This window comes from Lampetra planeri, chromosome 64 (genome assembly GCF_965212315.1).
Source record: "Lampetra planeri chromosome 64, kcLamPlan1.2.h2, whole genome shotgun sequence".
In the NCBI taxonomy this organism is placed as follows: Eukaryota; Metazoa; Chordata; class Hyperoartia; order Petromyzontiformes; family Petromyzontidae; genus Lampetra; species Lampetra planeri.
Genome location: NC_136170.1, coordinates 3,648,714 through 3,792,892, shown reverse-complemented (window position 1 = coordinate 3,792,892; position 144,179 = coordinate 3,648,714). Strand labels below are relative to the sequence as shown.

At 48.9% G+C, this 144,179-nt stretch overlaps 3 protein-coding genes across 4 annotated transcripts; 2 read left to right on the top strand and 1 right to left on the bottom strand.

The window, feature by feature from the left end:
• Positions 1-28,155: 28,155 nt before the first annotated feature.
• On the bottom strand, positions 28,156-81,733 carry LOC144737109 (uncharacterized). 2 transcript variants are annotated; one of them, XM_078619788.1, is made up of 8 exons: positions 81,561-81,733; positions 35,056-35,142; positions 34,707-34,743; positions 34,072-34,093; positions 33,032-33,101; positions 32,220-32,302; positions 31,136-31,433; positions 28,156-30,526 (listed from the first exon to the last, which is right to left on the bottom strand). In XM_078619788.1, exons 1-8 carry the CDS (start codon positions 81,604-81,606, stop codon positions 30,228-30,230), a joined length of 942 nt encoding a protein of 313 aa, XP_078475914.1. In that variant the 5' UTR covers positions 81,607-81,733; the 3' UTR covers positions 28,156-30,227. The 2 variants fall into 2 exon arrangements, with proteins under 2 accessions (XP_078475914.1, XP_078475915.1); XM_078619789.1 differs by lacking the exon at positions 81,561-81,733 and adding an exon at positions 36,812-37,052.
• Positions 81,113-100,738, top strand: LOC144737110 (putative methyltransferase-like protein 25). Its single transcript, XM_078619790.1, is given in 14 exon segments — positions 81,113-81,201; positions 81,204-81,230; positions 81,530-81,812; positions 84,736-84,852; positions 86,644-86,759; positions 88,129-88,428; positions 89,798-89,951; positions 90,429-90,526; positions 92,619-92,648; positions 94,962-95,035; positions 96,817-96,910; positions 97,371-97,445; positions 97,865-97,936; positions 100,325-100,738. Coding segments are annotated over 14 exon segments (1,626 nt in total). The 5' UTR covers positions 81,113-81,132; the 3' UTR covers positions 100,442-100,738.
• A 31,943-nt stretch (positions 100,739-132,681) lies between these two features.
• On the top strand, positions 132,682-142,817 carry LOC144737101 (uncharacterized). Its single transcript, XM_078619776.1, has 5 exons — positions 132,682-133,043; positions 137,080-137,223; positions 139,855-140,065; positions 141,043-141,122; positions 142,596-142,817. The coding sequence occupies exons 1-5, from the start codon at positions 132,962-132,964 to the stop codon at positions 142,724-142,726; spliced, it is 648 nt and encodes a 215-aa protein (XP_078475902.1). The 5' UTR covers positions 132,682-132,961; the 3' UTR covers positions 142,727-142,817.
• Positions 142,818-144,179: the final 1,362 nt, after the last annotated feature.

Genomic DNA, 144,179 nt, shown 5'->3' with positions numbered 1-144,179 from the left:
AGCATTGAACCAATTTCTTAACCACATTAACTCCATGCACCCATCCATCAAATTTACCATGGAAGTGGAAAAGGATGGTAAGCTACCATTCATGGATGTTCTGTTTGAGAAGAAACCTGATGGCTCTTTGGGACATTCTGTCTACAGCAAAGCCACCCACACAGATTCCTATCTGAAACCTGATTCTCACCACCATCCAGCACAGAAGAATTCCCTCATCAAAACACTACAGCATAGGGCCCACTGCATTTCTGACCAACACTACCTAGCCAGTGAATTGGAACACGTACACCAGGCCCTGAAGATGAATGGATATTCGGACCGTATTATCCGCAAAGCTGTTTCTCCAACCATGGAGAAACAACCCTCTGAGACTCCGATCAAAACCATCACGTTACCATACATAGCAGGCATTACCAAAAAGATTTCCAAAATCTTAAACAAACACAAGATCCAGGTCCGATTCAGTACAGTACACAAAATCCGTGATCTAATCCCATCCGTAAAGGATGTCATTCCTGACATACAATAACCTGGAGTCTACAAACTGAGTTGCACTTGTGGTGATTGTTACATTGGGGAAACGAAACGACATATATCGGACCATGTTCGCGAGCACAAGGCAGATCTGAAACACGGCAGAACTAACTCTTCCGCCGTGGCTGATCATTGCTACAACGCTATGGGCTCTCATGATATTGTTTTATCCGAGACCAAGGTGCTCTGCAAACCGTCAGGCTACTATCAAAGGTTTGTTCATGAAGCCATCCAGATATATAAACACAGACATAACTTCAACCGAGAAGATGGATTCAAATTGAGCCATCATTGGAAGGATGTTATTAACCAGGTAAAATCTTAATGGCTCCATATTTTACTTTCATATCCGCATCTCCATTTTCTTCAGCCTTCTACCCCCCAGGCCCGCTCATTGCCCAGCTCCGGCATTGTGTCGCTCTAGCAGCGTCAATTGCTCAGTCGGCAGATCGCCACTCCCCCCCACCCTCTCCATCTGTCCTCCCTGGCTCCTCCCCCTCTCTTACCTTATATAATCTCTTGTCACAACAGCTCTTTTGCCCACTACAGCAATTTGTTTCTTGCTGTGGCTTTCCCATCTGATGATGGACGCTTGTGTTGCTTCTGAAACGTCGTGATTAAAATGTGTATTTATTTAATTTTATACCTACGTGACTTTACCGAAAGAACCAAAGAGTATGGATCATTGCAGTCACGAAAACTTCAGATTTAGATTGAGCCAAATAACTCTAAACCGCACATTGATTTTGAATGTGGAGGGAGTAACCGGAGGGCCTGGAGACGACTCCACGCGACAACGGAGAGACAGATGCAAACTCCAAATACACAACAGGCGTCAGGGTTCGGGATCGAACCCAGGAACCTCCTGTACACCAGGCGAGGTAGGTAACATCTCCTAGCCAGGACTTGAACCCAGAGTCTCAGCAGTTGCTGTCCCGGTGTTTCTAACCTCTGGGATAGTGGGACACGCTGACGCTCTGGGATCGAACCCAGGTCCTGCGACTCTGTCACATCTGTAGTGGGTTCAATTGAGGCGCAAACTCAACTTGGAGGCAACACTATTTATATATATAAAAGGGAAATTTCTGAATATGTGTGTCTGTTCAAAATGTTTAGCGTACTTTCCGACATGCAACATTATAAAAATATACTTTTGTGGGTCGCAATAATGCATTTATTTTTCACGGCAAGTGAGCTGTGACGTCACATCTGTCATGTCACCCGCGCATGCGGCAGCGTCACGCAGTGTGCCTGCTGACGTCACGCATCCCCCCCACCAACCCTCCACGTCGGCCATGCATTAATCCAAGACAAGAATCCCAGTCCCGGGCGAAGCCGGGTAGTCCAGCTAGTTAACACATAACAACCAACGTGGACACTATACACAAGGTGGTGACTACCGTTCCTAACCTCACTAACACTCGGGGAATACTGCACAGCGTGGTCAAGGCAGGTGACGGGCTGCCTGGTCACGAACGACGATCGGAGACTCGTGGTCCGGGGGGGGGGGGGGTGTTGAAGAGCCCAGCTCTCCGTTCACACCCCGCTTATAACTCCCATGGCGTGGCCGGCTCCGCCCCAGGCCACGCCCCCCCTTCTCGATCCTTTAGAAAGGTCCGGGCCCCCAACCACGTGACCCCCAAGCTCCCCCCTGGGGCCCCTGGCCCCCCTTTGTCCGGTCACGTGTCCTGTTGGGTTCAGGCAGAGTGACGCGACTTCCGTGACACCCGCCTACAGCCCCCATACCGAGCCAACACAGCAGTGACGTCATAGGTCACTACACATCCATTGATCCCGCCCGCCCAATCCCTCCGATTCCACAAACGGACAGAGTCAGGAGTCGAAACCAGGTTCCCTCCGAGCAGCCGAGCTCGATAACCCGGGGCGCCGAACTGGTAGGACAGCTTCCTCTTGATCTTGCTGCCACGGTGGCTAGGAGATGTTAACTACCTCGCCTGGTGTACAGGAGGGCCGTGGGCTCGATCCCGACCCTGACGCCTGCTGCTGCTGTATATTTTGCATCTCAGTCTCTCTCTTTCTGTCCCCGTGGTCGCGTGGATTTTCCCCGGGTTCTCTGGCTTTTCCCCTCCACATTTAGAATCAACATCCCACCACGCGTTCAAGAGTATTTTTCAGTGATATATGTCCGCGTCATGATGATGATCACGAGAAGCACACTTCGCTTAGCGGCTATCAGCTGTGATGGTCAGGGGTCGCTTCTGAAAAAGAGCTACACAGCTCAGCGGAGGCCTGACCTGGTCAAATGAAGAAGTGTTTATCGTTTGTGAGCGAGCGGTGCCGATAAAGGGTGGGTTGTCGTTTTGAGGCTGAGTCGACCTAGAGGAGGCCCTCAGTTCAGATGATCGTCACCGGTGTTGGTCGGCCCGGGAGCGGAAATCGTATTCGGGTAGCCCCGGGTTTGTAGTTGCAGTCACCGCTGCTGCTGCTGCTATAAATCCCCACGTGATGATGATGATAATGGTTGAGCTGTTATCATTTGTGATGGACATGGTGGCTCACCTCCGATTAGCACAGTTGGCTACGTACGGTGCGAATGAAGTTCAACATACATACACTACTATACACTACTACACACTACACTACTATACACTACACTATAGACTGCACTACTATACACTACACTATACACTACACTACTATACACTACACTATACACTACACTACTATACACTACACTACTATACACGACACTGGTATATACTACACTGCTATACACTACACTACTATACACTACACCATTATACACTACACTACTATACACTACTATACACTACATTACTATGCACTACGCTAATATACACTATTATATATTACACTACTATATATTACACTACTATACACTACGCTAATATACACTACTATATACCACACTGCTACACACTACGCTAATATACACTATACACTAGACTATACACTACACTATACACTACACTACTATACACTACACACTACACTACTATACCCTATACTATACACTGCACGATGCACTACAGATTGAGCACGGTTGGCTACATACGGTGCGAAAGAAGTTCCATCTTCATTGCCGACCGGACCACTGGGAGCGACGTTCGTGGAGGCTGCGGCGCCACCTTCTGTGACGTCGCGGGCTCTGCGAGCGCCTCGCCTGGTGACACTCCCGCACCACGGCGGGGCTGGGAGGCTGGGAGGGGTGGCTCAGCCATAGGGTTCACATCCCGGTTCAGGGGGTGGTGCCGATGGGCTGGGGTGTGAGAGTTGTCAATCCAAGGGAACCTTTTCACACACACACAGAGAACCATAGACTTCACACAGAGAGTCATAGGACTCGCATCGAGATTCATAGACTTCACACAGAGAGCCTTCGGTTTGGTGGCTGGGTGGTTGGTTGGGTGATTGGGTGGGTGGGTGATTGGGTGGGTGGTTGGTTGGGTGATTGGGTGGGTGGGTGGTTGGGTGGGTGGGTGGTTGGGTGGGTGGGTGGGTGATTGGGTGGTTGGGTGGGTGGGTGGTTGAGTGGGTGGTTGGGTGGGTGGGTGGTTGGGTGGGTGGTTGGTTGTGTGGGTGGTTGGTTGGTTGGGTGATTGGGTGGGTGGGTGATTGGGTGATTGGGTGGGTGGGTGGGTGATTGGGTGGGTGGGTGGTTGGGTGGGTGGGTGGGTGATTGGGTGGGTGGGTGGGTGGTTGGTTGGTTGGTTGGGTGGGTGGGTGGTTGGGTAGGTGGGTGGGTGGTTGGGTGGGTGGGTGATTGGGTGGGTGGGTGGTTGGGTGGTTGGTTGGGTGGGTGGGTGATTGGGTGGGTGGTTGGGTGGGTGGGTGGTTGGTTGGGTTGGTGGGTGGGTGGGTGGTTGGGTGGTTGGGTGGGTGGGTGGTTGGGTTGGTGGGTGGTTGGGTGGTTGGGTGGTTGGGTGGGTGGTTGGGTGGGTGGGTGGTTGGGTGGGTGGTTGGGTGGGTGGGTGGTTGGGTGGGTGGGTGGGTGGTTGGGTGGGTGGGTGGGTGGTTGGGTGGGTTGGTGGTTGGGTTGGTGGGTGGGTGGTTGGGTGGTTGGGTGGGTTGGTGGTTGGGTGGTTGGGTGGGTGGTTGGGTGGGTGGGTGGTTGGGTGGGTGGTTGGGTGGGTGGGTTGGTGGTTGGGTGGGTGGGTGAGCCCACAACGTTTGCCACGCGAATTGTCCCAGAGGGTGGTGACGACGATCGCATTCTCAGTTGGGCACCTCTGCACCAGCAGGCGGCGATGGAACACCGTGAGGAACATCGCCACTAGAGGCGGCGTCGAACGCATCCCATTGATGTCCACACAGGGAGCCGGGGGTCGGAGGGGTGATATTTAAACTAACAACAACTAGTGACTACTATTTATATTTTACCAGGTTTAAGGCCCCACTGATCTGTGTGGCTATGTCACACATGATGGCTCCTCGACGAAGAAGCTTAGGGGCCGTCCATAAATGACGTCACGCGATGTTGGACGATTTTTGACCCCCCCCCCCCCTCGTCACACGGTGTCACAAAAAGTCAGACCCCCCCCCCCTCAAATATGACGTCATAAAGCTCTGCCCCCTCCCCAAAAAAACATGCTTCAAATCACTTTAAACTATTGTCATTGTAGTGCGTATTTAATGTGGCGCTGCACTCTGATGTTGTAGGAGAAAATATGTATTAAGAAGTATATTTAATTCAAGTAGAACGTGTTGTCTATATTTATTTAAAGTTGCGCATTTTTACGTGACGTCACATTTCTCAACCCCCCCCCCCCTCGTCACACATCGTCACAAATGTCTGACCCCCCCCCCCCCCGCGGTGCGTGACGTCATTTATGGACGTGTCGCAATGTGTAGCATCCAAATGCTCAACTCAACGTTGTATTTTACCAGCTGTGTGGGGCTCACCATCACCACCATCACCACCATCACCACCACCATCACCACCACCACCACCATCACCACCACCATCACCACCATCACCACCATCACGATCACCACCATCACCACCATCACCACCATCATCACCACCATCACCATCACCACCATCACCACCATCACCATCACCACCATCACTATCACCACCATCATCACCATCACCACCATCACCATCACCACCATCACCACCATCATCATCACCACCATCACCTCCATCACCACCATCACCATCACCACCATCACCACCATCATCACCACCACCATCACCACCATCACGATCACCACCATCACCATCACCACCATCACCACCATCATCATCACCACCATCACCACCATCATCACCATCACCACCATCACCACCATCACCATCACCACCATCACCATCACCACCATCACCACCATCATCACCATCACCACCACCATCACCATGGCGTCGACATTTATAGCAGGAGCCAACATACACGAAGCCAGTGGCTCGTCTTCACCTGGGGTGTAGTGTATAGTGTAGTGTATAGTGTAGTGTATAGTGTAGTGTATAGTAGTGTATAGTGTAGTGTATAGTGTAGTGTAGTGTATAGTGTAGTGTATAGTAGTGTATACTATACACTACTATACACTACACTATACACTACACTATACACTGTATAGTGTAGTGTATAGTGTAGTGTATAGTAGTGTATAGTGTAGTGTATAGTGTAGTGTATAGTGTAGTGCATCATCATCACGCAAGGCATTGTGGGATGCTGCTGGATGATGCTTCGAGAGCAGTGGTTCTTAACCTGGGGTGCACGCTGCACCCCAGGTTAAGAACCACTGCTCTACACTATACACTACACTCTACACTACACTATACACTACACTATACACTACACTATACACTACACTATACACTACGCACTACACTACGCACTACACTATGCACTACACTATACACTACACTATACACTACACAATACATTACACTATACACTACACTAATATACACTACACTATACACTACACTATACACTACACTACACTATACACTACACTATACACTGCACTATACACTACACTATATACTACGACTACGAAATGCCATTTCTGAGGGGTAGCGAGACATGGCCAGATTTATCTTTTTGTTTTTTATGGAAGGTAAATAATAAATAAAAAACACAAATTAAGCCACGGGTCACGTTATATTCTACCTTACTTCGTTTTCGTTTCAAAGTATAAGAATATCTAGAATATGTTTAACCCTTCATGGCAATAAAACAATTGTTAACATTGATTTGAAGCTTTCGTGACTGCAGGAATCCATACTCTTTGGTTCTTTCGGTAAAGTCGCGTAGTTAGACAAATAATAGATCACGACGTTTCGATCGCAACACAAGCAGCCGTCATCAGGTTCGACAACCACAGCAGTTTTTTTTTTGCTGTGGATGTCCCACCTGATGACGATTGCTTGTGTTGCGATCGAAACGTCGTGATCTATTATTTTTCTCCCTACGTCACTTTACCGAAAGAACCAAAGAGTACAGTTGTTAAGATGTTCAAACATCAAATAGAGAGTTTTTGCAACTAATCAAGTTCGCACCAACCTCACGGTACTCTGTGGTGAACATGCAAACAATCATGCTCTGGTAATAAACCCATTGTCTTTGAAACGTAGGCAAAAGCGTGATCTGGTAACGTACGCAGTGTTTTTGAGACGTAGACACAAACATGATCTGGAGTGTCCACAGAGAGGCCCCCAGGTGGGGGGGGGGGCTAGGGGGTGATCACGTGTACGGGGAGAGCTCTCGAGAGGAATCGGGAGGGAGCTGGAAGGCTCCAGAAGGCGGGCGGGGCTGAGGGCGGAGCACCCCCGACCAGGAGGATAAATGGCGGGTGCCTGAGAGGCACGGGGTCGCTGCATTCTACAAGTTGAAGCTCCACGTCCACCAGCTGAAGCTCCACGTCTACAAGTTGAAGCTCCACGTCCACCAGCTGCAGCTCCACGTCTACAAGCTGGAAGCTCTACGTCTACAAGCTGAAGCTCCACGTCTACAAGCTGAAGCTCTACGTCTACAAGCTGAAGCTCCACGTCCACCAGTTGAAGCTCCACGTCCACCAGCTGAAGCTCCACGTCTACAAGCTGGAAGCTCTACGTCTACAAGCTGAAGCTCCACGTCTACAAGCTGAAGCTCCACGTCCACCAGTTGAAGCTCCACGTCTACAAGCTGGAAGCTCTACGTCTACAAGCTGAAGCTCCACGTCTACAAGCTGGAAGCTCCACGTCTACAAGCTGCAGCTCCACGTCTACAAGCTGAAGCTCCACGTCTACAAGCTGAAGCTCCACGTCCACCAGTTGAAGCTCCACGTCTACAAGCTGGAAGCTCCACGTCTACAAGCTGCAGCTCCACGTCTACAAGCTGGAAGCTCCACGTCCACCAGCTGAAGCTCCACGTCTACAAGCTGGAAGCTCCACGTCTACAAGCTGCAGCTCCACGTCTACAAGCTGCAGCTCCACGTCTACAAGCTGCAGCTCCACGTCTACAAGCTGGAAGCTCCACGTCTACAAGCTGGAAGCTCCACGTCTACAAGCTGGGAGCTCCACGTCTACAAGCTGGAAGCTCCACGTCTACAAGCTGGAAGCTCCACGTCTACAAGCTGGGAGCTCCACGTCTACAAGCTGCAGCTCCACGTCTACAAGCTGGAAGCCTCACGTCTACAAGCTGGAAGCTCCACGTCTACCAGCTGAAGCTCCACGTCTACAAGCTGGAAGCTCCACGTCTACAAGCTGGAAGCCTCACGTCTACAAGCTGGAAGCTCCACGTCTACAAGCTGGGAGCTCCACGTCTACAAGCTGGAAGCTCCACGTCTACAAGCTGGGAGCTCCACGTCTACAAGCTGCAGCTCCACGTCTACAAGCTGGAAGCCTCACGTCTACAAGCTGCAGCTCCACGTCTACAAGCTGCAGCTCCACGTCTACAAGCTGCAGCTCCACGTCTACAAGCTGCAGCTCCACGTCTACAAGCTGCAGCTCCACGTCTACAAGCTGGGAGCTCCACGTCTACAAGCTGGAAGCTCCACGTCTACAAGCTGGAAGCTCCACGTCTACAAGCTGGGAGCTCCACGTCTACAAGCTGCAGCTCCACGTCTACAAGCTGGAAGCCTCACGTCTACAAGCTGGAAGCTCCACGTCTACCAGCTGAAGCTCCACGTCTACAAGCTGGAAGCTCCACGTCTACAAGCTGGAAGCCTCACGTCTACAAGCTGGAAGCTCCACGTCTACAAGCTGGGAGCTCCACGTCTACAAGCTGGAAGCTCCACGTCTACCAGCTGGAAGCTCCACGTCTACAAGCTGGAAGCTCCACGTCTACAAGCTGGAAGCCTCACGTCTACAAGCTGGAAGCTCCACGTCTACAAGCTGGAAGCTCCACGTCTACAAGCTGGGAGCTCCACGTCTACAAGCTGCAGCTCCACGTCTACAAGCTGGAAGCCTCACGTCTACAAGCTGCAGCTCCACGTCTACAAGCTGCAGCTCCACGTCTACAAGCTGCAGCTCCACGTCTACAAGCTGAAGCTCCACGTCTACAAGCTGGGAGCTCCACGTCTACAAGCTGGGAGCTCCACGTCTACAAGCTGCAGCTCCACGTCTACAAGCTGGAAGCTCCACGTCTACAAGCTGGGAGCTCCACGTCTACAAGCTGGGAGCTCCACGTCTACAAGCTGCAGCTCCACGTCTACAATCTGGAAGCTCCACGTCTACAAGCTGGAAGCTCCACGTCTACAAGCTGGGAGCTCCACGTCTACAAGCTGCAGCTCCACGTCTACAAGCTGGAAGCCTCACGTCTACAAGCTGCAGCTCCACGTCTACAAGCTGCAGCTCCACGTCTACAAGCTGCAAGCTCCACGTCTACAAGCTGCAGCTCCACGTCTACAAGCTGCAAGCTCCACGTCTACAAGCTGCAGCTCCACGTCTACAAGCTGCAGCTCCACGTCTACAAGCTGCAGCTCCACGTCTACAAGCTGAAGCTCCACGTCTACAAGCTGGGAGCTCCACGTCTACAAGCTGGGAGCTCCACGTCTACAAGCTGGGAGCTCCACGTCTACAAGCTGGGAGCTCCACGTCTACAAGCTGCAGCTCCACGTCTACAATCTGGAAGCTCCACGTCTACAAGCTGGAAGCTCCACGTCTACAAGCTGGGAGCTCCATGTCTACAAGCTGCAGCTCCACGTCTACAAGCTGGAAGCCTCACGTCTACAAGCTGCAGCTCCACGTCTACAAGCTGCAAGCTCCACGTCTACAAGCTGCAGCTCCACGTCTACAAGCTGCAAGCTCCACGTCTACAAGCTGCAGCTCCACGTCTACAAGCTGGAAGCTCCACGTCTACAAGCTGCAGCTCCACGTCTACAAGCTGCAGCTCCACGTCTACAAGCTGCAGCTCCACGTCTACAAGCTGGAAGCTCCACGTCTACAAGCTGCAGCTCCACGTCTACAAGCTGCAGCTCCACGTCTACAAGCTGCAAGCTCCACGTCTACAAGCTGCAGCTCCACGTCTACAAGCTGGAAGCTCCACGTCTACAAGCTGCAGCTCCACGTCTACAAGCTGAAGCTCCACGTCTACAAGCTGCAGCTCCACGTCTACAAGCTGCAAGCTCCACGTCTACAAGCTGAAGCTCCACGTCTACAAGCTGGAAGCTCTACGTCTACAATCTGGAAGCTCTACGTCTACAAGCTGGAAGCTCCACGTCTACAATCTGGAAGCTCCACGTCTACAAGCTGGAAGCTCTACGTCCTGCAAGACATCAACACGTAGTCGAGGACCTGAATGAGAGGGTCAGACCCTTCGTAGCTGTTACTCCTCAGTATAGGGTAGTTAGCTGGGTGGTCACCACCCTGGGTTGTATCTGGTGAAGGGGCAGTTTCCCCTTTGTGTGAACGGGTTGATGTTACAATAAAAGTGTTGCCTGCAAAGAACAAAGTCTGCGACTCAGTTGGACTCACTACAAATGTGTGCATCGTCTTCGAGACAAAGATAACACTGGTCAACAAAAACAAACATTTTTTTCTGGCCTGGACTTTTGCAGCTGTTTTAGACTAATTTCAGGGTGCTGATTCCAAATCTGATCTCAGATTTGCTCCATCACATCTCATTTTTATGCTATCGGCATACCCCATTTTCATTGATTTTACCCGAAATTAACTCTGTCACTTATGATTGCAAGTTGTTGCGAGTCAGTGACTGCTTTAGTGTTAAAATATGGTGCTGTATTTTTAAGATAGTGTGTTTATAATATCATTTTATGTAGATATCCACATTTATTTAATATTTTTCTTCTGCAGGGCGTGATCTAACAATGGCTCCAACATCCAAAAGAAGGAAATGCAGTAATGACCCAGATATCTTCTGCTACATCTGTGGCAGCTTCACTTTGCAGGATCAAAGGCGCAACATCAAACTGATGCTAGATTTGGAATCAGCACCCCAAAATTACCTTAAAACCGTTGGAATACCTTATGCCAGAAAAGTGTGTTGACCAGTGTAATGCGTCTGTTACTTGATTCACCATTGGAACCTCCTTTGTCAGTAGCAAAATATGATAATTGGTTTTTTACCCTTTAATCTGGCAACAAAACTGACACCTTTTTTACAAGGAGTCATGTTTGCATTGACCACAATACCTGCGATCGGAATGCAAACAAAACACACACAACTCTGATAATGTATGCGCTGTCCTTGAAATTGATTGCATTCCGACCTCAGGTATTGTGGTCAATGCAAACATGACTCCTTGTAAAAAAAGGTGTCAGTCTTGTTGCCAGATAAAAGGGTAAAAAAACAATTATTATGTTACTTGATTACTTGCAAAAGGTTTCTGTCTGGTGTTTGAACATCTTCACGCAACTGTTTTAATGGCAGAAAGGGTACAACCTGCTTTTATCCTTTGATACTGGCAAAGAAAGGTCCTGATACTTCGAATCAAACCCCTGTGCGTTTATTAACATCGTAACAACATATTCTTGGTTCATTCGGTAAAGTCACGTAGAAGGGAAATAATAAAATAATGAAAATAAAACTATACAATTCTCACGACGTTTCGATCGCAATCATCATCAGGTGTGAAAACGACAGCAAGAAAATGTTCTTGCTGTTGCAATCGAAACGTCGTGAGAATTTAATTGTTAAATTTTTATTATTTTATTATTTCCCTTCTACGTGACTTTACCGAAAGAACCAAGAATATGAATCCCTGCAGTCACGAAAGCTTTAAATGGAAATGGTAACAGCAATTAGTTTGTTTTGTAACTATTGCAACAAGACTACGCTAACGGTGAAGATGACCACCGCTCTAGAGCCGCGAGATTACCCCGTGGCAAATTGCAACCGGGTTTGTTCTGAAACGGGCAAACTGCAGGACCTGCCACGACTCGTCTCAAGCATCAACCTTCAGACGCAAGCGGCGTTTGCGTGGCATCATCAGTGGCCCGGGTCGGGTCACCACGCAGCCTCTACGATTTTGAAAACAACATAAAAGTGCTTTGTTGTAGAGGCGTTGCGATTGTGTGTGTGTGTACGTTGAAATTATACTGGTTGGAACCTCCTGGTTACACCAGCCCACAGGGGATTATTGTGTCCGTCGTGCAGGGAGGGGCTGGGTGGGGAGGGAGGGGCTGGGTGGGGAGGAGAGGGTGGGGAGGGGCTGGGTGGGGAGGGTGGTGAGGGGCTGGGTGGAGAGGGTGGGGAGGGGCTGGGTGGGGAGGGTGGGGCTGGGTGGGGGGTAGGAGGGGTGGGGCTGGGTGGGGAGGGGCTGGTCACCCCGTGGTGCCCTTATAAAACCAAACGTTTAACCTACTCACGCCGGCTTGTGCCCGCCCTCACAGTCGGGCATATTTGCGGAATACACCACGCCGCCGTTGACCCTGGCCATTGACCGAGCAACCCAACGTTCCTACCAGCTCCCTCCGCAGGACAATGTGTTTTCGCACCGTACGTAGCCAAACGTGATAACCTGTGGTTCTCTGTGGGTCTCTATGGGTCTGGGTGTCTGTGGGTCTCTGCATGTGTGTGTACGTTGAACTTCTTTCGCACCGTACGTAGCGAACCGTGCTAATTTGTGGTGTCTCCATGCTCTGTCTATAATGATTTATTCATGAGTAAACTTGCTCAACTCCGCACTGTTGTACCCTTTGTTGCAATTATCGATGCTGTTTATGTTGTTGATGCTGTTGTTGATGTTGTAGATTATGTTGATGTTGTTGGTGCTGTTGATGCTGTTGATGTTGCTGTTTTTTGATGCTGTTGATGTTGTTTATGCTGTTGATGTTGGTGCTGATGTTGATGTTCAAGTTATTGGTGCTGTTGATGCTGTTGATGTTGTTGGTGCTGTTGATGCTGCTGATGTTGCTGATGCTGTTGTTGTGGATGTTGATTTTGTTGATGTTGTGATGGTGTTGATGTTGTTGACTGTTGATGATGCTGTTGTTGTTTATGTTGTTGATTTTGTTGATGTTGTTGATGCTGTTAATGTTGTTGACTGTTGATGTTGATGCTGCGGATGCTGTTGTTGATGTTGTTGGTGCTGATGTTGATGTTGATCCTGTTGATGTTGTTGACACTGTTGATGTTGACACTGTTGATGTTGTTGACGCTGTTGATGTTGTTGATTCTGTCGTTGTTGATGTTGTTATTGCTGTTGTTGTTGTTGATGATGTTGTTGATGTTGTTGTTTCTCACCCCACCCATGTCTCCCACCTCGCTGGACGCCCATGAAAAAGAGCTCCATAGCTCTTCAGATTCCTCTTCCAGTTGATGAAAATGAAGATGCGTTGCGGCGGGCGTCGTGTTGCCAGCAGCCACAGCCGCGCTGCTTTTGTATCCCTCGTCGCCGATGTTCTCGCACGCACACAAAGACAAAGATCCCCCGTGTAGCCTTAACAGACTGTTGGGGCAAGTGCTGTTAGCGAGCAGCACCTATGAAGACCCGAAGAGAACACGAGGGGTGGGTGGCCAACACTATGCCCGACTGCCTTTGTCTTCTCAGTTGCGATGTTTACTGCACACCGCACCAGGTACTCGTTTCAGGCTGAGTCAACCTAGGGGAGGAGGCCCAGGACCGGTTCCGATAATCACCACCGGTGTTGGTGGCCGTGATCGGGAATTGAACTCTGGTCGCCGGGGTTCGTAGGCTAAAATGCCAGGCATGGGGGTTGTTTGACCATACTTCACCACATTTGGTGTTGTTGGTGGTGGGATGGGGGAGGAGGGGTTCTGCATAATCAGAAGGTCATGGACCCCGAAAGTACGAAGATTAACGGCCAGTCATGGCTCTCTGTGTGAAGACTAACCTCAAGTCTGTGGCTCTCTGTGTGAAGTCTATGGGTTTCTGTCTGAAGACTAACCTCCAGTCTATAACTCTGTGTGAAGTCTATGGGTTTCTCTGTAAAATGTATAGGTCTTTATGTGAATCTATGGGTCTCTGTGAGTCTATGGGTCTCTGTGTGAGTCTATGGGTCTCTGTGTGAAGACTAACCTCCAGTCTATGGTTCTCTGTGTGAGTCTATAGGTTTCTGTGTGAGTCTATAGGTTTCTGTGTGAGTCTATGGGTGTCTATGCGAGTCTATGGGTCTCTGTGTGAGTCTATGGGTGTTTATGTGAGTCTATGGGTCTCTATGTGAAGATGAACCTCCAGTCAATGGCTCTGTGTGAAGTCTATGGGTCTCTGTGTGAAGACTAAACTCCAGTCTGTGGCGCTCTGGTTGGAGTCTATGGGTCTCTGTGTGAAATCTATAGGTCTTTATGTGAGTCTATAGGTCTCTGTGTGAGTCCATGGGTCTCTGTGTGAAGATTAACCTCCAGTCTATGGTTCTCTGTGTGAATCTATAGGTTTATTTGTGAGTCTATGGGTGTCTATGTGAGTCTATGGGTCTCTATGTGAGTATATGGGTCTCTGTATGAAGACTAACCTCCAGTCACGGGGTTGTGATTGTCTCAAAGGCTTTGACCGTGTCAATAAAGCAAAAAGTGGAGGAGCTGTCGGTCCGGTTAAAATTCCAAACACACGCTCACACGTACACGCGCAGACGCGCACACATTTGCACTCACACACGCACACACAGGCGCACACACGCGCCCGCACAGATAGGACACAGATCAGACCGATGCACGTACATACGCCTTGTTTTCACTCGCCACACCGCGGGTTGGAATAACACGCTCACCCACTCGTTCACTCACTCACCCACCCACTAAATCACCCACTCACTCACCTTCCCACACACTGATCCACTCTCCCACTCACTCACCTATCCACTCAATCACCCACTCAATCACTCACTCATTCACCCACTCACTCACCTTCCCACACACTGATCCACTCTCCCACTCACTCACCTATACACTCAATCACCCACTTAATCACCCACTCATTCACCCACTCACTCACTTTCCCACTCACTCATCTATCCAATCATTCACCCACTCACTCACTTTCCCACTCACTCATCTATCCACTCAATCACCCACTCATTCACCCACTCACTCACCCACTCACCCACCCACTCAATCACCCACTCACCCATTCACCCACTCACCCACCTACTAATCCACTCTCTCACTCACTAATCCACCCATTCAATCACCCACTCATTCACTCACCCACTGATCCATTATCCACTCAATCACCCACACACTGACCACGCTGGAAGTTACAACAACACACACCCACTCACTCATCCACCCATGCAATCGCCCACTCATTCACCCACCCACCCACTGATCCACTCTCCCACTCACTCATCCACCCACTCCTTCACCCACCCACCCACTGATCCATTATCCCACTCAATCACCCACACCCTGACCACACTGGAGGTCACAACAACACACTCACCCACGCACTCCACGCAGGTCCCACGCTCATGTGCACACGAACACACAAAGCCACAAACCAGAAGCAATCGCGTAAACCACACATGCACACAACTACACTCGCAAACACCAAGACAAAGATCCCCCGCATAGCCCGTAACAGACTGTAACAGCATCTATGAGGCCGGCACGGCACACGAAGGGGTGGGTGGCCAAACACCACGCCCGACCGCCTTTGTCTCCGTCGTGGCGGTGTTTACCACACATCGCACCCAGGTGCTCATTTGAGGCTGAGTTGACCTAGGGGACGAGGCCCAGGACCGGTTCAGATAATCCTCACTGGTGTTGGTGGCCCGTGGGTGGGAATCGAACTCGGGTGGCCGGGTTCGCAGTGCAGCTACACACAAGGACACACAGGTGGAGAAAAAGAGCTTCATAGCTCATCGGATTCCTCCAGCATAAACACGTCTTGTGATTCTGAGTCTACTACCTAATCTGGTGACCTCCCTATGTGCTTTTGGAAAAGGCCATTTGCCTGAAACGTCGCCTGTTGTTCCTTGCAAGGCCACACGCACAGTGTAAAAACACACGCACGTGCTTTCAATCAAGAAAATAAAGTTATTTAGAATATAATGAAACAATAATGAAAGTCAAAGCTGAAATGAGCATTGAGGAATTGATGCTCATCTTCTGTTCACAGCTCTGCAGAGCCAGTCACTGGAAATTCCACATTAATATGGCGGGCGGGTGGGGGGGGGGGGACGAGTCTGCCCATAGGACAACCACTGTCCACAAAGCGGTACTTATTTTTATCCACCCCAGACGGATGATGATGGGCTGATTCAACTCGCCTAACTCTGAACCTACCAAGTTGGGTGGTCCGGGATGAGAATATTTCAGACTTTTTATTTTAATACTTGAGGAGGAATCCGATCAGCTAGAAAGATCTTTACTCAAAGATGTTCAACAACAAACGGTGGCTAGGAGATGTTAACTACCTCGCCTGGTCTACAGGAGGTCGTGGGTTCGATCCCGACCCTGACGCCTGCTGTATGTTTAGAGTTTGCGTCTCTATCATCACCATCACGGTGTATAGGAGATGTTAACTACCTCGCCTGGTCTACAGGAGGTCGTGGGTTCGATCCCGACCCTGACGATGCCTGCTGCTGCTGTATGTTTGGATGTTGCATGTTTTTCACCTCCACATGTAGAATCAACATCACGCGTTTAGAGTGTGTGGTTGCTACTAGAGATTTACACGTGATAAGGCCACTCTTTTGAGCTATCATTTGTGTCCAGGTCGCTTCTGAAAATAACAAAACAGTTTAATTTCTATGCTGATGCTGCTGCTGATGATGATACTGATGCTAATAATGATACTGCTTCTGCTGCTGATGATACTGATGCTCCTGATGATGATACTGTTGAAGATGATACTGTTGCTGCTGTTGCAACCGAAGGCACCGATGATGATGCATCTACTGCTGCTGCTGATGATCTTGATGAGTTTAACGCTGCTGCTGATGATGATGATCTTGATGAGTTTAACGCTGCTGCTGCTGCTGATGATCTTGATGAGTTTAACGCTGCTGCTGCTGCTGCTGGGGCTGATTAACGATACGGACCGAACCTGACCTGGGCTCCAACCACGACCCATCTTCATCTCGACGTCCCCCCCTCCCTACCGTGACCTTGACACAACTTGCACCCCGCGCGTCGAATCTCACCTTCCCACGACTTCGCGCACCCATCCGGGCCAAACATTATTCACCAATGCCCATATTTAGCCATTCCCCTCTGCTGCCCAAAGCAAACGCCTATCCCTCGATCTCCCCCCCCCACCTCCCCTACCCCCCCACCTCCCCTACCCCCCCACCTCTATATCCCCCCACCTCTCTATCCCCCCCACTACCCCCTACCTCCCTACCCCCCACCACGACCCCCTCCCCCCCACCTCCCTACCCCCACCACGACCCCCCCCCACCTCCCTACCCACCACCACGACCCCCTCCCACACCACCCGCCCCCTAGTGGGAGGAGGCTTCTGGGAAATTGCACGGAGCGACGCCGGTGATTGGACAGCCTCCTTGTGATGTCATTTCTGAGTAGCAGGCGCGAGCGGCGGAGGGTGTGGGGGGGGGGTGACGAGTGGGGGGTGGGGGGTGACGAGTGGGGGGTGACGAGGTGGGGGGTGACGAGGGGGGAGGGGTGAGTGGGTGGCGGGGGCGCAGTGGGGGGGTCTTAGGGGAATCCCCGACAAGGGAAATTGTTTTGCTCCACATTCTGTCACCTTGGCGACTCGCCCCTAGGTCGACTCAGCCTTTCTCAAATGGGGATCTTGTGGTGGGGAGCGCAGTGAACATCGCCCGCTGTCGCACGGGGAGACAAAGGCGGCCGGGCGTGGTGCTGGCCACCATTCGTGTGCCACAGTGCCGGCCTTCATAGGTGCTGCTGCTACTCGCTAACAGCGCTTGCCCCAATAGTCTGCTGAGGCTGTTACTGGTGGTCTGTCTTTGTGTGTGTATTTGTCTTTTGTGTGACTTGGCGTGTTGGTTTTTTGCATGTGTGTCTGTGTGAGTGTGGTGTGTGTGCTTGTCTTTGTGTGAGTGTGTCTTTGTGTAAGTGTGTATTTGTGTGTGTCTTTGTGTGTGTGTCTGCGTGTGTGTGTCTACGTGTGTGTGTGACTTTGTCTTGTGTGTCTTTGTGTGTGTGTCTCTGTGTGAGTGTGTCTTTGTGTGAGTGTGGTGTATGTGCTTGTGTCTTTGTGTGAGTGTGTCTTTGTGTGTGTGTCTTTGTGTGTGTGTGTGTGTCTTTGTGTGTCTGTGTCTTTGTGTGTGGTGTGTGTGGCACAGGAGAGGGCACATGTGGTGCATCGGCCTGTCATATCAATCAACCCATGGCACCAGCTGGGTCTGTCCCGTGGCCTCCTGCCAGCGGGCGTTCGACACTTCACGTGGCCTTAACGTGCACCTAGCCTGGCACAGGCGTCGTGGTGACGTCACCACTACTTAATGGCAAATGGCGGTTGTTGTTGTTGTTGTGTGTAGTGTGTGTGGTGTGTCTAGTGTAGTATGTGTGGTGTGTGTAGTGTATAGTGTAGCGTGTAATGTTTGTGTAGTATAGTGTGTAGTGTATAGTGTAGTATATAGTGTAGTGTGTAGTATATAGTGTAGTGTAGTAGTGTATAGTGTAGTAGTGTAGTGTATACTGTAGTGTATAGTATAGTGTAGTGTGTAGTGTAGTGTATAGTGTAGTATATAGTGTAGTGTATAGTAGTGTAGTGTATAGTGTAGTGTATAGTATAGTGTAGTGTGTAGTGTATAGTGTAGTGTGTAATGTAGTGTGTAGTATAGTGTGTAGTGTTGTGTGTAGTGTAGCGTGTAGTGTATAGTGTAATGTGTGTGTAGTGTATAGTGTAGTGTATTGTGTAGTGTATAGTGCAGTGTGTATTATAGTGTAGTGTATAGTGTAGTGTGTAGTGTAGTGTGTAGTGTAGTGTATAGTGTAGTGTATAGTGTAGTGTGTAGTGTAGTGTATAGTGTAGTGTATAGTAGTGTAGTATTGTGTGTATTGTAGTGTATAGTGTAGTGTGTAGTGTATAGTGTAGTGTGTATTGTAGTGTATAGTGTAGTGTAGTAGTGTATAGTGTAGTGTATAGTGTAGTGTATATTGTAGTGTATAGTGACCCTGCACCGCGCCTGGGGTGTGAACCTCACGTGACCTTGCCCGCACACCTCACGTGACCTCAAAAGCCCCGTGGTCACGTGACCACAACCATCACGTGGCAGCGATTGTTGTTGTGGGTTGTCAATGGTTTGTGCATCACAAAGGCAAAGATCCCCCAGCTTCACGTGCTGTTGAGGGGCAAGTGCTGTCGGCGAGTTATCAGCAGCAGCAGCAGTCACAAGATGTTCATTATTTTTTTAAACTATCTGAACCGGTTCTGGCCGTCGCCTAGGTCGACTCAGCCCGAAATGGCTAGACCTGGTGCTGCGCGTGCGTGTGCGCGTGTCGGCGTCAACTTCATTGTAGGTGCCTACCTCGTGTGAGGAGAGAGTCTAATCAATAAAACCCGCCTGGTTGAACAAACACCGAACCATATTACCGGTTGGATTAGTCCCACATCAATTATATAAATATATTTTGTTGTTCAATTTCAACGTTCTCACGGCCGCAGACTCGGAGCGCTGCTTGGAAGCCCAACAAGCACACACCTACAACAACAACAACCGCCATTCGCCACTAAGTGGCGGTGACGTCACCACGACGCTTGTGCCAAGCTAGGTGCACGTTGAGGCTGTCACGTGAAGTGTCGAACGCCGCTGGCAGGAGGTCACGGGGCAGACCCAGCAGGTGCCACGGGTCGACTGACTGAGATGAGTGGCCGATGCACCACCTGTGCCAGGCTAGGTGCACCAGGAGGTCACGGGGCAGACCTAGGTGGTGCCACGGGTCGACTGACCGAGATGACCGAGATGACTGGCTGATGCCCCACCTGTGCCCCCCTACTGTGCCAATTTGCTGTGCTTTAGCCACCCGGCACTCCGCTCGTTGTTGTGAGCGTCGCACACTCATTCACTCACACACCGCCCAGTTTCAAGTCGCCGTAGATATTCCTGACGAGTTCGGATGAGTGGAGTAGCAGCACCAGCAGCAGCAGGAAGACACATTCGCAAAAAAATGTGATTTGTCACTTCGACGCTTAACCCCGTCGCAGCTGTAGGTATGGATCGTTCCAATGCTCACGTGTCATTGTATCGAGAGAGGGAGGCTGCTGTTCGCTTGCTGGTCGGGTTCGGGACTATTTTCTTGTTTTACTGCCTCGAGCGCCAACCTTGATGTATCAGACTCATTTTTTGATATTAAAAAATCTGATTTATTTATATCAGTAACTTGCTTAGCATTGCCTCTATTGCTGTTGTTACATTATTCGAATGCCACCCTCCGGTCTAAATAAAGATTCGCGTTAACGACTGACCCAACCAGTTCTAAGTGCCGTGCTGCATCTTCTCACATTGACATCAGCCACAACAATTATTATGATGAGAAGATAACAGGAGATGTTCACCCTTGTCTGGGCAAATCAAACAGGCGTTGCGCTAAGATGTCAAACACACCAAATCGATTCTCTGATTTCGCAAGGCTTCATCAAGTCTGCACTAACCACACCCAGGACTCGTGGCTAGGCCTCGGCAGGGTAAAAGGTAAAAACAACGAGCCTACCTTTACCCTACCTTTTACCCTGACCCCATACAATTGACCCGATCACAGGGTAGTTACTGGGGTACTACTACACATGAACAGGGTTTGTAACAGGTAAATACGAGGTAGAGTGCTTTATTCATCTCGAATACTCTGGATGATTCCAATTTTAAAAGGAGGCCACGGACTGCGCCACGGAGCTTTTAGCGAGCGGTAAACAAGGTAGTAGGTAAACAAGGCAGTATGTAAACAGGGCAGTAGGTAAACAAGGTAGTGGGTAAACAAGGTAGTGGGTAAACAAGGCAGTATGTAAACAGGGCAGTAGGTAAACAAGGTAGTAGGTAAACAAGGCAGTAGGTAAACAGGGTAGTAGGTAAACAAGGCAGTAGGTAAACAAGATAGTAGGTAATCAAGGTAATTAGGTAAACAAGGTAGTGGGTAAACAAGGTAGTAGGTAAACAGGGTAGTAGGTAAACAAGGCAGTAGGTAAACAAGATAGGAGGTAAACAAGGTAATTAGGTAAACAAGGTAGTGGGTAAACAAGGTAGTAGGTAAACAAGGTAGTAGGTAATCAAGGTAATGGGTAACCAAGGTAGTAGGTAAACAAGGTAGTAGGTAATCAAGGTAGTGGGTAAACAAGGTAGTAGGTAAACAAGGTAGTGACACCTTAAACAAATAAATGACCTTACCTTGCCGAGGTCTACTCGTGGTAAAAGATTAACACAAACGCGCTCTGACAGTCACAGTGCTCCGCATTGCATTTGAAACGCATTTGGCCTCCACCAGCGGCATGCTTTTTTCGTGGCCTCGTCTCACCAACCGGTGTCAAATTAGAAAACAAAAACCGCAAACTTGTGAGCAGTACAAGGGCAATGGTACGCATGTTATGATGTTGAACTTGGGACACTTTCTTTTGCCAGCATCAAAATTATGATGAATAAAAACACGAGTTGGCGTTTGCCCTCGTCCGGCAAATAAAACAGGAGTTGTGTTAAGATGTTTAAAAACACACACATAGCTTGAACCTTTACTGTTTAGTTCTTTCAGTAAAGTCACGTAGGTATAAAATAAAAGAAATAAAAAAATAAAATTAATAAAAAATAAAAATAAGTCAAATCACGATGTTTATATTGGGTTAGTTGCTGCAGCTCCATACTATTAACATTCCTTCCCTTTATTAATGCTAACCCTACTCCCTCCCTTTGATGCTGCTAATCCTGCATAATGCACGGGCATAATATGACTTTGAAACCCCCCGCCCACCTCCTACGCATTCCACAAGTAGTGACTAATCCCATATCTGCATTTCCCATAAATATGCTAAATTCCTCTTGATATGCAAATTCCTTTGTCAAGGCGCTCTTCTCCCTCCAACCCAGCTTAAATATACGCTGCCAAGCCTGTCTTTCCGACAGACCTGTTCTTCACCTGAGGACGGCTGAGAATTATTTTATTATGTTTTATTTTTATTATTTTACTATTTCCCTTCTACGTGACTTTACCGAAAAAACCAAGAAGACACGACGTTTATTTTTATTTGTTTTTTTATGTTTAATTTATTTTATTTAAAATTTATTTTATTTTTCATCTATTTCATTTTATACCTACGTGACTTTACCGAAAGAACTAAAGAGTATGGATCATTGCAGTCACGTAAACTTAAGATCGAGATAGCTGGTACCTTTTGAAAATAATCAGGCCTGTATTAAGCACACACACGCATCTTTGTGGAAGAACGTGCAAACAAGCATGTTCTGTCTTGATTTGAAGCTTTGGTGACTGCAGCAATCCATACTCTTCGGCTCTTTCGGTAAAGTCCCCACGTAGGTAGAAAAATAAAAGAAATCACGACGTTTCGGGCACAACACAAGCGGTCGTCCTCAGGCGGAAACAATCGAATGCAGCAGTTGGAACTGCTGAATCAGCTCTGATAGTAACAATGCCACGTGTTGAGATAATTGTTTTTTTAACCCTTTTATCTGGCAATAAAACTGACACCTTTGTTACAAGGAGTCATGTTTGCATTGATCACAATACCTGCGGTCGGAACGCAAACAAAAAACACGCAACTCTGATAATGTGCACTGTCCTTGAAGTTGATTGGTCCACACCCGAGACAGCTTTCCTTAGAGCCTAGTCTCACATGGGTTGGACCAGATGACGCCAAAAGGCGCACAACTCAAAGACAATGCACCATCAGAGTATGAGAGCTCGGGGTTAAGCATTTACACCATTGGAACCACCTTTTTGTTGCCAGATAAAAGGGTAAAAAAACAATTATCATATTTTGTTACTGGCAAAGGAGGTTCCAATAATGTCACGCATTGTTTCTGAAACGGATTCGCCTACAGCAGAGGCAGCGGCCTTCTTGAGGGCCCAGTCTCACCACCAGTGCCAGAGCAGAGAACAGCGCCAAAGGGACGAACGGCACAGAGGCAATGCCCCACGGATCAGAGGCAATGCCCCACGGATCAGATCACTGAGAGCTCGGCTCGAGCAGTTATATCTATGGGATACCAAAAGTGTGAAAAATAAGAAGAGCTTTTTACCCTTTGGGGCCGTCCATAAATGACGTCACGCGATTTGGACGATTATTTACCCCCCCCCCATCGTCACACGGCGTCATAAAAAGTCAGACCCCCCCCCCCCTCAAATATGACGTCACAAAGCTCTGCCCCCCCTCAAAAATAAAACATGCTTCAAATCGCTTTGAACCATCGTAATTGTAGTGCGTATTTAATGTGGCGCTGCACTCTGCTGTTGTAGAAGAAAACATTTATTAAAACGTCTATTTAATTAAGTAGAACGTGTTGTCTATATTTATTTAAAGTTGCACATTTTGATGTGACGTCACATTTCTCACCCACCCCCCCCCCCCTCTCGTCACACATCGCCCCTTTCTGGGAATAAAACGGAAGTTGTGTTCGGATGTGGAGGCCAATCAGTTTAAAAGACAATGCGAGCCTGATTAATTATCAGAGTTTCAGTTTCATGTATTTGGTATAGCCCTGTGAGCCATTCGGCTCTTGAATCTGGTGCAACCGCAACAAACAAACAAAACAAAAACATGAACAAGAAAACATCTTAAAGTGCAAACAGAAAATCCAGGAAAAAACAGCAAAATATTCCAGAAAAAGCACCGTACACCAACACTGTGCAAAAATCCCAGTGGGATGCAAGTCAAACAACAACAACCACAAGACAACTTAGATTAAGGCCATAATTCTAACTCCGTACTACAACAAACAAACATGGCCAAACCAAAAAACTTTTCGAGCATGTTTGTGTACAAGTTTTTCACGAGTAGTGAGTATGGTTAATGCAGACTTGGTGATGCCTTGCAAGAGGGGATTGATTTGTGCGTTTGATACATCTTAACACAACTCCGGCTCTCCCCTAGGTCGACTCAGCCTCAAATGGGTAACCTGGTGCGGTGTGTAGTAAACATCGCTACTCGGGAGACAAAGGCGGCCGGGCGTGGTGCTGGCCACCAAACCCCCTCGTGTGCCACAGTGACGGCCATCGTAGGTGCTGCTACTCACTAACAGCACTTGCCCCGACAGTCTGTTGCAGGCTACACGGGGGGTCTTTGTCTTTGTGTGTGCGCAGCAAATGGGCGCATTCATGCGGTTGCTTATTACGACTGCCGGAGATCTTTAAACTTGAGCGCTAAGTGCGTCTGTGTGGGACGCGTGTCAAGGTCGCGATGCGTAAAGTCAAGACTCAGCACTGCCCATAGACTCAACACTGCCCATAGACTCAACACTGCACCATAGACTCAACACTGTACCATAGACCCAACACTGCCCATAGACTCAACACTGCACCATAGACCCAACACTGCACCATAGACCCAACACTGCACCATATACTCAACACTGCACCATAGACTCAGCACTGCCCATAGACTCAACACTGCACCATAGACTCAACACTGCACCATAGACCCAACACTGCACCATATACTCAACACTGCACCATAGACCCAACACTACCCATAGACTCAACACTGCACCATAGACTCAACACTGCCCATAGACTCAGCACTGCCCATAGACTCAACACTGCCCATAGACTCAACACTGCACCATATACTCAACACTGCACCATAGACTCAGCACTGCCCATAGACTCAACAGTGCACCATAGACCCAACACTACCCATAGACTCAACACTGCACCATAGACTCAACACTGCCCATAGACTCAGCACTGCCCATAGACTCAACACTGCCCATAGACTCAACACTGCACCATAGTCTCAAAACTGCCCATAGACTCAGCACTGCCCATAGACTCAACACTGCACCATAGACCCAACACTGCACCATAGACTCAGCACTGCCCATAGACTCAACACTGCCCATAGACTCAGCACTGCCCATAGACTCAACACTGCCAATAGACTCAGCACTGCCCATAGACCCAGCATTGCCAATAGACTCAGCACTGCCCATAGACTCAACACTGCCCATAGACTCAGCACTGCCCATAGACTCAGCACTGCCCATAGACTCAACACTGCCCATAGACTCAGCACTGCCCATAGACTCAACACTGTCCATAGACTCAACACTGCCAATAGACTCAGCACTGCCCATAGACCCAGCATTGCCAATAGACTCAGCACTGCCCATAGACTCAACACTGCCCATAGACTCAGCACTGCCCATAGACTCAGCACTGCCCATAGACCCAACACTGCCCATAGTCTCAACACTGCCCATAGACTCAACACTGCCCATAGACTCAGCACTGCCCATAGACTCGACATTGCCCATAGACTCAGCACTGCCCCTATACATGAAGCAGTCCCACATCCTTAACCTCCCTCCGTTCCTCTCTCTAAGCCTCACCACCTCTCCACTCCCTTCCTCTCCCCCTTCCCTTCGCCCCTCCACCCCTCCCCGTGACCCCTCTAAGCACCGCGTCGATCGCTGCTGCTGCTGCCGCTCGCAACCTCGTAGCAACGCTCCCTTGCCCATCGACATCATCACATTCTGTGTCACCGTTCCGAACGACATGTCATCGTGCGATTTGAGTGAAAGTGCTCTGTAAATAAACGAGATCAGATACAGAGTTACGTCACACCTTTCTTGAATTGAAGCCAGGCTATTCTTATATGAGCTGGGGGAGGTGGGCGAGTCGGTAAGTGGGTGGGTGAGTTAGTGGGTGGGTGAGCGATTGAGTGCGTGCGTGGGTGAGTAAGTGGGCGGGTGGCTGAGTGAGTGGGTACGTGGGTGGGTGGGTGAGTGGGTGAGTGAGTGGGTACGTGGGTAGGTGGGTGAGTGGGTGAGTCAGTGGGTGGGTGAGTGGGTATGTGGATGGGTGAGTGGGTGGATTAGTGGTTGGGTTGGTGGGTGCGTGGGTAGGTGGGTGCGTGGGTAGGTGGGTAAGTGGGTGAGTCAGTGGGTGGGTGAGTGGGTATGTGGATGGGTGAGTGAGTGGGTGAGTGGGTGGATGAGTGGTTGGGTTGGTGGGTGCGTGGGTGAGTGGGTGAGTGAGTGGGTGAGTTAGTAGATGCGTGGGTGACTGTGTTGTTGTGACCTGACGTGTGATGGTGGTGGTTGAAAAGGCCGCGGTTTCTTTTGTCTTGCAAATAATTATGGAAAAAACGATGACTTGCATAGCTTCTGTACCACTCGCCGCACTGCTGGTATGCAGGAGGTCGTCGGTTCAATCCCGACGCTGACACCTGGTTTTTATTTGGAGGTTACGTCTCCCCCCCCCCCGTGGTCGCGTGGATTTTTCTCCGGATCCTCAGGTTTTTACACGATTTCTCTTAACTCACTCTGTCTGTTGTTGTTGTCGTATCCTCAAATCTTGTAACTCAATTTTAAGCCACTTCTCAATGTGGTATCGACTTCAAACTTGGTATACTCATGTCATACTGATGACAACACTATATTCTATCGGGAAAATTTTTTAAAAATATTTTTAAACAATCTTTCCTATATATTATGTTTCGGCTTGGGTCTAATTGTCCACGGTAAACTGACGTTGGCTGTAAATCAGCACGACCCCTTACGTTGTGGCAAGCTTCGGGGCCACTTTCTGGAGTCGTGCAGTCTTCCATTACTCATACGGTACATTTAATAAAAGCGTGTTTTTAAAAAAGTTTTGCTAATATTACTTATTTTGCCTCCACATTTCGAATGAGCGTCACCACGCGTTTAGAGAGGACTCGGCTGCTGCTGCTGCTGCTGTAAATATCCATGTGACCATGATGATGGTAAGACGACTTCGTTGACCTGCTAAAATTTGTGAGCTCCGTAGCTCTATTTCGGAAGCCACCGCAGGCTATCACGAATGGTAGCAGCTCAACGAAAATTGTCTCGAGTGGAATTGTCCAGCAGTAGACAAACACTCCGAACGCGCGTTTCTAAAGGTGGAGGGGGAAAAAACTGGGGGACCCCGAGAAAAAAATCCACGCGACCACGGGGAGAGAGACAGAGAGAGAGACGCAAACTCCAAACACACAGCAGGTGTCAGGGTCGGGATTGAACCCACGACATCCTGAATACGAGGCGAGGGAGTTAACATCTCCTAGTCACCGTGATGATGATAGAGACGCAAACTGCAAATACACAGCAGCAGGCGTCAGGGTCGGGATCGAACCCACGACCTCCTGTACACCAAGCGAGGTAGTTAACATCTCCTAGCCACCGTGATGATGATGAGAGACGCAAACTCCAAATATACAGCAGGTGTCAGGGTCGGGATGGAACCCACGACATCCTGTATACCAGGCGAGGTAGTTAACATCTCCTAGCAACCGTGCCAATCGGAGGTGCGAATCTCCCTCCCCGTGGTAGCCGAGGAGCCATATCCCTGGCTCTGATAGAAGGCAAAGTGTGTCGACTAATCCCCATCTGTTCCATCTGTATGGGGGATAGAGCGTTGTCCCCTCGCACAAGGCGTGGGGGTTTCTCCGGGTGTATCTGGTTTTCTCCTCCCCACGTCAATAATAAACACAACTCATCATTGTTTACGTGTTGAACTTCTTTCGCACCGTACGTAGCCAACCGTGTTAATTGCAGGGTGGGTGAGTGTGTGGGTGAGTGGCTGAGTGACTATGTGAGTCTATATATGTGTGTATGTTGAACTTCTTTCGCACCATATATAGCCAAGCGTGCTAATTGGGGTTGACAACTCAAAACGTGGCTCTCCTTGATCAAATAATTACGTTACTATTATTCTTCTTCTAAATAAATACATGAGTATTATTATTCTTGTAAATAAATACGTTGTTTGGAAGAGGCTAAAATCCTCATCACCCCCCCACCCCCAGTTCTCCCGGAAGGATTAAATCCCGAGATATCACACAATTGCACGCGCTAAATGGCTTAAAATGAAACTTATTTTGGGGGATTGCTTTCTCTACTTTAAATCGAACACTCACACGTGTACGTCTGCTGAACGAGACTCGCTTTGTTTTTGTTTCGTTAAGAGACATCGCCTGCACGCTTGGCGTCTTTAAAAGTGAAAGTTGCGGCGGCGCCAATGGCGTTTCGACATCGATGGACGTCGCGATTATGCCTTCACAGCGACGTCACAATGGCGTCGGTGACGTCACAACGGCGTCGGTGACCTTGGCAAAAAACAGGATTTTGTTTCAACTTCGACGGCAACAGAGATGGACAAAACGGGTCCGGAGCAGGCGCAATTATAGAAATAAACGGTGCTTTTATTGCAAAGCCTTCGACAATCGCGACTATCCACGACAACGCAACCATTAAAAAATATATCTTGCGTGCATCCCGACGCACTCCCTCCAAGGAGATTGGGCACAGCACTCAATATCGCGATCTCCAACGCTGTAAACAGTTAAATTATTTCACATTCCCCATCCCCACACCTCTTTGCCTATAGTCCTATAGTCCGATACAAACATCTACACACTCCGGAACACGCACCGACGGTCCCGTACGCGATCACGGTCGGTTACGGGCACCCACACTCACACACAGACACACAACCACCACCCCCACCCCCCCTTGTATTTCTATGTACAGACTTCTAAACGCTGGCAAGATCGACAACCGCTGGAGTATTTACAAGACACGTGGGAGGCGCTGTGTATTTACAGGACACGCGGTCGCACAGCAGTCCCCCCCCCCACTTCTTCCTTATATACAACCGCCCCCCCACCCCCCCCCCCCCCGTCATCGGGAGCACCAATGTAAATTGGCCGTCTCACGTGTTGCACACCGCACTGCAACCTGCAACGTCACACGGTTATATTCGTACTCGGGGCTCGTTTTTGCGTGCACCCCTGCGATGCAAAGTTATGTTGCAAAACATGAATACGCATTAAACATTTGTGTGCGTGTATGTGTAGCGGCGGTTTGCTTGAATGCTCCGCGAGGCTTCTAACACCGTAACGTAATCCTTCTCAACCCCCACCTTTCCCAGCTGCAGGTTGGCTCTTTTAAGGGTTTAAAATAAGACGCGATCGGTGGAGATTCCCCAATTCATTTAAACCGAATCCGAGAAAATATTGATCTGCTCAATGTATTTTTGTTGTTTTTTTGTTAACAGACATTGCCTGTACGACGTTTTTTTTAAAGACATCTTTAAAAGTTCAAGTTACGGGGGACGCTACCGATGTCACAATGACACTGGCAATGTCATAACGACATTGACGATGTGACAATGATGACGGCGTCGTCACGGCGACGACGTTCGCGACGTGAAGCCTGCGCCAACAACGCATCTCTTCCCAACGAGCAGCAGCGGGAGAAGCAGCAAGTAAAAGAAAAACCCCAAATCCAACCACTGCCTCAAACGTTCTCCTCTCTCTGCCTCTTATAAGAGAGTAAAATTACATTCATTACTACATCTCCTCACGGTGGCTAGGAGATGTTAACTGCCTCGCCTGGTATGCAGGAGGTCGTGGGTTCGATCCCCACTCCTGACGCCTCAAACTACGCGTGCAACATTGTCGCTGACTAACAGGCGTAAGTCTCGACGGGGGATTCGACCAATCAGAACGATGCCACTATTTGAGCAGCAGCAGCAGCAGTCGGCAGCGCCAGCCGACGTCGCGTTACCACGACCATCGACGCGATCGTCACCACGACGTGAACTGGACCACAATGACATTTGCCAAACTACGCCGAGTCGGTGCATTGCCCGGGGCGTGTGTTATGGTCGGGGCGAGGCGCGACGTCCGTCGTTCCGCTCCGTGTGCCTTCTCGGGAGCTGCTCGCTCCTTTGCGGGAGAGACCTCGCGTGGCGGCTCCGACTACCCCCCTCCTCTTCCCCACTCACTCCCACCCCACCACCACCACCCCTGGGGGGTGGGTGGGGTTGGTGGCTCTGCTCGGCAAAGCAAGACAGATTTTAGTCGTCTTGGTTACGAGAGGGACCCCCCCCCCCAGCCCCCCCCACCCCCCCCTCGGGGCACGCTGCTCGGCGCGGTAATCTGGCAGCCAGCGGGCTTGAGGAGGAACAAAAATTAATTAATGATAATTATTATAATTATAAAAAATTATAAGAAATTATTAAAGTAAAATAATAATTGTTATCATCATTATCAGAGGGGCACGGCCCACACAGGCGGCCTCCGGAAGCGCGGCGGCACGACGCTTTCCGTCAAAAAACCACACACACACACGCGGAGAGAGAGAGAGAGCAACGGACGGAGCGAGAGAGCAGCCCTCTCCTCCTCCCCCTCCCTCCCTCCAGCGCGCCGGCAGTGGACAAGTGGCAATGGCGGCGGAGTCGGCCTCCTCATCATCGCCTAAAGGCGCCCATCATCTTGGCGCCGAACTGGTACGTCAGCTTCTTCTTGATCTTGCGGATCTCGCCCGTCGCCTCGTAGTTGCGCAGCGCCCGCGCCAGCTTCTGGTAGGTCATCGCCTTGCGGTTGCCCTTCCGCTGGCCCCACTTCTTCGCCAGCTCCTCCTTGTGCTGCGACGAGAACTGGAAGATGCCCTGCCGCTCGTCCACCCACCAGATGCAGTGGCACATCCTCTGGTCCTGGAGGATCTCCATGAGGAACTGGTACAGCCTCGTCTTGCCTCGCTTCCCCACTGCAGGGAAGAAGAAATGGGTCACACGACGCACAAGAGACAAAGGTCCCCCCCCCCCCCCCCCGTGTGTAGTGCCGTTAGCGGGTAGCAGCAGCAATGAAGGCACTGTGGCTCGCGAGGGGGTGGGTGGCCAGCACCACGCCCGGCCGTCTTTGTCTCCCCAGTGGCGATGTTCACACACAGCACTGGGTACTCATTTGAGGCCGAGTTGACTGAGGAGAGGCTCAGATAATCGTCACACACCGCACACACAAAGACAAATATCCACCCCCCCCCCCCGTGTGTAGCCTCAACAGACTGCTGGGGCAAGTGCTGTTAGCGAGTAGCAGCATCTATTGAGGGCCGGCACTGTGGCTCGCGAGGGGGTGGGTGGCCACCACCACGCCCGGCCGCCTTTGTCTCCCCAGTGGCGATGATGACACTGCTTGTTGTTGTTGTCCAACCTCCGATTAGCACGATTGGGCAACGTAACATACCGAATCAGAATATTGTGTTCATACTACAGGAGGAATCCGATGAGTTATAAAGCTCTTTTTAACAGACGTCCAGTAGGGGGGGGATGGGGGGGGGAACGTCACAACGACGACACTCCGCTTGCTGCTTTCTCACCTCCTTTCTCCCTCTTCACGGTCACGCCATGCGGTAGCTGCTGCTGCTGCTGCTGATGCTGCTGCTGGTGGCGCTGGCGGCCCTGCTGCTGCTGCTGCTGCTGGCCGTTGCCGCCAGCGACGCTGCCGAAGGGCGGCAGATCAATCTGTCGGCACCTCCTCCTGCACCCGTCGTCCTCCTCGTCCTCCTCGTCCTCGCTCTCCGTGTCGGAGATCTGCAGCGTCGGGACGTCGCTGTCGTAGTCGGCGTCGTCCGCCGAGCTCAGCGTCGGGGACGGTACGGAGGGAGCCGTGTGGGGCTGCACACGCACGCGGAGACAAAGCTTCCCCTTGTAGGCTGTGCAGACTGACATGCTGCCCCGTTCCCCACGCACCGCACCGGCGCAAAGATCCCAGCGTAGCCCGCGTAGGCTGTAGGGGCGGGGAGGGTGGCCAGCACCACGCCCGGCCGCCTTTGTCTCCCTTGTGACAATGTTTACTACACACCGCACCAGGTACTCATTTGAGTAGGCCGAGTCGACCTAGGGGAGGCCCCCAGGACCGGTTCAGATAATCGTCACCGGTGTTGGCCGTGAGCGGGAATTGAACTCGGGTCGCCAGGTACGTAGCGCGCTAACCGCTACGCGCGCACACACACACGCGTGTAGTCACCTATAGCTTAATAAGACAGCGTGCCGTATCGGGACCCTGTCTTATTACACGCAAGCCCCGCGACAAAGCACCGACGGTTTCCATGGGGAGCGGTGGGAGAGAAAAACCGCGAGGGTTGGGGAGGACTTTCGGCGCGTCGGGTCACGTGACGTTGTTTTAGCGAATGTCACCGCACGGTTTTACTCGGTGCCCACCGCACGCACGGACAGACTGGAGGACAGGGGGGCGGACAGACTGGAGGACAGGGGGGCGGACGGACTGATGGACGGACAGGGGGGCGGACGGACAGACGGACTGATGGACGGACAGGGGGGCCAGACGGACAGACGGATGGACAGGGGGCGGTACGTACGGACACGTGAACAGGCGTTGCGGGGGGAAACTAATCAGCGTCGCACATCAGAGGCTGGCCGAGAGACGGACTCAAAATTCACCTCATCGAGCAGGGACTGGTAGGAGGATTCGGAGCCTTCGTACCCAGACAGCGTCACGTCGCTCCCACTGATGAAGTTTTTATCTGCAGGGAGAAAGAGAGCGCGGTTAGTTCGTGAGAGCGAGTGAGAGAGAGTGAGAGAGAGTGTGAGAGAGAGTGAGTGAGCGAGAGTGAGTGAGAGAGAGTGAGAGAGAGTGAGTTAGTGAGAGAGTGAATTAGTGAGAGAGTGAGTGAGAGAGCGAGAGAGAGAGGCATTCGGTTCAGGGTGTTGTACTTGTAGATGGGTTTTGAATCTGCTTTGGATCCCATGGTTCTGTATGGGATGAGACGAGGGTTCTGTATGGGATGAGACGAGGGTTCTGTATGGGATGAGATGCAGGTTCTGTATGGGATGAGACGCGGGTTCTGTATGGGATGAGATGCAGGTTCTGTATGGGATGAGACGCGGGTTCTGTATGGGATGAGACGAGGGTTCTGTATGGGATGAGATGCAGGTTCTGTATGGGATGAGATGCAGGTTCTGTATGGGATGAGAAGAGAATTCTGTATGGGATGAGATGCAGGTTCTGTATGGGATGAAATGCAGGTTCTGTATGGGATGAGATGCAGGTTCTGCATGGGATGAGACGCGGGTTCTGTATGGGATGAGACGAGGGTTCTGTATGGGATGAGATGCGGGTTCTGTATGGGATGAGATGCAGGTTCTGTATGGGATGAGATGTATAAGGGGCACGGGGTGACCACTAAGGTCTGAGTTGGTCTGCTGTAATAAGGTAGGGCACTGATCGGGGGTTGACAGCTACGAGACTGTACCTGGGTTCCCGCACTTCTGCAGCTCGTGTATGATGTACTGATCAATGATGTCCAAAGGGTCGTCGTACTTCTACACAGACGGAGAGAGACGGAGAGACATGCACACGTGACCGAGTGTTCACACGTCGCGCGGTGCACAACGTTGGTGCACGTTCGCTCATGTCCGCGGGGGAGTCAAACGATGTTTTATTTTGTTAATTTATGACAAACTGACATCGGCGGAGGAGGTTTCAGAATCGAGAGTCTTGAACGACACTCGGAGCCAAGAGACCGGGGGGTTACAGGAGTCTTGAGACTCGGGGAGGCCGGGTTTCTGGATCAGAGTCTGGATTGAGACTTGGATACAGCTGACCGAAGTTTTCCGGATCGTGAGTCTTGAGACTCGGGGAGTTTGCAAGATGTGCCACGGCTTCAAAAATGCCTTTTGGACTCGTGACTTTAATTTAACCTCCGCTGCCTTTTTACAAAGGCCAAGGACATTCTCAGTTTCGGGCAGAGCAGGGCAGTCCGACAGGGTTAAGATATCTTTCTCCGCTAAGCACCCCCGCGTGTCTTAGACTCTCAATCAAAGTAGGGCATCGCCAGGGGTGCCGACGCGTGGGCTTGTTTACCAAGGAGATTTGTGACTGCGGGAAGGAAAGCTACCTTCTTCGGCAATTGTTTGCATGGCCAGGGCGGCTCAACATGGCCATGTCCCGAGACAACCCTGAGCACAGCTGAAAAAACCTCTAATCCAGGGCGGGTGTCGGCCACTCGTGAATGCCTCAAGTCTCGTCGTCACCACCAACCCATGCATCAGTCTTCCCCTGGGCCCCACTCCACTGCCTATCTCGGTGACCTGGCCTCCTCCTCCACCGTGCCCACCACATGTCCCACCCATCACTACCCCCTCCTCCACCCTGCTCACCACACGTCCCACCCATCACTACCTCCTCCTCCTCGTCATAGCCACAACACCTTCCTGCCCCCTTCTATTCCCAGCCTACAAGTTTATTAACCCGGTCCTGTCGTGAATATGAAGAAATTAAACGTCTCCTTACCAGGCTGTTGTCCGTATCCGAGCTGAATAAATGGAGGAAACACAGAGAAACGCAGAGGGAGGGGTTAATTCGTCCACGCTCAAAACACACACACAGTGCACGCGTGCGCGCACTGTGCAACTGGTAATAAAATGCGCAGACATCGCTTGCGAAAAGCAAAGATGTCAATCTTGATTTGTCAATCTTGCGTGTGTGTGCGTGTGTGCGCGCGTGTGCGCGCGTGTGTGTGTTCGCTAACAGCACTTGCCCCTACAGTCTGTTAAGGCTATACGGGGGATCTTTGTCTTTGTTGGGGAGCGGTGGTGTAGCGGTTTGCTAGCTGCGCTACGAACCCGGCTATGACCGGGGTTCGATGCCCGCTCATGGTAAACACCAGTGACGATTATCTGAACCGGTCCTGGGCCTCCCCCCCTAGGTCGACTCAGCCTCAAATAAGTACCTGGTGCAGTGCGTAAACATCGCCGCTAGGCAGACAAAGGTGGTGCTGGCCACCCACCCCCTCGTGTGCCGTGCCGACCTTCATAGGTCATCACTAACAGCACTTGCCTCAAAAGTCTCTTAAGACTAAAAGGGCATCTTTGTCTTTGTATAGACGCATTATATATGTGTGCGCGTGTGTGTGAGAGAGTAGTCACCTGTATGCTAATGATGCTTCATCATCATAGCTTGACGCTGCAAGACAGAACAAAAGCAGGTTTCTTTGATTAGATCACACAAGCAATCAAAACGAGATTCAAAACGCACTGCTTAAGGCCAGCGTACATCAACATTGCGGTGTCTCTGTCCAACGCACAACGTACGGAAGATTCTCCATATCAAATGAAATAAACCAAAAAATAACTTTGGCAAAGGAATCAAGTCCGCATTGACCACACGTACTTGTGGTGAGCATTCAAACAAACATGCTCTCGTAAAATATGCATTGTCTTTGAAACTGATCTTTTGTCTATGTTTGTATGGATGTGTGCATGGCTCGGTGCTTACCTAATGCGTCCCGCAGCTCGGCATACATGGGCTGCGTGGTGTGCATTGCCAGCATCTTCCGGATGAGAAAGGCTCTCAGACCAAGCTCTGCAAGATGCACAAGCCGACCGCACAGGAGGGGGAGGAGGAGGAGACACAGGCACGAGCGTGCGTTATACCACTGAGCGTGCATCGTTACGCTCACTTAAACCATATTTCATCTTGATTTGAAGCTTTCTTGACTGCAGGAATCCGAACTCTTTCTACCTACGTAAAGTCACCACGTAAGTAGAAAATAAAATGAATCACGACGTTTCCATCGCAACACAAGCGGTCGTCCTCAGGCGGGAAACAATAGAACCCAGCAGTGGAAATGCTGTACGAGCGAGAGAGCAGCTACAACAAGAGGCTATAGATGTGGCGATGGGTAACCAGGTTAAGGCACCACTGAGCCGACATGCAGGTCTTGTTCAGAAGCGGCCCTGGCTATGATCACACATGAGAGCCCCAATGCAGTGGGCTTATCGTCATCGCCATGTGGAAATGTTATAGCAGCAGCAAAAATAACTCTAAAACGCGTGGTGATGTTGACTTCAAACATGTGGAGGGGGAAACACCGAAGGACCCGGATATAAATCCACGCGGCCACCACGGGGGGAGAGCGACACTCAAACTCTAAATATACAGCAGCAGGCGTCGTCAGGGTTGGGATCGAACCCACGACGACCTCCTTGCATACCAGGCGAGGGAGTTGACATTCCACACAAAAAAAAACGACAAAACGCGTGTGATTCTGTGACCACGATGATAACGTGTAATTTACCACGCAGAGCCCACTGAGCTACCACCAGGCTCTTGTTCGGATGCGACCTGGCCACAGGTGATGATAGCTTCACCATCGCTAGAATAGCTTGCTTGATATCACCATCACCATCACACACACACTCACACTGACGCAGACTAACTCACACGCACTCACTCACAGGGGCAACAACAACAACCGCCGTTCGCCACCAAGTGGCGGTGGTGTCACCACGGCGCTTGTGCCAGGCTATGTGCACGCTGAGGCCACGTGAAGTGTCACACTCCCACAGACTCTCACTCACCACACACGTATGCTAACTCACTCACACACAGACTAACTAACTCACTCACATGTGATCTCGGGTAGCGCAAACACGTGCGTGCATGCACACAGCAATTTATTGGAATGCAAAGACAAAGATCCCCCGTATAGCCTTAAGAGACTGTTTGGGAAAGTGTTGTTAGCAAGGAGCACCTATGAAGGCCGGAACGGTACACGAGGGGGGTGGGTGGCCAACAGCACGCCCGACCGCCTTTGTCTCCCCAGTGGCGACGTTTACACACCGCACAAGGTATTCATTTGAGGCTGAGTCAACCTGCGGGGGGCCCAGGACCGGTTCAAATTATCGTTACTGGTTCTAGCCGTGAACGGGAATCGAACTCGGGTCGCCGCCAGGTTCGTAGCGCAGCAGCGGCGCTAAAGCAAAGATCCACCCCCTCGTACAGAGACAAAGCTCCCCCGGGTAGCATTTAACAGGCATGTTAGGGCAGCACCAGATCAAAGTCAACATGAGCAATTGCCATGTGTGTCTCTATACAAAGACAAAGATCCCCCGCATAGCCTGCAACAGAATGTTGGAGCAAGGCCGGCACACAATGCATGCATATACACTAAGTAGCGGTGACGTCACCACGGCGCTCGTGCCAGGCTATGTGCACGTCAAGACGGACACACGTGCACATGCACACTCACCCAATAGCAGTCAAGCGGGCAGTCGGACCAACTCTCCTCCTGACTCTCTTGTCGGGTGGCAAGCGACGTCGTGATGATGGCAGTAATGATGGCAGCTTGGGTGGCAAGCGACGTCGTGATGATGGGTGGCAAGCGATGGCGAGCGAGCGAGCGAGAGAGAGGAGGTTGAGTGAGGGGCCGAGGTTTGCGTGGAGGAGGAAGTGGTGCAGTGTGATGTCTGTGTGTGGGGAAGGGCAGGGCGGTGTATTTATACGAGCATAACGCAGGAAGAGAGAGGGGGGTGGGTGGGTGGGGGGTGTGGAAAGATTTCACCACGGCCCATCTCTAGTAAATGACGTCGCGGGAGGGGGCGGGGACGTCGTGACGTCACTGCCGAGCCGCTGCCGCTCAGAGAGCGAGAGCCGCGTGGCTTCCCAGAACCCCCCGTGACGTCACAGGGGGGGGGCAGCACCCCCGCCCCCCCATCCCCTACGCCCAGAGGTGGATTACAACCGGATTGTCAGTGGGGTTACACATGCATGCATGTGTAGTGTGTGAGGGTTACACATGCATGCATGTGTGGTGTGTGTGGGGTTACACATGCATGTGTAGTGTGTGTGTAGTGTGTGTGGGGTTACACAGGCATGTGTGTGTGGTGTGTGTGGGGTTACACATGCATGTGTAGTGTGTGTGGGGTTACACATGCATGTGTAGTGTGTGTGGCGTGTGTGTGTGGGGTTACACATGCATGTGTGTGTGGTGTGTGTGGGGTTACACATGCATGTGTAGTGTGTGTGGGGTTACACATGCATGTGTGTGTAGTGTATGTGGGGTTACACATGCATGTGTGTGTGGTGTGTGTGGTTACACATGCATGTGTGTGTAGTGTGTGTGTGGTTACACATGCATGTGTGTGTAGTGTGTGTGTGGTTACACATGCATGTGTGTGTGGTGTGTGTGGTTACACATGCATGTGTGTGTGGTGTGTGTGGTTACACATGCATGTGTGTGTAGTGTGTGTGGGGTTACACATGCATGTGTGTAGTGTGTGTGGGGGTTACACATGCATGTGTGTAGTGTGTGTGTAGTGTGTGTGGGGTTACACATGCATGTGTGTGTAGTGTGTGTGGGGTTACACATGCATGTGTGTAGTGTGTGTGGTTACACATGCATGTGTGTGTAGTGTGTGTGTAGTGTGTGTGGGGTTACACATGCATGTGTGTGTAGTGTGTGTGGGGTTACACATGCATGTGTGTATAGCGTGTGTGGGATTATGCATGCATGTGTGTGTAGTGTGTGTGGGATTATACATGCATGTATACATGGTGTGTGGACTGTGTTACATTGAATGGCCAATGTGGAATTAAACATGCGTGCATGTGTAGTGTGTGTGGGATTATATATGCATTCATGTATACACGTCGTGTACTGTGTATGTGTATTGCACACATGCACATGGCATGTACTTTGTATGTGCATTGAGGCTGAGTCGACCTAAGAGAGGCCCAGGACCGGTTCAGATAATCATCACCGCTGTTGGTGGCCGTGAGCCGGGTTCGTACCGCCGCGAGCTAACCACAACTCCCCCACACACACACTGTGACACACACACACTGACACACACTGTGACACACACTGTGACACACACACACACTGACACACACACACTGACACACACTGACACACACACTGACACACACACAGTGACACACACACACTGACACACACACTAACCACAGCTCCCCCACACACACACACTAACCACAGCTCCCCCCCCACACACACACACTCTCCACGAATCGCACTCAAAGATCTCGCCCGTATAGCCTCAACAAACTTTTAGGGGCAAGTGCTGTTAGTAGAGAGCACCTATGAAGGTTGGCACTGTGGCACACGAGGGGGTGGTAGGCCAGAAACCACGCCCGGCCGCCTTTGTCTCCTTAGTGGAAATGTTTTACTGGTAGGAACCTCCTGGTTACACCAGCCCACAGGGGATTATCGTGTCCGTCCGTCGTGCATCCAAAAATGGGAGGGTGGGGAGGGGCTGGGTAGAGAGGGGAGGGTGGGGAGGGGCTGGGTGGGGAGGGGAGGGGCTGGGTGGGGAGGGTGGGGCTGGGTGGGGGGTGGGAGGGGTGGGGCTGGGTGGGGAGGGGCTGGTCACCCCGTGGTGCCCTTATAAAAACTCAACGTTTAACCTACTCACGCCGGCTTGTGCCCGCCCGCACAGTCGGCCATATTTGCGGAATACACCACGCCGCCGTTGACCCTGCAGGCCATTGACCGAGCAACCCAACGTTCCTACCAGCTCCCTCCGCGGGAATGTGTTTCTACTCACACACCATATATAAAGACATAAAGATGCCCGTATAGCCTGAACAGACTGTAGGGGCAAGTGCTGTTAGTGAGCACCTATGAAGGCCAGAGCGGTACACGAGGGGGCGGGTGGCCAGCACCACGCCTGGCCGCCTTTGTCTCCCTGAGTGGCAGGGTTTACTCACCGCACCCAGGTTACTCATTTGAAGCAGAGTCGACCTAGGAGAGGAGGCCCAGGACCGGTTCAAATAAATCGTCACTGCTGTTGACCGTGAGCAGGAATTGAACCCGGGCCCGCCGGAGTTCACGGCGCATCAACGTGCACACAAAATACAAAGTTCACGACGAAATCTTCACAAGCGTGGGATTACGCGGAGAGAGAGAGCGAAAGAGAGCGGGGGAAGAAGACTCGGATATGACGACGGCGACACCACAAAGTGTAGAGTGGACTACACTAGGGGACTGACAGCAAATGAGGTGGATTCCGGTGCTGGGGCAGCGTGGCGGCAGGAAGCCGCCTGGCGCGCCGGAAGAGCCCGATGATGACGGTGATGGTGGTGGTGACGGTGGTGGTGGTGGTGGTGATGGTAGGGATGGTGGTGGTGACGGTGGTGGTGACGGTGACGGTGATGGTGGCGGTGACGGTGGTGGTGTTGGTGACGGTGGCGGTGGTGGTGGTGACGGTGGTGGTGGTGGTGGCACGGCAAGCCCAAGTAGAGTGGATTATCTTGAACGGGTCAGGGACTTCCCCTAGGTCGACTCAGCCTAAAATGAGCACTGCACCCGGTGCGGTGGGCGCCACTGGGGAGACAAAGGCGGCCGGGCGTGGTGCTGGCCACCCACCCACCACCTCGTGTTCTACCGTGCCGGCCTTCATAGCTGCTGCTACTCGCTTAACATCACTTGCCCCAACAGTCTGTTACAGGCTACACGGAGGACCTTTATCTTTTGCATTTGTGTTCTTGTGCTGCGTTGAGTGGTGGCGCTGTGGTTAGCGTGCAATGCTACGGAGCCACACATTTCCCACTTGATCTTCCCGTCCTGATAAAGCGGTTTCACCTGGTGACCTGCGTTCAACTCCCCCGCACACCCAACAACAGTGGCAGCAAGTGACACACAAATACAGGTAGTCCCCGACTTACGATGGGCCCGAGTTAAGATATTTCGAGCTTACGATGGCGATACGACAAAATTGTCAAATATTTTAAATTTCGCGCGGCAGGCAAACGCAGCAGCGTATGAGGTACGATGCTGTACACGTTGGGACGCTGCCGGGATGTACGCATCTCCTGCCTCGTGTGATGCAGACAGGATTGTTTCCTGGACAAACTTTAAATTAAATTGCAGTTCATATAGGTAGGCTAAGAATTTGCCTTGTTTTTTTTACTTTACATTGTACCGTGCAATACAGTATTGTAATTAATAAATACAGTATATAGCTTATACAGTACGGTACTGTAAATTGCTCTGTTTTGCTAAATTATCACCATTCTTCAAGACTCCTGGGTAGGCGAGGCCATCTTCGACTTACGATATTTTCGACTTACGATGGGGTCGTCGTAACGCATCTCCATCGTAAGTAGAGGACTACCTGTATAGATAAACCAAGTCGTGGTCCTCCTTTGGGTTGACTCGGCCTCAACTGAGTACCAGGTGCGGCCTTCACAGGTAGGCTGGTGAATAGCACCTGCCCCCCAAACATTCGGGCTCGGGGCTTTGCCTGATAGGATTGGGAATAGTTTAAGTTGTATTAGTATGAGTTTGGGGTGATGTGTGTACCTGCCTTGTACTTTACACTCCGATCGTGTTTGCTGTTGTAACGTTCTTAGCCCGTAGCCCCCTTCCTGGACATCTGTGAGCTTCATAGCTCATCGTATTCCTCCTGCAGTCTTGAATACATACTGTGAATCTAGGTCAGTGGTTGTTTAACCTACACTACACTATACACTACACTATAGACGACACTATTACACACTACACTATACTACTACACACTACACTATACTACTACACACTACTATACACTAGACTATACACAACACTATACACTACACTATACACTACACTATACTATACACTACACTGTACACTACACTGTACACTACACTGTACACTATACACTACACTACACTATACACTACACTTCACTATACACTACATTACACTATACACTACTATAAACTACACTATACACTACTATAAACTACACTATACACTACACTATACACTACTATACACTACACTATACACTACTATACACTACACTATACACTACTATACACTACGCTATACACTACTATACACTACACTATACACTACACACTACACTACTATACACTGCACTATATACTACACTACACTACTATACACTACAATACACTACACTATACACTACACTACACACTACACTGCACACTACACTATACACTACTATACACTACAATACACTACACTATACACTACTATACACTACACTATACACTACACCAGTGGTTCTTCTTCACCTGGGGTGCACGCTGCGCCCCCTTAGGTTGGAGATTCCCTTTCTGGACGTGGCCACATTTATATTTTTGTGTAGAAGGTAAATCGAGACGCAAATTAAGCCCCGGGGCGCGTGAAGTTTAAAATCACGTCATTTCATCACACCCCTGTCGTGTGTTTCTTAACATGAGAACAACAATTTTGTAAGGGGGGGGAGGGGGAACAAGACTTGCAGTAAAGGTGAAGATCATTACTGATCGAGACGATAATTTTTTTTGTATAGAAGGTAAATCATTGGGACACAAACTAAGCCCCTGGGCACGTGAAGTTTCAACTTGGCTTCATCACACCGCTGTTGTGTGTTTATCAACAATGCAGACAGTCCCCGAGTTACGATGGTCCGACTTACGATATTTCGATCTTACGATGGCGATACGACAAAATTGTAAAATATTTCAAATTTCACGCGGCAGGAAAACTCAGCGGCAGGCTAAGAATGTACGTTGTTTTTTTACTTTGCATTTTACTGTGCAATACAGTATTGTCATTAATAAATACAGTATATGGTTTATACAGTACGGTACTGAAATTGCTCTGTTTTGCTAAATTATCACCATTCTTCAAGACTCCTGGGTAGGCGAGGCCATCTTCGACTTACGATATTTTTGACTTACGATGGGGTCATCGTAACGCATCTCCATCGTAAGTAGAGGACTACCTTTCGATTTAAAGCTTTCGTGACTGCAGGGATTCATCTTCTTGGTTCATTCGGTAAAGTTACGTAGAAGGGAAATAATAATGAAATGAAAATAAAACATAATAAAATAAAAATTCTCACGACGTTTCGGCCACAACACAAGCAGCCGTCCTCAGGTGAAGAAACAGAGCTGTCGGAAAGACAGCGCCTTTGTTTTTTCACCTGAGGACGGCTGCTTGTGTTGTGGTCGAAACGTCGTGAGAATTTGTTTGTTATTATGTTTTATTTTTATTATTTTATTATTTCCCTTCTACGTGACTTTACCGAGAGAACCAAGAAGATAGAGGACTACCTGTATAACTTTTTTCTTGCAACGATCGAGCGGAAACACGGCTGCAGTGAAGGTGTCAGAGAAGCACCACCGGTCTAGACGACGATTTACAAAGTAGAGCAGCTCCCAGCCGGACCCCCGGACCCCATCGTCCATAGCGGTGTGCTGTGGGAAGGGTGATGGAGTGAGATGGAGTGGGATGGAGTGAGATGGAGTGGAATGGGGTGAGATTCCCCATTGGCTGAAATGGGGCCCCCTACTTTGTTGTATTGTGTGTGTGTGTGGTGTGTGTGGTGTTTGTGTGATGTGTGTGTGAGTGTGTGTGGTGTGTGTGATGTGTGTGTTGGGTGTGTGTATGGTGTGTGGTGTGTGTGTGTGTGGTGTATGTGGCGTGTGTGTGGCGTGTGTGGTGTGTGTGTATGGTGTGTGTGTGTGTGTGGTGTGTGTGGTGTGTGTGGGATGTGTGTGTGAGTGTGTGTGTGGTGTGTGTGTGGTGTGTGTGTGGCGTGTGTGTGTGGTGTGTGTGTGTGTGTGGTGTGTGAGTGTGTGTGGTGTGTGTGGTGTGTGTGTGAGTGTGTGTGGTGTGTGTGGTGTCTGTGTGTGTGGTGTGTGTGTGGGGTGTGTGGTGTGTGTGAGTGTGGTGTCTGTGTGTGTGGTGTGTGTGTGTGGTGTGTGTGTGCGGTGTGTGTGTGGTGTGTGGTGTGTGTGTGGTGTGTGTGGTGTGTGTGGGATGTGTGAGTGTGTGTGTGGTGTGTGTGTGGTGTGTGTGTGGCGTGTGTGTGTGGTGTGTGTGTGTGGTGTGTGAGTGTGTGTGGTGTGTGTGGTGTGAGTGTGTGTGGGTGTGTGTGAATGTGTGGTGCATGTGTGTGGTGTGTGTGTGGTGTGTGTGGGGTGTGTGGTGTGTGTGGTGTGTGTGTGAGTGTGTGTGGTGTGTGTGGTGTCTGTGTGTGTGGTGTGTGTGGTGTGTGTGTGGGGTGTGTGGTGTGTGTGAGTGTGGTGTCTGTGTGTGTGGTGTGTGTGTGTGGTGTGTGTGCGGTGTGTGTGTGGTGTGTGTGGTGTGTGTGGTGTGTGTGGTGTCTGTGTGTGTGTGGTGTGTGTGTGGTGTGTGTGTGCGGTGTGTGTGTGCGGTGTGTGCGGTGTGTGCGTGTGGTGTGTGTGTGTGGTGTGTGTGTGGTGTGTGTGTGGTGTGTGTGGTGTGTGTGTAGTGTGTGTGGTGTGTGGAGTGTGGTGTGTGGTGTCTGTGTGTGTGGTGTGTGTGTAGTGTGTGTGGTGTCTGGGTGTGTGGTGTGTGTGTAGTGTGTGTGGTGTTGGCCATTCACTGTGTCGCAAGAGGCAGTGCAGCATGGGGGAAGTCCCCTCAATCCATCAGAGAGCCAGCCAGCTGCTTGCCGACCACCACCACCAACAGCAGCAGCTGTCGAGTCTTGCCGTGTCTCTCTCTCTCCCTCCGGCTTTTCCCAGGAAAGTCCCTTCCGACCAAAGCAGATCGGCGTGCTGGGTTTTTTTTAATTGGATATCCCGCCTCCCACCTCCCCCCGGTGGTTTCCAACTCTAATAAAGATGAATAAAGATGAACGTCCATCACAATGGGGCCTGTTTCTGGGGCTGTTGTCGTGAAACCCACCGCCACCCGACACGCGAAACAACACGTGACCAATTCGTTCACGAGTTCGGCACTCACCGGCTGTGTGAGTTGGGAGAGTAAAACCCACTGCAGCATTTACAATTGTAGTGTAGTTTATAGTGTAGTGTATAGTGTAGTATATAGTGTAGTGTGTAGTGTATAGTGTAGTGTATAGTGTAGTGTATAGTAGTGTATAGCAGTGTATAGTGTAGTGTATAGTAGTGTATAGTGTAGTGTATAGTTGTGTATAGTGTAGTGTATAGTGTAGTATACTAGTTCAGCACTAACCGGTTGTGTACCGTAACATTTCGCCGGAAATTCCATCAACAACCAGCTTCGTTTGTTGCCAGAGATCCCGACGAGGTGTGGAAGAAGAGAGTGCTCGCTCATCGCCACCGACTGTGCTACGTCTGGCTGCCTCGCGTCTCTGACCGTCTGTCGGTCTCTCCGTCTGCCGACTTGTCTCTCGTGTGTCCGCTGGTCTGTGTGTCGTCCATCTGTCTGTCTCGTGTGTCCGTCTGACTGTCTATCTGTCGCGTGTGTGTGTGTCCGCTGGTCTGTGTGTCGTCAATCCGTCTGTCTCGTGTGTCCGTCTGACTGTCTATCTGTCTCGTGTCCGTCTGACGGTGTACCCATCTGTCCGCCTGTCGGACAGACGCAGGGAGCGGTGGTGCAGCGGTGAGCGCGTGCTGCGTTACGAACCCTCCCTTAGGTTGACTCAGTCTCAAATGAGTACCTGGTGCGGTGTGCAGTAAACATCGCCACTAGGGAGACAAAGGCGGCCGGGCGTGGAGTTGGCCACCCACCCCCTCGTGTGCCGTGTCGGCCTTCAAAGGTGCTCGCCAACAGCACTTGCCCCAACAGTCTGTTAAGGCTATACAGGTGATCATTGTCTTTAATATATATAGTGTACACACATCGGCTTAATAGGCGCTCGCAGACTGCACTTACGCAACACCACGTCGGAGGGCTTTCCAACTTAAAGATGCGAGGGTGGGGAGCATGCACGGTTTGATAGGCGCTCGCAAACTCCACGTACCGTAACGGCATTGCAACGGGCTGTGGGTGATTATTGGGCATATTTACAGGCAGCGGCATCATTTTGTCTTCATGGATGCTCCCAAACCCACACACGCACGCGTCCCGGACGGCTGCTGTTGTAAATGAAAGGGACTTGCGAACACGCGCAAACGTTTACGAGTGGACCCTGAAGTAAGTTGCGCTTGACGAAGAGCACGTGGGTCAAAATCGATGGGCTATTGTGATTATGATAGCAAACCACGCCGACTCAACAACACAACACACTCGATGGATAATACTGGTAGTAACCTCCTGGTTACACCAGCCCATAGGGGATTATTGTGTCCGTCCGTCGTGCATCCAAAAATGGGAGGGGTGGGGCTGGGTGGAGAGGGGAGGGTGGGGAGGGGCTGGGTGGGGACGGTGGGGATGGGTGGGGGTTGGGAGGGGGGGTGCTGGGTTGGGAGGGGCTGCTCACTCCGTGGTGCCCTGATAAAACTCAACGTTTAACCTACTCACGCCGGCTTGTGCCCACCCTCACAGTCGGCCATATTTGCGGGATACACCAGGCCGCCGTTGACCCTGGCCATTGACCGTGCAACCCAACGTTCCTACCAGCTCCCTCCGCAGCAGGAATGTGTTTATTTATATTTTTTACCGGGTAAGGCCCCGCTGAGCAATGTAGCTCTATTTCAGACGCGACCCTGGCAATCGTCATATACGACAGCTCACACGAATTGGCTGGGATTATCGTCGTCGTGTGGAAATTCGTAGCAGCAGCCAAATAACTCTTAAACGCGTGATGTTGTGGAGGGGAAATCCGGAGAACCCAAAGAAAAAACAATCAACGCGATTACGGCGGGAGAGAGAGAGAGACACGCAAACTCCAAATATACAGCAGCAGGCGTCAGGGTCGGGATCGAACTCACGACCTCCTGCACACCAGGCGAGGTAGTTAACATCTCCTAGCCACCGTGGCGTGATGTGATCTGCCTCGTCTGTACGTCACATTGACTATGTTATATATAGTCATGACTGTGCATGTATCACGTAGACACACACACACCACTCTTGTGACAGGCACTGACTATGCATGTATCACGTAGACACACACACACACCACCCTTGTAACACGCCCTGACTCTGCATGTATCACGTAGACACACACACCACCCTTGTAACATGCCCTGACTATGCATGTATCACGTAGACACACACATACCACCCTTGTGACAGGCACTGACTCTGCATGTATCATGTAGACACACACACACCACCCTTGTAACATGCCCTGACTCTGCATGTATCATGTAGTCACACCACCACCCTTGTAACGTGCCCTGACTCTGCATGTATCACGTAGACACACACACCACCCTTGTAACGTGCCCTGACTCTGCATGTATCACGTAGACACACACATACACCACCCTTGTAACAGGCACTGACTCTGCATGTATCATGTAGACACACACATACACCACCCTTGTAACAGGCACTGACTCTGCATGTATCACGTAGACACACACACACCACCCTTCTGACAGGCACTGACTCTGCATGTATCACGTAGACACACACACCACCCTTGTGACAGGCACTGACTCTGCATGTATCATGTAGACACACACACACATCACCCTTGTAACATGCCCTGACTATGCATGTATCACGTACACACACACACCACCCTTCTGACAGGCACTGACTCTGCATGTATCATGTAGACACACACCACCCTTGTGACAGGCACTGACTCTGCATGTATCACGTAGACACACACACATACCACCCTTGTGACAGGCACTGGCTGTGCATGTATCACGTAGACACACACACCACCACCCTTGTGACATGCACCGACTCTGCATGTATCATGTAGACACACACAAACACACCACCCTTGTGACAGGCACTGACTCTGCATGTATCATGTAGACATACACACAACACTCTTGTAACATGCACCGACTCTGCATGTATCACGTAGACACACACACCACCCTTGTGACATGCACCGACTCTGCATGTATCACGTAGACACACACACACCACCCTTGTGACATGCACCGACTCTGCATGTATCATGTAGACACACACAGACACACACAGACACACACACAGAAAGATACACACACACAGACATACACACACAGACAGACACACACACACGCGCGCGTGGGAGGATTGCGTGGCCTGCGTTGTTTGTTGTAAACGCGTCACTTATGAGCAGCAGCAGCGGCTGATGATGAACAAAGGATCCTTGGGGGGGAGGAGGTTGTGGGGGGTCAGGGAGGGAGGGAGGGGGAGGGCGGTATCATGGCGGGGGGTGGCTGGTCAGCGGGGGAAGCTTTCCCCGATGTGACGATTGTCGTCGACCTCCCGGGTCCGAAGTCGAACCTGTGACTTGAAGGTGGATGGGTAGGGGGAGGAGGAAGGAGGCGGGGGGGGGTGTACACACACGACGCAGTTTCCCGAAAGAGGGGGAGTTGTTGTTACTGCTGCTGCTGCAACTGCTTGGGGGGTGTGTGTGTGAGCAACACTCAAATCGGGAATCTTCATTCATTCCGTGATTCGTTCAACACCCGCATTGCGATTCACTCATTCAGGAATTCACTCACCGTTCGTTCGGGCATTCGGTCATCCGTGCATATGCCCACGTGTTTCATTCTTCGCGTGTTAACGCGAGCTCATCGATCGCACTGCTTCGGCTGCATTCAATCTCGCCGATTCGTTCACTCACGTGACGACCAACTCGTGCGTTTGGTCACTCGCGAATTCATTCTTTCGTACGTGAGCACGCCGAACGATTGATGCGTTTTTTTTGGGGGGGGGGGGGGTTACACCGCGTCTCATCGATTCGTCCTATTGGGCTCGTTTTCCCGCGCGGCATTTCATTCCCAACCGCGTGCATTCATTGGGGGTCATTCTGGCGTTCAAAATCGACGCATTTTCATTCACGCATCTTTTCATTCATGCATCGAGACACCTTTTCATTCACACGTCGAAACACGCTCGTCGCAGTCGCCTCTGCCGGGCCGCATTCATTCCAATTGATTCATTCGCCGAGTTGTTCACTCGCGTGGCGGTGAGCTCAGCGGCGAGCGCGACTTTCATTCATTTGTGAACGAAAGTGGTTATTAATCGCCGCGGTGGTGAATGCACGGTCACGTGCACGTCTTGCTACGGTGGATGAAGGATTTAAACTACTCCGTGTCACTTTCATTCTTCATAGTCATCATCATCCACAACCAATCCACTGCTGGAGGACTTAAATCACTCCGTGTCTCCTTCATGGATAACCCACGACAACGTTTACAATTATAGTGTAGTTTATAGTGTAGTGTATAGCGTAGTTTATAGTGTAGTGTATAGTGTAGTGTATAGTGTAGTGTATAGCGTAGTGTATAGTAGTGTATAGCGTAGTGTATAGCGTAGTGTATAGTGTAGTGTATAGTGTAGTGTACTAATACAGCACTAACCAGTTAAATGTTTGAGAGTAAACCCACGACAACGTTTACAATTATAGTGTAGTGTATAGTGTAGTTTATAGTGTGGTGTATAGTAGTGTATAGCGTAGTGTATAGTAGTGTATAGTGTAGTGTAGAGTGTAGTTTATAGTGTAGTGTATAGTAGTGTATAGTGTAGTGTACGAGTACAGCACTAACCGGTTATATGTTTGAGAGTAAACCCACGACAACGTTTACAATTATAGTGTAGTGTATAGTGTAGTGTATAGCGTAGTGTATAGTGTAGTGTATAGTGTAGTGTATAGCGTAGTGTATAGTGTAGTGTGTAGTAGTGTAGTGTACTAGTACAACACTAACCGGTTATATGTTTGAGAGTAAACCCACGACAACGTTTACAATTGGAGTAGCCGTGACGTTTCGCCGGTAATTACAACAACTGCAACAACCAGCAGCAGCATCGTCAGGCGACCGCCACAGAGTTCTGGATAAATCCTCACTCCTCCTCCCCCCGTTTCGGTCTTAAACGTGACAGACCCTTGACGGGTGGTGGTGGTGGCGACAGCGCGTCTAACGACACATTCATATTTACGCGATCAAACTTTAAAAAACAACAACTCTATTATAACTTTGTATTAATCTTCGTAAAATAAGAAACTATTTTGTTTAACATTTTTTTTTTTACCAGGTGCAAGGCCCCACACGACTGAGCTACGTAGTGGCTCTTCCGTCAGAAGCGACCCGGACATCACGAATGATCGCCTCAACCAAGTGGGCTCATCATCATCACCATCGCCATCGCGTCCAAATTTATTGCGGCCAAAATACCGCCCAAAACCAACATCCGTGGTGGATACTAATATTGGGCACATTCCTCGCCGTTTAGCAAGATAGACGACTACGTAGCCCAACACGTGGGTTGAGATGTAGAACAGGTCTGGCAATTAAATAATAACAAATATTTATTTTAAAAAGTAAAAAAAACCAACGTGTCCATTTATGGGCGGAGCGGTGGCGCCGCGGTCGGCTCACTCGCGGCTCCACGCAAACCACCTGGCGGGGTCCCGAGCGCGACTCCCAGCCACGGATGGCATCGGTGGCGGAGTGCGGACCGGTTTTCTGCCTCCTCATCCATTTCGCTCGCCAAACTCGGCGCCTGATACATCATTGTTGTTATTTTTAAAACGTAGAATTATTTTTGTTTCATTCCCTTCCTTTTGCACCCTTCTGCAGTTACGCAAGCTCGTCCCCTGCGACGGAAACATTCACAGCGGCTTGTCAACGTCCATCGGGGTATTTTATTCCGGAAAGCTGTTTGTCAATAACACAGTCTCTGTGTGTGTGTGGACTCAAAGGGCAACGTTTTAGGCACACAAAGGGCCAATCAGCCCTTTGTGGATTTACAAAGGGGCGCTGTACATCATTGTTGTTATTTTTAAAACGTTTAATTATTTTATTTCCAATCCCTTCCTTTTGCACTCTTCACTTCAGCAAGTTCGTCCCTTGAATGTAAACATTGCCAACGGCTTGTCAACATTTATTCGTGTATCTTAAACAACAAAACTGAACACGTTTGTCAATGACGCAATGTCTCTCTGTGCCTGTGTGGTCTCAAAGGGCAACGTTTCAGGCAATGAGCCTTCTCCATAGCACGTGAAGTGCGGCGCTATGCAGAAGGATCATTTCCGCCCCCCCTCCCACCTTTCTCGTGATGTGAGACAAAGGCGGCCAGGACACATGAAGAAGGGTCATTGCTCGAAACGTCAACAAATGAATTATTCATTCCCCCCCCCCCCCCCATCTTTAAAGGCCAAAGACAAAGATCCCCCATATAGCCTTAACAGACTGTTGGGGCAAGGGCTGTTAGCGAGTAGCACTAATGAAGGCCGGCACGGCACACGAGGGGGTGGGTGGCCAGCACCACGCCCGGCCGCCTTTGTCTCCCTAGTGGCGATGTTTTTATACACCGCACCAGGTACTTATTTGAGGCTGAGTCTACCTAGGGGAGGCCCAGGACGGGTGCAGAAAATCGTCACCGGTGTTGGCCGTGAGCGATAATTGAACTCGGCTCGCCAGGTTCATAGCGCAGCGCGCTAACCGCTACACACACCAACACACTTGCTAACTAACTCCTACTATATTTATTTGACCAGGTAAGAAAGCCCCACTAAGATTGTTTTCGACCGGGTCCTGGGCCATCCGTGAGGTCAGCTTGGCATTAAATGAATACCTGGTGAGGGTGGGTGTGTGTGTGTGTGTGCTAAATGTCAGCACCTCCTCCTCGTGTGCCACGCAGTGCCGGCCTTCACGGCAGTCACTGCTCACGACGAACGCCACTTGCCCCAACAGTCTGTTGTCCGTGTGTTGTAGTATGTGACCGAACTATTTTGAACCATTTATTATTGTTGCCAGGTAAAGGCCCCACTGAGCCATGTCGCTCTTTTTCAAAAGCGACCCCGGTTATCACAAATGATCGCTGCTCGATGAAACGGCGGCTTATCATTTCAGTTTCAGCTTATTAGGTATAGCCCTGTGAGCCATTCGGCTCTTGAATCGGGTGCAACCGCAACAAACAAAAAACAAAAACATTAACAAGAAAACATCTTAAAGTGACTTTGTGACTATGTGCAAACAGAACAATCCAGGAAAAAACTGCAAAGTCTTCCAGAAAAAGCACCGTACACTAACGCTGTGTGCAAACATCCCAGTGGGATGCAAGTCAAACAACAACAACAACAACCACAAGACAACTTAGATTAAAGCCATCAGTCTAACTTCGTACTACATCATCATCATCACGTGGAACTGTATAGCAGCAGCCAAATCTATCAACGCGTGATGTCGATTCTAAGTGTGGAGGGGGAAAAAAAACACAACGGGAGACCCGGTGAAAAATCCACGCGACCACGTGGAGAGAGACACCGCATACTACAAATATACAGCAGCAGCAGGCGTCAGGGTCGGGATCGAACCCACGACTTCCTGCACACCAGGCGAGGGAGTTCACATCTCCTAGCCACCAGGGCGCGCCTTTGTTATTGACACGGCGCGTGTTGATTTGTTGCTGTTGACTGTTGTTTGTTCACCACTGCCAATACAGCAGCAGCAGCAAGCTGCACCAGATAGTTTATTTTATATCGTTCGACACGAGTCGGGTGTTATCACCCAGATAGCAGGAAGGAAAATCCACACGACCACGTGGGGAGAGAGAGAGAGACACGCACACTCCAAATAAGGTCGGGTCGCGTTCCGTAGCCACCGTTCACACCCCTCTCCCCCAGTCAAATTGCATTGAAGACCTCCCCCCCGATCCCTTCACAGCCCACACCGCCCCCTCCACGACCCCTCCCCCCTGCCCCTCTCGACTACCTTTGTCGAAAAATGACGTGGGGCAGCCTTGCTCAAAAGTGACGCAGCCCACCAGCGGATAGCACGGAGATGACCACACACACACACGCACATTCCACTCATGTGTGTGTGTGTGCACGTGTGTGTGTGCAAGTGTGTGTGTGCACGAGTGTGTGTGTGTGCACGAGTGTGTGTGTGTGAGCGGTGGCGCAGTGGTTGGCACGCTGCGCTACAAATCCGGTGATTTCCGCTCACGGCCAACACCAGCGATGATTATCTGAACCGGGCCTGGGCCCTCCACTAGGTCGACTCAGCCTCAAATTATTACCTAGTGCGGTATGTGTAGTAAACATCGCCACCCCCTCGTACACCGTGCCGGCCTTCATTAGGTGCTCATGAACAGCACTTGCCCCAACAATCTGTTAAAAGCTATATGGGGGGCTCTTTGTCTTTGTGTGTCTTTACAGGTTTAATAAGATCTAAAACGGCAATGATGCAGATGCAGCAGCAGCAGGCCACATGCATGCGTGCAACAGCACGCTGTACTATGCACGCTGTACTATGCACGCTGTACTATGCACGCTGTACTATACATGCTATACTATGCATGCTGTACTATACATGCATGCACGATGCTTTGCGTGAGGTGTGTCTGTGCGTTTCCTGAGCCTCGGGGAGCGGTCGCGTCGTCGCGGTCAGCGCACTGCTGCGCTACGAACCCTGGCGACCCGAGTTGGATTCCCGCTCACGGCTACCAACACCCAGTGACGATTCTCTGAAACCAGTCCTGCGCCTCCCCTAGGTCGACTCAGCCTCAAATAATTACGGATAGCGGTGTGGAGTAAACATCGCCACCGGGGAGACAAAGGTGGCCGAGCGTGGTGCTGGTCACCCACCCCTTCGTGCCGGCCTTCATTGGGTGATCGCGAACATGGCTTGCCCCAACAGTCTGTTAAAATTTCACATGGGGGATGTTTGTCTTTGTGTGTCTTTACGGGTTTAATGACATCTAAATGGCAATGATGCAACACAGCAGGCTACATTATGCATCCGTGCATATCACAATGTTTTGCATGGGGTGTGTGGGGAGCGGTAGTGTAGTGGTTAGCGAGCTGCACTACGAAGCTTGCGAGCCGGGTTCGATTCCCGCTCACGGCCAACATCGGTGACGATTATCTGAACCGGTCCTGGGCCTCCCTAGGTCGACTCAGCCTCAAATGTGTACCTGGTGTGGTGCGTTAAAACGTCGCCACTAGGGAAACAAAGGTGGCCGGGCGTGGTGCTGGCCACCCACCCCCTCGTGTGCTGTTCTGGCCTTCATAGGTGCTGCTCGCTGACAGCACTTGCCCCAACAGTCTGTTAAGGCTACACGGGGGGTCGTTGTCTTTGTTGGCGTTGGAGGTGTGCCCCTTGTAGTAACAGAGGCACGCAGATGACATGTGGAGTCTAAGTGGATGTGTGTAACAACACCACTTGCTCCTGCATTCTGTTAAGGCTACACGGGGGGGGGGGGGGGGGGTCTTTAACTATTGTGGATATGCGGGGGGAGTGGTGGCGCAGTGGTTAGTGCGCTGCCGCGCTACAAACCCCGGCGAGACCCGAGTTCGATTGCCGCTCGCGACCGATAATGGCGTCTGAGGCTTTCTGTTTGGCCGGTTCCTGGGACATCCGCGAGGTCAGCTCAGCATTAAATGAATATCCGGTGAAATATCAGCACTGGGGAGACAAAGGCTGCCGGACGTGGCGCTGACCACCCACCGCCTCCTCACGGCAGGCTCTGCTCGCTACAACATCACTTGCCCCGACAGCCTATTGTCCGTATGCTGTATGTGACTTAACTATCATGAACCACATACTCTTTGGTTCTTTCGGTAAAGTCACGGAGGTAGAAATAAAATAAAACAAATCACGACGTTTCGGGCGCAACACAAGTGTCCGTCATCAGGTGGGAAAGCGTGGCCTGCTGCTGATGCAGACTGTTTTAAAGGTGATTTGTCTTATTTTATTTTTCTACCTACGTGACTTTACCGAAAGAACCAAAGAGTATGGATTCCTGCAGTCACGAAAGCTTCAAATATGATGAACCATTTAAGGAAAGGGCCCCTACTGAGCTACAGTATGTAGCTCAGAAGTGACCCTGGCTACCAAAATCGATAGCTCAACGAAGTGCCTTAATGTCGTCGTCGTCATCATCACGTGGTCATTTATAGCAGCAGCTAAAAATACTTCAAAACGCACATCGATTCGAAATGCCGAGGGAAAAACCGGAGGAAAAACCAGAGAAAAATCCACGCGACAACAGGGAGAACGTGCAAACTCCAAATATACAGCAGCAGCAGCAGGCATCAGGGTCGGGATTGAACCTACGGCCTCCTGCATACCAGGCGAGGTAGTCAACATCTTGCGCGAAACCCACAACAACCCTTTTGAAGGTTATAATAAGATCATGACCCACGGGGCACTCCTATCGCTTTATAGGGTGCAGTAAAAGGGGCGCTTGCACTCGCCAGGTGACAAACGGGGGGGGGGGGGGATTACGAGAAATCCAATGTCAATATCTCATCACCCGCCTCTGGTTAATGGTTTACAGGTCGGGTCCAATTAGACTAAGGTCTACCTATCTTGATTGGAAGCTTTCGTGACTGCAGGAATCCGTACACTACCGACTTGCGTGTACGCGCTTGCCTCACAGCGCAGTTGGCAGCGCTGCAGCTTGTGTCACACATAGACGTGACATTAACCTGCTAATCCCCCTAATCTCCCCGCCCAATCTCTCCCATCAACACAGCGCTAATCTCCCATTAGCACTGCTGTTGTGCGCAATTGTGGGGACGATACTCTGATTTCATGCGAATCTCTCTCCATAATCTTTCTCTCCCTAATCTCCCCCATTAACACAACTGACGTGCTTGCGTCTGGGGATGGAATTCCCTTCCAGCTCAGACCCCGCTTGCTTGCCCATCGCCACGTAAATAACCTCTTGTTGTAACAGCTCTCTCGCTGGCTCAGCAGCTCCACTGCTCGATTATTTTTTCCGCCTGAGGACGACCGCATGTGTTGCGATCAAAACGTCGTGATATATTTGTTATTTTTTTTATTTTATTTTTCTACCTACGTGATTTTACCGAAAGAACCAAAGAGTACGGATTCCTGCAGTCACGAAAGCTTCCAATCAAGATAGGTAGACCTTAAGTCTACTTGGACCTGACCTGTAATTCATTAACCAGAGGCGGGTGATGAGATATTGATATTGGATTTCACGTAAACCCCCCCCCCCCCCCGTTTGTCAACTGCTTCACCTAGCGATTGCAAGCGCCCCTTTTACTGCACCGTATAGAGCGATAGGAGTGCCCCGTGGGTCATGATACAATTAGAACCTTCAAAAGGATGTGGGTGAGTTGTTGTGGGTTTGCCTCACAGCCCAGTTGGCAGCGCCGCATCACGCGGTGGCTCGGAGATGTTAACTACCTCGCCGCCTAGTATACAGGAGGTCGTGGGTTCGATCCCGACTCTGACGATGCCTGCTGCTCTATATTTGGAGGTTGCACGTCTCTATTTCATCATCATCATCATCACGGTGGCTAGGAGATGTTGACTACCTCGCCTGGTATGCAGGAGGTCGTGGGTTCGATTGCAACTGACGATGCCTGCTGCTGTGTATTTGTAATTTGTGTGTCTCTCTCCCCGTGGACGCGTGGATATTTCTCCGGGTCCTCTGGTTTTTCCCCTCCAAATTTAGAATCAATATCATGTTCACAATATCCACACAATGATAAGCCCCTTCCATTGAAGCTATCATTCGTGGTGGCGAGGTCGCCTCTGAAAAAGAGCTGCATAGGTCAGTCGTGGGACCTTACACCTGGCAAATTAAAAAATAAAAGTTAGTTCGTAAAACAGTAAATTATCCACCGCCACAAAACACCAGCCGCAGCCACATACCCTAAAAGTGTGACGTTGATTCTAAATGTGGAGCGCAAAAACCAGAGGACCCGGAGAAAAATCCACGCGACCACGGGGAGAGACACGCAAACTCCAAATATACAGCAGCAGCAGGCATCAGGGTCGAGATTGAACCCACGACCTCCTGCATACCAGGCGAGGTAGTCAACATCTTGCGCAAAACCCACAGCAACCCACGCACTCACACCCTTTTGAAGGTTCTAATAGAACCATGATCCACGGGGCACTCAAATCGCTTTATACGGTGCAGTAAAAGGGGTGCTTGCAATCGCCAGGTGAAGCACTTGGCGGATGGGGGGGGGGTTACGGGAAACCCAATATAACTCGTGTTTGCCTCTGGTTAATGAATTACAGGTCGGGTCCAATTAGACTGCCAGGTATAGCAATTTGATTAGTCAGGAACTATGATTTTAAAAAAATGTATTCCCATCAGCCTTGGCAGGTATCATTTTCCATTGTTTGAGCGAGCCGGGGGAGCGAAACCGATGGACCCGTTTCGACCGCGCTGTGTCTCATCAGCAGAGTCAGAGGCCTGCTGACACGTCGCTGGCTTTGTTGAATGTTGTTGGCAAGAGTGACTCGTCTAATACGGTGGGGGTGGGTGGGGGCTCACGTTCAATGCCAAAAAAAGCCTCCCGCGCAAACTCACCAAGCAGGGGCCACGCATAGCCTAGGAAATGTTAACTACCTCGCCTGGTATAAAGGAGGCCGTGGGTTCGATCCCTGACGATGCTTGCTGTATATATGGAGTTTGCGTGTCTCTCTGTTTCATCACCATCATCATGGTAGCTAGGAAATGTTAACTACCTCGCCTGGTATACAGGAGGTCGTGGGTTCAATCCCGACCCTGACGATGCCTGCTGTATATATGGAGTTTGCGTGTCTCTCTGTTTCATCACCATCATCATGGTGGCTAGGAGATGTTAAGTACTTCGCCTGGTATACAGGAGGTCGTGGGTTCGATGCCGACCCTGAAGATGCCTGCTGCTGTATATTTTGAGTTTGTGTGTCTCTCTCTCTCCCTGTGGCCGCATGGACTTTTCTCCGGCTTCCGGTTTTCCCCCCCTCCACATCTAGAATCGACATCACGCATTTAGAGTTTGTCTGCTGCTATAAATGTCCACGTGATGATGAGCCCACTTCGTGTGAGCTATCATTTGTAATGGGCTGGTCCCTTCTGAAAAAGCGCTACTACATAGCTCAGTGGGGCCCTTACCGTTGGTAAAAATAAAAATAAATAGTTTAATCGTTTAGTTCCCGGCAAGCTTGCTGGTTTAAATGCAAATATAAACAAAGCCTCTTGCTCCGTCTCTACAGATGTGAGTACAAACATTTATTGTGTAGTTAATTAATAATATTTGTGCATTACTGTGATTTCCTGAGCAGAATATATCACCTCCTGTTTACACTGGGGTCTCATAGACACACACAGAGACCCATAGACTCACATAGAGATCCACTTACTCGCACAGAGACCCATAGACTTATGTAGAGACCCATAGACTTATATAGAGACCCATAGACTCATAGAGACCCATGGACTCACATAGAGACCTATAAACTTGCATAGAGATCCACTAACTCACATAGAGACCCATTGACTCGCACAGAGACCCATAGACTCACACAGAGACCCATAGACTCACACAGAGACCCATAGACTCGCACAGAGACCCATAGACTCACACAGAGACCCATAGACTCACACAGAGACCCATATACTTATATAGAGACCCATACTCACATAGAGACCTATAAACTTGCATAGAGATCCATTGACTCGCATAGAGACCCATGGACTCGCACAGAGACCCATAGACTCACACAGAGACCGATAGACTCACACAGAGACCCATGTACTCATATAGAGACCCATATACTTATATAGAGACCCATAGACTCACATAGAGACCTATAAACTCGCATAGAGATCCACTGACTCACACATAGACCCATAGACTCACACAGAGACCGATAGACTCACACAGAGACCCATGTACTCATATAGAGACCCATATACTTATATAGAGATCCATAGACTCACATAGAGACCTATAAACTCGCATAGAGATCCACTGACTCGCATAGAGACCCATAGACTCACATACAGAGCCATAGGCTCACATAAAGACCCATAGACTCACACAGAGACCCATAGACTCATCACACAGAGACCCATGGACTCACAGAGACCCATAGACTCATCACACAGAGACCCATAGACTTATATAGAGACCCAAAGACTCACAGAGACCTATACACTCGCAGAGATCTACTGACTCACACAGAGACCCATAGCGTCATCACACAGAGACCCATGGACTCACATAAAGACCCATAGACTCACACAGAGACCCATAGACTCATCACACAAAGACCCATAGACTTATATAGAGACCCATAGACTCACATATAGACCCATAAACTCATCACACAGAGACCCATGGACTCACATAGAGACCCATGGACTCACCACACAGAGAACTACTCTTATTGGTCCCGAGCAGGAATCGAACTCATATCGCCGGATTCGTAGCGCAGCGGCGTGCTTCCTGCTACACCACACTCACGTGCCAACACACTCTCACGCTCTCATGTGACTCAAACACACACACACTCATGTGCCAACACACTCTCACACTCTCATGTGACTCAAACACACACACACTCACGTACCAACACACTCTCACGTGACTCAAACACACACACACTCATGTGCCAACACACTCATGTGACTCAAACACACACACACACTCATGTGCCAACACACTCTCATGTGACTCAAACACACACACACACTCATGTGCCAACACACTCTCACGCTCTCATGTGACTCAAACACACACACACTCATGTGCCAACACACTCTCACACTCTCATGTGACTCAAACACACACACACTCACGTACCAACACACTCTCACGTGACTCAAACACACACACACTCATGTGCCAACACACTCATGTGACTCAAACACACACACACTCATGTGCCAACACACTCTCATGTGACTCAAACACACACACACACTCATGTGCCAACACACTCTCACACTCTCATGTGACTGAAACACACACACACTCAGGTGCCAACACACTCTCACGCTCTCACGTGACTCAAACACACACACTCATGTGCCAACACACTCTCATGTGACTCAAACACACACACACTCATGTGCCAACACACTCTCATGTGACTCAAACACACACACACTCATGTGCCAACACACTCTCACACTCTCATGTGACTCAAACACACACACACTCACGTGCCAACACACTCTCACACTCTCATGTGACTCAAACACACACACACTCACGTGCCAACACACTCTCACGCTCTCACGCTCTCACGTGACTCAAACACACACACTCATGTGCCAACACACTCTCATGTGACTCAAACACACACACACTCATGTGCCAACACACTCTCATGTGACTCAAACACACACACACTCATGTGCCAACACACTCTCATGTGACTCAAACACACACACACTCATGTGCCAACACACTCTCATGTGACTCAAACACACACACACTCATGTGCCAACACACTCTCATGTGACTCAAACACACACACACTCATGTGCCAACACACTCTCATGTGACTCAAACACACACACACTCATGTGCCAACACACTCTCACACTCTCATGTGACTCAAACACACACACACTCACGTGCCAACACACTCTCACGCTCTCACGTGACTCAAACACACACACACTCATGTGCCAACACACTCTCATGTGACTCAAACACACACACACTCATGTGCCAACACACTCTCACACTCTCATGTGACTCAAACACACACACACTCATGTGCCAACACACTCTCACACTCTCATGTGACTCAAACACACACACACTCACGTGCCAACACACTCTCACGCTCTCACGTGACTCAAACACACACACACTCATGTGCCAACACACTCTCATGTGACTCAAACACACACACACTCATGTGCCAACACACTCTCACACTCTCATGTGACTCAAACACACACACACTCATGTGCCAACACACTCTCATGTGACTCAAACACACACACACTCATGTGCCAACACACTCTCATGTGACTCAAACACACACACACTCATGTGCCAACACACTCTCATGTGACTCAAACACACACACACTCATGTGCTGACACACGCACATGGCCGCAGGCATTATCACGAAGCGCCAAGTAGGACTCGGACAACGCAGAGTAAAGAAAACTCCCTCCCCTCCTGCCCAGCCGTGATGTAATGTAATCGCATCTTCAGTCTCGGCATGGAGAATTAATTTGACTTTTGATTATACACAAACTGTGACCGTGGTTCCGGAGTTTGGAAGACCGAAACCCGGACGGGGCTAAGGGATCGTGCTCAGACATCCGAAACGATTTTTTTTTTACCGGGTGAGGCCCCCACTGAGCCATGTAGCTCAACCAAATGCACAGCAGCAGCGAAATAACTCAGAGCGCACGTTTATACATGTAGAGAGAGAAAGAAAACGGAGGACCCGGAGAAAAATCCACGCGACCACGAGGAGACACGCGCAAACTCCAAATATACAGCAGCAGCCATTAGGGGTTGGGATCGAACCCACGACCTCCTGTATACCAGGCGAGGTAGTTAACATTTCCGAGCCACCGTGATGATGAGGAGAGAGAGAAACACGCAAACTCCAAATATACAGCAGCAGCAGGCGTCAAGGGGTTGGGATCGAACCCACAACTTCCTGCACACCAGGCGAGGTAGTTAACATCTCATAGCCACCGTGCTGATGATGAAACAGAGAGACACGCAAACTCCAAATAGAGGGCGTGGGTGCGATCCCCCCACCCCTGACGCCTGCTGCTGCTGTAGATTTGGAGTGTTCTTGTCTCTCTCCCCGTGGTCGCGTGGATTTTCCTCGGGGCCCTCCGGTATTTCCCGCACCCCCCCCCCCCACACGTTTAGGATCAACGTCACGTGTTTAGAGTATTTGGCTGCTGCAATAAATGTCCAGGTAAGGCCTCACTGAGCTATTTCGCTTCTTTTTCAGAAGCGACCCCGGCTGTTACAAGTGGCAGCTCAACGAAGTGGCGGGTCATCTTCATCACCATCATCTTCATCACCACCACCATCACCACATGGAAATGTGTAGCTTCAAAATGTATGTATATTACGCACGTTCTTAGAGGATAACCCCCACCCGCCCCCCTCCTGGAAGCGGATTACCCAGAACTATTGCTGACTGAGAAATTCCCTTCAAGGAACATGGAAGCGCACTTTCCGCCCCCCCCCCCAATCCCTGCACTTCAAGAGGTCGGTTTGTATGTTGGCGGCCAAACTGATACTTTTAATTCTTATCGGCTGGAATTCATTCAAATCACGTGAAATAAAATCCGCGGGCTTTTTTGTGCGCAGTCATCGGTGACTGGGCTGAGACCATCAACTTGCTGCACTTGAGAACCCAGTTTAATCACAGCTCAGTCTGTGCGAGTCTATGGTTCTCTGTGCGAGTCTGTGGGTCTCTCTGCGAGTCTACGGGTCTCTGTGTGAGTCTGTGGGTCTCTGCGTGAGTTTTTGGGACTCTGTGTCTCTGTGTGAGTCTGTGGGTCTGTCTGTGTGAGTCTGTGGGTCTCTGCGATTCTACGGGTCTCTCTGCAAGTCTGTGGGTCTCTGCGTGAGTTTTTGGGACTCTGTGTCTCTGTGTGAGTCTGTGGGTCTGTCTGTGTGAGTCTGTGGGTCTCTGCGATTCTACGGGTCTCTCTGCGAGTCTGTGGGTCTCTGCGTGAGTTTTTGGGACTCTGTATGAATCGAAAGGTCTAAATGCGAGTCTCTGTGTCTCTGTGCGAGTCTATGCGTCCCCGTGTAAGTCACCGCGATCCGGGCAGGGACCTTCAACTGGCTCGCACTTGAGCGGCCGGAACAATCACGGGGGGGGGGGGGGGGCGACTGAAACCCGGAATATCAAACCCAGGATCTCAGTGACGCCAACCCGGCATCTGTCACACGCCAGCCAGCTTTCTAGTTTTGTGCAGCACGGTAGAGCTTCGATTCTCCGCGCAAATGATGGGGAAGGATGGCCGCGGATAATCCACGAATATCTGTGCCACAAACCACCAATATCGGTATAAAATTGTGTTTAAGTTAAGGAAATTTAGTTTGTTAACAAACAAGACAAATGTGTCGTAAAGAATGCGTTGATCTTGTTTCATTACAAAAGTCCATACAAACACACTCACTTAAAGAGCTGCGCAGAATATGCAGTTTCTGCTTCAAAGTTATGACAACGCGACGACTTACGTTTATCTGCCATCGGACAGTTTCATGAATGAAAACTCACAAAAAATAAACGATCGGAGGGATCGCTCAAAATGAAGCACAGCCGACCATTGTGATTGTTGCACTTTCGATTCAGAACGAATACGAAACGATCGTCGACCGATTGATCGATTCATGATGATGATGGTGCGTGTGCTCACTGATAATGATTAGACTTTCCTGGCTGCTGCCTAGCAGAAGACTCCGGCCCCACTGAGTGGATTAAAGCAGCAGATCCACAGCCAATCAGACATCAAACTCCGCCCCACTGTTGTAAAAATATTGCAACCACTGTACTGTCGATGGCGATCACGTGGATTTCGGATTAACTGAAGCACACATTTGTTCGGTTTTTGCACGTGACTTGTCATAAACATTTCCAAGACTAACAACGCAACACTGTTTTTAGATTATTCACTTGGGTTTAAGGGAAAATCCATGAGGTGTTAATTTGTCAAAAAAAATCTCAGCATGCACGGATAATTCACAAATCGGATAAACCGCGGACGCGGATAATGGAGAGTCTACGGTGTATTATATTACGTGGTGGCAGGGATTATAAGCTTACAATATCATGGTTTGGGTGGTTTTCTTTGGTACAGTCATCTGTCACCAGGCTGAGGCATGAAACTCATGACACGCACACAATCCGGCTTAGTCACCGGTGGCAAACAAACTGGAATCACAACCATAAAACTTCTGCATTGTGGGCTCAGCCGTTTTGACGTGGTCATTATGAACCCCCTCCGCCCCGCCCCCCCCCAAGTGTCGTGAGTGAGAGACTCGAACCCAGGTTCCCATTCTCGCGAGCTACGGTTCCCCTCCAACACGGCCATCATGAATGTCCGGAAGATGCCCGCAGTGGGAGAAGGATGTGGAGCTGTCAAGATCGGCCTCCATGGAGGAGGCTCTATGATGGATGCTGCTACTGGGTAGTTGGAGGCAGTCAATCCTTCAGCAACAACAGGGGGCAGAGCAGCGATGCTGCTCACAACAACGAGCGGAGCGCTGGGCGGCTAAAACGCAGCGCAGCTAAAACGCAGCAAAGTTGGCACAGTAGGGAGCACAGGTAGCTGGGTGCATCTGCCAGTCATCATCTAGAGTCGGTCAACCCATGGCACCTGCTGGGTCTGTTCGGTGACTTCCTCCTGCACCTAGCCTGGCACAACAGTCAACCCATGGCACCTGCTGGGTCTATCCCGTGACCTCCTCCTGCACCTAGCCTGGCACAACAGTCAACCCATGGCACCTGGCTGGGTCTGTCCCGTGACCTCCTCCTGCTCCTGCACTTAGCCTGGCACAGCAGTCAACCCATGGCACCTTCTGGGTCTGTCCCGTGACCTCCTCCTCCTCGTGCACCTAGCCTGGCACAGCAGTCAATCCATGGCACCTGCTGGGTCTGTCCCGTGACCTCCTCATCATGCACCTAGCCTGGCACAACAGTCAACCCATGGCACCTGCTGGGTCTGTCCCGTGACCTCCTCCTCCTCGTGCACCTAGCCTGGCACAGCAGTCAACCCATAGCACCTGCCTGGGTCTGTTCCCATGACCTCCTGCCAGCCAGCGAGCCATCCACACTTCACACGTGGCCTCGGAGTGCACCTAGCCTGGCACAGGCGCCGTGGTGACGTTACCAGTGGTGAATGGCGGGTATTGTTGTTGTTGTTGTTGTGCGCTCCCGCCGCCTTTATGCCCCTCAACGTCACCAACCTCACCACGCTGCCCCCACGGTGGTGAAGTATGGCCAAAGGTATCTCCCCGTCGTCACCGAGTCCAACCGCGTGGCTTGGGACAGGCCTCTGATCCAGCAGTGAGGAGATCACGACTAATGATGATGGTTTAATGATGATGGTGGTGGTGGTCGCGGTCACACCACCAGTGACCATTTCATCTGAACCGGTGCTGTGTCTTCCCCCTAGGTCGACTCAGCCTAAAAAAAATACCTGGTGCGGTGTGTAGTAAACATCACCATTGGGGAGACAAAGGCGGGCGGGCGTGGTGCTGGCCACCCACCCCCTCGTGTGCCACAGTGCCGGCCTTCATAGGTGCTGCTGATACTCACTAACAGCACTTGCCCCGACAGTCTGTTAAGGCTACACGGGGGATCTTTGTCTTTGTGTGCGTGTCTCTCTCCTGTAGGGGAGCGGTGGTGTATCGGTTAGCGTCGCTGCGTAACGAACACGGCGACCCGAGTTCGATTCCCGCTCACGGCCAACACCGGTGACGGTTATCTGTACCAGTCCTGTGTCTTCCCCCTAGGTCGACTCAGCCTAAAACGAGTACCTGGTGCGGTGTGTAGTAAACATCGCCACTTGGGGGGAGACATAGGTGGGCGGGCGTGGTGCTGGCCACCCACCCCCTCGTGTGCCACAGTGCCGGCCTTCATAGGTGCTAACAGCACTTGCCCCAAGTCTGTTAAGGCTACACGGGGGATCTTTGTCTTCTTTGGTGGCTTAACTCGGTGGTTATTCTCAACTTTTCGTTGGCTCCTGCCAAATTCAGCAAATTTGGCCTGACCCCGGCACGGTTCTGAGAAGTAAACGCACGAATGAATGAACATCGACATTCAAAAGCAATCGTCCCATTTTGCGACGTAGATCTCAACTCAGCCGAGTACCCGCAAGCGGTTCGAGGGCGAAATTCTGACGGACGTTCTGCGCCCGTGCCACGCAGGTTGTCCAAGCCCGCCGGCTACTCGATCGGCGAGTTTTAGAAAGGTCTTTCATAGAAACGTTTATACCATATGCCTTAACATCTTTACCCTCGTTATTTTATATTGGCAGATTCATACGCAGCTATTCACCAATGACTCCTCCTCTCGCGTACAATATAATTCCACAACACGTTGAAAAATCGCCTCACCTTGGGACATGGCCACGTGCACCCCCCAGGGGTCCGCGTACTCCCGGTTGAGAACCACTGGTGTAGTGAGTGTATAGTGTAGTGTATATAGTGTATAGTCGTGTATAGTGTAGTGTATAGTGTAGCGTATAGTGTAGTGTATAGTAGGGTATAGTGTAGTGTATAGTTTAATGTATAGTGTCGTGTATAGTGTAGTGTATAGTGTAGTGTATAATGTAGTGTATAGTGTAGTGTATAGTGTAATGTATAGTGTATAGTAGTATATAGTGTAGTGTAGTGTATAGTGTAGTGTATAGTGTGATGTATAGTGTAGTGTATAGTGTAGTATATAGTGTAGTGTATAGTGTAATGTATAGTAGTATATAGTCTAGTGTATAGTGTAGTGTATAGTAGTGTCGTGTATAGTAGTGCAGTGTATAGTGTATTGCAGTGTTGTGTAGTGTCGTATATAGTGTAGTGTATTGTGTAGTGTAGTGAATTGTATAGTGTAATTTATAGTGTAGTGTATAGTAGTGTATTATATAGTGTAGTGTATAGTAGCGTAGTGTCGTGTATAGTGTAGTGTATAGTGTAATGTATAGTGTAGTGTATAACATAATGTGCAGTGTAGCGTGCGGTGTATTTTTAAGCATAGTGTATACAGTGCAGTGTGTATAGTGCAGTGTATAGTGTAGTCGTGTAAACTGACTCTCACACACGATCTAATTCCACACATGTATAAATCACCTCACTCTACCCCCAGGGACATTTCCACATGTACCCCCCCCCCAACGCTCCCCCCTTCCCGGCTGAGCACCAGTGGGTTTCAGAAGCAAGGTGGAAATAAACCACGAGTTTGGGAGATTAAGAAAATCCCGAAGGGGCTTCCCACACGGAACTCAAACCGCCGCACTTGGAAGTGGCCACGCGATGCTCGGTGGGAGTTCCCCTCCACTCTCTGGCGGCTGCGGCCACGTGCTCACAGAGCGAACACGTGGCCGGCTGGCCTTGTCTTTCCAACCCCCAGTGACAACAACCCTCCCCCTGGTGGCCAGACGCAGTGTCGGACCCCGGATTAATCGCCACTCAAAACTCTCCCTCTTAACCCGAGGGGTGTTATATAGTGTAGTGTATAGTAGTACAGTGTATAGTGCTGTGTGTAGTGTATACTGTAGTGTATAGTGTAGTGTATAGTAGTGTAGTGTATAGTAATGTAGTGTATAGTAGTGTATAGTGTAGTGTATAGTAATGTAGTGTATAGTAGTGCAGTGTATAGCGTTGTGTAGTGTAGTGTAAAGTAGTGTAGTGTATAGTAGTGTTGTGTGTAGTGTATAGTGTAGTGTATAGTAGTGTAGTGTATAGTGTCGTGTGTAGTGTCGTGTGGAGTATTGTGTATAGTGTAGTCTGTATGTAACGGGGGTGTGAGATGCCCTTTCTGGGGGTGCGAGACATGGCTAGATTTGTTTTAGAAGGTAAATCATCGAAACACCAATTAAGCATGGGGAAAATTAAGTAAAACTACTTTGTTTCATCAAACCCTGTGAGTTTAATAACAACCTAGTATTCATCACAGAAAGAAAGATAAAGTTGTGCGCTTACCAACGTAATGGAACGTCTGTCCCTGCGACTTGTTGATTGTGATAGCGTCTGCTATGGGGGCCAAGTGGATTCAGAGAATCAACATCGAACCGCCTCGTTCTCTCTCGAGCGTTCATCATATTCATCACAGACAGATATAGAAAGTTGTTTATATATAAATATCATTTTACATCGGGAAGACTGAATTGAAAACGACATTTCTCTCGTTGTCCTTGCTGGGGGTTCGGTTCGATGCGGACTTTCACCTGTTTGGGATTGTGGGATCGAGATAAGGCGACATAGATCTGGCCTTGCGAGAAGACCGCCGTCTGCAGATCGATTCCAATCGAACGTCTGTCCCTGCGCCTCCGTCGTTCATGCACGGGGCGCGTTGGTTTGCAGCGCCCCCCGCAGGAAAACGACGGGAAGTGCAGCGTTCATCATATTCATCACAGATAAAGTTGGGCGTTTATATTATTAACCAATGGGGTGCCACAAGGCTGCAATAAAGGTTAAAAGGGCCACTGCTATAGGTGTATATATGGGGGTCTCTATGCAAGGCGATTGGTCTCTGCGCACGACTATGGATGTCTACGTAAATCTATAGGTACTCTGTGTGTAAGTCTATTGGGTATCGCTGTGTAAGTATATGGGGCTCTGTGTAAGTCTATTATGGGTCTATGTATAAGTCTATGGGTCTCTATGTGCATCTATTTGTTTCTGTGTAAGTCTATGGGTCTCTATGTACATATATAGGTTTCTGTATAAGTCTACTGGGTCTCTGTGTTAGTCTGTGTCCGTGTGTAAGTCAATGGGTCTCTCTGTGTCAGTTTATGGGTCTCTATGTACGTCTATAGGTTTCTGTGTAAGTCTATGGGTTTATTTAATCTCCTGGTTAAAACTAAAAACTATGACTTTACCAGGTAAGGCCCACTGAGCGATGTAGCTCTTTTTCAGGAGTATCCTGGCCAGAAATGATCGCTCAACTAAGTGGTTTATCACGTGGATATTTATAGTAGCAGCCAAATTACTCTAACGCGTGTTAATTGCACACTTTCATTTAACTCACTGTCTGTTGTTGTTGTCGTTGTTGTATCCTGAAATCTTGTAACTCAATTTTAACCCACCTCCCAATGTGGTATCGACTGCAATCTTGGTATACTTATGCCATACTGATGACAATACTATATTCTATCATAAAAAAATTAAAATATATATCTTTTTAAACATTTTTTATATGTTATGTTTCGGCTTGGGTCTAATTGTCCACGGTCAACTGACGTTGGCTGTAAATCACCACGGTCCCTTGCGTTATGACAAGCTTTGGGGCCACTTCCTGGAGTCCTAGAGTTCTTCCATTACTAGTACATTTCATAAAAGCGTGTGTAAAAAAAAGTTTTTTAAATATTACTTATTCTAAAATGTGGAGGGAAGAAACGGAGGACCCGGAGAAAAATCCACACGACCACGGGGAGAACGTGCAAACTCCAAATTTATGTCGGCGTTCAGGGTTATGATCAAACCCCCGATCTGCTGTATATTAGGCGAGAATTAACATCTGGCCACCATGGTGCTACTTAATGGATACATACTCTTTGGTTCTTTCGGTAAAGTCACGTAGGTATAAACTAAAATAAATCACGACGTTTCGGGCGCAGCACAAGCATCCATCATCAGGTGGGACAACCACAGCAAAACAAGCTTTCCCACCTGATGATGGACGCTTGTGTTGCGCCCTAAACGTCGTGATTTATTTTATTTTATACCTACGTGACTTTACCGAAAGAACCAGAGTATGGATTCCTGCAGTCACGAAAGCTTCAAATCAAAATGGATACATACACGCGGGTCTATAAGCCTATGAAGGATGGCACGGCACACGAGGGGGTGGGTGGCCAGCATCCATCCGGCCACCACACCAGGTACTCATTTGAGTAGGCCCATGACCAGTACAGATATCCGTCACTGGGTGTTGGCCGTGAGCAGGAATTGAACTCGGATTGCTAGATTCGTAGCGCAGCGCGCGCTAACCGCTACACCACCGCTCCCCCAGAAGAGAGAGACATGCAAAGACAACGATCCGCCGTATCGCCTTTAACAGACTGTTGGGGCAAGTGCTGTTAGCGAGTAGCGCCTAGGAAGGCCGGCACGGCACACAAGGGCTGGGTGGCCAAACACCACGCCTGACCGCCTTTGTCTCCCGAGTGGCAATGTTAACACACTGCACCAGGTACTCATTTGAGGCTGAGTCGAGCTAGGAGAGGCTCACGACCGGTTCAGATAACCATTACTGGGCGTTGGCCATGAGCGGGAATTGAACTCGGGGTCGCCGGGTTCGTAGCGCAGCGGCGCTAACCACTACGCCACCACAACCCTCTCCAGACACCCAGATCCAGGGCTCGAACCCAGCGCTTGGGTAATCTCTCACATGGCCAGGCCCTGGACTGCCCGTAGGGGCAGCAGTCCGCAGGGTAAACGCCCGGTGTGTGGGGGAATTACAAATGGGATCAGAGTGGGGGGGAAAAAGTTAATTGAAATGTAATTTCAGGATATTATCCATTATTATCGATTGATAACCGATAATCATCGATTATAATCGATGATTATCCAGTGCCTTCAGGCGGAGGGGGGGGGGGCGCTGGATTTTAAAAAACGCCAGATAATCACTAAATCATTATTATTTACTATACCTTATTTTTGCACATTCTTGTATAACATTACGTTTTTAGGTGCTGCGTGTATGTTTATGTAGTGATTTAAATTTTACTCTGTGAAATTGGTATAAACGTACAAGTAGACAAGAATAAATATCCTACTTTTAAAAAGTTGCCGTATTCACCGTTCCGTACTTACCAGTCCAATCTCGAAGACTCTGCATCAAGGGGGTGATGTACATACGTGCAGTATTTTCATTGTTTAAGTTGCATGCAGTGTATAATGTAGTGTATATAATATTAAACACTGAATTTGAGTGTAGCCACTTTGTTTCGTCACATGTAAACACGGTGGTGCCGATTGCCAGATTAGGTGACCGCCTTTCGAGCGGTTTCACCGAAACGGTTCCGGGACCGCCGGATAATTTTGGAACCCGGATAATACAATGATCGACTGTACCTCCAATGTGTACAACGCTTCATTGCTTATTTACGCTATCGGTAGATTCTTCGTCACCTGCGATCCCATTTGTGTTTTTTTCTTGACCCAGCCCCAAATGGGGGAGCCACCAAATTAGATCCCGCGGCCAAGTTTTTGGGCCCGGCTGTGCGTTTATGAACGCCTGGGGCCGATTTTTTGTCTTCCCCCCCAAGTCCCGTCACTGACCAGGGCCCATTAAGAATCTCTCTCCGAGTCACACCCCCACGTCTCAACAATGTTTAACCTCGACCCAAGTCCCGTCACTGGACAGGGCCCATTAGGAATCTCTCTCCGAGTCACACCCCCACGTCTCAACAATGTTTAGCCTTTACCCAAGTCCCGTCACTGACCAGGGCCCATTAGGAATCTCTCTTTGAGCCACCCCACGTCTCAACAATGTTTAACCTCGACCCAAGTCCTGTCACTGGACAGGGCCCATTAGGAATCTCTCTCTGAGTCACACCCCCACGTCTCAACAATGTTTAGCCTTTACCCAAGTCCCGTCACTGACCAGGGCCCATTAGGAATCTCTCTTTGAGCCACCCCACGTCTCAACAATGTTTAACCTCGACCCAAGTCCCGTCACTGGACAGGGCCCATTAGGAATCTCTCTCTGAGCCGCACCACCACGTCTCAACGATGTTTAGTCGTCCTCCCCAAGTCCCGTCACTGGACAGGGCCAATTAGGAATCTCTCTTTGAGCCACCCCAAATCTCAAACGATTTTCCCAAGAAACGTAATGCGGAGTTCCAGATGTTTTAGTTTTAGTTGGTGGGACTTACACTTTGTTTTATGGCGTCTGATTGAATTCACGATCCACGTTTAATAAATAAAACCACTCCTGGCCCGGTTTGGGCGTCTTGCACGTGCGTACGTGTTGGGTAGGGATAGAGGTGGGGGAGCAGTGGCGCACCGGTCAGCGCCGCCGCACTGCGCCCCGAAGCCCTGCAGAGACCCCGAGTTCAATTCCCGCTCACGGCCACCGCCAGCTGAGTGGCAACTCAGCCGTTGACCCATTTGCCAATAATGTTTATTGACGCAAAAATAAAACGGTAATGGTGTGGTCACCGATATGGACACCCACCCACCCACGCAAGCACGGACGCACGCACGCAGTGTTGCGCAATTTGAGGCTGTATGTGCCGGCAGCACCAGGTAACTCGGTCAAATGCCCCGCACATGCGCTCATTAGGGGACGGCAAGGTTTTAATGGACACGCAGTCAGTCTTCGTCTTCTTCTTGTTGTTTCGCACGGTTGTTGTTGTTGTAGTAATAACCAGCGAAACGTGGCAGCTACTCGAATGTGTAAATGTCGCAGTGGGTTTACTCTCCAACCACAGAACTGATTAGTGCTAAACTAGTAAAAAATGGGAAATGTTGTAGTGGGTTTACTCTCAAACCACACAACCGGTTAGTGCTGCACTAGTAACTAACTGGCACGCTTGGCTCACGTGACAATCCCTTACGGATTCGCTGTGTCGGGTGGTGGCGGGTTCATGACACATTTATATTTACGCGATCTAACTTCTCTACTTACGAACAAGTTACTTACAGAGGTCTGTTCATAAGTCGATGTGTTCGTAAGTCCAACTTTACTCCCGTCGATTCCAAACGTGTTGTACGGCGCATACACTAAACACGGGGAATGGCTTTAAAAGTTGTATAATCTCCTGCAGATGGAGATGCCACTGGTTCATGTTCTGCAGATGTAGATGCCACTGATTCATGTTCTGCAGATGTAGATGCCACTGGTTCATGTTCTGCAGATGTAGATGCCACTGGTTCATGTTCTGCAGATTTAGATGCCACTGGTTCTTCACGTTCTGTAGATGCCACTGGTTCTTCATGTTCTGCAGATGTAGATGCCACTGATTCTTCATGTTCTGCAGATGTAGATGCCACTAATTATTCATGTTCTGCAGATGTAGATTCCACTAATTCATGTACTGCAGATGTAGATGCCACTGATTCTTCATGTTCTGCAGATGTAGATGCCACTAATTCATGTCCTGCAGATGTAGATGCCACTGATTCTTCATGTTCTGCAGATGTAGATGCCACTGGTTCTTCACGTTCTGCAGATGTAGATGCCACTAATTCATGTTCTGCAGATGTAGATGCCAGTAGTTCATCATGTTCTGCAGATGTAGATGCCAGTAGTTCTTCATGTTCTGCAGATGTAGATGCCACTAGTTCATGTTCTGCAGATGAAGATGCCACTGGTTCTTCATGTTCTGCAGATGTAGATGCCACTAGTTCATGTTCTGCAGATGTAGATGCCACTGGTTCTTCATGTTCTGCAGATGTAGATGCCACTGGTTCTTCATGTTCTGCAGATGTAGATGCCACTGATTCTTCATGTTCTGCAGATGTAGATGCAACTGATTCTTCATGTTCTGCAGATGTAGATGCAACTGATTCTTCATGTTCTGCAGATGTAGATGCCACTGATTCTTCATGTTCTGCAGATGTAGATGCCACTAGTTCTTCACGTTCTGCAGATGTAGATGCCACCACCGCCATCTATTGTGCGTAAGTTGAACTTACGACTATCGGTCCGAACAGGCAACTGGACATACGGTTAGGTTTGGTCATATCTCTGAAAGTTCATAAGTCGAACGTTCGTAAGTAGAGGAGTCCCTGTATCATGAACTGAGATCCTGTGTTGAAGCCCTGTGCCTGGGTCTTTCCGGGTGGTGGGAGGCGTGGGTCACAATGGCCCCGTGTCTTTTCAGATGTGTGGGTTTTTGCCCAAGGTCTGTCTGGGCCATCTTGCGCTTATTCTCAGTGGGGTTCATAATGACAGGGTCAAGTGTTGTGGCCTTTCAAAGGAAAAAAAATCACAATAGGTGACATTTCAGGCAGTTGCCCTTCTTCAAAGGACGCCTTTACGAAGGGCAATTGACAAATGTTTTGCCCGTTTTATATCCGTTTGGTTTGTTGTCCACCCCCCGCACCTCTGACGAGCACGAATGGTGACGTACGGTGCGCAAGAAGTTCAAAGTACGTACACACGTTGTTTAGCTTGTTGTTATCGTTTTTTGTCCTCCCTCCCCCCCACGCACCTCCGATAAAGTTGGCTACGTACAGTGCAAAAGAACTTCGAAGTACGTACACACGTTGTTTAGCTTGTTGTCCTTCCCCCGCAGCTCCATGCTTTAAAACGGTTGGCTACGTATGGTGCAAAATAAGTTCAACACATTTTGATTTAAAGCTTTTGTGACTGCAGGGATTCATATTCTTGGTTCATTCGGTAAAGTCACGTAGAAGGGAAATAATAAAATAATAAGCATATAAAACAATAAAATTCTCACGACGTTTCGACTGCAACACAAGCAATCATCATCAGGTGTGAATTCCACGGTAATAATTTTTTACAAATTTCTTGCTGTGGATCATCAGGTGTGAAATCGACAGAATAAAAAAAAATTGTCTTGCTGTGGATTTCACACCTGATGATGATTGCTTATGTTGCAGTCGAAACGTCGTGAGAATTTTATTATTTGATATTTTTATTATTTTATTATTTCCCTTCTACGTGATTTAACCGAAAGAACCAAGAATATAAGTTCAACACACATACCAACACAGCAGCTGCAGAAACAGCACCACCAAATAGCCCAATTCCACGTCGTGTCTTTGGCAATTCCACTCTGGCTCTCTCTCTCCGCTAACCTGGTTCTTGGGGGCTCTGTCCGAGTGTCACGACGGGTTGGTGCGAGTGTCACGACGGGCGCGTTTAGGACGACGACGATAACGACAACCGGCAACATCATCGGGCGACTGATGATGCTGCGACAGAGTTGTGGAGAAATCCACAACTCTGAAACAGGATTTCTGCACAATTCTGGGCTGTCGCCAGATGAGGTTCACTGTTGTTTGCTGCTGTAATGACCGGCGCAATGTCACGGATACTCGAATTGTAAATGCAGTTGTGAGTTTACTCTCCAACACACAACCAGTTAGTGCTGAACTAGTATACTACACTATACACTACACTATACACTACACTATACACGACACTATAATTGTAAATGTTGTAGTGGGTCTCCTCTCCAACCACACAACCGGTTAGCACTGTACTAGTATACTACACTATACACTACACTATACACTACACTATACACTACTATACACTACACTACTATACACTACACTATACACCACTATACACTACACTATACACTACACTATAATTGTAAATGTTGTAGTGGGTCTCCTCTCCAACCACACAACCGGTTAGCACTGTACTAGTATACTACACTATACACTACACTATCATTTTAAATTTTGCAGTGGGTCTACTCTCCAACCACACGACCGGTTAGCACTACTAGTATACTACACTATATACTATACACTACACTATACACTATGCTATAATTGTAAATTTTGCAGTGGGTCTACTCTCCAACCACACAACCGGTTAGTGCTGATCTAGTAATGAATTGGTTTAACACGTCGGCTTTCGCCTAATTGGCCAAGTGTTTGGTTCACACGACTAACCCTCACTGATTGGCTGTATCGGGTGATGGTGGGCGGTTTAACGACACAGTTATATATATCTACTATATCATCTAAAAATAAAACCTTGATTATACTCTTATATAAGTACACAAGTTTATCCATCTGTGATGAACGCTGCACTTTCCATCGCGTAGGTTTGCAGCGCCACCTGCATGAACGATGGAGGCGCAAGGACAGACGTTCGATTACATTGGAATCGATCTGCAGACAGCGGTCTTCTAGTACGGCCAGCTCCATGTCGCCTTATCTCGATCCCGCAATCCCAAACAGGTGAAAGTCCGCATCGAACCGAACCCCCAGCAAGGCCATCTACTTAACGACGAGAGAAAATTCACACGAAATGTCCTTTTCAATCTAGTCTTCTAGATGTAAAATGATATAAGCTTGTAATGAAGAAATAAAATTATCTCATTCAAAACAAAACACAATTCAAAGATGTTTCATTTTAAAACTTCAAAACGAAGCATCGGGTGCTTGCGTCAATGTGTCGTTCGTGTGCCATTTTTTCGTGATCTTCCTGGCTGAAGGCCGTAAATGGTTGTGAGGGGGCGCCACAGGCGCCCCCGAACAAACCCTAGTGGATAATAGTCGTCACGAAAGCCCCTTAACTACTCCTACGCGTATAACACTCCGTCGGAGGGGCAATAAAACATCAATGTCTTAAAGTGCAGGATCTTAGCCCCACCGCCGCAGGCTAAACGTCTCCCAGTGAGTTTATAAAGGCCTTGTCAGTGTCACTAATCCACTTCAGGAGCGCCACGGTGGCTAGGAGATGTTAACTCCCTCAACTGGCATTCGGGAGGTCGTGGGTGCGATCCCGAACACATTGGGCTCTATGGAGGCGATTAGTCGTTAACATGGGTGGTCTTTAAGGGAAGTTTTACTGTATGAATAATGAGCATCAATACTTTAACCAATTGTCACATGTTTTAGGTACATCCGAACTGAGTGTCTTCCTGTGCCTCTCTGGAGAGGTTCATGATGGCCATGTCAGCCATTGAGTTACCGCTGCTGAGATGCTGGGTTTTAATTATGGGTTTTGGCAACCTGTGATGGAACGTCTGATAGTGATGAGATGTTAACCATCTCGCCTGGTATAAAGGAGGTCATGGGTGCCATCCCGACCCTGGCGCCTGCTGTATATTTGGAGTTTGAGCATCTCTCTCTCTCTCTCCCAGTGGTCGCGTAGATTTTGCTCCAAGACCTCCAGTTTTTCCCCTCCACACTTATAATTACTTTAGTTCAATGGTATTTTTTTTTACATAATTTGGATAAATTCCAACCATTGAGAATTAAAAGTATCGGTTTGGTCGCCACCATACGAACTGACCCCTCGGAGTGCAGGGAGAGGGTGGGGTGCGGACAGCGCGCTGCGCCAAGGTCCTGGAATGGAATTTCAGTCAGAAATATTTCTGGGATATCCGCTTCCGCGGGTCCATTCTCTAAGAACGTGCATTGTTTTGATTATTTGGCTGCTATAAATCTCCACATAATGATAAGCTACTTCCATTGAACTATAACCACACATACTCGAGGTCAAACATGCAAACACAAATATGCTTTGGTAATGCATGGGGCACCGCGGTGGAGAGATGTTAATTCTCTCGCCTGGTACGCAGGAGGTCGTGAGTTCAATCCCAACCCTGACGCCTGCTGCATATTTGGAGTTTGCGTCTTTCTCTCCCTGTGGTCACGTGGATTTTTCTTCGGCTCCTCCAGTTTTTCACCTCCACATTGAGAATCAATGTCACGTGTTTATAGAGTATTGGCTGCTGCTATTATTTTCCACGTGATAAGCGACTTTGCTCAGCTATCATTTGTGATATCCAGGGTGGCTTCAGAAAAAGAGCTACATAGGCTCAGTGGGGCCTAACCTGGTGACATGAAACGAGTTTAATACAGTAAAACCTCGGAGATCGAACGCACAAGAACTCAAACAAATCGGTGTTCGAACGATATTTCCGAACATTTTTTGCCCCGGAAACCGAACGAAATTCGGAGGTCGAACGGCCAATCGCCACTTGAAAGAACCTGTACGGCTGAGACGCGTATGGCCAGCGTGCATGACGCTTGCCCAGACAAAGGTTTTACCACCTCCTCCTCCACCTCACCACCTTCCACTCAAGCCATCAACTCTCCTTACTACAGGTAAAGTGAAGTTCAATGTTCACTTATTTAATTTATTCCATATATTTTCCGTTTATTCCATTTATTGTGTTTGTTTTTTTGTATAATTTTATGCATGTAATTACTGTAAACTTCGTGTAAAAATGCTTTATAATGAGAAATTTCTTGTGTCTGGAATCAGTTAATGTCATTTACATTAATTCTTATGGGGAAAATTCATTCGGTGTTTGAACAAATCGGTGTTCGAATGGCCTTCTGGAACGAATTAAGTTCGATCTCTGGGGTACCACTGTAGTTTAGTTTTAATATGCCTGGGTTCCAGCCCTGGGTGTGTCTGCCCCTCTCTCTGGGGATGTTGATCATGGCCGTGTCAGGCTCCCCCTGAGTCGGCACCACTGAGAACCTGAGTTCAAACCCTAGGTCTGGCTGTCTCTCTTTACCCACCTATCAATGTGATGAAGCTGCTGCTTGTGGTGGTTGTTATCACCGGCGAAACGCCAAATACACTCACATTTTAAATGTGGCACGGGTTCAGAAAGTTAGAAAAGCAAAATACCCCACAAAACAAACACGGTAGTGGTGGAACAGAGAGAAAATAGGTGAGCGAGTCACTGAATATAAGATTTCCATTTTTTCACGATAAATGAATTACATAAGTCGCATAGATAACGTGAAATGATATTACAAAGTTACTGGGAAAAGTGAAATGGCGATAATATTCGTATCGTGAAAACTGCGCTTTGTTGCTGCATCTGTGGTTACAAAGGCCACTTTCCGTGGCTGCGTCCAAGAGATTTTACGTGGCTATAACGCCACCTGCTGCCTGCTAAACGGTGTTATTGTTTGTTCAGAACATTCCAGTGGTTCTTCACTCATTTTCCAATGAGGCAAGGGAGAAGGGCACTGTAGCCGATAAGACATCATCCGTATGTGAGGGGCCGCCACACATTTAAAATCCATTGGGGGTTTGACATCATCACAGTGTTAACTACCACGCCTGGTATACAGGAGGTCGTAGGTTCAATCCCAACCCTGATGCCTGCTGCATATTGGAGTTTGCATCTCTCTCTGTCCCCGTGGTCACGTAGATTTTTTTCCAGGTCCTCCGGTTTTATTCCCCTCTACATTTAAAATCAACATCACCACATGTTGAAGGTGTTTGGCTGCTGCTATACATTTCCAATAAGCCATTTAATTGGGGCTATCATTTGTGATACACAGATCGTTTCTGAAAAATATCTATATACACAATCATTGATTATGCGGGCGCGCGATTATCCGGATGCTTCCAACATTATACGGTGGTCCCGGGCCGATCCGGCGAAACCGGCAAAACCGCTTCGAAGGCTGTGACCCAGTCCGGCGATCGTCAAACACATCATGGGTGGTGCTACGTACATCACCCCATGATGCAGTCTTCGAGATTAGAGTGGTAAGTACGGTACTAATAAAAACACTCATAGCGCTTTTCATCAAGGATATCAAAGCGCTGTACAGGATAGTAGGAGACGCTCGGCATGAACATATTATAAAACACATTTTTAAAAATAATTTACTAAATAAACTCAGTCACTTTTACAGGATATTAATTTTTGTATTATTTGTATGTTTATTTATACCAATTTCATATAGTAAACACATTTAAAACACGAACAAACTGTACACACAACACCTAAAAACATGATGGTATGCATGAATGTGTAAAAACAATCCATTTTAAATCATTCTTGTTTCGTGATTATCTGACGTTTTGGGAAATCCACCCCCTCCCCGAATTTTCGAAGATACGAAAAAACCTGTCCATATGTCCAGTTGCCTGTCCGGACCGAGAGTCTTAAGTTCAACGGACGCGCAATAGATGGCGGCAGTGCCATCTACATCTGCAGAACGTGAAGAACCAGTGGCATCTACATCTACAGAAACATGGAGAACCAGTGGCTTCTACATCTACAGAACATGACGAACCAGTGGCATCTACATCTGCAGAACATGAAGAATCAGCAGCATCTACATCTGCAGGACATGAAGAATCAGTGGCATTTACATCTGCAGAACATGAAGAACCAGTGGCATCTACATCTGCAGAACACGAATAATCGATGGCATCTACATCTGCAGAACGTGAAGAACCAGTGGCATCTACATCTGCAAAACATGAAGAAGCAGTGGCATCTACATCTGCAGAACATGAAGAATCAGTGGCATCTGCATCTGCAGAACATAAAGAACAAGTGGTATCTACATCTGCAGAACATGAAGAACCAGTGGCAACTACATCTGCAAAACATGAAGAAGCAGTGGCATCTACATCTGCAGAACATGAAGAATCGATGGAATCTACATCTGCAGAACGTGAAGAACCAGTGGCATCTACATCTGCAGAACATGAAGAACATAGTGGCATCTACATCTGCAGAACATGAAGAACAAGTGGCATCTACATCTGCAGAACATGAAGAACCAGTGGCATCTACATCTGCAGAACATGAAGAACAAGTGGCATCTACATCTGCAGAACATGAAGAACCAGTGGCAACTACATCTGCAGAACATGATGAATCAGTGGCATCTACATCTGTAAAACATGAAGAACCAGTGGCGTCCACATCTGCAGAACATGAAGAACCATTGGCATCTACATCTGCGGAACATGAAGAACCAGTGGCATCTACATCTGCAGAACATGAAGAACCAGTGGCATCTACATCTGCAGAACATGAAGAATCAGTGGCATCTACATCTGCAAAACATGAAGAACCAGTGGCATCTACATCTGCAGAACGTGAAGAATCAGTGGCATCTACATCTGCAGAACATGAAGAATCAGTGGCATCTACATCTGCAGAACAAGACGCCATTCCCCGTGTTTCGTGTACACGCCGTACAACACGTTTAGAATCGACAGGAGTAAAGTTGGACTTACAAACAAATCGACTTACGAACAGACCTCTGGAACATCACTTGTTCGTAAGTAGAGGAGGTCTTGTCGAGTTTTTTTTGGGTCCCTGTATATTGCAGTAGGGCAATGTGGCTATTACAAGGCTTCAAAGTCTTCTTTAACTACACATACTTGTGGTTAAACATGCAAACAAATATGCGTTGGTAATGCATGGGGCGCCGCGGTGGGGAGATGTTAACTCTCTCGCCTGGTACGCAGGAGGTCGTGGATGCAGTCCCGACCCTGACACCTGCTGATAATTTGGAGTTTGCGTGTTTCTCTCCCCATGGTCACGTGGATTTTTTTCTCTCTCCGCATTTAGAATCAACGTGCATTTGTAATATTTGGCTGCTATAAATTTCCACATGAAGGTAAGCCACTTCATTGCGCTATCATTTGTGAGAGTCAGGCCGCTTCTAAAAACGAGCTATACAGCTCAGTGGTGTCTCACTTGTTAAAATAAAAAAAACTTTCAGGTTTAAACTGGCTTTGTCGGGTGGCGGTGGGCCAATGACAAATTTACCTGGTGAAATAACAAACACAGTAGAACCTCGGAGTTCGAACGCACCAGAACTCGAACAAATCAGTGTTCAAACGATATTTCCGAACATTTTTTGCCCCAGAAACCGAATGAAATTCGGAGGTCGAACGGGCAATCGCCACTTGAAAGAAGCCGTACGGCTGAGACGCGTATGGCCAGCGTGCATGACGCTTGCCCAGACAAAGGTTTTACCTCCTCCACCTCACCACCTTCCACTCAAGCCATCAACTCTCCTTATTATAGGTAAAGTGAAGTTCAATGTTCATTTATTTCATTAATCCATATATTTATTCATTTATTACATTTATTGTGTTTCTTGTTTTTTTGTATAATTTTATGCATGTAATTACTGTAAACTTCGTGTAAAAATGCTTTATAATGAGAGATTTCTTGTGTCTGGAACCAAATGCTGTCATTTACATTAATTCTTATGGGGAAAATTAATTCGGTGTTCGAACAAATCGGTGTTCGAATGGCCTTCTGGAACGAATTGAGTTCGATCTTCGGGGTACCACTGTACTGTAATAAAAAGATGTGCCTACACAATTTTTGTCAGTAGGGGGCGATGTTGCTTCTGCTGCTGGGCTATCCCAGTCGATTCAGCCTCAAGTGAGAACCTGGTGTAGCGGTGTGCAGTAAACATCGCCACTTGGGGAGACAAAGGCGGCCGGGCGTGGTGCTGGCCACCCACCCCCTCGTGTACCGTGCCAGCCTTCATAGGTGCTCGCTAACAGCACTTGCCCCTACAGCCTGTTAAGGCTACACGGGGGATCTTTGTCTGCCGGGAAAGGTCCTGGCAATGATTATTCAACATCGCCTTGCCAGGCACGCTGAGGAGAGGCTTGCGGAGCCCCAATGGTGTCATCACCTGATGACGGCTGCTTGTGTTGCGATCTATTATCTGTCTACGTGGCTTTACCGAAAGAACCAAAGAGTACGGATTCCTGCAGTCACGAATTAAGCTTCAAATCAAGATTAGTTAAATGCCGCTAAGAAAGAAAGTTGTATCGATTCTCCCTTAACCGGCAAGCGTCGATTCCACCGCCGCGGTCAATCCAAAGGGGAATCGAATCGACGTTAACGACTCCACCGCAAAAAACACCATGGGAGGAATCGATTGCCGCGAATCGATAACCGGTAATCAATCGCAAGAATCGATTCCCCGTCAACGCCCCCCCCTCCGACCCGCCATTGCGAGTCGGTGGCTCTGAGGTAAAATTTAAACATTTTATTACTTTAAACTCGCGACATCAAACACAAAGATTCTCCCATCCCCACCCAGAATAGGGAGGGGCAAAGTGTTAGCGGTAGCGAGTAGCAGCACACACGAAGTGCCGACATTGCGGGTGGCTAACACCACACCCGGCCGTCTTTGTCTCTCCCCACAGCTGATGTTGACACACACACGAGACACCAGGCACTCATTCGAGTCCAAATCTAACTGCGACACACAGCACCAGTTAGTACGATAACTGCGCCACAGACACCCACCACACACAGCACATCACGCGCCGAGCCATGCCCGACTTACTGGCGGAGAAGGCGGAGGCCGCGTGGCGCTTCGTCCGCGCCTCCATGTTCGTGCTGGGGGAGAGTTCGGCGCGCTTCTACGCCGACGCGACGTGGAGCCGCGTCGTGACAGGGGGGCACGACGGGGAGACGTCTCCCGCCCGAGTTCTCGGGGCCCTGCTGGGTGACGTCACGTCACGTGAGGCGGTCACCCGCCAATCGCGGCCGTTCGACGACGACCACGCAGCCGCCGGTTCAAATCCAACCGCCGCCGGTGAGTTTTAATATTTTTTATTATTTTAAAAAAAAGTATTAATTGATCAGTAAGGGTTGAGCACAACAACAAAAACTGCAGACGTGTGTTTCGTCGTTGAAATTTCACGCGTGTGGGTTTGAGTTTAAGTGGAGGCGTTAACTACATTTGCTGTAAGGTATTTAAATGTAACCTGTCATGTCACGTGACGCGGCCACACACCATAACGTGTTCAAATCCAACCACCGGTTCGTGAATAAAAACTAAATATTATTGTTTAAAATGTATTCATTTCTCTGTGGGTTTAAAAAACAAAACAATGCAGATAAATGTTTCATTTTTGATTAAAAGTTCACTCATATGGGTTGAGTTTAATTGAACGTGTTGGCTACATTTATGGTACGGTATTTAAATGTGCGCTGGTGCGTCACGTCAGCAAATTTATTTATTTATTATTTGTCCTGGGGGTTGTTTTGGGGCCGTCCATAAATGACGTCACGCACCGAGGGGGGGGGGGGTCAGACATTTGTGACGATGTGTGACGAGGGGGGGAGGGGGGGTTTGAGAAATGTAACGTTACATCAAAATGCGCAACTTTAAATAAATATTAATTGAGTATACAGTAATTGTCAAAACAACACTCATTTTCGTTATTAACTATTTGGTTATTTAAATTTACTAAGGTCACCTTTTATTTATTCTCTGAAGGAGCATTTTGCTTCTCCATGGGTGAATGGAGAAGCATACATTTTGTGAATTGTTTGAATGATTGTTATTTAACATTATGATTCTACCAGAGTTTTTCATTCTCTAAAATGAATATATGATTGGTATAATTACACTCTCCATTTAGCTTCGTTCTACTACAAAGTTTCAAGTCTTTTTTTATAGTTATAATTACTTTTAATATTTTCTAATTATAAGAGAATTTCAATATAATATTCTGAACATCTGCAGTTTTAGACGTTGAATATTTTCAAGTGAATTTTATGCTAAATTTCAGCTTTCCAACGCCTACTTTTTAATAAATGTTTTCTCCTACAACATCAGAGTGCAGCGCCACATTAAATACGCACTACAATGACAATAGTTTTAGTTTAAAGTAATTTGAAGCATCTTCTTGGTTCTTTCGGTAAAGTCTTTAAATTTTCAAAATGGAAAAATGGTTTTGGGGGGGGAGGCAGAGCTTTGTGACGTCATATTTGTGGGGGGGTCTCACTTTTTGTGACGCCGTGTGACGAGGGGGGGAGGGGGGGAAAAAAATCGGCCAAAATCGCGTGACGTCATTTATGGACGGCCCCTTATAATAAACACAAAACAACTGATTATTTGAGGTTTCGTTTTAATTTCACGCGTGTGGTTTGCGTTTTCATTTTAGATGTTAAACACATTCCTGCGGAGGGAGCTGGTAGGTACGTTGGGTTGCTCGGTCAATGGCCAGGGTCAACGGCGGCGTGGTGTATTCCGCAAATATGCCCGACTGTGAGGGCGGGCACAAGCCGGCGTGAGTCAGCAGGCGCACTGCGTGACGTCAGCAGGCGCACTGCGTGACGTCAGCAGGCGCACTGCGTGACGCTGCTGCATGTGGGTGACATCACAGATGTGACGTCACCGCTCACTTGCCGTGCAAAATATATCCATTATTGCACCCTCTTCCCCCCCAAAATACAAAAGTCTATTTTTATACTTTTTGCATTGTGTACAGTCTGGAAGCTACCCACATGCCAAATTTAAAGTTTGTTGCATGTTGGGAAGTACGCTAAACATTTCGAACAGACACACATATTCAGAAATTTCCCTTTTATATATTCTCTTTAATATGTCAACTCCATTTTCTGGTCGCTATTGATTTACGCGCGACCGCATCATGTGACCCGTCAAAAAGTGGCAGCCATGACGAGTCAAGTATTTTTTTTATTACGTAATAACTTGTTTGCGAACATCTTGTATTTATACAGCTCTTTATACAGCTCTTTTAAGCCAAGGCGCTTTACACGAGTGGTACAATTAGGGGAGCTAAAAGTGATACGGCGAATAGGGATGGGGGGGGGGTATGGGGAGAGGGAGGTTTAGTGGGTACGGGAAGTACGGGGGTACCTAGGGATGGAGGGAAGGATGGGCCAGGGAGAATAGGTTGTGTGGGTTTCGAGGGCAAGCGCGGAAACTCGACAAGGAAGGATGTGCTTCTTGCTTCATGCGGAGGGGAAGTCTGTTCCAGGGCAAGATGGGAAAAGGAGCGGAAACGGTGGATTGTGCACGAGGAGAGGGGGGAACGGTGAGGAGAGATTGAGAGTGGAGCGAGTGGGAGGGGGCATGAAACAAGACGAAGGATGATTTAAATTCCGCCCTTGTGAGTGACATTTATTCCGAAACATCATTAGGATCTACAAAATGCATCTAGATCAGAATCGGAGTATATATTTATACCGGAGAAATCCGATTAGATGTAAAGCTCTTTTTCACAGATGTCCAGCAGAGGCACGGGGTACGAACGTTACAGAAATAAACACGACACAAACACAATTGGAGTGCAAAACACTTAAATACACAAATGATACTAAACAATGATTTATCTTACCAGGTAAAGCCCACTGAGGTATTATTTTTCAGAAGCGACCTGGCCACAAATGATGGCTTAACAAAGTGGCTTATCACGTCGAAATTTACAACAGCAAAATATTCTAAATAATTTCAATGCGGAGCGGGTGGGCGGTCTGGCGTGGATCGTTACATCGCAGGGAGGAGGCCTTCATCCAGCAGTGGAATGACCATGGCTGATGGTGGTGGTGGTGGTGGTGGAGAAGGCTTGGGGTTGCCTTCAGCAGTGGATTGACCATGGCTGATGATGGTGGTGGTGGTGGTGGAGAAGGCTTGAGAAGGCCTTCATCCAGCAGTGGATTGACCATGGCTGATGACGACGTACGTGTTGTGTGTGTGCTCACAGGTGCCACGTTCACGAGCGGCGGGAGGCTGACGGAGGTGGGTGTGTTTGTGAGGGAGGTGGAGAGGTACACGCTGGATGGCCTCGGGCTGTGCACTTCACTCAAGCCCAGCATTCAAGGTGGACGATTGCGTTTACACTCACAGACACAAAGATTTAACACGTAAGCGTTCGCGACCACTATTATCTATAATAGAGGCTTTTCGGGTTAGATCGCGTAAATATGCAATGTGTCGTTAAACCCGCCACGGCCATTTGATAAGGTTTGTCACCTAAACAAAACATGCCAATTCATTACTAGTTCAGCACACCCGTAATAGCAATACAGGGGCTCATCTACTTATGAACGAGTTTGGTTCCAGAGGTCTGTTCGTAAGTCGATTTGTGCGTAAGTACAACTTAACTCCTGACGATTCCAAGCACGTTGTACGGCATGTGGACTAAACACGGGGGAATGGCTTTAAAAGTTATATAATTTCCTGTAGGTGTAGATGCCACCGGTTATTCACGTTTTGCAGATGTAGATGCCACCAACGCCATCTATTGCGCGGCGGTTGAACTTACGACTGTCGGTCCGAACAGGCAACTGGACATACGGACAGGATTGTTCGTAGCTCTGAAAGTTCATGAGTCGAATGTTCGTAAGTAGAGGAGTCCCTGTAATTCCACGTATATAGCGGCTTTTCATCAAGGATCTCAAAGCGCTGTACAGGACACAGCAGCAGCAGACACTCAGCATAAAAATATTTTTATTATAAATACATCTTAAGAATCCATTTACTAAATGAACTCACTGTTTAACAAGCGGAAGCGTGTATAAATACGTTTTAGGATGCATACAAAAAAATGATTTTCAGAGCGATCCCTCTGATACTCTGGTTTTTTGGTTTTTTCGGTAACACAAGTGTGTGTTGCGCCCGAAACGTCTTTTAATTAATTTAAAATTTTTACCTACGTGACTTTACCGAACAAACCAAAGAGTATGAATCCTTGCAGTCACGAACACTTCAAATCTAGGATTCCTCTGATGTCTCGTGGAAGAGCGTTCCATAGCCTGGGGGCTACGCGGAGAAACATCTCGGTCACTCGCAGAGCGAAGACGCCTCGACCTGGGGATGCAGAGAGAAGATCTGCACCCCCCACATCTTATGTACCATGAGGGGGACGTATTGGTGCGGCTTGTCAATGATGTAGGCTGGGGCATCAAGATGGTCCACCGCTTTGTTGAGTTAATAATAAAATATTTAAAAATACTTTTTTTCAGACACGCTTTAATGAAATGTACTGTCCGAGCTGCCCCTCCCCCTGCCCCCTTCCCCCATCGCCCCTCCCCTCCTTCCACATCCTCCGCCCCTCGGCGTGGCTCCCCGAGGCTTGCCGTGACGTCAGGGACCACGTGGTGATTTACAGCAACGTGAGTTGAGCGTCGACAATTAGAGCCGTAAACGTGGACAGTTAGAGCCGTAAAAAAAATTGTTTAAAAATATATATTTTTCATTGTCAATGATATAATATAGTATTGTCATCAGTATGACATACCTATACCAAGTTTGCAGTCGATAGCACATTGGGAAGTGGGTAAAATTTGAGTTAGAAGATTTTTTGAGGATACGACAACAGACGGAGTGAGTTAAATAAAAGCGTGTTAAAGAGGAATTCAAACTGGATTCTATGTGAGACTGGAAGCCAATGCAGGGAAAGCCAACACGGGCGTAATACGATGTGACGGTGTTCTGGTTAACAACCTATAGCAGCCGCATTATAACCGCGCTGAACGTGTCCACCTCCACAGATGGCGCTGCTGATACTCGCTACTAACAGCACTTTCCTTGACAGTCTGTTAAGGCTCTACGGTTGGCGGAGTGTGGTGGTGGGGGGAGGTCGATCTTTATGTCTTTGCGTCTGCTGCAGATTTGGCTCCCGCACTGGACCTCAGGAACTGCATCATGAGTCCCAAGAAATGCCACGAGGTGCAGACGATGGCGGGGGCCGTGGCGAGCCTCGCCCAGAGCTGCGGACTCCACCAGGTGAGAGCTACGGGACACCATTTCTTTGTTGATGTAATGTGAGGATATATCCGGGTCGTTGACGGATCACAACTCGTCACGATGATTGGCTCTGCTGGTCCTGGTCCATAGCCAATGGGGGGAAGCCTAGGGGCGTGGCCCTGACGTGATGTCAAGGTGACAGCTGTAAGTAGAGCATTGGTTCTGCTGGCTTTGGCCACAGCCAATGGGGAGACGAGTCAGGGGCGTGGTCCCGGGAGCCTACGGTGGAGTCTGGAAGATTCCATAGAGGCTAACCAGGATTGGTGGAAAGGTACCACGTGACCCGGGTATTAGATAGGGGTGGAGACGAACAACACGTGGTCAGAACTGGAACGAACGAAGGGAAGAGGCCACGCGAGAGCGGGGGTCCAGGCTGCCATGTGGCTGCGCGCGTCTCTCTCTCTCTATCCCTCTCACGCTGTCTCTCTCACGCTGTCTCTCTCACGCTGTCTCTCTCACGCTGTCTCTCTCACGCTGTCTCTCTCATGCTGTCTCTCTCACGCTGTCTCTCTCACGCTGTCTCTCTCACGCTGTCTCTCTCACGCTGTCTCTCTCACGCTGTCTCTCTCACGCTGTCTGTCAGCAGCGTGAAGGAGAGTTGTAATGAAAGACGAATAAAGACCGGATTCCAGAAGTCGCTTCAACGACCTTTATTACATTAACAATGGTCAGCCACGGCGGAGGTATTAGTCCTGCCGTGTTTCAGATCTGCCTTGTGCTCGCGAATACGGTCCGACACATGCCGTTTCGTTTCCTCGATGTAACAATCAACATCGCCAGTTTCTTCAGCCTCCTACCCTCCACTCCCGCTCACTTCCCAGACCCGGCATTGTGTTGTACTCGGGCTCGGGTTGCAGCTTGCACTTCGCCACTCCCCCTACCCCACACCCCCACCCTCTCTATCTCTCCTCCCTGGCTCCCCCCCCCCCCCCCTTACGTGTATATAGCCTCGTGTCACAAGCAGCCTCCTTTTGCCCATTTCAGCAATTTGTTTCTTGCTGTGGTTGTTTCAACCTGATGACGGGTACTTGTGTTTCGCCCGAAACGTCGTGATTTAATTTATTTTATTTTATACCTACGTGACTTTACCGAAAGAACCAAAGAGTATGGATTATTGCAGTCACGAAAACTTCAGATCTAAATTGTGGCCATGTTTGCTTCTGGGAAAAAAGAGCTGAATAAAGCCAACCCCTGCCTTTACCTGATGAAATAACTAAGTTTGAGTAGTTTTATTAAAGAGCCGCATGCAACTCGGGAGACGCCAGTGTGGCCCCCTGCGGCCTGTGGTTTTAACCCGCGCTCCGTTCCGCACGTGCGCACGTGCGCACGTCCTCGTCCGTGTCCCCAGGTGGTGGAACTGGGCTCGGGCAAGTCGTACCTGGGCTCGGAGCTGGCCTGGCGCTACTCGTTCCGCGTCGCCGGCCTGGACTCGAGTCCCACGGTGACGCGGGGAGCCGAGCGGCGGGAGGGGAGGCTGCTGGACAGACGGCGCGGAAGGGGAGGGGGCGGAGGCCGGGCGGCGGGGAGGCCGGGCGAGACGTCAGCCGTGCCGCGGAGTGCACGCCCCGGCGAGGCGGGTGGTCACTCGACGGTGAACGCTCACGTGACCCCCGGCACCGACCTCCAGGCGGTGCTGGCCGACTCCGGGGTGAGCCGACGAGAGCGTGGGGTCCCACAGTGGCGATATGTTAACTACCACGCCTGGGCGTGTGGATGTACCTTGAACTTCTTTCGCACCGCCATACGGAGCCAACCCTGCTCATCGGAGGTTCGGGGGAAGGACAATAAACTAAGCGCAAAAAGCAGTTCTAAAGAAACTCGATGATGATTTACAACTGCAGAATAGCTCCCGGTGGCTTCCTAGTATCGGAAGAAAGAGCGTTCAAGATGGCCGCAGAAGCGCATCTGAAAGCGCGCGATGCGGAGACTGTCTTTGTTGGATGGCCATAGCCAAAACCCGCTGTGAGGATGGTACGGAGGACGGCGTGGGTTCAATCCCGACGCTGACACCTGTTGTATATTTGAAGTTTGCGGTGTCTCTCTCTCTCCTTGTGGTCATGTGAATTTTTCTCCGGGTCCTCCGGTTTTTCCCCTCCGCGTCCTCCGGTTTATCCCCTCCGCATTTAGAATCAGCATCGCGCGTTTAGAGCATTTAGGTGTGGGGAGCTCCTCCGGCAGGCAAGGCTGCGTTGGCTGGGTTATGTAGCCCGCATGTCCAGCCACCGCATGCCTAAACAGCTTTTGTTCGGCCGGATCGAGGGGGCTAAATGGGCGCGGCACGGGCTAGAGAAGAGATGGAGTGATGTGGTACAGGAGGACGTGGAGCTGAGTGGACTTGCCGATGACTGGTACCAGCGGTGTCAAGATCGGCCTCTGTGGAGGAGGCTCGTGAAGGACGCTACTGGGCAGTTGGAGGCAGTCACCCTCCAACAACAGCGGAGGGCGGAGGAGCGACGCTCACAACAACGAGTGGAGCGCCGGGTGGCTAAAACACAGCAAGTTGGCACAGTAGGGGGCACAGGTGGTGCATCAGCCAGTCATCTCGGTCATCTCAGTCAGTCAACCCGTAGCACCTGGGTCTGCCCCGTGACCTCCTGCCAGCGGGCGTTAGACACTTCACGTGGCCTCAAGGTGCACATAGCCTGGCACAAGCGTCGTGGTGACGTCACCGCCACTTAGTGGCGAATGGCGGTTGTTGTTGGAGCGTTAGTGTAGTGGTTAGCGCCCTGCGCTACAAACTTGGCGACCCGAGTTCGATTCCCGCTCATGGCCACCAACACCAGTGACGATTATCGGAACCGGTCCTGGACCTCCCCCAAGTCGACTCAGCCTCAAAATTAGTACCTGGTGCGGTGTGCAGTAAACATCGCCACTGGGCGAGACAAAGACCGCCAGGTGTGGTGCTGGCCACCCACCTCCTTGTGTGCCGTGCCAGCCTTCATCGGTGCTCGCTAACAGCACTTGCCCCCAACAGTCTGTGAAGGCTACATGGGGGACCTTCGCCTTTGTTCTTGTAGGTGTGCGTGAGTGAGGGTGTGCTGCTGGCCGGCCTGCACGCGTGTGGTGACCTCTCCTCCACCGCTGTTCGTCTCTTCTGCTCCTCTCCGCATGCCCGCGCCCTCTGCCTCGTCAGCTGCTGCTACCACCGCCTCACAGAGCAAGGAGACGCGGGTACGCACGCACCGCGTAGGCACGCACGCATACGCATATGTCGGCATGCGCACACACATGCGGTCGCACAAACACGTACATAGGCACGCACACACGCGTGCGTACGCACACACACAGAGCGAGGGGGACACGTACACATATGCACACACACATACACGTGCTTATGTACACACACACGCATACGTACACAAACACAGCGAGGGGACCCACGTACTTACGCACACATGCCCGTATGCACACACACACACACCTGTACGCGCACACACAAAGGCCACAAGGACACACATACAGCGCAGGGACACATGTACATACACGCACATAGACCAAACAATCTGTTAACAGTTACACGAGGGATCTTCATTTGTATTGTTTTGCTCTGTGTATTATATTACCGGTAATCTGTAGATTCACATGTTCTGTCAGTGTGCCGAAGCACGGTTGAAAGTGACGCTTCATTGTTTTTTTTCGTTTCTGCAGGTGAGAATCTGTCCTCCTTGCCAGGATTTCCTATGAGCCAGAAGCTGTCCTCGATGCAGTGCATGCTGGGAAGGAATGCCCGCATGACGGCATGTCTGGTAAGGGCAGCACCGACTTCTCTCTCTTTATTATTTGGTTCTTTCGGTTAAGTCACGTCTAAAGATAAAATAATAAATTAAATTAAATAATAGAATACGACGTTTCGATTGCAACACAAGCAATCATCATCAGGTATAATGAAATAGCGACATAAAATCTAACCAGAAAACTATAGACAGACATATTAGCAGACAGATATCACCAAGATACATAGAGAGAGCAACAACTATGTATCTTGGTGATATCTGTCTGCTAATATGTCTGTCTATAGTTTTCTGGTTAGATTTTATGTCGCTATTTCATTATACCTGATGATGATTGCTTGTGTTGCAATCGAAACGTCGTATTCTATTATTTAATTTAATTTATTATTTTATCTTTAGACGTGACTTAACCGAAAGAACCAAATAATAATTCCTGCAGTCACGAAAGTTCTAAAATTAAGATTCTCTCTCTTTGTCTCTCTCTCACTGCCTCTGAGCAGCATGGCCATTATGAACCCTTTCACAGAGACATCCAGTCCCAGGGCTCAAACTGAGCATGGTGGCTATGAGATGTTAACTACCTCGCCTGGTATACAGGAGGTCGTGGGTTCCATCCCGACCCTGACGTCTGCTGCTGCTGTATATTTGGAGTTTGCGTGTCTCTCTCGCATTATCATCACGGTGGCTAGGAGATGTTAACTACCTCGCCTGGTACACAGGAGGTCGTGGGTTCGATCCCGACCCTGACGCCTGCTGTGTATTTGGAGTTTGCGTGTCTCTCTCTCTCACTCTTCGTGATCGCGTGGATTTTTCTCCGGGTTCTCCGGTTTTTTCCCCCCACATTTAGAATCAATGTCACACGTTTAGAGTGTCTGGCTGCTATACATTGCCACGTGATGATGATGGTAAGCCACTTCGTTGAGCTATCATTTGTGGCCAGGTCACTTCTGAGAAAGAGCCACACAGCTTGGTGGGGATTGGTGAGCGGGAATCGAACCAGGGTTGCCGGGTTCGTAGCGAGGTTCTACCGCTCCCCACTACACATATGCGTAAAAAATATCTATTTGACCAGGTGATCTGGCCACCAATGATAGCTCAACGAAGTGGATAATCATGATGTGGACATTTATAGCAGTAGCCAAATACTCTAAATGCACGTCGATTCTAAATGTGGAGGGAAAAAGCGGAGGACCCGGAGAAAAATCCACGCGATCACAGAGAGAGAGACACGCGCAGACTCCAAATATACAACAGGCGTCGGGCTCGGGATCTAGCCCATGACCTCCTGTATATGGCCAAGTCACTTCTGATACATGTGTAGTGTGCTCCTCGTCGCTGTGTGTGTGTGTAGCACACACACGAGGACATGAGGTAGTGGCAGGAGGCACCTTCTCTCTATTTCTGTTACACCAACTCCGGCCTCCCTTCTCAGCCACGTTGCCGTACAGCCCGGCCCAGACACGACCCTGACCGCGTTGCACCGACGGCGTCGACCGAGACAGCCAACAACTGTTCGGCCGCGTAATTATCGGGCGAAGGCGGCAGCGGACGAAGGCGGCGAAGACGACAGCGACGACGAGACGAGTCCACTCCCAGAACCGGCAGCCTGGAGCTCTCACTCTCCGCTGCTTTTATTCTACTCGGCGCGGCCTGGTTCCGCCCTGGCTCCGCCCTGGCCACGCCTCCCTTCTCGAACCCACGAGCGAGTTCTAGGGGCCTCCCGATGAGGTCTTCCGTGACGCTTGCCCCAGTTCCTCCGCCCTGCCGGCACTCACAGCCGTGTACGCGCTCGGCGGCGTGAGTGCGCTGACTGCCCACCGCAGTTGCCGCTGCTGGACAGCAGTCGGCGCTGTGTCACTACAGCAACAGCCGCCATTCGCCACTAAGTAGCGGTGACGTCACCACAACGCTTGTGCCAGGCCGTGTGCACCCTGAGGCCACGTGAAGTGTGGCGAAAGCCCGCCGGCAGGAGGTCACGGGGCAGACCCAGGTGCCACGGGTCGACTGACTAAGATGTGTCACTACACATACACACGTACCTACACACGAGTGAATGTTGCTCCCACGCCCATCTAATTGAACGTTCTCCCCCCCGTGTCTCCCGCAGTCTCGGGAACGAGCGAGGCATGGCAAAGGGGTGAGTGTGCGAGCGCCTCTCCCAACGTGGCTCACGCGCGTGGGAAGCTGCCACCCACAGTGGGCGGCGGTAGGGGCGGTGGTGGTGGTGGCGGTGGTGGTGGTGGTGGTGGTGGCGTTGGTGGTGGTGGCGGTGGCGGTGGTGGCGGTGGAGGCGGTGGTGGTGGAGGCGGTGCTGGTGGTGGTGGCGGTGGTGGTGGCGGTTGTGGTGGCGGCGGTGGTGGTGGTGGTGGCGGTGGTGGTGGTGGTGGTGGAGGCGGTGGTGGTGGAGGCGGTGCTGGTGGTGGTGGCGGTGGTGGTGGCGGCGGTGGTGGTGGTGGTGGCGGTGGTGGTGGTGGTGGAGGCGGTGGTGGTGGTGGCGGTGGTGGTGGCGGTGGTGGTGGTGGAGGCGGTGGTGGTGGAGGCGGTGCTGGTGGTGGTGGCGGTGGTGGTGGTGGAGGCGGTGGTGGTGGTGGTGGTGGCGGTGGTGGTGGTGGTGGTGGAGGCGGTGGTGGTGGAGGCGGTGCTGGTGGTGGTGGCGGTGGTGGTGGTGGAGGCGGTGGTGGTGGTGGCGGTGGTGGTGGCGGTGTAACGGTCGACAGCGCGATTGGTTCATCGGAAAGTTTTTTTGTTTGTGGTTAGATCGCAGTACCGTTGTCACATCGTAACGCACGCGGTGTTTACACAACGCAAATCGCGATCGAAGTGAAATGGTTAGTCAACATCTGATAAGCTGAATTTGCATGCAATCAAACGGTATTGTGGGGTTACTCTCCCGACACACAACCCAGCGTGCGGCAAAGTCGTCGCCAGCTGGCACGTTCTGTTGACGTGGCAAACCCTCACTCTGCTCGGCCGTGTCGGGTGGCAGTGGGTTTGACGACGCAACGTTTGTATTCACGCGATCTCTAACCCAAACAAAAACACCTTCTTTATAAATACGGTCGTGTCCTCCTATAACGCGACCGGGGTCGTAGTAGTTGCCTTCCTGAAGAACACCACATCATGGAAAAAGCACGTTATAATAAATAATATATAATGTAGGGTAAAGCAGAGTCCGTGATGATGGCGTGAGGTGCGTAACGCAGGGCCTGAACAAAGGCCGAGGTGCGTGGTGTAGTAGCGTCTCGAAGAATCATCCAGCAGCATCCCACAATGCCTTGCGTGATAATGATGATTATGCTACACTATACACGACACTACTATACACTGCACTATTCACTACAACTGTGGTTCTTAACCGGGGGGGGGGGGGGGGGGTGCGAGACATGGCCAGATCTTTTTTAGAAGGTAAATCATTGAAAACACAAATTAAGCGACGGGAAACGTTAAGATACAACTTACTTCGTTTCATCAAACTGTCCCCCGTCTGTTTAGTAACATTATACAAACATGTTGGTAGAAAAAATAATATAATAATAGATCACGACGTTTCGAACGTGACTTTACCGAAAGAACCAAAGAGTGTGGATTCCTGCAGTCACGAAAGCTTCAAATCAAGATTGCATACTAATGGCTCGTGTTGTCTGAAACCATCTGAATGCGTAGAGAACTGCAGAGCTTTGGGGTCTTTGTTTTTACGCCGGATCGCCGCTCGGCTGCTGCTGCCCCTTGCCGCTTGGGGAGTCTGTCCAGCAGTGGATAGATCAAGCCTTGCATTGTACTGCGTGTCACCGTTGTGTGTGTGTGTGTGTCAGTGCGTTGTGTGTGTGTGTGTGTGTCAGTGCATTGTACTGCGTGTCACCGTTGTGTGTGTGTGTGTCAGTGCGTTGTGTGTGTGTGTGTCAGTGCGTTTGTGTGTGTGTGTCAGTGCGTTGTGTGTGTGTGTGTCAGTGCGTTGTGTGTGTGTGTGTCAGTGCGTTTGTGTGTGTGTGTGTGTCAGTGCGTTTGTGTGTGTGTGTCAGTGCGTTGTGTGTGTGTGTGTCAGTGCGTTTGTGTGTGTGTGTGTGTCAGTGCGTTGTGTGTGTGTGTCAGTGCGTTGTGTGTGTGTGTGTGTCAGTGCGTTTGTGTGTGTGTGTGGTGTGGACGGTGGAGAGCGGTAGCGTAGCGATTAGCGCGCTGCGCTACGAACCCCGGCGACCTGAGTTCCATTCTCGCTCACGGCCAACATCGGTGACGATTATCTGAACCGGTCCTAGATCGACTCGGCCTCAAATGAGTACCTGGTGCGGTGTGCAAACATCGCCATTGGGGAGACAAAGGCGGCCGGGCGTGGTGTTGGCCACCCACCCCCTGGTGCGCCGTGCCAGCCTTTATAGGTGGTACTCTCGAACAACACTTGCTCCAACAGTCTGTTAAGGCTATACGGGGGATCTTTGTCTTTGTCTGTATTAAGCTCCCTACAGATTCGCTGTTTTTCTGGGCCGTGCTGCAAGTACTCATCCGAGACCATTACGACTCCGGCTCCAGGTATTGAACGTGAGATGCGGCTCAATGGTTGTGCACGGCTGTCTCCTTCTCCGGCGCAGCTACAGGGTGTGCGGGTTCGAGCCCCTGACGCTGGCTGTCTTGTCCCTTTCTGGGTGGGATCTGGAAACTCTGCACGTGAAGAAATCGCCCGCTAGGTGTCTCCCTCTGTCTCTTAGATTGGTGGAAATATTTACCAAAAGAGCTTAACACAAAGCCAAAGGGACGACAAAGATCCCCCTCCCCGTATAGCCTTAACAGGCTGTTGGGGCAAGTGCTGTTAGCGTAGCGGGAACCTATGATAGGCACGGAACACAAGGGGTGGTTAACCAGCCCAAAAACAAAGATCCCCCGTATAGCCTTAACATTCTGTTGGGGCAAGTGCTGTACGCGAGTAACAGCTATGAAGGCCGGCACGGCAGCACCACGGCCGGCCACCTTTGTCTCCCCAGTGTGGCGATGTTTACTCCGCACTGTGCCAGGTACCCGTTTTAGGCTGAGTCGACCTAGGGCAGGCCCAAGACCGGTTCAGATAATTGTCACCGGTGTTATTGGCCGTGAGCGGGAATCGAACTCGGGTCGCCGGGTTCGTAGCGCAGCGCGCTAACCGCTACACTACCACTTACACATTCACACACTGTGAACACAATTATCACCCGCCTTGATCTACCCACTGCTGGATGAAGGCCTACCCCTAGGCACCACCACCTCTCAGATCCTACAATTTCGTTGCTCCGTCTACCCGGTGGACTTCCTCTATCACGTAGGGCTGGCAATACCACAGCGGTATCACGTAAGGCTGGCAATAACAGTATCATATAGGGCAGGCTGGCAATACCACGGATGTTAACTACCTCGCCTGATACACAGGAGGTCGACCCTGATGCCTGTTGTATATTTGGAGTTTGCGTGTTCTCCCTGTGGTCGTGTGGATTTTTTTCTGGGTCCTCCGGTTTTTCCCTCCACATTTAGAATCATGCATTGAGAGTATTTGGCTGCTGTACATTTCCACTTGATGATGAGCCACTTCGTTGAGCTATGATTTGTGATGGGCAGGTCACTTCTGAAAAAGAGCTTTCTAGCGCAGTGGGCCTCACCTGGTCACATAAAAAATAGTTTATAGTTTTAATATCACGTAGGGCTGGCAATGGCACAGCGATATCGTACAGTGGTACCCCGGAGATCGAACTTAATTCGTTCCAGAAGGCCATTCGAACACCGATTTGTTTGAACACCGAATTAATTTCCCCCATAAGAATTAATGTGAATGACATTAATTGGTTCCAGACACAAGAAATATCTCATTATGAAGCATTTTTACACGAAGTTTACAGTCATTACATGCATCAAATCATACAAAAAAACAAGAAACACAATAAATAAATGGAATGAATGAATAAATATATGGAATAAATTAAATAAATGAACATTGAACTTCACTTTACCTGTAGTAAGGAGAATTGATGGCTTGAGTGGAAGGTGGTGAGGTGGAGGAGGAGGTGGTAAAACCTTTGTCTGGGCAAGCGTCATGCACGCTGGCCATACGCGTCTCAGCCGTACAGGTTCTTTCAAGTCGCAATTGCCCGTTCGACCTCCGAATTTCGTTCGGTTTCCGGAGCAAAAAATGTTCGAAAATATCGTTCGAACACCGATTTGTTTGAGTTCTGGTGCGTTCGATCTCCGAGGTTCTACTGTATTTGCCAGGAAATACTCCACATCTCATTACTCGCCATGATCTGAGCACCGTTGTTCGGTGTTTTGTTTTTGTTGTTGTTGTTTCTCAGCGACGAGCACGTGGGAAAGGTGTTCTCGAAGAGCCGGAGCTTTGTCGATTACTGCCGAAGAGTCCTGGAGAAGATGGGGCTTGATCACGCCAAGGTGAAACTCTCCGATGCTTTGTCCCCCCGCGTACCTGTTAACCGTGTGGCATCTTGCAAAGATTAACGCCGCTGCAGTTTTCTGGAGGTTAACCCCACCGTAGGTTAACGCCTCCGTGTGTTAAAAGACAAATAAATCTCGCAGAGCAATTGCAAACCCTTCGTTAGAGAACGGAGGGTTTCCACGTGTCTGTGTGTGCGTGTCTGTGTGTGCGTGTCTGTGTGTGCGTGTCTGTGTATGTGTCGGTATATCTGTGTGCGTGTCTCTGTGCCCGTGTCTCCGTGTACGTCATTGGAACAGGAAAGGGTTAAGTGCAGAATTTAATTGAATGTGATTTTGGTGTGCAGAGATTTGTGACAGGGCTGAAGCCATCTATCGATGCAGTCCTGATCTATGTCTGTAGTTTCACGCCACCATAGATGCTCCGTGATTCTTTGCTCGTGTGTGTGTTACTATACAGCTCACAGATTCTGAAATCCAGAGCTACCATGACCGTTACATCGACAGAAAGGTCGAACTTGAAGCTTTCAATCAGGTAAACTACTTATTTTACAAGTGACATTCTGTATTCTGATCTCTCTCTCTCCTTCAAAATCAGCTCAAGCCTCCGGTCTCTGTGTGCGTGTCTCTGTCTGCGTGTTCGTGTCTCTGTGTGCGTGTCCGTGTCTCTGTGTGCGTGTCTCTGTGCGTGTGTCCGTATCTCTGTGTGTGTTTCTGTGTGTGTTTGTCTCTGTGTGTGTGTGTCTGTGTGTGTGTCTGTGTGTGTGTGTCTCTGTGTGTGTGTGTCTGTGTGTGTGTCTCTGTGTGTGTGTCTCTGTGTGTCTCTGTGTGTGTGTCTCTGTGGGTGTATCTCTGTGTGCGTGATTCTGTGTGCGTGATTCTGTGTGCGTGTCTCTGTGTTCGTGTCTCTGTGTCCGTGTCTCTGTCTGCGTGTTTCTGTCTCCGTGCATCCAGATGAAAGCTGCCCTCGCTCCCTGTGTGGAAGCTCTCATTTTAACGGATCGGTTGTGCTATCTACAAGAACAGGTAAACACATTCAACTCTTTTTTTGTTAATTTAATAACACAAGCTAAGAAAATGTATCCATAATAGAGGTTTTTATTATGGATACACATCTACGCCTCTGTATAAGGAACGAAACAGGAAGACTTCTCCACAAATATGGCCGTCGCCTGATGAAGCTGGTTGTAATTACTGGCGAAACGTCGAACTCAGATTGTAAATGTTGTGGCTTGGCTCTCCAACACACCGGTTAGTGCTGTACTAGTATACTACACTATACACTACACTATACACTACACTATACACTACACTATACACTACTATACACTACACTATACACTAAACTATACACTACACTATACACTACACTATACACTACTATACACTACACTATACACTACTATACACTACACTATACACTACACTATACACTACACTATACTTACACTACACTATACACTACACTATACACTACACTATACACTACTATACACTATACCATACACTATACTATACACTACACTATACACTATACTATGCACTACACTATACACTACACTATACACTACACTATACACTACTATACACTACACTATACACTACACTATACACTACTATACACTACACTATACACTACTATACACTACACTATACACTACACTATACACTACTATACACTACACTATACACTACACTATACACTACTATACACTACACTATACACTACCTTAACACTACACTATACACTACACTATACACTACACTATACACTACACTATACACTACACTATACACTACACTCTACACTACACTATACACTACTACACACTACACTACTATACACTACACTATACACTACACTATACACTACACTATACACTACACTATACACTACACACTAGTGCTGTACTAGTGACGAATTGGCCACGTTCTGTTTACGTGACAACCCTTACTATTTGGCTGTGTCGGGTGGTGGCGGTTTTACGACACATTTATTTATGCAATCTAACCCAAAGAACCTCTTATGGATGATATTGGTCACGAAAGCCTCCCACGTGTTAAGAAAATGAAGTCGATTCAGAACGAATACTGAACGATCGTCGACCAACAGATGATGATGGGCGTGCTCAGTGGCAACAATATAAACACTTTACCAGCAGAGCCACAGGCAATCTGACATCAATCAAAACTCCGCCCCACTGTTTGTAGAGATATTGCAAAGGCTGTACTGTAGGGGCGATCGCGCGGATTTTGGATGTAACCGGAGCACACATATTCGTTGTTCGGTTTCAGCATGTGACCTGTCGTGAACATTTCCAAGAACAGCAATGCATCACTGTTATTAGATGATTAATTTTGGGCTGAAGGGAAAATCCCCGGGTTGTTAGCTCGTGTCAAAATCTCGATTTGAAGCTTTCGTGACTGCAGGAATCCATACTGTCTGATTCTGTCGGTAAAGTGTCAAAATCTCAGCGCGCCCGGTTAATCCGCAAGTCGGAAAATTAAAATAAATCACGACGTTTCGATTGCAACACAAGCGATCATCGTCGCCGGTGTTGCAATTGAAACGTCGTGATTTATTCTTATTTTATACCTCCGTGACTTTTACCGAAAGGTAGCAGAGAGTTTTGTGTCAAAATCGCAGCGCGCCCGGTGAATCCGCAAGTCGGATGAACCGCGCATGCCGACAACCAAGGGTCTAGCGTGTAGAGCAGTGGTTCTTCACCTTCACCGTAACCTCAGGCTCAGTCGTACAATGTGTTTTTGTAGAATGTTAATAAACAGACCAGGGGGGTTGATGAGACGAAGTAAGTTGTGACTTCACATGCCCCGAGGCTTAATTTGTGTTTCGGTGATTTAGCTTCTAAAAAAAACCTGGACACGTTTCGCAACCCCCCCATGAAGGGCATCTCGCATCTCCAGGGGATGCAGCGTGCACCCCAGGTTAAGAACCACTGGTGTAGTGTATAGTGTAGTGTATAGTGAAGTGTGTAGTGTAGTGTGTGGTGTAGTGTATAGTGTAGTGTAGTGTGTGGTGTAGTGTATAGTGTAGTGTATAGTGTAGAGTATAGTGTAGTGTGTAGTGTATAGTGTAGTATAGTGTAGCGTGTAGTGTATAGTGTAGTGTATAGTAGTGTCTAGTGTAGTGTATAGTGTAGTGTATAATGTAGTATCGTGTAGTGTATAGTAGTGTGTAGTGTATAGTGTAATGTAGTGTATAGTGTAGTATATAGTGTAATGTAGTGTATAGTGTAGTGTATAGTGTAATGTAGTGTATAGTGTAGTGTATAGTGTAATGTAGTGTATAGTGTAGTGTATAGTGTAGTGTATAGTGTAGTGTATAGTGTAGTGTGTGGTAGATAGGGGGAGCGGTCGTGCCCGCCCGTGACGTCGATCCTCAACGTTGAACAGGGGGTTGCCCACGCGGGCATCGTGCGGCTGTTCCACCCCATGGTGTCCCCCCGGTGCTTCGCTCTCGTCGCAAGCAAGACGGCCGAACCCGACATCCTCGCCTCCTCGTCGCCCTGAGACAACATCATCATCATCACCACCCTGCCATCATCGCCCTCGTCACCACCATCATCACCAGCATCATCATCACTACCACCATGGTCACCACCGTCATCACCATCTTCACTATTACGGGCACCTCCACGATGCGTCTCACTGCTGCCACTCACTGTGACGATCGAGGGGGACCCCCCCCCCACCCCCGACGCTGGCAGATGGCCCTGTGGGGCACAAGGACAGCTTTCAAAATCACTCGTTCACTCGCCTACCAGCTCACTCACCCACCCACCCACTCACCCACTCACTCACCCACCCACCCACTCACCCACTCACTCACCCACCCATTCACTCGCCTACCTGCTCACTCACCCACCCACCCACCCACTCTCCTACCAGCTCACTCACCCACCCACCCACTCACCCGTCCAAGTCACTCAGCTACTCGCTCATCCATCTAGCCACTCATCCACTCACCCACCTACTCACTCACATACCCACCCAACTACTCACCCACTTTCCCACCCACCCATTCACTCACCTACTTGCTCACCCACCCATCCACTCACCCACCCACTCACCCATCCAATTCACTCACCTACTCGCTCACCCATCTAGTCACTCATCTACTCACTGGCCCACCTACTCACTCACATACCCACCCAACTACTCACCCACTCTCCCACCCACCCAGTCACTCACCTACTCGCTCATCCACCCACCCACCTACTCACCCACTCTCCCACCCACCCACTCACCCACCCACTCACCCATCCAATTCACTCACCTACTCGCTCACCCATCTAGCCACTCATTTACTCACCCACCTACTCACATACCCACCCAACTACTCACCCACTCTCCCACCCACCCAGTCACTCACCTACTCGCTCATCCACCCACTCACCCACCTACTCACTCACCTACCCAACCACCCACCTACTTGCTCACCTACCCACCCACCTAATACCCACCCACTCACCCACCCACCCACTCACCCACCCACTCACCCACCCACTCACCTGCTTCCCCATCCACTCACCCACCCATTTACTCACCCACCTACTCACCCACCCACCTACTCACCTACCCACTCACCCGACACTGAGAACAATAGTTATGAAGTTATCTCCGTGTCTACGTTACAGTTCTGTGTAGAATTCTTAATTTGGTAATTTTAAACTACTGCTTAAAGAATAAATATAATATTAATCTTTTTTTAACCTACTTTGTTTTCCTTTTGTGCTGGAAATCCCAGAGTGCATCTGCGTCCGCCACCCACCACCCCTACAACTGTCCACTCACCCAGCAGTGATCCATGTGGTGGGGTAAAGTGTGGGTAATCCCACCGCGTGGTGAAGTATGGCCGCAACGGTGACTAGGAGATGTTAACTACCTCGCCTGGTATACAGGAGGTCGTGGGTTGGATCCCGACCCTGACATCTGCTGTGTATTTGGAGTTTGCGTCTCTCTTTATCATCATCATGGTGGCTAGGAGATGTTATCTACCTCGCCTGGTATACAGGAGGGCGTGGGTTGGATCCCGACCCTGACACCTGCTGTATATTTGGGGTTTGCGTCTTTCTTTATCATCATCATGGTGGCTAGGAGATGTTAACTACCTCGCCTGGTATACAGGAGGTCGTGGGTTGGATCCCGACCCTGACACCTGCTGTATATTTGGGGTTTGCGTCTTTCTTTATCATCATCACGGTGGCTAGGAGATGTTAATTACCTCGCCTGGTATACAGGAGGTCGTGGGTTGAATCCCGACCCTGATGCCTGCTGTGTATTTGGGGTTTGCGTCTTTCTTTATCATCATCACGGTGGCTAGGAGATGTTAACTACCTCGCCTGGTATACAGGAGGTCGTGGGTTGGATCCCGACCCAGACACCTGCTGAGTATTTGGAGTTTGCGTCTCTCTTTATCATCATCACGATGGCTAGGAGATGTTGACTACCTCGCCTGGTATACAGGAGGTCGTGGGGGTCGATCCCGACCCTGATGCCTGCTGCTGTATATTTGGAGTCTGCGTCTCTGTCTCCCCAGGGTCGTGTGGATTTTTCCCCGGGTCCTCCGGTATTTTCCTCCACATTTTGAATAAACATCACCACGCGTTTAGAGTGTTTGGCTGCTGCTATTAATGTCCACGTGATAAGCCACTTCGCTGAGCTATCATTTGTGACCAGGTCACTTCCGATAACGAGCTACCAGAGGTGTGGACTCGAGTCATGTGACTTGGACTCGAGTCAGACTCGAGTCATGAATTTGATGACTTGCGACTCGACTTGGACTTGCATAACAATGACTTTGTCCCACCTATGAGATGTGGCCTCGAGTCATGTGACTTGGACTCGAGTCAGACTCGAGTCATGAATTTTATGACTTGCGACTCGACTTGGACTTGCATAACAATGACTTTGTCCCACCTCTGCGAGCTACACAGCTCAACGCGGCTTTACCCGGTAAATAAAATCGTTTATTTCCGGCTCACATAGAGACCCACGGACTCGCGTAGATACCCAAAGTGCTCGCCACAAATGGACCACAATGCTTTGCTGACCTCATCAAGGAGCACAAAGCGTCGTCGCGCGGAACTCCGGTCATCCTCACAAAGCGGCTTTTGACGAACCTTCGAACAAAGACGGTGTTCACCGCATCGCGCGCTTTGAAATGCGCTTCTGCGGCCGTCTGGAACGCTCTTCCGATATACGAGGAAGCCGCTGGGAGCAGTGCTGCACTCTCAAATCATCATCTAGATTCACAAACGAATTTCTTTAGAACTGTTGTGTTATAATAGGGTTTTCCCCTTTTTTCTGGCAACAAAACTGAAACCTTGTTACGAAGTATAATGTCTGCATTAACCACAATACTTGCAGTCAAAATGCAAACAAAAACACACTATGATAATATATGCATTGTCCTTGGTGTGGACCAATCGTCCCTTATATTATCATAGTGTGTGTTTTTTTTGCATTTTGACTGCAAGCATTGTGGTGAATGCAGACATGAATCCTCGTAAAAAGGTTTCAGTTTTGTTGCCAGAAAAAAGGGGGAAAACCCCCTATTATTATATTTTGGTACTGGCAAAGGAGGTCTAATGAAACTGTTGTGTTTAGTTTGTTATCCCCCCTCCCCCCAGCACCTTCGACTGGCGCGGTTGGCTACGTGCGTTGGTGCGAAATAAGTTCAACGTACGAACGTCCCGACGCAAAGACTCGCGTGATGGGACGTCGGCTCATGCCCTAAAGACTTGCGCAGACAGAGTCGTGGTGAAACCCGTTTCTCAGGTGTCGCCAGTTACCGGGTCTTCGTCACGGCCGACCATGACTCACACGGGAGAATTTGGTTATTTTTGCAAATTACACGTTTGGGTTCATTCCAGCTCCCAAGATTCGAAATATCAGCGTCACTTCCACGCAAGGCGAGAGAAAGAGAGACACGCAAACTCCATATGCATCGCAGGCGTCAGGGTCGGGGTCGAACCCACGACTAGTTGAGGATAAGCCCACTCCGTTGAGCTGTCGTTTGCGATGACCAGGTCGCTTCTGAAAGGAAGCTGCATCGCTCAGTGGGGCCTTACCTGGTAAAATAAAACTAAAAATTATTTAAAAAGTTTAATCGGCCTCTCTAACCCTCCCAATGCTTTACTGCTGTACTATACTTTTTTTTATTTTACCGGCTTAAGGGCCACTCAGCTATGTAACTCTTTTTCAGAAGCGGCCTGGCCACAACTGAAAGCTCAACAAAGTGGCTGATCGCGTGGAGATGTGTAGCGGTAGTGAAATAGTCTAAACGCGTGTTGATAAATGTGGAGGGAACAAGCGGAGGACCCGGAGAAAAATCCACGCGACCATGGGGAGAGAGAAACACTCAAACTCCAAATATGCAGCAGGCGTTTGGTTCGGGATTTAACCCATGACATCCTTTATACCAGGCGAGGTAGTTAACATCTCCTAGCCACGGTGGTGATGATGATGATGATGAGAGAAACACGCAAACTCCAAATATAAAGCAGCAGGCGTCACGGTCGGAATCTAACCCACGACCTCCTGTATACCAGGCGAGGTAGTTAACATCTCCTAGCCACCGTGATGATGATGATGAGAGAGAGACGCAAACTCCAAATATACAGCAGCAGGCATCGTCATGGTCGAGATCGAACCCACGACCTCCTGCATACCAGGCGATGGAGCTAACATCTCCTAGCCACAGTGGTGATAATGAGAAAGAAACACGCAAACTCCAAATATACAGCAGCAGGCGTTTGGGTCGGGATCTAACCCACGACCTCCTGTAGACCAGGCGAGGGAGTCAACATCTCGCCACGTTTTCTTTTTACTTCTGAAGTATGGGCTCTGAATAATTTAAGTGAAAAATGTGAAGTGCATTCGTCATTTGTGGGTGTGGGTGGTTGTAGTCACTGGTACGGGGAGCGGTGGGCGCAGTGGTTAGCGCGACGCTGCGCTCTGAAACACGGCGACCCGAGTTCGATTCACGCTCACGGCCACCAGCAACCGGTGACGATGAATCTGAACCGGTCCTAGGCCTCCTCCCCCTAGGTCGACTCAGCCTCAAATAAGTACTTGGGGCGGTGTACAGTAAACATCGCCACCGGGGGAGACAAAGGCGGTCGGGCGTGGTGCTGGCCACCCACCCCCTCGTGTGCCGTGCCGGCCTTTATAGGTGCTACTCGCTAACAGCACTTGCCCCTGCAGTCTGTTCTTTGGGTCTTTCGGTAAACTGTTTATAAATGTCTAAAAGTGGGCGTAGCCCAAGTGTTCAAACGGAGTGGGCGGGGCACGAGAGTCTAGGCTAGCAGTGGATAGAGCGGGGCTGCATCCACTGCTAGCCTAGACTACCACTCGTCCACCATGCCTGTTGCATGCGCTATCCGCTGCTGGCCTAGAGTCTTGTGCCCCGCCCACTCCGTTCTGACACTTGAGCGACGCCCACTTCTAAACCTTTATAAACAGTTTGCATTTAGAGGCTTTACCCCCCTTCTCTCTCTACCTGATGACGACCGCTTGTGTTGCGACAGAAACTTCGTAGTTTTTTTATTTCATTTTTATTAACTTGAACCTATCCACGTGACTTTACCGAAAGACGCAAAGAATATGAATTCCTGCGGTCACGAAAGCTTCAAGTCCCCTACAGTCTGTTAACGAGCCGTCCATAAATGACGTCACGCACCTAGGGGAAGGGGGGTCAGACATTTGTGACGATGTGTGACGAGGGGGGGGGGGGTTTGAGAAATGTGACGTCACATCAAAATGCGCAACCTTAAATAAATATAAACAACACGTTCTACTTAATTAAATAGACTTTTTAATAAATGTTTTCTCCTACAACATCAGAGTGCAGCGCCACATTAAATACGCACTACAATGACAATAGTTTAAAGCGATTTGAAGCATGTTTTATTTTGGGGGGGGGGGGGGCAGAGCTTTGTGACGTCATATTTGAGGGGGGGGGGTCTGACTTTTTGTGATGCCGTGTGACGATGAGGGGGGGGGGGGGTCAAAAATCGTCCAAAATCGCGTGACGTCATTTATGGCCGGCCCCCAAGGCGACACGGGGGATCTTTGTGTTTGATAGCTGTCGAGACCGAGGCCTTTGATCCTCCCCCAAGTGACAGCTGTGCCACATTCCACGCGTGTGTCTGCGAGAGGACGTCGTGGGAACAATGTCAATGTCTCTACAGGATTAGGGGCCGTCCATAAATGACGTCACGCGATTTTGGACGATTTTTGACCCACCCCCCTTCGTCACGACGTCACAAAAAGTCAGACCCCCCCTCAAATATGACGTCACAAAGCTCTGCCCCCCCCAAAAAATAAAACATGCTTCAAATCGCTCTAGACTATTGTCATTGTAGTGCGTATTTAATGTGGCGCTGCACTCTGATGTTGTAGGAGAAAACATTTATTAACAAGTCTATTTAATTAAGTAGAACGTGTTGTCTATATTTATATAAAGTTGCACATTTTGAGGTGACGTCACATTTCTCAAACACTCCCCCCTCGTCACACATCGTCACAAATGTCTGACCACCCCCCCCCTCCCCAGGTGCGTGACGTTATTATTTTTTGTTCCCTCCCTATAATGTTATGATTATCATTAACCCGAGCTTAGCCTCACCGAGTCTCAAGACTCTGATGTTCGGGAGGGTCCTGCCCGGTGTTTTGGGAAATTTGGGGGGGTGGGAGGGGGGGAGTGGGGGGGGAGCGATGCTGCTGCTGTGTGGGGAATCATGGTGGCGAGGAGATGTTGACTACCTCGCCCGGTATACAGGAAGTCGTGGGTTTGATCCGGACCCTGACGATGCCTACTGCTGTATATTTGGAGTTTGCGTGTCTCTCTCTCTCTTTCATCATAATCACGGTGGTTAGGAGATGTTAACTACCTCGCCCGGTATACAGGAAGTCGTGTGTTAAATCCCGACCCCGACGATGCCTGCCGCATATTTGGAGTTTGCGTGTCTCTCTCTCTCTCCCCATGGTCGCGTGGATTGTTCTCCGGGTCCTCCACTTGTTCCCTCCACATTTATCAACACGCGTTTAGAGTATGTTGCTACCGCTACACATCTCCACGCGATCAGCCACTTTGTTGAGCTTCCAGTTGTGGCCAGGCCGCTTCATAGCTCAGTGGGCCTTAAGCCGGTAAAATAACAACATTTAGTAGTAGTTATTGTGTGATCCCATTTGAGTAAACTTTTAGATAATGTATGTCTTTGTGGTGGGCAGGGAGATAATTTATGGGCATTATCAGTGACAATTTGTGGGAGTGAGGCGGTGGGTGGAGGTGGGGGGGTGTGGAAGGAAGAAACCGGGGAACCCGGAGGAAACCCATGCAGGACAGCGGGAGATCATACAAACATCACTCACTCTGTAGCACAGGGGGAGATCATACAAACATCACTCACTCTGTAGAACAGGGGGAGATCATACAAACTCCACTCACTCTGTAGCACAGGGGGAGATCATACAAACATCACTCACTCTGTAGCACAGGCGGAGATCATACAAACTCCACTCACTCTGTAGAACAGGGGGAGATCATACAAACATCACTCACTCTGTAGCACAGGCAGAGATCATACAAACTCCACTCACTCTGTAGCACAGGGGGAGATCATACAAACATCACTCACTCTGTAGAACAGGCAGAGATCATACAAACATCACTCACTCTCGAGAACAGGCAGAGATCATACAAACATCACTCACTCTGTAGAACAGGCAGAGATCATACAAACATCACTCACTGTGTAGCACAGGAGGAGATCATACAAACATCACTCACTCTGTAGCACAGGCAGAGATCATACAAACATCACTCACTCTGTAGAACAGGCAAAGATCATACAAACATCACTCACTCTGTAGCACAGGCAGAGATCATACAAACATCACTCACTCTGTAGCACAGGCAGAGATCATACAAACATCACTCACTCTGTAGAACAGGCAGAGATCATACAAACATCACTCACTCTGTAGAACAGGCAGAGATCATACAAACATCACTCACTCTGTAGCACAGGCAGAGATCATACAAACATCACTCACTCTGTAGCACAGGCAGAGATCATACAAACATCACTCACTCTGTAGAACAGGCAAAGATCATACAAACATCACTCACTCTGTAGCACAGGAGATCATACTAACATCACTCACTCTGTAGCACAGGCAGAGATCATACAAACATCACTCACTCTGTAGAACAGGCAAAGATCATACAAACATCACTCACTCTGTAGCACAGGAGATCATACAAACATCACTCACTCTGTAGCACAGGCAGAGATCATACAAACATCACTCACTCTGTAGAACAGGCCGAGATCATACAAACATTACTCACTCTGTAGAACAGGCAGAGATCATACAAACATCACTCACTCTGTAGAACAGGGGGAGATCATACAAACTCCACTCACTCTGTAGAACAGGCAGAGATCATACAAACATCACTCACTCTGTAGCACAGGCAGAGATCATACAAACATCACTCACTCTGTAGAACAGGCAGAGATCATACAAACATCACTCACTCTGTAGCACAGGAGATCATACAAACATCACTCACTCTGTAGCACAGGCAGAGATCATACAAACATCACTCACTCTGTAGAACAGGCAGAGATCATACAAACATCACTCTGTAGAACAGGCCGAGATCATACAAACATTACTCACTCTGTAGAACAGGCAGAGATCATACAAACATCACTCACTCTGTAGCACAGGAGGAGACCATTCAAACATCACTCACTGTAGCACAGGCAGAGATCATACAAACATCACTCACTCTGTAGAACAGGCCGAGATCATACAAACATTACTCACTCTGTAGAACAGGCAGAGATCATACAAACATCACTCACTCTGTAGCACAGGGGGAGATCATACAAACATCACTCACTCTGTAGAACAGGCAGAGATCATACAAACATCACTCACTCTCGAGAACAGGCAGAGATCATACAAACATCACTCACTCTGTAGAACAGGTAGAGATCATACAAACATCACTCACTGTGTAGCACAGGAGGAGATCATACAAACATCACTGACTCTGTAGCACAGGCAGAGATCATACAAACATCACTCACTCTGTAGAACAGGCAAAGATCATACAAACATCACTCACTCTGTAGCACAGGCAGAGATCATACAAACATCACTCACTATGTAGCACAGGCAGAGATCATACAAACATCACTCACTCTGTAGCACAGGCAGAGATCATACAAACATCACTCACTCTGTAGAACAGGCAGAGATCATACAAACATCACTCACTCTGTAGAACAGGCAGAGATCATACAAACATCACTCACTCTGTAGCACAGGCAGAGATCATGCAAACATCACTCACTCTGTAGAACAGGCAAAGATCATACAAACATCACTCACTCTGTAGCACAGGAGATCATACAAACATCACTCACTCTGTAGCACAGGCAGAGATCATGCAAACATCACTCACTCTGTAGCACAGGCAGAGATCATACAAACATCACTCACTCTGTAGAACAGGCAAAGATCATACAAACATCACTCACTCTGTAGCACAGGCAGAGATCATACAAACATCACTCACTCTGTAGCACAGGAGATCATACTAACATCACTCACTCTGTAGCACAGGCAGAGATCATACAAACATCACTCACTCTGTAGAACAGGCAGAGATCATACAAACATCACTCACTCTGTAGAACAGGCAGAGATCATACAAACATCACTCACTCTGTAGCACAGGCAGAGATCATACAAACATCACTCACTCTGTAGCACAGGCAGAGATCATACAAACATCACTCACTCTGTAGAACAAGCAAAGATCATACAAACATCACTCACTCTGTAGCACAGGCAGAGATCATACAAACATCACTCACTCTGTAGAACAGGCAGAGATCATACAAACATCACTCACTCTGTAGCACAGGCAGAGATCATACAAACATCACTCACTCTGTAGCACAGGAGATCATACTAACATCACTCACTCTGTAGCACAGGCAGAGATCATACAAACATCACTCACTCTGTAGAACAGGCAAAGATCATACAAACATCACTCACTCTGTAGCACAGGAGATCATACAAACATCACTCACTCTGTAGCACAGGCAGAGATCATACAAACATCACTCACTCTGTAGAACAGGCCGAGATCATACAAACATTACTCACTCTGTAGAACAGGCAGAGATCATACAAACATCACTCACTCTGTAGAACAGGGGGAGATCATACAAACTCCACTCACTCTGTAGAACAGGCAGAGATCATACAAACATCACTCACTCTGTAGCACAGGCAGAGATCATACAAACATCACTCACTCTGTAGAACAGGCAGAGATCATACAAACATCACTCACTCTGTAGCACAGGAGATCATACAAACATCACTCACTCTGTAGCACAGGCAGAGATCATACAAACATCACTCACTCTGTAGAACAGGCAGAGATCATACAAACATCACTCTGTAGAACAGGCCGAGATCATACCAACATTACTCACTCTGTAGAACAGGCAGAGATCATACAAACATCACTCACTCTGTAGCACAGGAGGAGACCATTCAAACATCACTCACTGTAGCACAGGCAGAGATCATACAAACATCACTCACTCTGTAGAACAGGCAGAGATCATACAAACTCCACTCACTCTGTAGAACAGGGGGAGATCATACAAACTCCACTCACTCTGTAGCACAGGAAGAGATCATACAAACTCCACTCACTCTGTAGAACAGGGGGAGATCATACAAACATCACTCACTCTGTAGAACAGGCAGAGATCATTCAAACTCCACTCACTCTGTAGAACAGGGGGAGATCATACAAACTCCACTCACTCTGTAGCACAGGAAGAGATCATACAAACTCCACTCACTCTGTAGAACAGGGGGAGATCACACAACTCCACTCACTCACTCTGTAGGACAGCAGTAGATCATACAAACTCCACTCACTCTGTAGGACAGGGGGAGATCATACAAACTCCACTCACTCTGTAGGACAGGGGAGATCATACAAACCCCCTCACTCTGTAGGACAGTAGGAGGTCATACAAACTCCACTCACTCTGTAGAACAGGGGGAGCTCAAACAAACTCCACTCACTCTGTAGGACAGGAGGAGATCATACAAACTCCACTCACTCTGTAGGACAGGGGGATATCATACAAACTCCACTCACTCTGTAGGACAGGGGGAGATCATACAAACTCCACTCACTCTGTAGGACAGGGAGAGAGAATTCAAACTCTGCATCTAAAGGTCCCCGAGTCCGGGAATCGAACCCAGACGCGTCTTTAATTCACACCCATTTGTAATTATTGGTGGAATTTAGCAAACCTAAATATAGGGCCAGATGTTGGTGACCGAGCTGAGACGATCAACTCGCTGAACTTGAAAACCCGGTTTACTCTGTGTGGGTCTGTGGGTCTCTGTGTGAGTCTATGGGTCTCAGTGTGAGTCTACACTGTAGACTCTACATCGAGGCTGTAGACTCTACAGCCTCGATGTGATGAGTCTATGGGTCTCTGTGTAAGTCTATGGGTCTCTGTGCGAGTCTATGGGTCTCTGTGTGGGTCTGTGGGTCTCTGTGTGAGGCTATGGGTCTCTGTGTGAGTCTATGGGTCTCTGTGTGCGTCTATGGGTGTATGTGTGAGTCTATGGCTCTATGTGATGAGTATATGGGTCTCTGAGTCTATGGCTCTCTGTGTGATGAGTCTATATGTCTCTGTGTGAGTCTATGGGTCTCAGTGTGAGTCTACAGCCTCGATGTGATGAGTCTATGGGTCTCTGTGTGAGTCTATGGGTCTCTGTGTGAGTCTATGGGTCTCTGTGTGAGTCTATGGGTCTCTGTGTGAGTCTATTGGTCTCTGTGTGAGTCTATTGCTCTCTGTGTGATGAGTCTATGGGTCTCTGTGTGAGTCTATGGGTCTCTCTGTGAGTCTATGAGTCTATGTGTGAGTCTATGGCTCTTTGTGTGAGTCTATGGGTTTCTCTGTGAGTCTATGAGTCTCTGTGTGAGTCTATGGCTCCCTGTGTGATGAGTCCATGGGTCTCTGTGTGTGTCTATGAGACCCCGGTGTAATCTCTGTGGGCTTCGCTGCTTTAACCCGGATGGGAACCCATGCTCTCAGCGGTCGCTGACTCAGCGCCCAGCGGCCTCCGACACTGAAATCGACTCTCGGTTGAGCAGCTGTGGAGGCTGACGTCCACCCCATCGCCCTCGCTGGGCAGGTGGAGCGCAACGTCCGCCCCTTCCGCTCCCTCCTCCACCGCGTCGATGGGCTCCCGCCAGACCCCCGCCGACCGGATTATCGCCCCCCCCCCCCCCGCGCTAGCGCCCTCTCTGAGGGACGTGGCTCAACTGTTGGCTCACCGCCGCACGGAGTTAGCCCACACTCGCCCATGTACACCACCACTCACGCCAACGCGGCGTACAGCTGCACGACCGCACCCACACCGGCGAGCGATTCCCTCTTCACACGCGCACACACATGCTGCGGCTCCGCATTCACTCTTCTGCGCACACCACAGCTAACGCTAACGCGGCGGCGTGAACACGCGCGCACCTGCGGGCGATTATATCCGAACACGCGCACACACGCTGTGGGTTCACGTTCACTCCTCTCGCAACGCGTCGCTCCACACGCAGTCGCTCCACACACAAATCACCGACACCACACCGATGCTCTGTGCTAACTTTTATTTGCGGTGCAAATACACACTACCTACTGGAATATTTCACGTGAAGAGCCTAGCCTAACTCTGCCTACATACCCAGTCACTCAAACGTCCTACCATGTACCTCGAAGCTGTACTCACGGCGTCGCACGGACGCCGTGAGAGTCGGAGGCAGAAGGACGAGAGAAAACTTGACCTATCACTGCCTCGTAGCAGCACTCGCTGGCATCACATGGAGGTTGCGAGCGGCTCGAGGAGGCAGGACGGTGGGGAGTGGGTCCTGGCGGCCCAGAGGTTGAAGACAAGAGACTGAAAATTGTCCCGGGCCACTCTTTATATACCCCAAACTTCCAAGGCCCAGGGTGACGTCGTACCGCGCAGCAAATCGTGCGCTTGCCTGTGCCGTCGCTCGTTTTCCATCCCTTCCGTGGCCTAATCCCCTCACTTCAAGGGGCCGGGATGGCGTTTGTACCGCGCGATCAATCGTGCGCCTACCTGCGGTTACCGCCCCCCTGTTATCGTGTCCTCCGTCGTGTGCCGCGGTGGCGGCCCGGCCACCCATTGTCCCTCGTTGCTGGGTATCTGGAAGGGCGCCCGGCTGGCGAACACACACAGCCTGCGAGTGTGTATTCGGTATGCGGGCCGAGATGGGGGGGGGGGGGCGGCGTCAGTGGTGCTGCGATTCTCCTGACCTCATGCTCTTCTTGCTTAATATTCCACCCTCAGTCCCCCCCCCCCAATGTCGTGAATAGCTCATTGCGATTGGCCCAGTAAATCTTTTTTTTCTTTCTGCGCCCACACAATGTTAAGTCAATTTTAGGGGCACCGCAATGTAACCTGTCCTGCGAGGGTCGGCCAATCTCCTGGCACCGGGAAACCGTGGGACTCTCCCTCTAGGGGCCCTTCGGATTAAAACCCGATGTGCCAGGCAATCCCCCGCCAGGACACGACGTGTGTGCACCGCGTGTGTGTGCTCAGTGTGCGGGCCAGGGGGGAGTCGCGGCGCTTGTAGAGTTTATCTGTGGCCGTGGCACCACACAACTCTCTTGTACTCATTCAGCTTGTCGAGGTTACGTTTGGTTCAACTCGGCGCAACTTTAGTTTTTTCCAGCAGCTGTTTACGTTTTTGTTCCACTTCAAACTTTGTTTTTCAGTCGGATGACAGCGATTCAGCTTGCAAGGCAATCAAGCGGCCTCTCAAACGTAGAATTCGTTTTACACTTTTCAGTTCAACATTTTTTTTTATTTGTCGAGCCGCTCCCAGTGAAGACATTTAGAATGTCGTCGAAACATTGCCACAACGTTGCCTCAACGTCGCCCCAACGATGGCTCAAGGTTGAGAAGCACTCTCCCAACCTGGTCTCATCCCCACCACCTCTTAATTTTATCGTATCCATCCTGGGTCTAACACCCCAACCCTAACCACCACCACCACCACCTTCCCCAACCACCCCGCACCTTGTCAAAGGAATGGGAACGGAACAATTTCAAAAGTGCGCAACGAAGCACGGCGAAGTGCACGCTTGGAATGCTCTGAAAAAAAACATCTCAATAATTTGCAAAACATTTCTTTTTTTACAAAAAATGCAAACAAACGAACTCACAATTTTATTTTAAACGTCCGACACACTGCCCACATGGGCCAATGAGCGAACCTCGACCCTGCGCGTGTGGAGTGCACGACTGCTAGCGGACTCAAGTCATAGACTCAAGTCATAGACTCAAGTCATAGACTCAAGTCATCTACCTGCTGGCAGTAGGCGCGAGTCATAGACTCAAGTCATAGACTCAAGTCATAGACTCAAGTCATCTACCTGCTGGCAGGAGGCGCGAGTTGTCAGGCTGGGACCAGCGCGGCTGAGATTTTGGTTCTGGGTGTTGGTTGGCTCCGTGCGCACACAAAGACAAAGATCCCCTGTGTAGCCTTACCAGACTGTTGGGGAAAGTGTTGTTAGCGAGCACTTATAAAGGGCGGCATGGCACACGAGGGGGTGGGTGGTCAACTCCACGCACGGCCGCCTTTGTCTCCCCAGTGGCGATGTTTACACATCGCACCAGGTGCTCATTTCAGGCTGAGTCGACCTAGGGGGAGGCCCAGGACCGGTTCAGATTAATCGTCACCGGTTTTAGTGGCCGTGAGCGGGAATCGAACTCGGGGCGCCGGGTTCGTAGCACAGTGTGCGAACTGCTACACTACTGCTCCCCATTCACACACGCACACACACGGACTCACACAGAGACCATAGACTCACACAGAGACCCATAGACTCACACAGAGACCCACAGACTCATACACAGAGACCCATAGACTCACACGCAGAGACCCATAGAGTCACACAGAGACCCACAGACTCACACACAGAGACCCATAGACTCACACACAGAGACCTATAGACTCACACAGAGACCCACAGACTCACATACAGAGACCCACAGACTCACACACAGAGACCCATAGACTCACACAGAGACCCACAGACTCACACACAGAGACCCATAGACTCACACACAGAGACCCACAGACTCACACACAGAGACCCATAGACTCACACAGAGACCCACAGACTCACACACAGAGACCCATAGACTCACACACAGAGACCCACAGACTCACACACAGAGACCCATAGACTCACACACAGAGCCTATAGACTCACACAGAGACCCACAGACTCACACACAGAGACCCACAGACTCACACAGAGACCCAAAGACCCACACACAGAGACCCATAGACTCACACAGAGACCCACAGACTCACACAGAGACCCATAGACTCACACAGAGAACCATAGACTCACACAAAGACCCATAGAATCACACAGAGACCCATTGACTCACACAGTGACCCAAAGATCCACACACAGAGACCCATAGACTCACACAGAGACCCAAAGACACACACACAGAGACCCATAGACTCACACAGAGACCCACAGACTCACACAGAGACCCAAGACTCACACAGAGAACCATAGACTCATACAAAGACCCATAGAATCACACAGTGACCCATAGACTCACACAGAGAACCATAGACTCACACAGTGACCCATTGACTCACACAAAGACCCATAGACTCACACAGAGACCCACAGACTCACACAGAGACCCACAGACTCACACAGAGACCCATAGACTCACACAGAGACCCACAGACTCACACAAAGACCCATAGAATCACGCAGAGACCCATTGATTCACACAGTGACCCATAGACTCACACAGAGAGCCATAGACTCACACACAGAGACCCATAGACTCACACAGTGACCCATCGACTCACACAAAGACCCATTGACTCACACAGAGACCCACAGACTCACACACAGAGACCCATAGACTCACACACAGAGACCCATAGACTCACAAAGAGACCCATTAACTCACACAGATAACCATATGCTCACACAAAGACCCATAGAATCACACAGACAGCCATAGACTCACACAGAGACCCATAGACTCACACAAAGACCCATAGAATCACGCATAGACCCATTGATTCACACAGTGACCCATAGACTCACACAGAGACCCATAGACTCACACACAGAGACCCATAGACTCACACAGTGACCCATAGACTCACACAAAGACCCATTGACTCACACAGAGACCCACAGACTCACACACAGAGACCCATAGACTCACACAGAGACCCATAGACTCACACAGAGACCCACAGACTCACACAAAGACCCATCGAATCACGCAGAGACCCATTGATTCACACAGTGACCCATAGACTCACACAGAGACCCATAGACTCACACACAGAGACCCATAGACTCACACAGTGACCCATCGACTCACACAAAGACCCATTGACTCACACAGAGACCCACAGACTCACACGCAGAGACCCATAGACTCACACAGAGACCCATAGACTCACAAAGAGACCCATTGACTCACACAGAGACCCACAGACTCACACAAAGACCCATAGACTCACACGCAGAGACCCATAGAGTCACACAGAGACCCACAGACTCAAACACAGAGACCCATAGACTCACACACAGAGACCTATAGACTCACACAGAGACCCACAGACTCACATACAGAGACCCACAGACTCACACACAGAGACCCATAGACTCACACAGAGAACCATAGACTCACACAAAGACCCATAGAATCACACAGAGACCCATTGACTCACACAGTGACCCAAAGATCCACACACAGAGACCCATAGACTCACAGAGACCCAAATACACACACACAGAGACCCATAGACTCACAGAGACCCAAATACACACACACAGAGACCCATAGACTCACACAGAGACCCACAGACTCACACAAAGACCCATTGACTCACACAGAGACCCACATACTCACACACAGAGACCCATAGACTCACACACAGACCCATAGACTCACACAGAGACCCACAGACTCACACAAAGACCCATAGAATCACGCAGAGACCCATTGATTCACACAGTGACCCATAGACTCACACAGAGACCCATAGACTCACACACAGAGACCCATAGACTCACACAGTGACCCATCGACTCACACAAAGACCCATTGACTCACACAGAGACCCACAGACTCACACACAGAGATCCATAGACTCACACACAGAGACCCATAGACTCACAAAGAGACCCACAGACTCAAACACAGAAACCCATAGACTCACATACAGAGACCCACAGACTCACACACAGAGACCCACAGACTCACACACAGAGACCCAAAGACCCACACACAGAGACCCATAGACTCACACAGAGACCCACATACTCACACAGATACCCATAAACTCACACAGAACCATAGACTCACACAAAGACCCATAGAATCACACAGTGACCCATAGACTCACACAAAGAACCATAGACTCACACAGTGACCCATTGACTCACACAAAGACCCACAGACTCACACAGAGACCCACAGACTCACACAGAGACCCACAGACTCACACAGAGACACATAGACTCACACAGAGACCCACAGACTCACACAAAGACCCATAGAATCACGCAGAGACCCATTGATTCACACAGTGACCCATAGACTCACACAGAGAGCCATAGACTCACACACAGAGACCCATAGACTCACACAGTGACCCATCGACTCACACAAAGACCCATTGACTCTCACAGAGACCCACAGACTCACACACAGAGACCCATAGACTCACACACAGAGACCCATAGACTCACAAAGAGACCCATTGACTCACACAGAGAACCATATGCTCACACAAAGACCCATAGAATCACACAGAGACCCATTGATTCACACAGTGACCCATAGACTCACACAGAGACCCACAGACTCACACAGAGACCCATTGACTCACACAGAGACCCACAGACTCACACACAGAGACCGATAGACTCACACAGAGACCCATAGACTCACAAAGAGACCCATTGACTCACACAGAGAACCATATGCTCACACAAAGACCCATATAATCACACAGAGACCCATAGACTCACACAGAGACCCACAGACTCACACAAAGACCCATATAATCACGCAGAGACCCATTGATTCACACAGTGACCCATAGACTCACACAGAGACCCATAGACTCGCACACAGAGACCCATAGACTCACACAGAGACCCACAGATTCACACAGAGACCCATTGACTCATACAGAGACCCACAGACTCACACAGAGACCCATAGACTCACACAGAGACCCACAGACTCACACAAAGACCCATAGAATCACGCAGAGACCCATTGATTCACACAGTGACCCATAGACTCACACAGAGAGCCATAGACTCACACACAGAGACCCATAGACTCACACAGTGACCCATCGACTCACACAAAGACCCATTGACTCACACAGAGACCCACAGACTCACACACAGAGACCCATAGACTCACAAAGAGACCCATTGACTCACACAGAGAACCATATGCTCACACAAAGACCCATAGAATCACACAGAGACCCATAGACTCACACAGAGACCCATAGACTCACAAAGAGACCCATTGACTCACACAGAGACCCACAGACTCACACAAAGACCCATAGACTCACACGCAGAGACCCATAGAGTCACACAGAGACCCACAGACTCAAACACAGAGACCCATAGACTCACACACAGAGACCTATAGACTCACACAGAGACCCACAGACTCACATACAGAGACCCACAGACTCACACACAGAGACCCATAGACTCACACACAGAGACCCACAGACTCACACACAGAGACCTATAGACTCACACAGAGACCCACAGACTCACACACAGAGACCCACAGACTCACACACAGAGACCCAAAGACCCACACACAGAGACCCATAGACTCACACAGAGACCCACATACTCACACAGAGACCCATAGACTCACACAGAGAACCATAGACTCACACAAAGACCCATAGAATCACACAGAGACCCATTGACTCACACAGTGACCCAAAGATCCACACACAGAGACCCATAGACTCACACAGAGACCCAAAGACACACACACAGAGACCCATAGACTCACACAGAGACCCACAGACTCACACAGATACCCATAGACTCACACAGAGAACCATAGACTCACACAAAGACCCATAGAATCACACAGTGACCCATAGACTCACACAGAGAACCATAGACTCACACAGTGACCCATTGACTCACACAAAGACCCATAGACTCACACAGAGACCCACAGACTCACACAGAGACCCACAGACTCACACAGAGACCCATAGACTCACACAGAGACCCACAGACTCACACAAAGACCCATAGAATCACGCAGAGACCCATTGATTCACACAGAGACCCATAAACTCACACAGTGACCCATCGACTCACACAAAGACCCATTGACTCACACAGAGACCCACAGACTCACACACAGAGACCCATAGACTCACACACAGAGACCCATAGACTCACAAAGAGACCCATTCACTCACACAGAGAACCATATGTTCACACAAAGACCCATAGAATCACACAGAGACCCATAGACTCACACAGAGACCCATAGACTCACACAAAGACCCATAGAATCACGCAGAGACCCATTGATTCACACAGTGACCCATAGACTCACACAGAGACCCATAGACTCGCACACAGAGACCCATAGACTCACACAGAGACCCACAGACTCACACAGAGACCCATTGACTCACACAGAGACCCACAGACTCACACAGAGACCCATAGACTCACACAGAGACCCACAGACTCACACAAAGACCCATAGAATCACGCAGAGACCCATTGATTCACACAGTGACCCATAGACTCACACAGAGACCCATAGACTCACACACAGAGACCCATAGACTCACACAGTGACCCATAGACTCACACAAAGACCCATAGACTCACACAGAGACCCATAGACTCACACAGAGACCCACAGACTCACACAAAGACCCATCGAATCACGCAGAGACCCATTGATTCACACAGTGACCCATAGACTCACACAGAGACCCATAGACTCACACACAGAGACCCATAGACTCACACAGTGACCCATCGACTCACACAAAGACCCATTGACTCACACAGAGACCCACAGACTCACACGCAGAGACCCATAGACTCACACAGAGACCCATAGACTCACAAAGAGACCCATTGACTCACACAGAGACCCACAGACTCACACAAAGACCCATAGACTCACACGCAGAGACCCATAGAGTCACACAGAGACCCACAGACTCAAACACAGAGACCCATAGACTCACACACAGAGACCTATAAACTCACACAGACCCACAGACTCACATACAGAGACCCACAGACTCACACACAGAGATCCATAGACTCACACACAGAGACCCACAGACTCACACACAGAGACACATAGACTCACACACAGAGACCTATAGACTCACACAGAGATCCACAGACTCACACACAGAGACCCACAGACTCACACACAGAGACCCAAAGACCCACACACAGAGACCCAAATACACACACACAGAGACCTATAGACTCACACAGAGACCCACAGACTCACACAGATACCCATAGACTCACACAGAGAACCATAGACTCACACAAAGACCCATAGAATCACACAGTGACCCATAGACTCACACAGAGAACCATAGACTCACACAGTGACCCATTGACTCACACAAAGACCCATAGACTCACACAGAGACCCACAGACTCACACAGAGACCCACAGACTCACACAGAGACCCATAGACTCACACAGAGACCCACAGACTCACACAAATACCCATAGAATCACGCAGAGACCCATTGATTCACACAGTGACCCATAGACTCACACACAGAGACCCATAGACTCACAAAGAGACCCATTGACTCACACAGATAACCATATGCTCACACAAAGACCCATAGAATCACACAGAGACCCATTGATTCACACAGTGACCTATAGACTCACACAGAGACCCACAGACTCACACAGAGACCCATTGACTCACACAGAGACCCACAGACTCACACACAGAGACCCATAGACTCACACAGAGACCCATAGACTCACAAAGAGACCCATTGACTCACACAGAGAACCATATGCTCACACAAAGACCCATAGAATCACACAGAGACCCATAGACTCACACAGAGACCCACAGACTCACATAAAGACCCATAGAATCACGCAGAGACCCATTGATTCACACAGTGACCCATAGACTCACACAGAGACCCATAGACTCGCACACAGAGACCCATAGACTCACACAGATACCCACAGACTCACACAGAGACCCATTGACTCACACAGAGACCCACAGACTCACACAGAGACCCATAGACTCACACAGAGACCCACAGACTCACACAAAGACCCATAGAATCACGCAGAGACCCATTGATTCACACAGTGACCCATAGACTCACACAGAGACCCACAGACTCACACAGAGACCCATTGACTCACACAGAGACCCACAGACTCACACACAGAGACCCATAGACTCACACAGAGACCCATAGACTCACAAAGAGACCCATTGACTCACACAGAGAACCATATGCTCACACAAAGACCCATATAATCACACAGAGACCCATAGACTCACACAGAGACCCACAGACTCACACAAAGACCCCTAGAATCACGCAGAGACCCATTGATTCACACAGTGACCCATAGACTCACACAGAGACCCATAGACTTGCACACAGAGACCCATAGACTCACACAGAGACCCACAGACTCACACAGAGACCCATTGACTCACACAGAGACCCACAGACTCACACAGAGACCCATAGACTCACACAGAGACCCACAGACTCGCACAAAGACCCATAGAATCACGCAGAGACCCATTGATTCACACAGAGACCCATAGACTCACACAGAGACCCATCGACTCACACAGAGACCCATAGACTCACACAGAGACCCACAGACTCACACACAAAGACCCATAGGATCACGCAGAGACCCATTGATTCATACAGTGACCCATAGACTCACACAGAGACCCATAGACTCACAAAGAGACCCATTGACTCACACAGATAACCATAGGCTCACACAAAGACCCATAGACTCACACAGAGACCCATAGACTCGCACACAGAGACCCATAGACTCACACAGAGACCCATAGACTCACACAGAGACCCACATACTCACACAGAGACCCATAGACTCACACAAAGACCCACAGACTCACACAGAGACCCATAGACTCGCACACAGAGACCCATAGACTCACACAGAGACCCACAGACTCACACAGAGACCCATAGACTCACACAAAGACCCACAGACTCACACAGAGACCCATAGTTTGCTGTGCTTCCCCCAGCACCTCCGATTCGCCACGGTTGGCTAGGTACGGTACGAAAGAAGTTCAGCGTACACGTACAAATCATAATCGTTGGCGATGTCAAACAGCGTGCTCTTTATTTTCAATTTACTATTTTCGTCGGTCTGAAGGCATGAAGCTGTTGCGCATTCCAGACGGTTTTTAGCAAGATTTTGTAGCTCTCTCTCTCTCACATACCAAACGTGTCAACCCTTTATCAGTGCCCTACCTTATTACATACCAATGCAGACCTTATTGGTCACCCTGTGTCCCTTATGAATCTCAATGTTCTTCCAACAAAGTCTTATCACAAGGGAGAAACACAAACAAATAGACAAAATAAGTAATATTGAAAAAAACTTTTTAAAAAACACGCTTTCATGAAATATACCGTACTAGTAATGGAAGAACGCCACGACTCCAGGAAGTGGCCCCGAAACTTACCATAACGTAAGGGACCGTGGGCAATTACAGCCAACGTCAGTTGAGCGTGGACAATTATACCCAAGCCGAAACATAACATATAAAAAATAATGAGTTAAACTATAGATGTTTAATGATAGAATATAGTATTGTCATCAGTATATGACATAAGTATACCAAGTTTGCAGTCGATACCACATTGGGAAGTGGGTTAAAATCGAGTTACAAGATTTGAGAATACAACAACAACGACAGACAGAGTGAGTTAAGTAAAAGCGCATAATAAAACCTGCATTTTGCCAGTGTTTGAAACGGCTGTACACGGGATGGAACTGAAAACTCAATTTTCCTGCGCGAGAATACGGGAAAAGCCGCACGAGTCGACAGCTGTGACATCCGCACATCGTGGCAGATTTTGAGAATGCCACAAATGCACCTCCACCCCAGCCAGCCCGCCAGCTCGCCAGCTCGCGTGGCCGAATATCTTCGTCGAGTGATGCAAGCGATGTTCCGCTCATCCGAGGAATGTTTCTTGAAACAAAAATTTAAATAAATGAAAGGAAAAAAACCCATCCCGCCGGAGAAATACGGCAGAGGGAATCTGCACGCAAACAAATCCTCTGCTTACACGGGAGTTACCTTCATCATGAAGGTTACCAGCGAAACGTCGTACTTACTAAAATTCTAAATGTTGTGGATTCACTCTCCAAGCGCAGCGGTGGGCTGAAGAGGTGACTCGGCGTTTTGTCAACGTGACACTTTTATTACTGATTGGCCGTGTCGGGTGGTGGAGGGTTGCGACACATTTATAAATAACGCGATCTCACCCCAACACCTTTATTATGAATGTAATACTGGTCGCCTACGTGATCAACTGACAGTAGCATCTTTAATGTGTCTCCACCGTACATGGAGCCTCTGTGGGGTAATGTGTGGCTCTTTGTGTATGTGGGTCAAATAACTCCTAAACACGTGGTGATGTTGATTCCAAATGTGGAGGGGAAAAACCCGGAGGACCCGGAGAAAAATCCACGCGACCACGGGGAGAGAGAAACCCGCATACTGCAAATATACAGCAGCAGCAACAGGCATCGTCAGGGTCGGGATTGAACCCACGAACTCCTGCATACCAGGCGAGGTAGTTAACATCTCCTAGCCACCGTGATGATGATGATGAGAGAGAGACGCAGACTCCGAATATACAGCAGCAGGCATCGTCAGGGTTGGGATCGAACCCACGACCTCCTGTAGACCACGTGCCGCTGCCCAGCCATCACGTGTCTTCACCCAGCAGTCGATAGACCACGGCCAATGACGAGGACGACGCTATTAAAATACAAGTTTGATCAGTCCGACCTTTGAGAATGGCACTCGCTTTTTTTAAAAGTGGAACTTAAAAGTTCATGACGTTAAGTCAAACATTGCCGGTTACACCCTTGTGTGTGTGTGGGAGTATGTGAGTGTGCGTGTGAGTGTGTGGGTGAGTGTGTGTGAATGTGTGTGAGAGTGTGTGAGAATGTGTGAGTGTGTGAGAGTGTATGTGAGTGTGCGTGTGAGAGTGTGTGTGAGAATGTGTGAGTGTGTGTGAGTGTGCGTGTGAGAGTGTGTGTGTGTGAGAGTGTGTGAGAATGTGTGAGTGTGTGTAAGAGTGTGGGTGAGTGTGTGTGAGATTGTGTGTGAGAGTGTGTGAGAGTGTGGGTGTGTGTGTGCGTGTGTTTGTGACTGTGAGAGTGTGTGAGAGTATGTGTCAGAGTGTGCGTGTGAGAGTGTGTGTGCTATTATATATTTAATTTTCTCTCAATTTGAATGTGTCATTGAGAAGGTCCATCGCCTGAAACGTCGTCTCTTTGAAATTTTTCTCCAGTTTAATGTGTCATTAAGTAGGCCCATCGCCTGAAACGTCGTCCATTCTATACTTAATACCGTCTCCACGGCGTTATTGAGGAACAAGCCGTGCTGAGTTTATCATTCGGATAGTTTGAATGTAAAATATTGTCTGGGAAAAGGTACGAACTAAATTGGTTCAATTTGATGTCTCTCACCTATCACGAACGGCATCGGTAGTCAAAAGTCCGAGTGTATTTCAAGCTCAAAGGAGCACGAATCGAAACAACCATTGTGGGATCCTAACCACAAAGTGGTAAAAAGTTTATCGTCCCCCGGCGGGAGGGATGAAGGTGAAGGGCTGAGTCAACCCGCATCTCAACCAGGCCGTGAACTGACGACCCTTCCGATTGGCAGCCGCTGGATCAACAAGAGCGGGCGCCACCGTGGCGAGGAGATGCTATCAGCCCCTCGCCTGGTGTTCAGGAGGTCGTGGGTTCGATCACAATCCTGACGATGCCTGTTGTATTTCTGGAGTTTACGTCTCTCTGTGTCTCTCATCACCATCATCATGGTGGGGAGATGCTAACTACCTCGCCTGGTATGCAGGAGGTTCGTGGGTTCGATCCCGACCCTGGCGATATCTGCCCTATATTTTTTGAGGTTGTGTCTCTCTCTCTCATCACGATGGGGAGATGTTAATTACCTCGCCAGGTATGCAGGAGGTGCGTGGGTTCGATCCCGACCCTGACGCCTGCTGCTGTATATTTGGAGTTTGCGTGTTCTCGCTCTTTCTCATCATCATCACGGTGGCTGTGAGATTTTAACTACCTCGCCGAGTATACAGGAGGTTGTGGGTTCGACGATACCTGTAACGTTTTGCATGTTTCTCTCCCCGTGGTCGCGTGGATTTTCCTCCGGGTCCTCTCCCTGATTTTCCCCCTCCACGTTTCAGAATCAACGTCACGCGTTTAAGAGTTTATTTGGCTGCCGCTATAAATGTCCACACAGTGACGATGATGACGAGCCCACCGTCGAGGCTATCATTTTGTGACAACCGAGGTGGTTTTGAAAATAAAAAAGAGTCCCGTAGGTATAAAATAAAATAAATCACGACGTTTCTGGCGCAACACAAGCGTCCATCATCAGGTGGGAAAGCATGCTTGTGTTGCGCCCGAAACGTCGTGATTTATTTTATTTTATACCTATGTGACTTTACCGAAAGAACCAAAGAGTATAGATTCCTGCAGTCACGAAAGCTTCAAATCAAGAGCTAGTACATAGTTCAGTGGGGGGCCTTCTTACCTGGTTAAATAAATGTAAAAAAAAGTTGTACTTCAAGTGCTCATGCTGTTGGCATGCAACGTGTTTTTTGAGAGGGTGTCCGTGTGTGTCCGCATGTGTCCGCGTCTCTTCTCTACGGAGGAACGTATTTTTTGTTGTTGTTGTAACAAGACACCCCTTCGGGATTGTTGCTCTGCAAGTTCTCTCGGCGATTCAATGGCGAGATGGACGAAAGGGCGCATTGTGACGACCAAACACAGCCGTGCCGTCTCCGCGCACGAATGAATGCAAAACATTTCAAACTTTTCTGACCACCCCCGCCGCACCCGGCACCCACACTCGGAACTTCTGCATACCATCAGTTTAACACGTAGTAGGCTTTCGCGACCAATATAATTTATAATACGGGGGGGGTGGGGTTGAAGGGGGGGTGGGTGTTAGACCGTGTGAATATAAAAGTATTGTTAAACCTGCCATCACCCGAAACATCCAATTAGTAAGCTTTATCACGTAAACAGAACGTGGCCAATTCGTTACTAGTGTAGTGGGTTCAACTGAGTCGCACTCTTAGACTTGGAGGCAGCGCATTGATTTAGTTCCAACACAACGGGGTGACTTCACCCTTAACAACACAACGACCTAGGGTGGTGGCCACCCTGGCTAGCTACACTGGTTACTTGAGTAACTACTTACTACGGACCCGGGACTAACAGTATACTGCCCGCATCCACGTGCTGGAAAACGGAGATCGTAGACAAAGGGTTTCTTCCCCGGGACGGACAACCCCGACCCCTCTCGGGACTCGGCTTGTATTCTCTGCGGCGTGGCCGGCTCCGCCCTTGGCCACACCCCCCTTCCAGAACCATCGGGAAGAACCTGGGATCCAATCACGTGACCCTCCTAGCCCCCTCTTGGGGCATTCAAACCGGTCACGTATCCTCCCGGGTCAACCAGAGTGCCATGGCTTTACCCGACCTTTCTCCAGCACATAACTGTCGAGGAATGCCTCTGTGATAGCCACTGCCGACTGGTTGGGAAGCGGCCAGGCCATTGGCCTGGCCGCTTCGTGTTAAATATTCGATGTCCACCAGTAAATACATATTCCCGCGAGGAGTGGTTGGAAATGGACCGGGGACATCAAGCACGACCAGCTCATTTATACGGGAGACCCGAATGGATTGCAAAGGTGGACAACAAGGTTTAGACGGTGGTTTCCGCCAAGCGCACTGCACGCACCCCTTCAACAAGTGAGTGACATCCTCCGCCATACCGGGCAAGTTTGAGTGTGGCCAGCGTCTTGTGCACACCCAGGTGCAGCAGTCGCTCGTGTACTGCCCAAATGATTTTACCCCGCAGGGCAGTGGGCACGATGATGTTGTAACGGTGTAACCCCCCGTCCCAACGCATCAGCAACCCACCTTTGAGGATAACAGAGGCTACCCCCTGTCGATCCTCTCCCCCTTTGGTACCCTTGACACGGCGTCCTCCGCCTTGAGGCGTCCCCACTCCGCATGGTCCAGGCCATCCTGCCTCAGCAGCTTTCCCGCTATTTTTTTTCTTCTGATGACGATTGCTTGTGTTGCGATCGAAACGTCGTATTTATTTTTCCTTGAACCTGTCTACGTGACTTTAGCAAAAGACCCAAGAATATGAATTCCTGCAGTCACGAAAGCTTTAAGTCAAGATGTGGATAGTTATTGCAGCCAAATACTCTTAACGCGTGATGTTGATTTTAAATGTGGAGCAGGGGCGGTTTCTTCATTAGGGTGATTGGGCAACACACCACCAAAGTGTGAAAGGGACTTTTTCAATCACATTCACAATCTCATTCAACCACAGAGTCATGCTAGCCGTCACTGTGCCTCTGGATATAGTCCAATCAGCGTCATGTCACGTTCTGTGGAGTACCGCCTCTTTTTGGGCGATTTCACTCCGGCTGAGAATCGCCCAGAGTGTTCCCATAGACTTACATTCAAAGATGTTTTTTTTCGAACTGCAGGCACTGCAATGCATTCTCTATGGGTTCCGGGAGGGCTCGCACTAACGTGCTTACGTCATCATACGTATCCTTAACTTGTGCAGTGATTGGTGGGAACAAACATCGCTGTCGGACGGAAGCCTTGTATGTCCAAAACTGTTACTTTTCATTGGTTAAATATTTGTAAAACACATTGACAGATGTAAAGGGTGACCAATAGCATTAATTTTTGAAAAAATATGGATATATAAAATATGGATTCTGCCTGATACATTGTTGCTGTCGGGATGGAAACCTTGTATCTCCGTATTTATATTATAATAAATAATTTATTTTATAACTAAAATAAATGTACTGTATTTATTTTGTCAGGTCTGCGACACAATCTTGGTCCACACCAAAGAAAGGTTCTCCTTTACCGACCACCTTGTAAGTGCCACGCTGCTACAAGGAGAGATGTTTCAACAGCATGGCCATACATTCCCTGTTGAGGCTCTGAACATCACTGTCAGGGCATACCCTATGTTAAATAAGGCGAAGCTGAAGACTGAACTGTCTCTCATTTATGAGAGTCCAGAATTCAAGGGCTGCTGTGGTGCACTGGCGCTGTACCAGGTTTTGCTGAAGTACAACCTCCAGGATACTTTTTCAGAGACTGTTGCTCTGTTGAACATCCTCATAACCACTCCCATGACAACTGCTGAAGCTGAGAGGTGTTTCTCAACCTTAAAGAGAATCAAGACATTCCTGAGAAATGTAATGGGACAGGAACGTCTGAATGCACTGGCTATGCTTTCCATGGAGAGGGAACTAGTCAGGAACATGCCTGCTTTCAATGAGAGAGTAATTGATCACTTTGCTACTTTGAAAGAGAGAAGAGCAAAATTGCAGTATAAGTAAGCAGTGTATTAAGTGAGTAATGTGATGTAAGCAGTGTAATAATAGTGAGTATAGAAATAAACAAGGAGATGTATTGTAAGAGTCACTTTATTTTTCATTAATATTAAAGTAGTGAAGTTGCCTTTACATGCTTAGGCTGTTAATTTATCCATTGCATGGGTGGACCTTATCCTTATCAATCATCCAAACATTTGCCCCCCCTGAGAGATTTTGCAGGAGCCGCCACTGATGTGGAGGTAAAACCCGGAGGACCCGGAGAAAAATCCACGCAACCACGGGTAGAGAGACATGCAAACTCCAAATATACAGGCATCAGGATCGAGATCGAACCCACGACCTCCAGTATACCAGGCGAGGTAGTTAACATCTCCTAGCCACCGTGATGATTATGACAGAGAGACGCAAACTCCAAATATACAGCAACAGGCGTCGTCAAGGTCGGGGATCGAATCCACGACCTCCTGTATACCAGGCGAGGTAGTTAACATCTCCTAGCCACCGTGGCGCCCTCATTGGCATTACTGAACGCACTCGTCAATAACACGGTGTGTGTGTCTTTACTATATATGAGGAAACGTTTCAGGCAATGGCCTTTCTCTATGGCACGATGTTAACGACCTCGCCTGGTATACAGGAGGTCGTGGGTTCGATGCCGACCCTGACGCCTGCTGCTGCTGTATATTTGGAGTTTGCGTGTCTCTCTCTCCGGGTCCTCTCGCGTTTACAGTATGTGTCGCTGTCCACGTGGTGATGATGATGATGAGCCCACTGCATTGAGCTATCATTTGTGATCGCCAGGGTCGCTTAGGAAATTATAGCTACATAGCTCAGTGGGGCATTACACTTGGTCTAATAAAAATAGTTCTGCTTCAAGCGCTCACAGGATTGGTATGCAATGTGTTACTTAATAGGGGCCAGTGTTTACGTGTGTACGTAAACCACACAGATATCCACATGCACACACCCACATACAACAAAGACAACGATCCCCCGTATAGGCTTAACAGACTGTTGGGGCAAGTGCCATTAGCGAGTAGCAACTATGAAGGCCGGTAAGGCACACGAGGGGGTGGGTGGCCAGCACTACGTCCGGCCGCCTTTGTCTCCCTAGTTGCGATGTTTACTACACACCGTACCAGGTACTCATTTGAGGCTTAATCGACCTAGGGGAGGCCCAGGACCGGTTCAGATAATCGTCACCGGTGTTGGCCGTGAGCGGGAATCAAACTCGGGAAGCCAAGTTCATATGGCAGTGCGCTCACCGCTGTACCACCGCTCCCCACGTACACACAAAGATCCCCCGTGTAGCCTTAACAGACTGTAGGGGCAAGTGCTGTTAGCGAGCACCTATGAAGGCCAGCACGGCACACGAGGAGGGGGGGGTGGGTGGCCAACACCACGCCCGGCCGCCTTTGTCTCCCCAGTGGCGATGTTTACACATCACACCAGGTACTCATTTGAGGCTGAGTCGACCTAATACACACACGCACTTGTACACACACACACACATTCGCCACTAAGTGACGGTGACATCACCACGGCGCCTGTGCCAGGCTAGGTGCCAGGGTAGGTGCAGGTGGAGGTCTCGGGACAGACCCAGCAGGTGCCATGGGATGACCAATAAATGCACACCACCTGTGCCCCCTACTGTGCCAGGCTAGGTGCAGGAGGTCACGGGACAGACCCAGCAGGTGCCATGGGTTGCCCGACTGAGATGACCAGTAGATGCACACCACCTGTGCCCCCTACTGCAACAACTTGCTGTGTTTTATCTGCCCGGCGCTCCGCTCGTTGTTGTGAGCATCGCTGCTGGAGGGCGACTGCCTCCAACTGCCCAGTAGCAGCGTCCTTAACGAGTCTCCTCCATAGAGTCCGATCTTGACACCGCTGGTACCAGTCATCGGCAAGTCCACTCAGCTCCACGTACCGCATCACTCCATCTCTTCTCCAGCCCATGTCGTGCCCGTTATGCCCCCTCTATGCGGCCAAACAAAAGCTGTTAGGCATGCAGTACCTGACAACAGACCCACATACACACACAGATACCCAAATATACACAGATACCTGATAAACAGATACCCACATACACACACAGATACCCACATATACACAGAAACCTGACATACAGACCCACATACACACACAGACACCCACATACACACATATACCTGACACACAGACCCACATACACACACAGACACCCACATACACACATATACCTGACACACAGACCCACATACACACACAGACACCCACATACACACATATACCTGACACACAGACCCACATACACACACAGACAAAGATACATTTACCCCGTATAGCCTTAACAGGCTGTAGGGGCAAGTGCTGTTAGCGAGCAGCTATGAAGGCCGAAACGGTACACGAGGGGGTGGGTGGCCAGCACCACGCCCGACCGCCTTTGTCTCCCCAGTGGCGATGTTTACACACCGCAGCAGGTACTCATTTCAGGCTGAGTCGACCTAGGGGAGGCCCAGGACCGGTTCAGATAATCGTTACTGGTGTTGGCCGTGAGCAGGAATCGAATTCGGGTCGCCCGGTTCATAGCGCAGCGCGCTAACCACTACACCACCGCACAAAGACGCACAGATACACAAAGACACACAGATACACACAGACACACAAAGACACACAGATACACACAGACACACAAATACACACAGATACACATTTACACACAAATACACACAGGTACCCACTTACACACAAATACACATAGATACGCACTTACACACAGATACACACTTACACACAAAGACACACAGATACCCACTTACACACAAAAACACAGATACCCACTTACACACAAAGACACACAGTCACCCACTTACACACAAAGACACACAAATACCCACTTACACACAAAAACACAGATACCCACTTGCACACAAAGACACACATACCCACTTACACACAAAGACACATATATACCCACTTACACACAAAGACACACAGATACCCACTTACACACAAAGACACCCACTTACACACACAGACACCCACTTACACACAGACACACAAAGACACACAGACACCCACTTACACACAAACATAACCACTTACACACAGATACACACAGACACACAAAGACACACAGATACCCACTTACACACAAAGACACCAACTTACACACATACATAAGACACACAGATACCTACTTACACACAAAGACACACAGATACACACAGACACAAGACACACAGACACACAAAGGCACACAGATACACAGACACACACAGCCATCCACTTACACACAAACATACCCACTTACACACAGATGAACACATACACACAAAGACACACAGATACCCACTTACACACAAAAACACACAGATACCCACTTACGCACAAAAACACACAGCCACCCACTTACACACAAACATACCCACTTACACACAGATGAACACATACACACAAAGACACACAGATACCCACTTACACACAAAAACACACAGATACCCACTTACACACAAAGACACACAGATACACACAGATACACAAAGACACACATGCCCACTTACACACAAAGACAAAACACAATACTTAGCACACACAATCACGTACTGTATTTAAATTTGCGCTCAAGGAAATACATTTTAAAAGTACATTTAACACACTCACATTCCAAAGCCATTGCAAAACCTGTGCGGTGGTTGCGTTAAGATCACATTGTATGTCAGTGATTAACAAAACATACAAGTGTGATATATATAAATAAAGACGACACACACAGCTTTACCGAACCTTAAGCCACAAACCTGTTCTACCGGACCAATGCGTGTTATTTTAGACGTTTACGAAATATATATTTAAATATTTTAAACCCTGCCTACCACCCCAAGGTGTGCCACTTCATAACCGGAGCCTTTTAAACTCTTTACCTGAACGGCGTGGCGCTTTACGAGTCTCTTGTTAAATTAATTTCCTTTTTACCTCACGCAAATTTTTCATTCGAAGTTTGAATTATTTTTTTCCTTTTTGTCACACACAAAGTATAGACAGTCGCGTTCGATTACGTTATACTCTTTAAAATATATATCATAAATATTAAACACAAAAATCTTTGACAAGAAGCTGAGGAGAAAAACCCAAAATAATGGCGGGAAAACTTCTCCTCAACTTTCTGCTGGGATCGAGCCTCTGTTTGTTGATGGCATCGGCACTGATCCCAAAAGATGGTGAGTGTTTCAACTTACACAAAAATAAGAGTTCAACACTTAACCCGAGTTACCTCATCTAAATAAGTGTTTAAAACTTTACCATACCTCATCTAAATAAGTGTTTAAACTTATACAAAAATAAGAGTTTAAAGCGTAACCCCGAGTTACCTAATCTAAATAAGTGTTTAAAACTTTACCCCGAGGTACCTCATCTAAATAAGAGTTTAAACTTATACAAAAATAAGAGTTTAACACTTAACCCCGAGCTACCTCATCTAAATAAGAGTTTAAACTTATACAAAAAAAAGAGTTTAAAGCGTAACCCCGAGTTACCTCATCTAAATAAGAGTTTAAAGTTATACAAAAATAAGAGTTTTATAATAAACGATGACTAATTAAAGTTGCGTCTTATACTCAGATGCACAACTCTCCCTTTTATTTTGTGCGTGTACGGCTGATTATTATTTTTGTTAAAATAGTTGTATTTTTTGTTCTTTCGGTAAAGTCACATAGATGAAAAATCTAATAAAAATATTAAAATGAAAATAACTTAATTGTTTTTACTTTTCACCTACGTTATTTTACCGAAAGAACCAATTAGTATGGATCATTGCAGTCACGAAAACTTCAAATCTAGAATATTTTTTGTGACTTTATTTAAAACTTTCGTGACTGCAAGGATTCATACTCTTTGGATTTTCGGTAAAGTCACGTAGGTAAAAATAAAAGTAAATAATAAAAATAATAGAAATAATAATAGAAATATTTTTTTTTTATAAAATAATAATGTAAATAATAATAGGAAATTATATTTATTTATTTATTACCTACGTGACTTTACCGAAAAAACTTAAGAGTATAATATATTTTGTTATTTAAATGTAATAGTTTTTTTTGTAGCTTGTACGGAGTGTGCCCATCACGTGTGGTGTCAAGTCGTCGGTGATTTCGGTTTGACCTGCTGATGATGAAGATGATAACCCACATTGTTACAAATCGATTAATCATAATCATCATATAGTACTTCGCTAAATATGCTGCTGATAATTATTACCGGAGGTCAATCAGAGCACGCATATTTTGTCACGAGTACTGCGTGTGTGGTTATTGCAGGTTTGATTCCTTGAAAAGGGCATCTGTGTGGCGTATGAACGTCTTAAAACTGTTTTTAATATGTCAGACAAGGGTAATGAAACCTACTCAATCTATTTTTAAAATTTTCGTGACTGCAGGGATCCATACTCTTTGGTTCTTTCGGTAAAGTCACGTAGGTAGAAAATTGAATTAAATCGCGACGTTTCGGGCGCAACACAAGCAATCATCATCAGGTGGGACAACCACAGCAAGGACGTGTCGTGATTTAATTCATTTTATACCTACGTGACTTCACCGAAAAAACCTACTCAATTTAAAAAAATATATAATAATAATTTTGACCCTGTCAAAAAAGGGTGCATGCGTAGCAACGTCCTTGTATTGCTCACAATGTGGCGTTGTTGTTCTCTGATATAACACTGGTATAGGCCAATAATTGTAAAAGACAATGCTTTAATTATGGTTATGATGACAGCATGTTTGTTTACATGTTTTTCCTCAAATACGCGTGTGTGGTTAATGCAGGCTTGATTATTTTCAAAAGGTGCCAGCTATTTGTGTGTGTTTTAAACATCTTAACACAACTCTTGTTTTATTTGCCAGACAATGGGTAAACACGCCTACTCTTGTATTTTTTTATCATTTTGAAGGTGGCAAAAAATGGTCCCAAGTTCAACATTGTAACGTCTGTAGCAATGTCCTTGTTCTGCTCACAATTTGGCGTTGTTGTTCTCTGGTGTGACACTGGTAGTGAGACTTGGCCAAAATAAGTAATATTTTAAAAAAACGTTTTAAAAACACGCTTTTATTAAATGTGCTAGTAATGGTAGAACTCCACGACTCCAGGAAGTGGCCCCGAAGCTTGCCATGACCTAAGGGACCGTGGGCAATTACAGCCAACGTCAGTTGAGCGTGGACAATTAGACCCAAGACGAAACATAACATATAAAAAATGATGTTTTAAAATATAGATTTTTTTATGATAGAATATAGTATTGTCATCAGTAAGACATAAGTATACCAAGTTTGCAGTCGATACCACATTGGGAAGTGGGATAAAATTGAGTTACAAGATTTGACGATACAACGACAGACAGAGTGAGTTAAAAGAAAGCGTGTCAAAAGAACGAATAATAATACACTGTGACATGATAACAAATGTAATGTTAATAGCTTCAATAAGCCAAAGAGTCTCCACTCGTTCGCCATCATTGTCAACGCGTGCCTGGAATCTTCTCCAGGTGGTCTCCAGAGCCCGGAAGCATATGTCTTGTGGTGTTGTTGCAAATTCTCAGAAGTGTTCACATTTTTTTTAAGCACCCTGTACAACAATTCACCGCGTTGCACTGCCCTCTGCTGCCCAAACCCTATTATTCTATGGGGGGGGGGGGCTATTTAGGATTTTATGTTGACCTTTTTCAATTTGCAGCGTGTTCAGAATGGAATGCGGCTGCTAAAGTGTTAATCAGAACGCCTTCTTCACATCGTATAACGCCCGTGTTGGCCCTCCCTGCATTGGCTTCCAGTCGTACATAGAATCCAGTTTGAAATCCTCTTGTTACCTCAACAAAGCGGTGGACCATCTTGATGCCCCAGCCTACATCATTGACACGCTTGCACCCATCCATCCCCCTCAAGATCCTTTAGATGTGGGGGTGCAGATCTTATCTCTGCATTCCCAGGTCGAGGCGTCTTCGCTCTGTGAGTGACCGATGATGTTTCTCCGCGTAGCCCCCAGGCTATGGAACGCTCTTCCACGAGCCATCAGAGGGATCGCTCTGAGTCATTAAAAAATGTCTTAAAACGTATTCATACAGTACACGCTTCCGCTTGTTAAACCTTTTGTTAATTTAGTAAATGGGATTCTTAAAATGTATTTCTAATATGATTATTTTTATTCTGAGTGTGCGACTGCTGTGTTCTGTACAGCACTTTGTGAACCTTGATGAAAAGACACAATATACATGGAATTATAATGATTATATTGGACTGTCTGTGGGTCCTATACAGTGTTAGACTATGAGCTCCTTATAGGTCTATGGATCATATATTAGTCTATGGGTTGTATGAAAGTATAAAGGTCCTATCTTGATTTGAAGCTTTCGTGACTGCAGGAATCCATATTATTTGATTCTTTCGGTAAAGTCACGTAGGTATAAAATAAATCACGAAGTTTCGGGCGCAACACAAGCTTGTACCAGTATTGTGTACGCGGGTATTGTACGCGGTGACTCATCCCAACCCATACAAGTTCTAGCAAGTGCGTCGTATCCCAAGCAAGACGTCGTATCCCAAGACATTTTTTTTCGTCAAAACACGACGTATACCAAATTAGACGTATTCCAAATCGGCCGTATACTGAGGTATGAATATATATATTGGTCTTATGTTAGTCTATGGGTGATTGGGTCCTATGCATATCTATTCGTCATATGTTCGTCAATGGGTCGCTGATATATTTCGATTGGTCCTATGTTAATCTATGGATCATTGGGTCTCATGTATATCGAATGATCCTATTTTAGTCTATGGGTGATTGAGTCCTATGTATATCTATGGGTGCTATGTTAATCTGTGGGCACTATATAAGTGGGTTCTGTTTTAATCTATGGGTCGTGTTTTTGAGACCTGTACCTGAAAACGACAAACAACTACTGCTCTTCAGCACTTTGTACATATCCCGACTCGCTAGGGCCTGGGGTATACACAGTAGATCGTGTCAACGGCCGTAGCAAAATTACTTCTTCTTGCAAAACACCGGACCGGTGTGAGCGTGGGCGGGTCAGGCGATGAACCGACTGGTCAGAGACGCGACGCTGCGAACCAAAGTTCCGCAAAGTCCGATCGACATCGGACAAATGCTAAAAACAATAACACACACGCGCGCATCTAAGAGTCTAACGGAGACGTCTTTTTGTCCGCTGCTTTCTTCTGTTGTGGTCGGTGTTTGTGGTCGCAGAATCTTCGATGGCCATTGCGAATACTACTTACTACCGGGCAGCGAACAGCTACAGCTCGCTCACCTTCAAAATCCCCAGCTGCTTGCAGAAGATAGACCAGAATGTGGATCAGATCATGATCGTGGCGAGCAAAAACACCGACGGTAAGAATTAAAAACCTCAACTATGCACGTAACCTATTTTATTTTACCAGGTGGAGGCCGTCCACTGAGTTGCTATGTCGGTGCTTTTTCAGAAGTGACCCTGGCTATCGCAAATGAAACCTCAGCGAAGTGGCCTTATCATCATCATCACTGTGGAAATGTGTAGCAGCAGCCAAAACACTCGAAACGCGTGACGTTGATTCTAAATGTGTAGGAGGGGGAAAAAAATCCGGAGGACCCGGAGACAAATCCACGTGACCACCATGGCGAGAGAGAAAACGCACAACTCCAAATACAGGGTGCTTAAAAATGTTTCAACACTTATATGGGACTATCGCTTTAAATGAAAAAAAACGTATAATGTTAATAGCTTCAAAAAGCCAAAGAGTCTCCACTTGTTCGCCATCTTGTCAAAACATGCCTGGAATCTTCTCCAGGTGGTCTCCAGAGCTCGGAGGCACATTTGTTGTGTTAACATTTTTTTTAAGCACCCTGTATATAGCGGGCATCAGGGTCAGGATCGAACCCACGACCTCCTGTAGCAAAATCTTTTTGAACGATTTTGATTCTATCAGGTAAGGCCCACTGAGTTATATAGCTCTTTTTCAGAAGCTACCTGCCTATCACAAATGATAGCCTCAGGGGGATTATCATCATCATCGTCGTCATGTGGAGATTTATAGCAACAGCCAAACATTCTAAATGCGTGACGTTAATTCTAAACGTGCATGTGGGTCGGGGGAAAAACCGAAGCACGCGGAGAAAAATCCACGCGACTACCACGGGGAGAGAGAGACACGCAAACGTCCAAATATACAGCAGCAGTCATATCAGGGCCGGGATCGAACCCACGACCTCCTGCATACAAGGCGAGGTAGTTAACATCTCGGGAATGCGCAGCAATGCAAGAGTAAACAGCTGTCAGTCAATCTAGATCTGAAGTTTTCGTGACTGCAGGGATCCATACTCTTTGGTTCTTTCAGTAAAGTCACGTCGGTATAGAATACAATAAATTAAATCACGACGTTTCAATTGCAACACGAGTAATCATCATCAGGTGGGAAACCCACAGCAAGAAAAATGTTGTTTTGCTGAAGTGGGAGAGAGATGCTTGTGTTGCAATCGAAACGTCGTGATTTTATTTATTTCATTTAAACCGACGTGACTTTACCGAAAGAACCAAAGAGTATAGCCGTCAGTCAGCTACCACCGTGGCTCCCCTCAACCCCCACAGCCGACTCGGCCCTAAAGGAGTAATCTGGTGCGGTGTGTGCACATCAGCCATGGAGGAGACACACGTCGGCCGGGCGATGGCTCAGCCCCAGCCCCTCGTGTGCTCGTGGTACAGCTAAATGTTAGGGTCAGTGCTAGGGCTGAGGGTAAGTGGGATATCTAACGGTGAGGATAGAGGGGTGTTGTGGTTGGGGTTAGGGTGAGTGGTATGTCTAATGGTAAGGATAGTGTTAGGGGTATAAATTGTGATGGTGGTTAGGGGTTAGTGGTGTGTTTAATGTTAAGGATAGTGTTAGGGGTATAAATAGTGATAGTGGTTATGGTTAGTGGTGTGTCTAACGTTAAGGATAGTGTTAGGGGTATAAATAGTGATAGTGGTGAGTGTTAGTGGTGTCTAACATTAAGGATAGTGTTAGGGGTATAAATAGTGATAGTGGTGAGTGTTAGTGGTGTGTCTAACATTAAGGATAGTGTTAGGGGTATAAATTGTGATAGTGGTTAGGGTTAGTGGTGTCTCTAACATTAAGGATAGTGTTAGGGGTATAAATTGTGATAGTGGTTAGGGGTTAGTGGTGTGTTTAATGTTAAGGATAGTGTTAGGGGTATAAATAGTGATAGTGGTTAGGGTTAGTGGTGTCTCTAACATTAAGGATAGTGTTAGGGGTATAAATTGTGATAGTGGTTAGGGGTTAGTGGTGTGTTTAATGTTAAGGATAGTGTTAGGGGTATAAATAGTGATAGTGGTTAGTGTTAGTGGTGTCTCTCATGGTAAGGATAGTGTTAGGGGTATAAATAGTGATAGTGGTGAGTGTTAGTGGTGTCTCTAACATTAAGGATAGTGTTAGGGGTATAAATTGTGATAGTGGTTAGGGCTTTGTGGTGTGTTTAATGTTAAGGATAGTGTTAGGGGTATAAATAGTGATAGTGGTTCGTGGTGTGTCTAACGTTAAGGATAGTGTTAGGGGTATAAATAGTGATAGTGGTTAGTGGTGTGTCTATTGTGAAGGATAGTGTTAGGGGTATAAATAGTGATAGTGGTTAGTGTTAGTGGTGTTTCTAACATTAAGGATAGTGTTAGGGGTATAAACAGTGATAGTGGTTAGTGGTGTCTCTAATGGTAAGGATAGTGTTAGGGGTATAAATAGTGATAGTGGTTAGTGGTGTGTCTATTGTTAAGGATAGTGTTTGGGGTATCAATAGTGATAGTGGTTAGTGGTGTGTCTATTGTGAAGGATAGTTGGGCCCATGTGCCCCCTCTTGTGCCTGAGTGACGGCCTTCATAGGCGCCGATGCTGCTCGTTTCTACTCACAGCGCATGCCCCCCCCCCCCGACAATCTCCTAAACGCTACCCGGAGGACGATCTTTGTCTCTGTCCCCTCTCCAATCGTGCGCGCCAGTCCCAGTGATCACCACGGACACCTCCTTTCCTGCCGGCGTGTACGTGGTGGACAAGTTTGCCGTGCCGCCCTGCAATCTGGGCTCCAACATGGACTCGGTGTACCGGCTGGGCGCCAACGCCAAGAGCCTCCCGGCGTGCGTTTTGGCACCGCAGCCTCCCGCAGTCATCACGGAGTGCAACCCACCCCTGGCCAACGGCACCCAGTACAGGTGACAGGGGCTGGCGGGGGGTGGTGTGAGGAGGGGGGTGTTGGGTGGGGAGGGGGGGGAATGGTGTTGGGGGGTGACCAGAGATGCAGAACGATTCTAGATTTGAAGCTTTCGTGACTGCAAGGATTCATACTCTTAGGTTTTTCGGTAAAGTCACGTAGGTAAAGAAAAAAAATAGAAATAATAGAAATAAAATAATAAATCACGACGTTTCGGAGGCAACACAAGTCTCCGTCATCAGGTGGGACCGTCACAGCTAGATTTACTGTCTCAAGTGAGGCAAAATTCCAAGGGACAAGCCCTTAAATACAAGTTAAGGGGGGGAGGAGGGGGGAGGGGCTTATCTGAATGTGGAAGCCAATGAGCGGAACGTGTTGGGGGGGTGGGCGGGGCTAAAAGAGAAAAATAGGTGCACATGTTGATGTTTTACCCGATAATTATTTTATTTATATCATTATTTCTATTATTTTTTATTTTTTACCTATGTGACTTTACCGAAAAACCTAAGAGTATGCAGAACGAACATAAAACGTTGTAGCAAAAAGGGTCACGTGTTTGGTTTCCGATTAATCGTTGCTTAACCTGCCTGCCTCTCCCCCCCCCGCACAAAATGTAATACGCGCACGCGTAAGTCATAAAGGTTTGCGAGAAATCTTACACGAGTGGTCAGGGTTACTCAATGGGGGCGGTGGTGGTTGGTGGTGGTAATGGTAGTGCCGTGGTGACGTCACCGCCACTTAGTGGTGGACGGCGGTTGTTGTTGATGGTGCAATGGTTGGTGTTGTGGTTGGTGGTGGTGGTGGTGCTGTGGTGGTTGGTGATAATGTGGTGGTGGTGTAATGGTTGGTGTTCTGGTTGTTGTTGGTGATGTTGTTGGTGGGGGTTGGTGGTAACATGGTGGATGTTGTTGTTGATGGTGTGGTGTTTGGTGGTCATGGTGGAGCTAACCGTGTCCGTGTGTGTGTGTGTGTTGACAGGGTAAATGCCATACTCTACGTTGGACAACTCGCTGTCAAACAGCTCACCTGGTCAGCCCAGGCCAGCACATTCTCAACACGTAAGAAGCGCATCACCGTTTGTTGTTTGTGTGTCACCGTCACGCCCAAACTCAACCCGACCGCGCGTCGATGGGCGTCGTTCCGTCACCAGATGGACATTCCGTTTGGAACGTGTGATTGTACGTACTGTACGTACGTCGGAATTCTTTCGCACCGTACGTAGCCCCACAGTACTAATCGGAGGTGCGGGGTAGAAGGACAACCAACTCAATGACAACAACATCAACAACGCGCGGTTTGAAATAAATGGGGTTTCAATCGAGAGAGCAGAGCAGTTCAGCCCTCCCTGTGTCTTAGCGAATGGCCCGTGGAAGTGGATATCACAGAACTACCTCTGATGCACACAGAACGGCCCGTGGAAGTGGATATCACAGAACCACCTCTGAAACGCCTTCTTCTTGAAGTGACCTTTCATCCACGCAACAGGAGGCAGCATTTCCCATCCACTCTGCCATACAAGAGTAACACATCAACGGAGAACGCAATAAGACGCGGGGTGCGGTGACACGGCGCAGCAGCAGCAGAAATCCTTGGCCGCTTGTTGGAGAGATTTGCGATTCGAATACGGAAGGCCGCCAAAAAAAATATCACAGCGTCGTCCACGCCACCCACAGTGGACAGCGCGACTTACACTTACACCTACGTCGTGACTCACGCGTCTTGACTAACGCGCACGTCATAACTAACGCACACGTTTGGATCTTATGTAAATCCTATATTAGAATGTGTCTATGGGGGTCCTGTATAGTGTTAGACTATAATACCTGTGAACCCCTTATCAGTGCCAAAAGCAGCAGCTGCTACTGCGGCGAGGCTGATGACCAGAGTTTGCGTGACCATGCTTTGTTATTGTACGTCTCTCCGTAGAATGATATGGAGAGGCAATTCAGAAGCACAATCAGAATCTTTATTTATCTCGGAGAAAAATCCGATGAGTTTTAAAGCGCTGTTCATTTTGTGTCACAGATGCATACCTGTCAACCCCTTATCAGTGCCCTACTTTATTACAGATCAATTAAGACCGTATTGGTCACCCCGTGCCCCTTATACATCTGAAGGGACGGCTTTGAGCTGTACGCCTTTTGGCGTCCTCTGGCTGGACCAATTGGGTCGAGGCTCAAAAGAAAGCCGTCGCTTGGTGTGGACCAATCAGTTTCAAGGACAATGCATCTATTATCATAGTGTGTTTTTTTTGTTTGCATTTTGACTGCAAGTATTGTGGTTAATGCAGACATGAATCCTTGTAAAAAGGTTTCAGTTTTGTTGCCAAAAAAAAGGGGAAAAACCCTATTATTATATTTTAGCACTGGCAAAGGAGGTCTAATGATGAAGATCAACGGGGTTAACCTTATGGGTTCACACGGTATGGACTTTGAGCTCCAAATAAGTCTACGTAGATCTCATGTCGTCACAATGACGACTGTAAACGTAACACCCCTTCCATGGTGCGATCTCCCCCCCCCTTCCCCCAGGTGAGTCGCACGGTGACATCCCCCTGCCGCCTGGAGGCCGCTCGGGAGGGATGATCGTGATCACGGTGATCCTCACCGTCCTCATGGCCCTGCTCATCGTCATCCTCATCGGGGCCATACTCAGGAAGTGAGAGGTGCCGAGGGGATGTGGGCCCCCCCCCAAGCCGCCCCGCCCCCCCTCCAGCCATCTCTGTAACGTTTCCCCCGGGGGTAGGGGGGGCAGGGGGGACACCTTCACCACATTGACGGTGAAAACTTTTACGAAGTGAGGCTTAAAACGATCAAGCCGAACGGGCGTGCGTGTGTGCGCGTATGTGCATGTGTGTGCGTGCGTGCGCGTGTGTATGTGCGCGTTTGTGTGCGCGTGTGTGCGTGTGTGTGCATGCGCGTGCGTGTGTGCGCGTGTGTGCGTGCGCGTGTGTGCGTGCGCGTGTGTGTGTGTGTGCGCGTTTGTGTGTGCTCGCTAACAGCACTTGTCGCAACAGTCTGTTCAGGGCTATAGGGCGGGGAGAGGGGGGGTGGGGGATCTTTGTATATTGTAAGCAGATCTTCATCCGTCACCGTGTGTCTACGTAATATATTGAGGGGGGGTAGCGACTTGGGCCGGCCGTTCAAACCACCACCACCCCCCGCCTAACGCTGCGAACAATTAATACATTATACAGGGTGCTTCAAAGAAATGTTAACACTTACATGGGACGATCGTTTTTAATGGCAAAAAAACGGATAATGATAATACACTGTAAACATGATAACAAATGTGATGTTAATAGCTTCAAAGAGTCTCCCGCTTGTTCGCCATTGTTGTCAACGCGTGCCTGGAATCTTCTCCAGGTGGTCTCCAGAGCCAGGAGGCGGCGCATGTCTTGTGGTGTTGTTGCAAATTCTCAGAAGTGTTAACAACTTTTTTTTTTAAAGCACCCTGTATATGTAATAGTTAAACACCCCGCACGCACCCACGAGATATTCGGCAAAGAGGTGCGTAGGACACCAGGTCTGCCAGCGCCGCGGTCCAAATCGCGCCCAAATAATAAAAAATATATTTTAAAAACATGCACTTTTGGTCGGGGTAAAGCCGCCACCTCCCCCCAACACCCCACGACCCCTCCACTCCCACGCATGGCGACAATCGGCAAACTGGTGGCAAGGACCAGCACACGTGCGACGGTGGAATTGCACCTGGAGAGCGGGAGACAGGGCTACACGGACAATAGAGAGGTCAAGATGTCAACCACCTCGCCTGGTACACAGGAGGGCGTGGGCTCGATCCCGACCCTGACACCATATTTGGAGTTTGCGTGTCTCTCTCTCCCCGTGGTCGCGTGGATTTTTCTCCGGATTCTCCGGTTCTTTCCCTCCACGTTTAGAAACACGCGTTGACTGCATTTCGCTGCTGCTATGAATGTCCACGTGATGATTATGAGCCACTTCTGTTGAGCTATCATGTTGCGATAGCCAGGCTGAAAACGATCTACATAGCTCAATGGGGCTTTACCTGATAAAATAAAAATATTATAGTTTAATAGTTTCAACACGGGACGTCTCAAACGAGGCGTTGCAGCGGTCGATCCCGCGAAAGTAAAA

Excerpts from the sequence above, each read along its gene's own strand:
- LOC144737109 (XM_078619788.1), bottom strand. The coding sequence starts at position 81,606 with ATGGAGGCGCGGACGAAGCGCCACGCGGCCTCCGCCTTCTCCGCCA. Across the intron at positions 34,094-34,706 it reads GAAGCATCATTAGCATACAG|CTCGGATACGGACAACAGCC; the intron begins GTGACTACTCTC and ends CCATTTATTCAG. Across the intron at positions 30,527-31,135 it reads CGTGAAGAGGGAGAAAGGAG|TGGGGAAGCGAGGCAAGACG; the intron begins GTGAGAAAGCAG and ends TCTTCCCTGCAG.
- LOC144737101 (XM_078619776.1), top strand. The coding sequence starts at position 132,962 with ATGGCGGGAAAACTTCTCCTCAACTTTCTGCTGGGATCGAGCCTCTGT. Across the intron at positions 133,044-137,079 it reads GGCACTGATCCCAAAAGATG|AATCTTCGATGGCCATTGCG; the intron begins GTGAGTGTTTCA and ends TTGTGGTCGCAG. Across the intron at positions 137,224-139,854 it reads GGCGAGCAAAAACACCGACG|TCCCAGTGATCACCACGGAC; the intron begins GTAAGAATTAAA and ends CGTGCGCGCCAG.